Source organism: Stegodyphus dumicola, chromosome 4, assembly GCF_044657685.1.
Source record: "Stegodyphus dumicola isolate Sdum_Otavi_A_Nest chromosome 4, ASM4465768v1".
Taxonomy (NCBI): Eukaryota; Metazoa; Arthropoda; class Arachnida; order Araneae; family Eresidae; genus Stegodyphus; species Stegodyphus dumicola.
This window is the reverse complement of record NC_140771.1, coordinates 193,644,600-193,754,841: the sequence shown is the minus strand read 5'-3', so window position 1 is coordinate 193,754,841 and position 110,242 is coordinate 193,644,600. Positions and strand designations below refer to the sequence as shown.

The 110,242-nt window shown below is 33.0% G+C and overlaps 1 protein-coding gene and 1 long non-coding RNA gene across 2 annotated transcripts; one reads left to right on the top strand and one right to left on the bottom strand.

Annotated features, from left to right (window-relative positions):
- Positions 1 to 382: 382 nt before the first annotated feature.
- On the top strand, positions 383 to 98,714 carry LOC118179856 (choline/ethanolamine transporter flvcr2a-like). Its single transcript, XM_085814294.1, has 10 exons — positions 383 to 825; positions 46,194 to 46,372; positions 48,723 to 48,867; positions 50,814 to 50,948; positions 64,637 to 64,704; positions 76,750 to 76,853; positions 86,058 to 86,168; positions 90,807 to 90,912; positions 92,739 to 92,850; positions 97,992 to 98,714. The coding sequence occupies exons 1-10, from the start codon at positions 441 to 443 to the stop codon at positions 98,054 to 98,056; spliced, it is 1,410 nt and encodes a 469-aa protein (XP_085670420.1). The 5' UTR covers positions 383 to 440; the 3' UTR covers positions 98,057 to 98,714.
- On the bottom strand, positions 24,928 to 44,788 carry LOC146997787 (uncharacterized). Its single transcript, XR_015040536.1, has 3 exons — positions 44,560 to 44,788; positions 39,260 to 39,327; positions 24,928 to 25,120 (listed from the first exon to the last, which is right to left on the bottom strand). It is a non-coding gene; the product is annotated as an uncharacterized LOC146997787 (long non-coding RNA).
- Positions 98,715 to 110,242: the final 11,528 nt, after the last annotated feature.

Here is a 110,242-nt window from a genome sequence, read left to right as displayed (position 1 = left end):
TCAGAACACAATTGGCTTTTTCAAAGTATATCTTATTACAAATACCTATGTAGTAGTTCATAAGCTTACATTTATATGATTTTTCATAAATTACAGCGAGAATTCGGATACGTCGGTAGTACAACTCAGATCTATGTACCGATTTTTTTAATCACGAATTAATTTTTTGCTTAACAAACTAATATTATGAATAATCCAAATTTTTAATATTTTGAAATTTTATTTTTTGTTATCTCTAAATATTCTTCGTCATTTTTATTCTCGGCGCACAGAAACGTTTTGAATATTTATAACATTTGAAACTGCTATATCATTGTCTTCATTGATGTATAGGTATGAGAGAGAATGAATAAGGTAAAATAACGAGAACTTTATACGAGTTTCCTCTACTTTAGTCCCTTTCATTACTTTACAAGCATAACTATATATTTCAAAAAATTATGCCTTTCTATGGTAGTTTGAGTTCTATTATAAATATCCAGGTATTTTTCTCAACAGTGATGGCAAACTGTGAAGCGAAAAAAGCTGCAGAACCTCAAAACATTTCTGAAAGTGAAGCATTGGATATTAAAGTATACAAACGTCGATTCTGGATGCTTTTACTGTTCTGTATCCTCAGTCTTTTGTGCGCTATGATGTATCCTATTTATACAGGAATAGCTAGCGTAACAGAATGCTATTACAATGTTAGCCAAGAAGCAGTGAACTGGACAAGCCTTCTGATGAGTATTGTGTATGTAATATTCTTTTTCCCAGTCTCCATCTTCATATACAAAATGGGTCTTCGCAAAACTGTTCTCTGCATTTCATTTCTAAACACTATTGGTAAGTTCTTATAATATATTTTAAATATTTAAATCCAAACCATATAATAATTGTCAAGATTCAGAAGGATCACAAAAGCAAGCCTAGCGTTTGCAGAGTTATATAAATATAATAATAAACGGTTTATATGCTTTTGTTTAGTTAATATGAGCATTACACATATTGTATTCGATTGTAAATTTGTTTGACAATTGTAATGTTTATAGCAATTATAGCAATAGAAAATAGGCAGATTAGCATTAGCATGTGGAAATTATTCATTAGCATTCAAAGCATTTCCACTTACCATATATAGTCATCTCCCGATTCAATGAGGTATTTGAGGTATTTAAGATGAGGTATTCAAGTATTTAAGATTTAATTAAAGAGAATGTCAAATTTTTTTACTGAGGAACCATGGAAAACTTTCCGTCACAAACTGGCCAGAGGAAGAGGAAAAATTTCTAGTAAACGTCTTTATTCGAATTTGGAAGGACTAAATGCCATAATTCAATTTTCTTCGTACGTGGTTTTCTTTAGTCATTATTAAAGTTATAATAAGTAATTTATAAATTAGGTTCTTCATTTCTATTAATTTTTATTCTCCCTTTTTCATAAGGTGCTCTTTTTTGTTTCAAACACTCATTAAATGTACAAAGCCAATGAATATTTCTCCTTCATGAAAATACAAATAAATTGTTAATGTTATTTTCTGTCGATTATGATGCACATTATTCCTTTCACATGGATATATTTTATTTAAGGTGTTGTATAGGCTTGAAGGAATTACTAGAATATGATGGAAATGAATTCAGGAAAGAAATACTGCGACAAGTTTAAACGGGATTGTCGAGGAAATAGTTTTATAGCGTGAAAGAAGAAAACATTTTCCCATCTCTTTATTCTACCAAATTCATATAAAATTGGATAAAATGCAACATTTTACGGAAACATATCGCTCTGGTAAAGCAATAGCAAGCTATAGCATGCGCATTTTCATTGACAACAGCATGTTCATTAACAACACCTAACTTAAAAAATATTTTTTAAAACATAGACAATATTAAATCATATTATATAATTTTCAGTGAAAATGAATTACAGTGAGTCTGAAGCAGAGTTGAGTGGTGCTAAGGGACAATAAAAATAAAAGATAACGCTTGCCGAATAGCAGTTATTTTATGTTTTTTTGAAAAAGAGATTATATCTCTTCTTGTGTCACTCCTGTGGTTATACGTTATACTCCTGTGGTCACTCCTATAGTTATACGTCCTTCGTATAACTACAGGAGAATTAAATGAAGGTTTTGTCTCCTTTCTCTGTTTAGTGCTATATTTATCTTTTTTTATCTTAGAGATTTAATGATTTCAATTATTTTTGAGCTATGAAGTTGGCAACAAAATACTGCAACAAACTTTTATGTAAGCAAACATCCGTATTCCATGAATTGATTAACCTATTTTACATAAATTCTGAAGGGAATTAAATTGTCAAGTCAAGATATCAAAACGTTATAGAATATCTGGATTGGAAATCGTTTAAACACAACTTTTAATTTAAAGATTATTTTTTCTCATTTGATAAAAAATATTAAAGCTATATTTTATGGTATTGTAAACTATACTGTGTTTGGAAGTCACTTCGCATTCTTTTTTGCTTCTGTGTTTAAGTATCAGTTCCCAATGATCCTTGTTTTAAGACTTCGTTTATTTTTGGTCAAGCTCATTAGTAGTACAATGTACAGATTGAGAATATTTCTCATAAGATACTGTTATTCTTTATGAGAATGAATTCATGTTTCAGTTGAAGTAGATATTTTACTTGTTAACTGTTCTATAAGAAAGCAGTGAAATATAAGTGTGATAATTGTTGGCTCCCGATTAAACTGTGTAATACTGGGACGACATCTACACTTAATTGTAAATTGCTGTTAATCCGAGGCAGTTAAAAAGGCACCGGAAAGAGGGAAGACCCAACATTATAATTAAACGAAAAATACTATTAATAATATGACATAATTCTCAAACCTTTTATTCTGGAATATGTTCATTTCATTACGTAAATTAAATCAGTGCTGAAAAAAAAGAACACATTGTAAACAATTGAAGAATAATCATGTTTAGTATTGAAGAAACTAAGTAATAAATAGCATTAAAGAATATCATTTGCAAGAGAAATTGAATAATGTCATTGATTTTAAACATCCATAAAAACATGAGATAGAATAGTTTTTTCTTCACAGAATTCCTATGACAGATATAGATAAGATATATATATTCTGTTATTCTATTAAATTCAATTTTCTAAATCTAATTTTATATAGATAATTCTCTTTCATGCTGACTGTTTGTAACAATAATTTTTTAGTTTTTCTTTGATTAAACAAGCTTAATTTGCTTTCAGGTAAGATCAGGTTAATTAGCCCTAATGTAATCGAGAGCTGACCATATCTTTTGGTACTGTGACAAAAGAATTCTAAAGTTTCGTGGCATTACCCTCAAAAATGACTTTTCAATTTTTTATGGAGCACATTATATACTAAATAGGGAAAAGCCTTTTGTTTTTATTTTTGTTAATTCATAAATTTGTACCGACTTTCAAATAGTTCTATATTGAAAATCAACGCTTAAAGTTTGTTAATAAGCATTTCTTCGAAAATCTATTCATTGTAGTTTACTTGCTCTTCAGTAATGAAATAAGTCTAATATATTATATTATTTCTGAGAATTGTGATTAAAACATACTACTTATCTGATCCTACACTGCTCATAAGTTAATTTTATGAAAGCTAAAACGAATAAGATATAAAGTTTAATGCAAACGTAAATAGTAGAATTTGTAATATTTTAGACTACTTGTATACTTTGAACTAAGAAAAAAGAATTATTTTGAAAAAGTCATATGCACAACTAAGTGATAACAAAACTTTTGTAAGCATAATCATAAAAAAATATATATAAAGAGAGAGAGAGCAGTATATAAAATATTGCAGCCTCAGAAAAAATTTTTAAAAAACAAAAATATCTCAATATTACTTCTCGCAGTATGCTTGTCAACAATTAAATGGTTATATTCAAAAAAGTGATACATTTAAAACCTCATTCATAAAAACATGAAGAAATAAAATCAAAACCAGTAAAATAATAAAATTTACAGATAAAAAGCATCAACAAATTGTTTTCAAACCAGAAGAATTTCAGAAAGCAATATAAAAATACAAAAATAGGAAGAGGTATTCAATCAAAATCTGGTTCAACGTTATCAAGAGGAGGTAGGTCAGATTCAATTGAATCTCTCCTCCCCCCCCCAAAAAAAAACATTGCGATTTTCTTCTTCGAAAAATTATCTGATTAAATATCTTAAATAATTTAAGGTACTTACGTATTAACGCAACCAGGCCAAAATTCGCATAAATCGCCAAATTTGGCGACCCTACTTACGGCAACCCTACGTGTGTGAAAATAGACGAAAGTTTATTTGTAAAAAGAAAAAATAACACTGGGCGTGTACTACCACAGCAATGGGTTTTCGGCGGAATTTGCCGAGAAAGGAAAGAGACTTTTTGGTTACTGTACCTAACAGAAGCGCCGTTACCCTCATGGAAAAAATTTGCGAAAATATCAAGGAAGGAAGCATCATTAATTCGGATTGCTGGAAAGGATACAATACAAGTGAGTTCGAAAATGCTGGATTTCTGCATGGAATTGTTAATCTCAAATATAACTTTGTGGATCCCAACACGGGCGTTCACACACAACGTGTAGAGCGCATGTGGGGCTCAGCCAAATGGCGCAACAAAAAACAGAGAGGAACAGCCCGTCATCATCTTGACTCATACCTTATCGAATTTATATGGTGCCAAGCTCAAGCTGTTAATGGCGAAGACGGTTTTCAGTCAGTGCTAAAAGCAATAGCCAAAAGATTTCCGCCGAAAAAATAATTCTGCAACTTATTCAAATTCGAAACCGGAAGAGTTTAATTGCTATTTTATATTTTAAAACAAAATAATATAAAAAAACTGTATTAAAAATTATCTGTAATTAATAAATGTACATTTTCTTTCTATTCATACCTTTTTACTCAAACTTACAAATCGCGCCAACCTGGTTGCGATAATACGTAAGTACCTAATTTAATTATAATGGTTCATCTAAAAATCCTGAGCGCCTTCCTCGACGCAACAGATTTCGATACATATGAAATAAAAATGTACAAAAATAATTCCGTGTGAAATAAATTCAACGTCCAAAAATGTAGAAGAAAAATAGACAAATATATTGAATTAAATTTCAAATATAATTCAAAATTAAATTAAATTACTAAATACATAATAATTAACAGCAAACCATAATTATAAACACGCCACAATTAGAAACAAAGGAACAAATGACAGTAATCCAGAAAAGCAAAAGGAAAAGCTAAAGGTTGCTAGTTTGGAGTCAATTGAGAAACAAATTGGCGGAGAAATGTTTAAAATGTCACAATAGGTGAATTTTCTATTTTTAGGTTTTGAAAAGCATTATAGTAACGCAAGTGAGAAATAGGCAAAGAGAAATGAATGTTAGAAAAGATTCAAATCTTCCCGTCATTGGCTTATCATGACGACTTAGAATACAGCAGACCTTCTGCTAATAAAAGTATAGTCGAGAATGAAGTACAGTAATATATACAGATTATGCTATAAAACCCTCTAAAATATCCTTCTTTAGCCTTCTTTTATTTAAATTTTTAGATAAAAAATTCATTGCATTAAATATTTTTATAAAATGTAGCCCCCTCCAGCTTTTTTAAATAAACTCTTAATGAAGTTAATTGGAATTTCATTTTCTGGTAAAATTTTAGTAAGAAGAAGAATTTCTTGATGTTTTACAATTTCCAAGCACGTTTTTAAAATTCTGGCAATTTGATTAATATTTATATATGCAATAACATTTTTTAAGATGTTGATATTTCAATTTATAAGTATAGAAAAATTAAATACTCTTCTTTTATCAAAAAGTCTTATTTCTTTAAGATTATAAACGTTAAAGCTGATTATTTCAATTAATTATTCAATTATTAATTAAGATTATTATTGATGAAAGTAATAATATCATCAATATATCTCTATTTGCAAATTTATTGTAACGATTTTCAGAAAGGTTTTTTAAAAACTTCAATTTTTAGAAATTAGCTTAAGCGAGTCGAATAAAAACTTCCCATTGGAATACCATTTATTTGTAGATAGAAAATATTTGCACGCTTGAGAAAGTTATTAAGAAGCGAGAAATAATCTTTCCATTTTTGTAAATCTATAATAGTAAGCATTTCAAGAAAAACATTTGAAAGTTCAAGAAGATTTTCATAGATTTTTTTAAGAGACATATACAGCGTGTTCAGGATAAATTTGACAGTTTCGTAAGGAACAAGAAAAACCACTTTGTATCTATTAAATTTAATGAATTGACAAAAAAAAAATGACAGGCAGAGTAAGTTACAATACTATCAACAAGATTCACTCAAAATAATCACCATTCGCATCAATCACAGCTTCAGTCCTGCTTCGAAACCTCGAACAAGCTGATGCTACAGTCTCCCTGGGAAGGGCCTCAAAGACTCTTTTAATTTTATCCATTAACTGGGCTGTTGTATTACTGGAAGTGCGATTGGTGTCTTTTTCAACTGCGCCCAATACAAAATAATCCATGGGGTTAAGGTCTGGGGAGTTTGGAGGCCAAACATTTGGACCGGTGAAGTCGTAGAAATTTTCAGACAACCATTTTTGAAATTTCCCAGAGGTGCGGCAAGGGGTATGAGTAGTAGCGAAGGTCTTCATTGAGTGCAAGCTTCATAGTAGAGGCTGCAACATTCATTTCACGTGACAAAGCCCAAATTCCAATGCCAGGGTTCTTCAACACCTGTTCCTGCAGATTTGCGAGGAATTCTGCTGTAAGAACGCAATCAGATAGTCTGCTAGGGATCTTCCTTCTTGCTACATCCTCGTAGTCACCATTGCAAGTCTCTAGTTCATGCCTGATTGTTTTTACTGTGTTCAGGGAGCATTGGGCAGCGGTCACAATATCCTTATTTTGATGGCCGGCACGAATCATCACGATGCAAGTTGTTCTCTTCCATGATTCAGGTGGGTTCCAGTCATCCATCCTTTCTGACATCTTGTATATATGAATGAAGAAGGGTCCAAACTTTTAAATGCCGAATAGTGTGTGTCAATACCTCCAACCTTCGGAAAAATATAATCAATTATAAATATGTCAAATTTATCCCGAACACCCTGTATATGTATGCAGTATGGATAGATGGATAAATGGATTGCTGAATGGATGTAAGATTGAATAAATGGATAGATGGATGGATAATTAAAAATAAACCAAAAGCAAAGCAAATTCAAATGCTCATATTCTGTATAGTAAAGTAGAAAAATCGATTCTCAACCCTCCAGCTTCTTCTATAAAGAATCGCTTCTATAAAGAAGCGATTCTCAACCGGTGGTATGCGTACCACTGGTGATATGCAAGAGAAAAATAGGTGGTACCCAAAGAAACAAAATATTTTTAACTATTAAATTAAAAACTTAAATACCCCAATATCCTGTTTAAGTTTTTTTTCTAACATTCGTAAATTTATGCGATTTCAGCTTTGTTCAAGGTCAATAGTCGCTCATACACTGACTACCAATAAGTATTTGGACACCTATGAAAATGACGATATCTTCGGTTCTAAGGTACGTCACGGACTCCGCCGGTATATATCGTGTAGGAAACAGCATCGGCTTTAGTCGCATGCATGATGCCTCGCAGTTCGGAGCTCTCTGATTTCGAGAAAGGTATTATTATCGGGTATCACAAATGTGGCCGATCCTAAAGGGACATATCTAGCGATCTGAAGTACCCAAAATCGACAGTGGCCTATGTGATTAAGAAGTGTAAGGTGAGCGGTTATTGTCGGAATGTTCCCCGAGTCGGCAGACGAACGAAACTGGAAGATAGAGACCGACGAGTGCTGTCCAGATAAATTCGGAAGAACCGCACCCAACCGATGGCTCTCATCTGCGAGGAGTTTTAACAGGCATCCGGAGTATTGTTGCAACGAATACCATCCGTAAGGAAGCACATCTGCTTGGATTTCATGGTCGTGCTGCTGCCCATAAGCCTTTGATCACAAAGTCCAACCGCGCTGCTCAGTTAATGTGGTGCAAAGCACATCGAAATTGGACCGTAGATCAGTGGAAACGGGTTCTTTGGAGTGACGAATCAAGGTTCACCCTTTAACGTTCGGATGGCAGGGTCTGGGTCTGGCGTCTACCTGGAGAACGTCTCCTGCCTGAATGCATTGTGCCAACAGTCAAGTTGGGCGAAGGTGGAATTATGGTCTGGGGGTGTTTCTCCTGGTATGGGCTGGGACCCTTGGTCCCCATTCATGGTAAGCTCAACTCCGATGCCTATTGCACTGTTTTCGATGACAATGTGCTTCCTACGTTGTGGCAGTTTTACGGGTTGGACCCCTGTTACTTTCAGGACGACAATGCCAATGTTTCGACGTTAACCAAGGCTTGGTATAGTGCCAATGGAGTTCATCGAATGGACTGGCCCTATCGAGAACCTCTGGGGCGAGTTGCATTGCCGTTGCCGAATTCAGGGGTGAACTACCCGTGCAAAATCGGTGAAGGAACTTCTATGTCTCTCCAAGCCGAGTGGAAGAAAATAGCACTAGTTGTCATACAAAGACTTGAGGAAAGTATGCCCCGGAGGGTCCACGCTGTAATTACCTCTAGTGGAGGTTCTACCAACTATTGATTTTGAATAAAGTTAGTTTTTCTTTTCTGTCACAGGTGTCCAAATACTTATTGGTAGTCAGTGTAGACTTAAGCAAAATATTCCGTTTTTATTTTCAAAAAGACATTTCAAATAAAGCTACTGTTTGTTTTCCTTTTTGCACAGCCTATTTTTATGAGCAAGGATTTTCTTCCATGTTATATTTAAGAAACAAATACAGAACAAAATTCAAAGTGTACCCTAATTTATGATTAAAACTAAGTGAAATAAGACCAGACATAAAAAATTTATCTGTCTTAAACAGGTCAAAATTACGCACTAAATTTTAGAATTAACGTATTATAACTTAAATTTTGATAATTAAAATTGTAAGTAATTTTTAATTTATTACTTTTTTGTGTGTGCATATTTAATACAAATAGCTAACAGTTTGTGCAAATCGCAAAATGTATATTTTTTTACCACTTTTCCGTTAGCTGGGCGCAAATGTCGCCAATTGTGAACTAAACGCGAGCCAAGTCGCCAAGCGAAGCGAATGACAAAACATTCAACGGAATAAAAGTTAGAAACGTTCAACTATAAACAAATATTTATTAATAATAAGCAAAACAAGTTTAACTATAAACAAATATTAATGAATTGTAAACAAAACAGTTTGACCCAAAAAGAACGCTTATAATTATTGGTTTTTCCAGAATATGGTGATGTTCCTGAGAATTTGCTCAAATGTATCGTTTACTCCTCGAGTTCACCCAAAGTCTCCACGCCCCAAAGTCTTTCGATTTTCTGAGTGTTTACACCAGTGTCGTGATGAACAAAATTGGGTACTTACGTATTATCGCAACCAGGTTGGCGCGATTTGTAAGTTTGAGTAAAAAAGTATGAATAGAAAGAAAATGTACATTTATTAATTACAGATAATTTTTAATACAGTTTTTTATATTATTTTGTTTTAAAATATAAAATAGCAATTAAACCCTTCCGGTTTCGAATTTGAATAAGTTGCAGAATTATTTTTTCGGCGGAAATCTTTTGGCTATTGCTTTTAGCACTGATTGAAAACCGTCTTCGCCATTAACAGCTTGAGCTTGGCACCATATAAATTCGATAAGGTATGAGTCAAGATGATGACGGGCTGTTCCTCTCTGTTTTTTGTTGCGCCATTTGGCTGAGCCCCACATGCGCTCTACACGTTGTGTGTGAACGCCCGTGTTGGGATCCACAAAGTTATATTTGTGATTAACAGTTCCATGCAGAAATCCAGCATTTTCGAACTCACTTGTATTGTATCCTTTCCAGCAATCCGAATAAATGATGCTTCCTTCCTTGATATTTTCGCAATTTTTTTCCATGAGGGTAACGGCGCTTCTGTTAGGTACAGTAACCAAAAAAGTCTCTTTCTTTTCTCGGCAAATTCCGCCGAAAACCCATTGCTGTGGTAGTACACGCCCAGTGTTATTTTTTCTTTTTACAAATAAACTTTCGTCTATTTTCACACACGTAGGGTTGCCGTAAGTAGGGTCGCCAAATTTGGCGATTTATGCGAATTTTGGCCTGGTTGCGTTAATACGTAAGTACCCAAAATTGTACCTGTGATTGACTTTGAAATGCTGTAGAACAGCTTCTTCCATTTTAGCTGTACAGTAGCCGTCCCAGGAATCGGAATAGACGATTGGTTGGTTTGGTTTGGTTTATTAGATTACGACAAAGCACTCGAGGGCTATCTGCCTTAAGGGAGGGATGCCTTCGTGGAGGACTTTTTAAGTGAAACTGGCTCGTATACACGTTACACATGGGGAAAACCACGAAAACACCCATGCAGGCAGCCCGTTCGCAGGATTTGAACCTCGGGCATACCAGTATTCAGCGATGTTACCGCTCGGCTGCTGGTGAGCGAATAGAAGATTGACCCTTTTTCGATGTGATTTGATATCGCATTTAACAGTACTAGTAAAGAATGGTTTGGAACTTAACTAGAAAGCATTCGTCCGTTTTGCGACAAACTCCACCAAATATCCACTGTTGTGGAAGAATTCGACCGGCATTGTTCTTTTGTTTTGTAGATAAGCTCTCGTCTATCTCAACTATTTTTCAGGACCACCGATTTCCCCCTCCCCGTCCCACACACATGTTCCGCTAATACTTCTACGCAAACTTCTCTTAAATAGCTGATCCAATCTACCGGGTCATCAAAAAGTCAGTATAAATTTGAAAACTTAATAAATCACGGAATAATGTAGATAGAGAGGTACAAATTGACACACATACTTAGAATGACATGGGGTTTTATTAGAACCAAAAAAAAAAAAAAAGTTAAAAAAAAGTACTGTTATCGGGCCTTTTTTCTTCGAGGAAATGCGTGATTCTGGTTTTGTAACTGCTACCGTGACGGGTGAGAGGTACGCCGATATGTTACAGAATCGCATCGTCCCCAGCCTGGCTGATAAACACCTGCTGGAACGTACGATTTTTATGTAGGATGGCGCTTCACCCCATATTGCTAGACGCGTGAAAGATCTCTTGCGCGCGTCGTTTGGTGATGATCGTGTGCTCAGCCGCTACTTTCGTCATGCTTGGCCTCCCAGGTCCCCAGACCTCAGTCCGTGCGATTATTGGCTTTGGGGTTACCTGAAGTCGTAAGTGTATCGTGATCGACCGACATCTCTAGGGATGCTGAAAGACAACATCCGACGCCAATGCCTCACCATAACTCCGGACATGATTTACAGTGCTGTTCACAATATTATTCCTCGACTACAACTATTGTTGAGGAATGATGGTGAACATATTGAGCATTTCCTGTAAAGAACATCATCTTTGCTTTGTCTTAATTTGTTATGCTAATTATTGCTTTTCTGATCAGATTATTGCTTTTCTAATTATTGCTTTGCTAATAAAACCCCATGTCATTCTAAATATGTGTGTCAATTTTTACCTCTCTATCTACATTATTCCGTGATTTATTAAGTTTTCAAATTTATACTGACTTTTTGATCACCCGGTATTATTCAAACTGTATTATGATTCATATCCAGTTATTTTTCACACCATTTGATTGATGTCATCTCTTCGTTCCAGCAGTAAATAAATATAAAAGATGTTAGAAAACTCAATCTGGATGATTCGATCCACGTACCACTGCGAATGCTGTTCTTCGTGCGGCATGTTGAAAGATTGCACCGCTAACGTACTCAGTCACAAAAAGACAGTTTCATTTCATGATTCTGATCTCAAGTTGCATTCTTTGCCAATATACCTTTCTCTTGAAAAAAAGAGGCTACATCTTCTTCAGTTCTGGCTAAGTCCCAAATTTTCATCATTTTTTGAAACAAAAATTAAGATGGAAGAAAAAAAGGAAAATGTGATTTGTTTTAAATGAATTCAGAGGATAGAGCACACGACCCCAAACGAACATTCCCCTTATGGTTGTAAGAAATTTGGCGGAATTCTACATTATTCGGCAATTTTTCGCTTGCGCCCGGCTAACTGAAAAGTACCATTTTTTTTAACATGAGAAAATAAAATATAATCATTGTAAAATGGAGTGGTGGTACTTAAGGTTTTTCAATTTTTATTTAGATGATAGCGTTAGTCAAAAGGTTGAGAACCGCTGGTATAAAGTATTGCAAAATTGTAGAAAGTGTATGCAGTTACTGTAAAAAATTACTGACGTAAAAAAACATTAAAAAAAAACAACTTTGAAAATCAAAATATTTTCGAAAATTAACATTATAATTTAAAAACAAAACGAGAGCAATTCCAAAATTGCTAGATAATCCAAAGCAGTGAAATAACGAAAATAGAACATAAATATCTGATGTATACACCACATGACTTCCTTGTACGGAATATTAAATTATACGCATTTTTTCTTGCATTTCTAAAGACGCTGAACACTGGTAGTTCGGTCTGAGGTTCGAATCCCGCGAACGGGCTGGCTGCATGGGCGTTTTCGTGGTTTTCCCCATGTGTAACGTGTATACGAGCCAGTTTCCCTTAGAAAGTCCTCCACGAAAGGCATCCCTCCCTGTAGGCAGATAGCCCTCGTGTGCTTTGCCATAATTAAATACACCAACACCATTTCTTGCATTTCATTTAAACTTATTGGATTGAATAAAATCTACTTTGCCGACAGCGCATAAACCACAATAGAAAAAAATGCATTCTTTAAAATTCACTCTAGTATTTGTTTACCATAGCGACACTCTGGCGCTAGATTCGCTTAACAGTATTATATTCCGTTCATATTATAATTCATAATGCACAAAATTTATATCATTTAAAGAATAGAATTATCTAATCGTTGCTACATGTTCTATTCAAATACTATAATAAAGCTAGAACGATGTATAAAAGAAATTAAGCATACAAAACAAAAAAGAAACACTTTTTCACAGACGATTGAGTATTTCTCATTCAATTAATTCAGTTCTCACTTCATGACAAGGCAAAAATACATAAAAACTCAAAATATCTGTATTAAAAATTACAAAATAAATCTTAAACACTCATTTCCTAGAAAAAATTCCAGAAAGGATCAAACATGATTTAGGTAATTTGCAATAATAAATGAAGGTGTTATCTTTGTTGTTGCGAAGCTAAGTTTCTCTAGATTGGCAATAAAAGCACTATTCTGCTGTTTCAAATGTAAACAAGCAATGGCCGCCATCAAAAAAAGTATTAAGCTTAGCGGCACTTAAGCAACTTTAAAATTGTTGATAATTCTAAAAATATTGTATACAGATTTACTAAAGGCATAAAAACCTTAACCGGAAGATAAGAACAACATAATTCAATCATTTTTAAAACAAAAAATGTACAATTTACAAACATATAAGAGTAAAGAAACTGAGATCACTGAACCGGGTAACAGAGCGGATATATATATAAATATATTTATATACGTTTGGTGCGGCCGATTGCAACCAAAATACGAGGTGCACATCTACATGTTATAACAGTTCTATATACAAAATTTCAACGTTCTGAGGCTACTCGTTTTTGAGTTATGCGAGATACGTATGCACGTTCGTACAGACGCCAAGAAAAATCTCTTCAGAATTCATTTTAAAGCAGTTTTATAATTTTTTCGAGGAAAAGAGTCTTTTATTCTGTCCTTAACGTACAGATGTCACTCAAAAACATCGTTATATTGCAGTCGATAGCGGTCAAAATGGATATTTTCGTTGAAATATGCTGCCTGACACTTTTCGCGATTACAATACTTCCTTTTTACTTCGTACAAGGAAGTAAAAATCACTTCAAAAGTAAGAGAAATGAGGGAAAATATGTTTTTAATATGAATAAAAGCAAATGGATTTTGCATTTTACAATTCGTTCTTATCTTTAATTTTGTTGCTCAACAAATGATAAGAGTTAAATGGAGAAAGTAAAATAAAAATAATTTATGTAATCATTGTTTTGAAATTTATAAATTATTTAAAATTATATACACCGCCACAGAACAATAGTGAAAACTTCAAAATTTATAACGATGCAATTATCAAACAATCAATAAAAATAAGCAATAACAGACAGATATAACTTGAAGGAAGATAAAAGAAAAAAGTCTGAAAGGGTTCAGATTTTAACGATTGCCCAAAAAGGCCTGTTTTAAAGTTTAATATGGTTTCTTAGTAGGGATTATCAATAGACATAGAACAGCGGATCATTTTGTATCAGTGGAAAAGCGAATCATTTTGCTGAAGTGCGTCTATAGCTTTTCAATAGTTTAGTTTGTTAATTAATAACTGACAGGTTAAGTATGAAAGAATAATAATATTACATTTAACACAACAGACTCAAATGGAAAGTGAAACAACCGAAAAATATTTCTCTGACTATAAATCTTTTGGGCTAATTATGAAAAAATGAATAAAAATGACGTCAAATTATAAAAAATGTTTAAATACCACAAATATTCGTGTTTTGGTATTTTATATTTAAAGTTATAAATTTTATAAAAATCCTTGTATTTAAGAGAATTTTGTATTTTCTACCAAAAAGAATAATAAAACATCAAATGTTTGTCTTCCATACGACAAAAAGTGAAATTGGTTCAAAATTTGTAGTTTTTGACTTCATTTTCGGTTTGCATTGAGGAATCGTTTAACAAATAAATTACAATAGTTCAAGGTTGATTTCTTGCCCTTAATCGCTATTCAATGCTATTCTTTCGTCATTTACTGGTGTCTTATGGTTATAATTTTGTTGCATTTGTTATGCTCAAATAATTTACAAAACCGATTTATATGTTCTTCAAAATGTCTAAAAACACTTTGTTGATATTCTCTATAATTTTAGAGCAGCGACTCCCAATCTGTCCCCCGAAGAACATTAAAGGCTCCTTGCGCCCTTTCCAGGGACTCTTCCGCCGCTCCGCGAAAATAATTAAAACTTAAATGAATTTAAAAAATAAGAAACAAAAAGAAAAATCAAAATCCGTAATTTAGAAATTACGTTTTGAACACAGAAGTTCGCCAAGCTTAATTTCGAGTGTCCACTATTAAACGATTCTTGGCCGTTCTTTACAAGTTAACATTCGAGAGACTTCTTGAGGAAGCTTTTCGGAACTTAGCCCCTACAAATGTAAAGGGCTAGTCTATTTAAAGTCACGTCGGATGTTCATAGTGATAATACTGTGATTTCTTAGAGGTTCCACGAGATTTCTGCACTTTTAATTTCTTTGTGAATTTTCATTTTGCAGCTGGTAATTGTTCATTAGTAAAAGATGAATAGAAAAATAATAAACTGGGTAAAATTGGGCTCTCTTGAAAGTAGATTCTGAATACTAATGCGTAAACAATATAAGAAATTACAGTGAATACCTACTGCACACTGACGTACGATGATTACCTTGAAGAAACGCATTATCATATTTGATGAAACTGCATGCACAGGTAGTAGCATTTTTAATGAATAATAGCGTTGTATTGCCGACTGGTTGAAAAAGATGAAAGGATGTGTGTGCAAAATGGCGTATTTGGCAAAACTTTTAACAAAATAAACGGAATGAGTCTATCAGTATTAGAAGCAAACGCTATAGTTTATTATGCAAAAGCAAAATTCCTTCTTTGAAATAAAAATTTATGTGTCGATTGGAATTCGTAAAAAATAAAAAAATAATTGCATCTGTTTTACAATTTTCTCGGCAGAAAATAACATCAAGATTAAAGAAAAATACAGAATATTATTCCAGCGCATCTTTCTTTAAAAGATCTTTTTGAACTTCGATATATGAGTGACTTTGAATAGATATGAAACGCATTCAGTTAGAATAAAAAACTATCATAATTAAACTCAACGGAATACGATATTTTCATAGATTTGGCATGCTATACAGAACTAAAACTCACTTTCAAAGACAGAGGTGTTTTCAAAATCTTCTCCGAGAAAAAAAAATATAGTGCTGCTGTCTTTCTCAACTACACATTCCTCTAAAGCAGGATTCTCAACCTGTACAATTAATAAAATACAAAATCCGCGTCAATGCGGAACAAGGCATTCTCCTGAGATTGTCAACAGCTGAACTCAAAGAACTCTGCGCAGAACAGCAACCGCATGTGTCTCATTAAACGTTTCTACGGAGTTCTTTATTCCTCTAAATCTATATTTTATTAACTTATTTTCTTAGTTTTATCCGTCTTAATAAAACCTACACTACAGTATAATTTTATAGTGGTAACGTTAAATTGTAATTGTCTTCTATAAAATAAAAATTTAAAATAACAAATAATGAACGAATATAGCTGTTTGTAACGATTAACTTATAGAAATTGAATTTATTGTGTATTCTGATATTCTCAGTTGCAATGCAAAACTTCTCTTGTAATACAAATTGGTTGGACTTATTGAACCGGTAAAATTTTGACATCATCACTTTGAGAACAAACAAATTTCAAATTTAAAAAATATAATTTTACTTCACTGAAGAGCTGTTTAGGTATTTTCTTACTTTACACTTCCTTCATAACTATACTTTTTTTTATCTTCTTATTGCATTGTCCTTAAGCATTATTAACTTGTCAGACATAGGATAGGTCTAAAAAGCTTCAGCTAATACTAAAAAGTGCTTCGCGAGTCAAAACGTTTGGTAACTACTGCTTTATTATACGATTACTAGAATCAAATCTAGTAATCGTATAATAAATTCATGAAACTACAAACATTTTTCATTTTTAAATAATTCAAATGCTGCTACGATTAGTTACATACCAGTATTGACGCTACTGTTTCCTTCAATGTGAATTCCGTAAGAATCTCTGAATAACACATCCATATTGAAATATTTATATCGATCAGTATTATTCATAAGCATATGCACAGAAATGTTCGTCATTTAATCTCTTGGAATCAGAAACATTTTTCTAATTTGATATTTTATTTTCAGTTGCGTACAAAAGCAGACATTTAGCTCTTCAGTTTGGGTACGAGCCATAATATGAAAATCTCGGTCCATTTTTATCGAACGAGAGTCGAGCTTTCTTGTGCTTTGTTTCTTAAAACGAATACAAAATTTTCATAAATATAAGTTTTATATATGCCGGACGAAAGTGCAAAAGTTAACTTTAGTAATTTTTTTCATAAAATTGACAGATTTATTAATTTTTATAAAATTGATTTCTTTAAAGTAAAAAAGGTGAGAACATGGATATTTACGTTATTTAAGACATTTTTGTTATTGTAAATATATGTCTACGACCAGCAGCCGGAAAAAAAATAAAGGCTGGGTAAAAATATTTTTGGCCGTAGTTGCATATGTGCGTGTGTGTAAATATATGTATGTATGTATATGTATATATATACTGATAGCAGTATTCCTGTTTATCTAAATATTTCTTCAGTTTATATTACTATCTATATTACTATTTATTAAAATTTAAACATAATCTAAGCAAATTCAAATATCATATTTAATTTGGAAGTAATGAATCGGCACCAAAAAATCAAAATTGTTAATTCATATAACTATTGTAAAAACCAAACAATAATGAGACATGAGACAGCTGTTTCAGACTCTTCAGGCAAACCAACGTAATAAAAAAAATCATCCCAAAATCCCACTTTTGTGCAAGAAAAATGCGAAAAATAAAGGCAAGTTACAACTCTCGGCACATCATCGTCAATGCATGGGAGTAACGAATAATGTAAAAGAAAAGATTGGTTGCTCAAATACACAAATGTATGAAATTAATCTTTAATCATGCATTTCCATCAGTCCAGAACTTGCAGGTAGAAATCCACAACGCACCTTCCCAAATTTAACCTAATTAAAATAATTAAACAGCAAACCGAAAACAAGAAGGAATCCAAAGATAGAAAATACAGTCCAAAAAATATTTTAAAATTTATAATTTTTTTAAAAATTTGTAAACAAATAGTGTAATTTGGAACAATGTGTTGTTAAGATTAATTACATAACAGAATATGTTAAAAGCACAATAAGGGTGATTCCTGGATGCAAGGGAGTAACGAAAGGTTTTAGTTGGTTCTTTTCTTAGAATTAACAGAATAGATGAACAAGATTTGTCCACCTAAAGAACAGCATCGTTAGACCCACAATTGCTAACTTGACAATAATAATTAATGCGTCATATCAATCCGGTCTAATTTAAAGTAATCGAGTAATACTTTCCATTATATCCGTCATTAGACACTTGACTACGAGTCAATGCATTGCCTCAAAGTAGATACGGCCTGGGCTGGAATCCAACACTCTAGAGGCTCCCATTGCGGTTGCTGTGTTTAACAGTTAAATTACCGTCAGGATTCCGTTCTTCACAATGCCGCACCATGATGGAAAGGACCAAAGCTGCAACCATGACGGTAACCTCACGGATAGCTACATCAAGATAAGCCACAAGAACAATACGTAACGCTTTTAAGCGGATTAAATGCATTGCAGTTCTTATCCTTTTTAGTCCGCAGAGGCGAGGATGAACGCAAATTTCTAACACAATGCAAGTAATTTTTGTCGCTATCATAAAACTATTAGTTGACCAAAAACGTTACTTATCTAAAGGTTCGCCAAGGATTTTATACCCTAAGTGACAAGGCTTTAGTAATCTTATTAATCTTATCCGCAAACGTGGCTAATGATTCAACAAATTTCAAGTTAGCAGTAACGTTTAAATTAAAACTTGTGCTTCAACATAATGAGTTTTATTTATTGGGCATGTCTCATTATAAGCCTGCACAGAAGTTTAGTACTCTAGTCGACCAGTTGGTTCATTGCGTTCTTGAGGATTACTGGTCCGTTAAACCTAAAGATAAAGCTTGTTTTCGAATCGAAACTAATATTTAAACATATCGTTTTCTTCCAACTTTATAATTATTTTATCTAATTCAACGACTCACTATTCTAGGATTTGTGATAATTCATTTATTATATACAATGTATGTATTAATTTTCATCCTGTTTAAAAACTCGTGGCTTTTATTTTCAGCTGCTGTCGTTACTATAATTATTCTTGTTTTTAAGAAACCGCCATTCGCAGTTGCATTTAAATCTAAATCTTATTCATCATTTTGATGTTCATTAGATTATAAATATAGTTATTTGGTACTTTTCCGTTTTGCCGGCGCAAGAGATAAAGTCGCCAGTAATGGTACGATTGATGCCAAACAGAATATCCTCGCTGGTAACTTTTTCCGCCTCACTTTCAAAATAAGTCGCAGCCATTTCTTATCAGATTGATAATTTCTGTCAGTACTGGCATACAATTACGCAGAATTTTTACCATATAGTTCAATTTTATGCCCTAAGGTCATTCGGGGTAATTAAATCAATTAGGATGCAATCACACCGCTCACCCGAAGGCCAAAATATAGAAAAGGCAAAGGGTTAAATTCATCAATTCTAATGAGAACGCACTAGCGAAGTAAAGCACTGCGGTTTTACATAACTTCTGAGTAAGCCATTCGTACGAATAGAAATAATTCTTGCATTTAAACTTATGTTCCAAAGTAAGATTTAATTTGAAATTTATGTAGATAATTACTGAGAGAATTAGATTTTTGTAATGTAGTTTACGTGAGATGAGATCACTTGGGATCAAGTGATATGAACCGGCGAATCAGGATGTTGAACCATGAAAGCACAGTAAATTCTTAAATTAACGTCTTTTTACAAATTTATTGTCTTTATTTATTGGCCTTTTACAAAATTTTAAACGATATTAAAATGTTTATGCCTTCAAAATAAAAAATTCTTAGAACTAACATTCGTTACATTTTTTATTTGTGTATATTATATGTTGTCGCAAATAAAGTCTGCTTGGCGAGATTTGCGCCGGCGAAATGGAAAAGTACCAGTTATTTTTATGACTGTAATTTTACGGTGTTGTATCATAAATTATAATACGACGTTTAGCTTAAGAGAGCTTCTCCTGACGCATGCGCCGTTCGCGTTTATCCGCGCGGTGATGAATGATGACGTAACTGTTTATTACGTATGTATGTATATGTATACCATTCTTACTTCTTCGCCTTTTTTCTCTGCTGTACGCAACTATGTTTAAGTTAATCTCTGTCATTAAAAATGTTCATTGATATTACAATCTATTTAGGCTTATTTATTTCTTCAATGGTTATGGGCCCAGGAACGTTTCAACTGTGCCTAATTAGCAAAATACTTATTTTAAAATGAACATTTTGAAGTTTTCGAGCATTGAACTATTAAGCCTAATTCAGTACAAGAACTGTTACGTCTAATCAACGGTAAGAACTGATCAGCGTTCAGTTAAGCCTATTTTTATAGCGCTCAATCTTGTTTTTTTGGCTGTGATAGACTGTATTACATTATGTCGCATTTGACTACTATAGATAAGCTCGGAAAAGATAATTTTGACAGTTGGAAATTACAAATAGAAGCAGTATTGATTAAAAACGACCATTGGGATTATGTAACCGGTAAAGTGCTAAAACCTGCTGAAGGAACCGAAGACGAAAAGAAATGGCTCCAAGCTGATCAAAAAGCTCGCGCAGATATAATTCTTGCAATTAATCCTAGTGAACTGTGTCATATAAAGCATTGTGTGACATCAAATGCTGTGTGGAATAAACTCAAAGCCGTATATGAATCGAAAGGACCTGCGAAGAAGGCTACATTATTAAAACAGCTTTTATTTAGAAAAATGGTGGAAAGCGAAACGATGTCTGAACATTTGAATAATTTCTTCGAAATAGTTGATAAGCTTAAACAAATGGAAATTGACATAGCTGATGATTTATTATCGATTCTTCTGCTCTATAGTATTCCAGAAAATTTTGAAAATTTTAGATGCGCCATCGAATCAAGAGATCAGTTACCTAGTCCCGAATCTTTGAAAATCAAAATGTTAGAAGAATGGGAAGCAAGAAAAGGGAAAACGTCTCAAGATTCACAGAATGCATACTATACTGATTATAAAAGAAGAAATCAAGAACAGAAGAAAAATGAAAAATGGAAGGTAAATTCAAACAAAAATTTTCCAGCTGAAAGAAATTTTCGGAACTTGAAGTGTAATTACTGCTCGAAAATTGGGCACAAGGCATCTGAATGCAGAAAGAAAATAGCTGATAGAAAATATGCGCAATCAAATAAGGGAAATCAAGGTTCTATGATGACTTCTCATTACGAAGAGCAGATTAGTTTAGCAGTAAACAATGCTTATCAGAAGACCTCCTCATGGTGCTTAGACAGTGGCTGTACATCTCACATGTGCAATGACAGAAGGTTATTTTCAGAATTTCACCCTCGAACGAATTCAACCATAAAGTTAGCAGTTAACAAAACAGCAAAAATTACAGGAATTGGAACTGTCCTTATAACAGTACCTAACGGAAATAAGACAATTAAACTTACGCTCAAAAATGTGTTATGTGTTCCGGAATTAAAATGTAATTTGCTGTCAACATCTAAAGCTACTGCAAATAATCGTTCAGTGATTTTTACAGAACGACATGCTAGAATAATAGAACCAAATGGATCTATACTAGTGCAGGCTATTCGTCATGGTGATCTTTATTATATACATCCAAGCACTGAAACAGCTGCAATAGCACAGGTAAGTGATTTTGTAAAGTGGCATCTTAAATTAGGTCATTTAAATGAGTCTGATTTGAAAAGACTTAAGTCTGATAACATGGTTAGAAATTTAAATTTTAATAACACTGAATCTCTAAAAGACTGCAAAGTCTGTATCAGAAGTAAACAAACTGTGCAACCTTTTCAAAAAGAATCAAAATTTCAAAGTGATGAATTACTGTACTTGATTCACTCAGATTTGTGTGGACCTATGAGAGTCCCATCCCATGCTGGTTCGCGTTATTTTGTTACTTTCATAGACGACAAATCGCGTTATGTCGAAGTCAGTTTTCTTAAAACTAAAGATGAAGTGAAAAATGCATTCATTAAATACAAAGCTGCGGTCGAAAATCGTCTAGGAAAGAAAATAAAAATCCTTCGGACTGATAACGGTCTCGAATATCTCGGAGAAGAATTTAATAAATATATTCAAGAATGCGGGATTAAACGAGAATTCTCTGCACCAATGACTCCTCAACAGAATTCGAGAGCTGAACGCATGAACCGCACTTTAACTGAAATGGCCAGATGTTTGTTACTACAAAGTAATCTTTCCGAATCCTTTTGGGCTGAAGCGTTGAACTGTGCTGTTTATATTCGTAATCGTTGCCCGAATCGAAGCCTGGGAGTAAACAAAACACCTTATGAATTATTTTTTGGCATCAAGCCAACTGTATCTCACTTCAAAGTATTCGGACAGAAATGTTTTGTACTTAATAAAAGGTCTAAGGGGAAATTCGATCCTCGATCAGAAGAACATATATTTGTAGGATACTCAAATGAATCGAAAGCATACAGGCTGTGGAATAAAAATTCCAGAAAAATCGTTATAAGCCGAGATGTTAGATTCATTGATGAATTTGAAAACTGTACAAATTATGATAAAGATTTAGAAGTTTTATTTCTCGAAAATATTCCTGATAAAAAGAAGGAAGAACCTCTGAATGTAAATCAAATACCGGCTGATGAAATAACAGAAGACCCCTCAAATATGGCAGAAGCATCTGCTGAATCATCTGATAAAGAAGATTCTGATTCCGAAGCACTACCTGAAATGCAGATTAAAAGGGGGCCAGGTCGTCCAAAGAAAGTCAAGACTGGGAAGCCAGGAAGACCAAGAAAGGAGTACCAAAATATAAACATAGAAAAGGAAGAAGCACAAATTGCTGAAGAAGATACAAATCCGACATTAGAAGAAGCATTAAATGGAAGTTATGCTGAAGAATGGCATAAGGCTATGCAAAGTGAGTATGAAGCACTTGTTAAAAATGGTGCATGGAAATTGGTAAAGCGACCACAGAACAAAAAGGTAATAGGATGTCGCTGGGTTCTTAGAACGAAATATAATGCAGATGGAACAGTTCAAAAGAGAAAAGCTCGATTGGTTGCTAAAGGATTTGCACAGGAACCCGGAATTGATTTTAATGAAACCTTTGCTCCAGTAGCCAGAGCAAGTTCTATAAGAACTGTGATTGCATACAGTGCTGAACAAGACCTTATGTTATATCAACTAGATTTTGTTATGGCTTATGTTAACGGAGATTTAAAAGAAGAAATTTTCATGGAACAAGCTAAAGGTTTTGAAGACCAAAATAATCCTGATTATGTTTATGCTTTGCAAAAGTCTCTTTATGGTTTGAAACAAAGTGGAAGACAGTGGTATGAAAAATTAGACAAAAAACTCAAAAACTTTGGATTACAACCATTACAATCAGATAAGTGTGTATACAGGATGAAAACATCTCAAGGTGAGTTAATTCTAATTTTATATGTGGATGACTTAATAATAGCAACAAATAGCTGTGATTTATATACTGAACTTAAAGGTTATCTTTCTAAAGAATTTCATGTTAAAGATTTAGGCAAACTTCATTATTGTCTTGGAATAGAATTTAATCAAGATGTAAATAATAATTCTATTAGTTTATCTCAGCAGAAATATGTTGATAATATTCTACGAAGGTTTAATATGCAAGATGCAAAACCAGTAGCAACTCCTTTAGATCCTAGTATAAAATTAAGTAAAATGTGTCCTTCTGAAACTGAAAAGGAAGAAATGAACAATGTACCTTATCGCCGTCTAATTGGTTCGCTTATGTATCTTTCTGTGTTTACTAGGCCGGATATTACATATGCCGTCAGTCACCTGAGCCAATTTAATAACAATCCTGGAAAATTACACTGGTTGGCTGCAAAGCGCGTTCTTCGATACTTAAAAGGAACTAAAAATTATTGTTTAAAATTCCGAAAGACTGGAAAAGCACTTATTGGATATACCGATGCCGACTGGGCGTCTGATGTTAATACTAGAAAATCGTATACAGGTTACCTATTCAAGCTAGCTGGAAATCCGATAACATGGGAATCACGAAAGCAACAAACTGTTGCATTATCAAGTACTGAAGCAGAGTACATCAGTCTTTCAGAAAGTGCCAAAGAAGCAGTTTATTTACGTCGTTTTCTTAAAGAATTAAATTTTACTGCTGATTATCCAACCATTATATATTGTGATAATCAAGGTGCACAGAAGCTTATGAAAAATGCTGTTTATCACTCACGCACTAAACACATAGATATTAGACATCATTTCATTCGTGAAATTTATGAAAGAAATGAAATAGACGTTAAATATGTGCCAACAGAGAAAATGCCTGCTGATGTACTGACAAAAACATTGACTGCTTCGAAACATTCTAAGTGCTGTAAATTTATTGGAATAACTGTAAATGATTAATGTTTATTTTTTTTTCAGCCGCCAAACGTCGAAAGGGGGATTGTTGTATCATAAATTATAATACGACGTTTAGCTTAAGAGAGCTTCTCCTGACGCATGCGCCGTTCGCGTTTATCCGCGCGGTGATGAATGATGACGTAACTGTTTATTACGTATGTATGTATATGTATACCATTCTTACTTCTTCGCCTTTTTTCTCTGCTGTACGCAACTATGTTTAAGTTAATCTCTGTCATTAAAAATGTTCATTGATATTACAATCTATTTAGGCTTATTTATTTCTTCATACGGTTTGAAATTATTTTCAACGTTTCCCTTAAATCCAAATAGTGCAGAAATATTGTCATACTGTATTCAGCTCTACGAGGGAAAAAAGTAGAATTGAATTCGTGAAAACTGTTTGAGTTTACAGTACGCAACATAAGCAGTGATTACCAGTATAGATGTCGCGAAAGGGGTTTTAATTATAAGGCGGAACTTCTACCGTATCTAAAATCAATCTTTCTATATGAAGAACATCATATCTACACCTATAATTGATCTATATTCGATAAGGTTAAATTAAATATTTATTTCCAATATGTACAGTTAATTAGTTAATTAATCAACATATGGAAAATTCTACAAATCAAAGGATGTGGCTTAATGCGCCATTCCGTCTGCCATCTAACTTCTAACTAACTTCTACTTCAGGTGAGGGCGCTGCTGTCGCTGTATGACATCATGTTTCTCTACACTCCCCACCTAAACTCATAGAATTCACACAATTAAGCACAATAACAATCAAATCCAAATAAGATGAAAATACTTACAATTACTTACTGTAACAAATTATTAACAAAAAAAAAAAAAAAAAAAAACTTCTTGAACATCTACTAAAATATAAAATAAAACAAATTAATCAATTGAATATAAGAAATTACTGAATAATCAATAAGTTCAAAAGGTTTTCATCAAAGTTAGAAAAAAGTCAATAGTTCAATTAATAGTTCTCAGGTTGGTTCACAACTTCTAAAGGATATAAGAGTTGTCTGGGTCTCTTAATTTGTCCTTTGGACGTCTTAAGGGGACTTGGTATCCCAAAATCAATGAAATTACCGATTTTTCAGTTTTTGCTGGAAAAGTACCTTAATACACTTACTACACTGAAGAGAAATTTTGAAATGATCTGACGATAATAAATGCTATAAAAAGGTTTTTAAAAATTTTGACACCCCTTTAAATGCCCTCCCCCTCAGTGTTTATTTATTTATTTATTTTATTTTTTTTTTTTTTTTTTTTTTGTACTTCTTAATTTTTTCAGTAACTTTCTAAAAATCAGCTAAATGAAAAGGAGTGTAATTAAATATGACTCCAACTATAAAAAACTCTGTTTATGTGTATAAACAGATTTATTTAAATAGAAATTGTAGTTGGAAAAAATTTTTTGCACCTTTAAACTGGCAAGTTTATATATTTATATTGATCTCAAGAAATACTTTTATGTGTATTATCAGCCAGCTTTGCTATGCTTATTCAAAAATTGAAATTATCTGTGATGTAAGATACGAACAGAAAGAGATGGTGTAATGAAAGTGATCAAGTTTCTGACTGTGCATTATTGAAATAGTGCAGGAAAAACATTAAACTCTTTAATTAACTAAAATACACATAAATTAATTAAAAATGCAATTTATATATGAGAATAAATGGCTAAAATAAGAGAAGAAATCACATAAGCTGCTGAGTGGTTTTAAATAAAATGTTTTATGCCTATTAAAAATTCCAAATTTGCTTTTTAATAAAATGAATAAAACGACAAATTAATAATATTAATATTGATTATAAGCGATTTAGAAAATATATTATAATTAATTCATGCATTAAAATTGTTTTGAGCGTGTTTTAAAAAACGAAAACAGGTAAAGAAAAATTCTACTTGCGTTTTATGATTTTTCTTGAAACATTTCTAGCCAGATAAAGTTTTAAACAAAAACTTGTAATTTATGTTCATATTAATCAATTGGGAAGCACTAAGTTTTATTTTATACATATGTGTATTGAAATTCGGTAATAAAATTTTTTAGAAATTTGAAATGATTTAATAACTATTCAGACAGTTTACATACTTTAAACTACGTTTTCTCAGTTTACAATTTTTCAATATAGCCTTTTACTTAAAAGTCCTAAAAGTTGTACAGATATGGACCAAATTATTTAATAATTTTACTGCTTATTTAAAATTATATACTTAATAGAATCAAGGATGGGTTATGAAAAATTGTGAAAAGAAAAGTTATTGGAAGTGAAAATGTTATTGAAATCATATTTGTTTAAAGTTTTTATATAAAAATGTGCTTTTTATTTTTTCTCGGAAACTAATTCATTAATTGCAAAATCGATCCGTAAAGTTATTAATTAACTATTATAAACACAATAAAAAAATCTGAAGCAAAAATATTGAAAATTGTGGAAGAAGAAAGAATTTTGAACTGTTGAAATTTTTTTTAAATTTTAATTAAACAAATATTACTAGCAAACAAAAAATTTTTCAGCTTAAAATCATTTTGTCTCATAAAACCACTTAATATCTTTCATAAAAAGTAGATGAAAGTTCTTAAATAAAAAAAATCACTCAAAAGGTACCGAGTCCCGCATCTTAATTAGACAAGAACAAACATGTCGATCTCGTACTCTGTATAACTCCACTACCACACCAAATTCCCATAACAGTTTGTAGAACCTTTTAAAAGAACTACATCTCCAAGTTTTAATTCTTTACTTGGGTTAGGAGTATCCAAATGGTGAGCCGTTCGAAAGTGAAATAGATATTGTTCCTTCCATCTTTTCCAGACGTTCTAAAAGTGTAGTTTGGTACACTTGTCTTTTTATCAGATAACTTCTATTTGAATTCTTGCCAATCATCTCGATAAAATAAAGTAGATAACTTTGAATTTCGACCAAAGTTGAGAAAGTGTGCTGGTGTGAGAGGCTCTAGTTCTTCCAAGTCATTGTAAGTGTAAGTTAAAGGTATTTAATTTATGACATATTCAACTTCTGTAAAAGTAGTCAACTCTTCAATTGTGTCACAATGTCCTCGTCTTGAGACAAATATTCTAAATGGCATCAAAAAGTTTTCTGTTGACATACTGGAGTCTAGCTCTAACTGAAGGGCTCTGGTAACCGCACAGGTGAAAAGAACTATGTACGATTTCTCAGTTCCGATTGCTGATCTAACCCAAATTGGACCTGCGAAGTCCATTCCTGAAACAAGAAATGGTGGATTCTGAACTATTCTGTCTTTTGGCAGCTGTGCGGTGATCTGTTGAGCAGGTTTTGCTGTATATTTTATATAAATAAGACAATTTTTAAGTTTCTTTTTCCCAAGTTGTCGGCCTTTCGGTATCCAGTATTCTTTTCGAAGGCTGGTAAAAGTGGCTGTAATTCCATTACGCATTGATTTGTTATGTTCGCTTTCAATAATCAGTTCCGTAAATTTTGAATTTCGAGGTAAGAGGATATGATTTTTTTCTTCGATGCTGCAATCGGAGAATTGTAATCTTCCTCCAAGCCATAAGATTCCTTTATCATCTAAAAATGGGGAAAAGGAATATATGGATGACTTCTTAGATATGCTTTTATCAGTTTCTAATGCTGAAATTTCCGAATTATATGCTACTCTTTGAATTCTACGGATCCAGAATTCTTCTGCGTCTTTAAGCTCTTCAGCTGTAGGAACATCTGTCAAGTTTGCAAGTTTCCTAGTTTTCAAAGCGAAGCGCTTAATCCGAGCTGTTATTCTTAATATTTTCATAAGATTACTATACTTGGGAATATCAAATAATTCATCCTTCTCTTGCATGATACATTTATATTGTTGGGCACAAGGAAACTTCTTTCTATATTCTAAATTTTCTTCTTTAACAACGTCTACATTATTAGAGAGCCATAATTCTAAAGACTGTAAAAACCAGGGTAGTCCAAGCCACCAAAAGTGGCAATTTCTTAAATTAGCAACTGTAATTTCTCGTGATAAAAGGTCAGAGGGGTTGTCTTTCCCTCGGAAATAATGTCAATTATTGCTTTCAGTTAGTTTCTGAATTTCATAAATTCTGTTTTTGACGAAAGGTTTAAATCTTTCGGGAGATCCAGGAATCCAAAAATAAGTTATTTGAGAATCAGTCCAATGAAGGGGATTACTTCATATTTTAAACATTTTGAGATTTTATCACTTAATCTAGCGGGTAAAAGCGCACCCAAAAGCTCCAATCTAGGAAGTGTAAGTGATTTCAGAGGTGCAACTCGACTGTTGGAAGCAACAAAAACTGTTTGAAAAATTACATTGTTCAAAAATATTCTTAGATGTGCCACGCACCCATAAGCTTTCAAACTAGCATCAGAAAAGCTATGGAGTTCTAATTGTTTCACATCTACATCTGATATTCCCTTTAAATAGTAACGGGAAATCCTGAGGTGGTTCAGTTCTTCAATTTCTTCGTACCAGGCTTTCCATTTATAACTAAAATCAAGTGGAAGTTCATCGTCCCAATCAATTTTGGCAGACCAGATTTCCTGAATCAGACACTTTATTCTTATAGTGAAAGGGCCATAAAATCCGACAGGATCAAAAATACGGCCTGCGGTTTGTAATAGAAAACGTTTTGACTTAATTGATGAGGAAATGAAATTCGTCAAGTGCTGAGTGTCAAAATAAAAATAATCATTATCCGTATTTCAGTTAATTCCTGACACTTTGATCAGGACAATTCCAGGAGATTCTTCCACAGAAAATTCTTTGTAATGCCAAATGTCTTTGAGTTCTTTTGAATTAGTATGCCACTTATGGAGTGACATGATTACGTAGTGACATGATTTCATTAAAATGTTCACAATTTCTAAATTTGTTTTCAGGGCTTGTTCTAAATTTTGTTGACCACCAATAATGTCATCAACATACAGGCAGTTGTTTAAGAGTCCTACTGTTTCAGGATATATTTCTGAATATTTTTAAGGTGATGCTTAATTGTAACAGCTAACAGAAAGGGACTATATTTTACTCCAAACAAAATTCTTGTAAATCTAAAGGCTTTCAAATTTTCATTGGATTTCATCAGGATCATCTTTCCAAAAGAATCGTGTAACGTCCCTGTCTTCTTCATTTAACTCTATCTGTAAAAATGCTTGTGTAATGTCCGCTGTAAAGGCTATCGAATTTTTGTCTTAATTTTATCAATAAAAAATATCAGGATATAGGTTCGGACCAGTATATAAACAGTCGTTTAGAGAAAGTGTTTTTGGTTTATGGGCTGAAGCATCATAAGCTATTCTTAGTCTGCTTGTTGCTCTATCATTTCTGATGACTGCCCTATGAGGCAAATTAAATAGGGTCTCATCATTTTGATTGTCTTCCTGAATTGGTTCAATAATAATTTTTAACTCGCAATCCTTTAAAACCTCTGTGTAGTGCACAAATAAAGGGTTATCAATTTTGAAATTTGTTACTTAATTTCTTAAATCTTTCAAGTGCTATATTTCTATTATCTTCCATTAAATATTTTGAATTTGGTTTCCAAGGTAATTTTACTTGGCATCTGCCGTTCTTATACTTGATATCAGATTTAAAAGATTTCATAATTTCTAAACCAACAGTTTTGTCGTTTTGAGTACCACTTTCTAAACCTAAGTTTTCTAGCTTCCGAAATTGTGGTAATTGATCTGATATCAAGTTTTCATTTACTAATTACTTTCATAGTTAATAAGTCACTATGATCATTATTTACTTTACCCTGCAAACACCACCCAAATAAAGATTCTATGGCTACTACATTTCTTGAAATTCTTTAAATTTTATTAGAAGTTACAGAATAGTAGAAATCTACCCCTATGAGAATGTCAATTTTGTCACTTTCTCTACAAAAGTCTGCTAATTGTAAATTTTGTAAAACTTTATTTTCCTTAGCAAAGTTTAAATCTGGAGGGAAGATAACAGTATGGGATATATTTTCGGTTTCAAGAAGCTCAATAAATACGAGGGCTATCCAGAAAGTAGATTACGTTTTGGAATAAAAAAAATAAACAAAGTATAGGAAACAAATTTTATTATATACAGATGAAAGCCACACTCAAATACTACTTTTCTACATAGTCACCATACAAATTAAGGCATTTATCGTAGCGATGTACGAGCTTGGAAATTCCTTCGTCGAAAAATTCGGCCGCCTGCGCCTTCAACCACTTCGTTACCTCTTCTTGCAGCTGTGCGTCGTCATCAAAACGCTGCATAGCCAGCCACTTCTTCATTGCTGGGAATAGGTGGAAGTCGCTAGGTGCCAGGTCGGGACTGTACGGCGGATGAGGAAACAACTCCCACTTAAAAGATTCAAGAACTTTACGAGTGACATTTGCCGTGTGGGGCCGGGCGTTGTCGTGAATCAACAAGATCTTAGAGCTCAACATTCCTCTGCGCTTGTTTTGAATTGCTCTTCTGAGTTTTTGGAGAGTTTGGCAATACCTTTGAGAGTTTATTGTAGTGCCTCTTTCCAGGAAGTCCACCAAAATTACACCTTTTCTGTCCCAAAAAACAGTCGCCATCATCTTCCTTGCCGACATTGTTTGCATGCATTTCTTGGGTTTTTGGGGAGAACTTGTGTGCCCCCACTGCATTGATTGCAATTTCGTTTCACAGTTCACATGTTTCACCCATGTTTCGTCACCAGTAACGATGCGATCGAGTAAAGAGTCACCATCCTTATGGTAAGCGTCCAAAAAGTTCAACGCTGCAGCCATTCGCTGATTTTTGTGGTCCTCTGTCAAGATTTTTGGAATCCATCTTGCACAAAACTTGTGGTAACCAAGCTTTTCGCTGATGATTTCGTGCAACAAACTTCGCGAAATTTGTGGAAAACTCAAAGAAAGTTCCGTTATTGTGAAATTTCGATTTTCACGGACTTTAGCATCGACTTTTTCGAGAAGTTCGGCGGTCACTATGCTGGGTCTCCCACTTCGATCTTCGTCGTGAACATTGGTTCGGCCATTTTGAAATCTTATGACCCACTGACGCACTCCACCTTCAGTGATAATGTTGTCCCCATACACTTCACGAAGCTGCCGATAGATTTCTATCGGTTTACAGTTTTTTGCAGTCAGAAACCTTATTACTGAACGCACCTCGCAGCTGGCGGGATTTTCAATTAACGCAGACATTTCAAACCATCACAGTATCTGAACGGAGCACAGCACGAACCTCTCACTAGCACGGCTAGATGCAGACTGAGCTGCGCAACGCTCTGACCCCAAGATGGCCGCGCTAGCCCCGGCCCTAGCGGACACAGACGGAAACATAATCTACTTCCTGGATGGCCCTCGTATATTAAGACTAGGATCGCTAACATTTTCTGTTTTTGCTTTAACAACATTGAAGGTTTTATCTAACGCAGTTTTATCTCCAAGTGAATAAACATAAAGTGATTCTTTTCTAACAATCGGAAGCTCCATTTTACTAGATACATCTTTAGTTATGAAAGATCTCATTGAGTCATTATCATAAAGAATTCTCACAATTTCAGATTTATCATTATTTCGAATCAATGCAGAATCAGTTTGTAATAATATTTTATTAGATCTATTTTCATCGGAATTATATGACGAAATAGCGGAAATAACACTAGAATCCAACGTTTTCTTTTCAAGTTTATGATTATCTTTTTTCTGATGGAATGAATAACAAATGGCTTTCGAGTGTTTATTATAGCAGAAGGCACAGTTTATTTTTTGTTTGCAGTTTTTAATTCTATGATTTTGACCCAAATATAAGAAACATCTGGCTTGCTTCTTGAAAATCTCTTTTTCTTTTCCACACTTGAAATTTCGCAATCCGTGGACTTATGACTTTCGTTCCCGCACAACAGACACTGCGATTCAGCTGACGCAGCTTGTCGTGTGTGAGTTTAAGAGAAAATAATGAGCGCTTTGTTAAAATTTAGATCAGATGAAAGATCTTTTAATATATAGCATTTTAATACTATTTAGCACAGTGTAATAGGTTCATTTTACAATATGCTACATCCATAAAATGATCGTTATAACGCAGTTCGATCATCCATCTTTTTGAACAACAATCTCTCTCGTTGCCATTCCGTAACAGAGAAACTTACCTCTCCTGCAGTTTGATCGTGGCGCGACATTCTCCCCACCTTGAGCTTAGAGATACAAACTCAAAACAATAACATAATGATAATACATACATACAATTTTGAGATAACAATAACGTACATAATAATAATAGAAATATTTACATAATAATAATAGAAATTAGAATGCAAATTGAAATCAATATTTTTGAGTTCAAACACAGAAAGTTCAAAAGTTTGTTTAGAAGTTTATAAATTCAGTCTTTTAACTGGTTTTATTTTTCGTCTTGAGCGAGACACGCGAACAGTTTCATTAAAGTCAGTATTAAGCTCAGGTTTTTCAGCTACCACTTCCGGAACCTTCTGAGTTCCGATACGACTTGCTCGTAATTTGGTGTCAATTCCAAAGGGTACAGTCGTTGGATTGGTCTTAATATGTTTCCCTTTTCAGTTCGCAGTTTCACAAGTCTGATGATTCCATCTTTTCCTGGAAAGAGTTCCAGTACTCTTCCTAGCAGCCAATGGAGCCTTTTTTTAATCATCTGTACCGATTAACACTATGTCACCTACATGCATTTTATCTGCTCTTTTGTTAACTGAAGAACGAAGGAAACCCAGATACTCCCTTTTAAACCTTCGTTTTAGATTTTCACGAACCCTTTGAATATCTCTCCATCTCAAAACAATATTAGTCTTTTCAATTTGATCCAAGTCAGGAACATCATTTAATGGAATGTCCTGAAGAAACATTTAGGGGGTCAAGGTCTTCAGATCTTGTTCCTCGGATATGTAAGTTAATGGTCTGCTGTTCATGATGGTCTATTCACAGACGAGAGTCTGCAATTCCTCGTAAGACAAACAGGAGCGTCCAAAATTTTTTCTTAAAAGATCTTTCAAAATCCCAATCAAGCGTTCCCAGAAGCCTCTTCACCATGGAGAGGAGGGTGGGTTAAACTTCCAACGAATTTCGTTGACTCTAAATTCACTTTCAATTGTAGTCCACTCTAATTGTTTCAGAGCGTTGTTTAGTCCTGTAAAATTAGTACCATTGTCTGAATACAGCACAGAAATTCGTCCTCTTCTGGCTATAAACCTACGCATAGCTTGGATGAAGTCATTGGTACTCAGTGAAGGTATTAGCTCAAGATGGACGGCTCTAAATACGGCGCAAGTAAAAAGTACTATCCACACCTTTTGTTTAGATTTAGTTAACAGAGGTCCAGCTATATCTACACCTGATATTTGAAAAACTGCTGCTACTTCTGTTCGGTCTTTTGGAAGAGGCGGAAAAGGTACCTCCAGATGTTTTACCTTTTGCCTTTTACATGTTAAGCATTCTTTGATAACACTCCGCACAGTTCTTTTCCCTTTCACTATCCAAAATCTTTCCCGTAAAATAGTCAGTAATGTCCCAGCATGTTTGTTAGCAATATGTTCTTGGGTTATAAATCTTCTCACTGCCAGGTGTTTCGATGGTAGAATTATTGGAGAAATAAAATCTTTCGATTCTTTCTCATTTATCAATCTGGACTTCAATCGTAAAATTCCTACTTCATCTTCAAATATTAGAAGGCCTTTCAAATTTTTCCGTGTTTCTTCATTAGAGTAGCATTCCTTTTGTGTTACACGGAAAATAATTCTTTGTGCATTTAACAATTCTTCATTTTGAAGTTCCTTACATTTTCTTAAGTCTTTGGCCTTTGGTTGAAAACGCAGTATCCAAGTCATAACCCTAATCATCTTTGAAAATCTAGAGAATCTTCTGGCTAACTGCAATGAAATTGACTCTAGCTCTGTGTTACTAGCATAGATGACTGACTTTCGTTTCTCCATCTCTACTTCTTTCTCGTTAATGAAAAAAGGAATGTTTGATCTCAGAGGATGGGAAAGTTCTGGCATTCCTGCATTTTCAGAACGTACAACATCACCTCTATTAGGACTGATTTGGGACAAAGATTTAGATACCTGACTTTGGCCACTGCTCCTTCGAATTCTTCAACCAGGCTGGCCCTTGCCACCACTTGCGTTTCTGAAGTTGCCTAGGTCACAACCTCTTGATAAAATGTCTGCTGGATTCTGGTCAGTTGAAATATGGAACCAATCTTCCGGAGTTGTCAATTTTCTAATTTCACTTGTTATGTTTGTAACGAATACCGACCACTGTTCTCGACGAGTTATCCACACAAGAACTGTGGAAGAATCTGTCCAAAAGTAAGTCTTGACGTTGGGAAGTCTCAGAGCTTGCTTCACAGAACTAAACAGCCTAGCACCTATGGTTGCGGCCATTAATTCAAGACGTGGTATAGTAATAGTCTTCGTTGGAGTTATTTGTGATTTGGCTTGAAGTAATTGAACAGTCACAGAACCCATACTGGACTCACTTCTAAAGAAAATGCATGCCGCATAAGCTGTCTTACTGGCATCGACAAAAGTATGGATACTTAAATTGGGTTCCTTCATCACGCCTAACCATCTTGGAGTTTTTATATTTTTGAAGTATTTCAGTTGTTTTTCCCATTTTAAAAATTTCTTCTTTCTTTCATCATTCACTTCATCATTCCATGATTCTTTGCTCTTCCAAGCGGCCTGCAGCAAAATCTTAGGCTGAATCAAAACAGGTGCAAGGAAACCTATGGGATCAAATACCCTACTAACTAATGAAAGTATTTTCCTTTTAGTTACCTTTTCTCTTTCATCAAATTTCAAAGATTCGGAGTCTATTTCTAAGGTATCTAAATCTTTGTCCCAAATCAGTCCTAATACAGGTGATGTTGTACTTTCTGAAAATGCAGGAATGTCAGAACTTTCCCATCTTCTTAGATCAAACATTCATTTTTTCATTACATTAGTTGCAGATTCGATGAATATTTCTAGCTCGGTATTAATTTGTACACTAGTTACGCAATTATAGACATAAAAACTATCTTGTAATTTTTTAAGAAATTCTTCAGAATATTTTTCTTTCCACGATTCTTTGCATAAATGATGGTCAATAACCGCCATCAGCAAAAATGGACTACAAGTAATGCCAAATACCACACGGGTGTGACGAAACGTCTTAACTCTACCATCATCACCATACCAAAGAAATCTTAAAAAATCTCGATCTCTTTCGTTTAGAGATATCTGTAAAAAAAGCTCTTCTGATGTCTGAAATCACACCAATTTCATGTAAGCGAAATCTTGCTAGAATAGAGGGAATAGTTTCAATCAAATTAATTCCAGTCTTGTTCCGGTTTGACTAGAAACTTTCCCTATGCCGATGTTCCGGTTTGATTAGAAACAAACCTTTCTCTGCCTCGAAATGGCAACAGTGAGAACTTGACTTTCGATTTGTTATGACGTAGCTAGAACGCTGCTCCTGAGATGTAACATTAGATTCGATTCTAGATTCTAGATGAGATTAATTTTAGTATTTTAATAAATCCTTTTAAAACTAGATTGAGTATTTGATCATAGAATTATAGCTGAACCACCGCTTGCAGAAATTTAGATTTGGCATTTAGATATGTGATTAGATTCATAGTTAGATGCGTAGGCAGCGACATTCGTGATTCGAATAGTGTACATTAGTGCGTACATAAACAAGTCTCTAAGCAATCATTTAGAGATGGCTGATTAGGAAGCTTTGCCGAAGCATCAAAAACGGGTCTAATGTTCATGGAAGATAGAGAGGACGTTTCCTTAATGACTGGACGATGTGGGAGGTAATGAACAACGGGTAAAGACAACTCCTTTTGGGGAACTTCTTCAATCACTCCTTCCTGCAGCCATTCATTAAAGACTTCATGATACTTTCACGATATCCGATTTTTTCCAACTTCTTCGTAGTTCTTCGTAGTCTTCGAGACTTTTCAAAGATAGGTCATAATTGTCAGGTAAGACTGCATGCTCAATCTTCCAAGGCATATCAACCTCGTATCTAGCATTTTCTAATTGACGAACTGTTTCTTGGAAATGAACCATAATAGCTCTTCTTGACTCTTCTTTAGTTTTTTGTTCAACAGGATCTCGGATACCTAATAATTCTAAGTCCCATAGTGATGGCAGGTATTCTTGAGATAACATAGAAACTATAGTCATATTTACATTGTGCTGATGTTCGGATTGAGGTACTTTACCCATCAAAGTCCAACCCAATTTTGTTTCTATAGCCACTAAACCTGTTCTTAGTTCTTCTCGTTTGCCAGTAAATAACTTCCTTGCAACGTCTGCCCCTAACAGTACTTCAATAGGGCCTGGATTCCCTTGGGTATCAGTTAAGCGTATTCCTTTATTTCCTAATTCGCGAATCCAAGAATCGTATCTTATGCTTGAAATATCATACATACAAATAACATCATGGTCCACAGCATCTAATTTACACGAATAATTACCATCAAGGCTACTCAAATAAATCTTGTAACATTTATGTTTATAAATTTCAGTTTTCGTTCCACCAAATAAAGAGTGACTAAATTCTTCCTCCCATTGCAAGTAAAAACCCATTTCTTCTGCGGTAGACTTTAAAACATAACTTTTTGAGCTACCCGTATTAATTCATTAATCTAACTTTATGCCTTTTATTCTTACTCTCTATGTTTACAACTAGGGTCTGAAGGAAAGCTTCATTTGTAGCACGCGAATGCAAAGAATCGATTGTTTTCTCTTTTTTCTCATCATTTTCCTGTTTATGCATTTCACTAGACTTATTATATTCAAGACTAGGACAAAAAAAATTCAAATGCCTTTTTGAACAGATCTGACGCTTAACACTTGATCGACATTGGTTACTGAGATGAGCTTTAACCAAGCATGTTCTGCATAAACCTTTTTTTTACCGCAGACATTTTTTCATCTAACGGAATATAAAACGCTTTTTTACAGTTACGCGTTTCATGATCTTTTAAACAAAACGAACAAGAAGGTATTGCTTCATGATTCATCAAATCCGACGCGGAAGGAATATTTTGGCTAGTTGCCAAGTGCTTACGATCAGACACAGAAAAAATATCCGCTCTGCTTAATTTTACTTTTTCTTCTGACTGAACTTCGCTTTCCAGAAATTCAATTATTGCATCAAGACTCGAAATGTTTCGTTCAGATTCAGTAATTTTTCGTTGTCATTCAACGCAATACATGAATAGGAATAGCACTTTCTACAAGAGGGTATAAAATTGTTCCACACTGATCAGTTGTCACACCGAGACTGCTCAGGGCTCTAAGTTGTGTTGAAAGTTTTTTATACAAACTACTCAAAGAATCTTGCTTCTTTTTCGCTGCGTTATCCAAAACAAGTTTTATTAAATCTCGAACATAAAAATCAATTAACAGTTCTTTACGGCCATATCTCTCAGTGAGGCTTTCTATAGCTAAAGGATAATTTTCGTTCGTCACAGGAAAAGATTCTACAATATCTCTAGCTTCTGATTTAATTTTTGTTGACTGTATCAAATAATGGAATTTGTCTGCATTCGTTAAGTTATTATTTTCAGGTATGTTTTTAAACTGATTCCAAAACGTAAGCCAATTTAAATCACCTGCGAACTTATAAAGTTCTACTTTCGGTAGGCGTTGGCACAAAGTGTTACATGTATTTTCATTATTAACTAATTTCTGACCGCTCTCTGACGATGTATTTTGGATTTCGTTTAATTTACTCTTAATATTATCGAGAAATCATTCCGATTTTAACTGTATCCTAACAGCCTTTTCTCGATAGTCCTCTGTTATTTCAAATTCTGTTTCGAATTCTTTATCATCAGGTATAGTATCTAAATAAGCACTGTGCGTCAATTCTAATGTTTCTGCCTTTTTCTTGAACAAATAAAAACACATTTCTGCTTCTTCATAATCAACATTATCATCATTTAAAAGTTCATCTAGTCTTTTATTTGTTTCTTTTCATCCCTTCCATTTTGTCTTAAGTTTAAAATATTCAGATAAAAATTAGGCAAGAATAGTATTTTAAATTTCAGTAAAACAATAATCAATAACTTCAAAACGGAAGTATAAGGTAATCAACTTACCCTATCTATTCTTTCATCCGACATGTTTCCAACAAACATGCCCCACGTCGGGGGCGCTAGAAATGTCGTGAACATTGTGAGTTTAAGAGAAAATAATGACCGATTTGTTAAAATTTAGATCAGATGAAAGATCTTTTAATATATAGCATTTTAATACTATTTAGCACAGTGTAATAGGTTCATTTTACAATACGTCCATAAAATCATCGTTACAACATCCATAAAATGATCAAACATCCATAAAATTCGCAACATCCATAAAATGATCGTTACAACGCAGTTCGATCATCCATCTTTTTGAACAACAATCTCTGTCGTTGCCATTCCGTAACAGAGAAACTTACCTCTCATGCAGTTTGATCGTGGCGCGACACAGCTAATAACTGTAGACGGCTTGCTTGTTATGGCTGGAGAATGTTTAGATTTGAGGGGCAGTTGCTTTTCTAATCGCGAATATTTCTCTCTAGAGTTATAATTAACAGAAGCCGCGTGTTCTCTGCTGAATACTTCATTTCTCAAAAAGGCTAACAGACCTTTTAAATCCCAATTTTCGTCTTTAATATTTCGGCTATAATCAAGAACGAATTCATTAGGAAGTAATTTCAAAATTAAAGGCGTTAAAAGATTTCGGTAAGAATCAGAGTCTATTTTTAATGCTTCAAGATTTCTGATATGTACTTCGGTGTGATCGAGACGTTATCGTTTCAATTCAGTAAAAAACAGATCATTCAAAATTCTAGATAAGCAAATAAAGAAAGGTTGCTTACCTTTATGATCCGCTTTCTTCGATTCTGGTCCGCCGCTTTAGTAGACTCCGATTTGGTTCCAAACTCATCTAAAATTGGAACTATTTTGTATGAATCACTTTATTTGACATTTGACACAAAGAGGAACAATATCTAAATCATTACACTATCAGAAAACACTTCTAACTACTTAGCATCATTGTTCTACATATCTAACAGCGTCATTAGTCTACTGCGTCACTGTTCTAAAAGCATACACTTATCGTTGCCAGTTCTAAAAAAACAAACTTTCTTTTTCAATTCTCGTCGGTCTGGAGGCTCAATCCGTTCCCCAAGAGCGGAGCGTGCGTCGTTCGCGACACACTCCCCCCTCCCCGATGAGTTTCACCAAGTTGAAACTCAGCCACAGTCTGGTTGAAAGTTCATGAGGTTTAATCGTTCAGGAGTTTAATCGAATCACTCGTCCACATCTAGTTGTTTTGAGGGGATTCTGATTGAGTTCATCTGACTGATCTTTGTCAGTGGCACGAAACATTGTAGATCCAATAGAAGTTGTAGGCTTATCACACATTTTTTGATCAGAATGCTTCTTTCTCAAACAGTCTCCTATATTATCCGTTTGTAAATGGACTTACAACGGATATAAATTCGTTGTATGGGTTGAAGGATTTCGCCACTTTTGGTGCGTAATTTTACTAAACGAACTACGCCATCATTTCCTGGGATGAGTGTTATAATTTTTCCTAGAGGCCACTTAATTCTTTTCTCAGGTGTTTCTATTAACACAATGTCTCCAACCGATAGTTTAACATATTTCTCTGTTTTTAAAATATGGTTTTTCAGTCGTCCTAAGTATTCAGTTCTGAACCGTTTTCTTAGATCTTCTCTAACCTTCATCTGATATGCATACCTTTTTTGTAAGTATTTGGCATCAATAATATCTAGATTTGGAACGCCACTTTCTTTTAGATCACGAAAAAACATTGCAGGTGTCAAGGGTTCCAGTTCCAAGTCCTCGGAAATATAAGTTAATGGTCTGCAATTTAAGATATTTTCGCAATCACAGAGGATCGTATAGAGTTCTTCATATTTCAGTGAGGCATTACCTAAAACTTTTCTGAGAATGTTTTTCATCAGGCCAATCATTCTTTCCCAAAATCCATCCCACCAGGGAGAAGCTGGTGGGATAAATTTCCACTTAATGCGGTTGACAACATGATTTTTAATAAGTTTATCCCGGTCAATCATTTTTAAGAACGAATTTGTACCAATAAAATTACTACCGTTATCAGTGTAGACAATTTCAGGTGTTCCTCTGCGTGCTATAAAACTTCGGAAAGCCAATAAAAAGTTATCTGTTGACAAAGACGTTAAAAGTTCAAGATTAATTGCCCTGTATACAGCACATGTAAATAAAACGATCCACGTTTTCGATCCATTTTTTAAAAACAAAGAGTCGATACCTGTCACTAAACTAAGTCGATACCTGTCACTTCAAAAATAGAAGAATCTTTAACACGGTCCTTTGGCAAAGGTGCGGATTGTACCGTGGAGGGCCTCGAATCAAATCTTCTACATTTAGTGCAGTTTTTCAACACTTTACGAATAGTTTTACGACTTTTCAAAATCAAAAAATTTTCTCGTAGCATTCATTGCCAGTAAAGTCTGAGTTCCGCAATGCATTTGTTGTTCATGTTTTTCCATAATCAGTTTAGAGACAACTGGATGTTCAGGAGGTAGGATTACAGGTGTTCTAAAATTTTCGAAGTCTTGTCTCATTCTTGACTTTACTCTTAAAAGACCAGATGAATCAACAAATGGTTTTAAATTTCGTAAGCGTTTATCCTTTTCTGTTTTAAAAGAGACCCTTTGCACAATTTTCCAAACAAGGACTTTAGCTGCATTCAATTCTTCGATTTCTAAGTTCTTTGACGTTGTTCTGTTTTTATCTCTGCAGTTATCAATATACATTTTTATCCAAACTGTAACTCTAATTATTTTCTCAAAAGAAGAAATTCGTGAGAAATGCGAAAATTCTTCATCTACATTTGTTAATGAGGATACAACTGTTTTTCTTCTTTCTCGATCAATCATATCTTTGTCAGGAGAAATATCACAAGTAGGCCAATAGTCTGGATTCAGCTTCAACCATGCTGGACCTTCATGCCATCTTTCGGCTTTAATAGTTTCAACAGAGCATCCTCTTGACGGAATATCCGCAGGATTCAAGTTGCCAGCAACATAATTCCATGTATCAGGATTAGTAAGGGCTCGTATTTCTTTCACTCTATTCATAACAAATGCATCCCTTTTATTTTGAGTATAGTTATATTCCCACTCTTGTAATTCAAATTTAGCATTTGCCAAAATTTCAGTGGCATCATTTTTTAACTTCTTTAATTCTGATTCATCATTCACACTTGTAACTAAATTATCAACGTACCAGGATTCTACTAATTTATTAGCACTCGCACGATAATTTTCTGGTACTTCATTCATTAATTTCGTTGTGTTGCATTTAAGAGAAATGGACTGCTGGTTATTCCAAAGACCACTCCTTCTATGCCTGTATATTTTCAAACGCTCAGAATTTCCCTGTTCCCACCATAAAAATCTTAAATAATCTTTGCCTTTAGGATTAAGTGCTATCTGCAGAAAAGCCTTCTTAATAACAGCGCTCACGCCAATTTTTCCCAGTCTAAATCTATTTATTATAGCTGAAACAGTATCAATCAAATTTGGACCCTTTTCCAAACAGTCATTTACGGAGGGTGATCCTTTAGTTCTTACGGATCCATCGAAAACCGGTCTTATTTTTGTCGTGGTGGAATTCATTCGAATAACAGCACGATGGGGTAAATAATGAGAGGGGTTATTAACTTCTTCCTCAGGAACAATCTCTATTATTTTATCATCTTCCCAAGATTTAAAAATTGCGTTATAATCATCTAAATATCCCCCATCCCTTAAATTCTTCACTGTGCTCTTTAATCTCTTTTCTGCTATTTCTCGATAGTTTGGAAGTAGGGAACGATTTTCAATCCAAGGTAAACAAACTTGAAACCTTCCTTCTTCATCTCTTTTCACATTGGAAAGAAAATGTGTCATTGTTTGTTTTTCTAATTCCCTTTTAGTTTGACTTTCTGAAGGGTCTAATATCCCAAGAGTATCAAGTTTCCATAAATCAGAAATTTTACTATCTGATACTAACATAGAAAATGAATAAGAACAATCATATTTATTTTCCATTTCTACGGGAATTTTCCCCATGATACTCCAGCCTAAATAAGTTTCAATGCAAACTAATCCACATTCTAACTTCTTTATTTTCCCTGTAAGCAATTTTCCCGCTATGTCTGCGCCTATGAGGATATGAATTTCAGAAGGAGAATGCTAGAATAACAATTTTTTATGCCTACCTTCAACATCATTCAAAAAATGGTTATGGGTTGTATGGGTATGTTATGGGTTTTTAACTCATTTAAATAAGGCTTGATGTTCAATTGTGGAATATCAGAACAAATATTCGCTTGATCAAAAGCTTTGAAGTTACACTGATAATCGTTTTTGATACTACTTAAACGTACAACGAACTGTTTATGAGTTTCAACCACTTCAGTTCTTCCGAACAGACTATGAATCACACTGCTTTCGTTAATACGTTCGTACTGCATAGCATTAGCTAAGAAGAATTTAGATACATAGCTTCGTTGACTCCCAGAATCAATTAAACAGCGGCAGTATTTTTCTGGACCATTGCCACGCACTCTTACAACTAAAGTTTGTAATAAAACTTTCTCTAAACATGATTTGTTCGTCAAATTGAGATCCTTCTTATTTGATTTTTTCTCATCTAAACTATTTCTGTCACAGATTAAACTGTTGTGTTTCCACCCACATGAATCACACTTTATCTTCGAAAAGCAATTTTTTGCCAAATGGTTACCCCTTTTAAGGCATAAATAACACATTCCGAGTTTCCGAAGTGACGCCTTTCTGTCTGTTACAGACTTTGGGCAAGCACCGGAAGTATGTTTTTCTTTATCTGAATCCTCGCAAAATATGCAGCTGTTAATTGAAACCTTTAACACAGATCCGTTGGAATAGAAATTTTATTTATTCTTATTTCTTAGGAAAGTTGCTCGAATTATGGTTGTTTATTTTATCTTGAATTTGTAGCATAGATTCGCGGCACTCAATTTCCGTTTTCAAGAACTCTAATAATTTGTTTACATCGAAACTATCTTTCGATTTCCTTTTTCTTTGGAAATCAAGATTCAGTTCATTCGGAATTAATTTTAATAAAACTGGTGTCAGTAACGTGCCATATGTGCCAGAAGTTACATTAAGTAATTTTAAACTTCTTACCTGTATTTCGATATCATCATACAACTTACGTAATGCAAATATGTTGTTAGCATTCCTAACAGGTTCTAAATTTAACAGTTTTCCCATATGTGCATTTATAATTAAATCTGTTCGACCAAAGCGTGTTTTTAGTAACTCGATTGTGGCAAAATAATTTTCACTTGATAATGCAAAACCACTAACAGCATTACAAGCAGCACCTGATAAAATGATATCAAATAATTAAATTTGTCTGTATCTGTTAAATCACTATTCTGATGTATCGCATTGTCAAACTGGTTCCAAAATGATAACCAATTAATAGGATCGCCATTAAATTTATTGATCGATAATTTAGGCAATTTAATTTTTGAATGAGATACAGAAATATTTGAAATATCATTATTCACAATATTACTAATTGTATTCGAAACAGGAATTTCAGGTTTCCTATTCTCTTTTAACATAAATGTTAGTTTTGATTTCATGGAAATTATTTTCTCGGAATAAACTTCACAAGTTTCAAATTCCGATTCATATTCAGTAGCCACAATTAATTCTTGTATTTGTTTATCTAATTCTTTTAGGCTGTTATGTTTTGAATCTAATAAATCAATATTTTCATTAAGAATACACAAATCGTGTTGTGTTTCTTGGAGGTATTCTTTACAATTATTTATCAACTTTGTTGTCATACTCCTAACTACAGTTCGTCTTTTCTTTAATTCTATTTTAGTAAACATGTTTAAATATTTCAGATAGAAAATATTTCAAATTAAAAATCAGTACTCTCAAATCATAAATAAACTTCTCAAATCAAAAGGAGATATTTTTTAAACATTCCTAAATCTTTCACTTCAATATAGTCTACATCAGGGGTCCCTGTTCGGGCGCCAATAAATTTATATCGTTTCAATTCAGTAAAAACAGATCATTCAAAATTCTAGATAAGCAAATAAAGAAAGGTTGCTTACCTTTATGATCCGCTTTCTTCGATTCTGGTCCGCCGCTTTAGTAGACTCTGATTTGGTTCCAAACTCATCTAAATTGGCACTATTTTGTATGAATCACTTTATTTGACATTTGACACAAAGAGGAACAATATCTAAATCATTACAGTATCAAAAAACACTTCTAACTACTTAGCATCATTGCTCCACATATCTAACAGCGTCATTAGTCTACTGCGTCACTGTTCTAAAAGCATACACTTATCGTTGCCAGTTCTCAAAAAACAAACTTTCTTTTTCAATTCTCGTCGGTCTGGAGGCTCAATCCGTTCCCCAAGAGCGGAGCGTGCGTCGTTCGCGACAGATGTCTTCTTAATCTGTTTACATCATTAGGATTTCTAACAGGTGAAATACTTAAGAGTTGTCCTAAATGCGAATTAATTAAGATGTTCGTTTGCCCAAATCTGGAACGTAACTGTTCAAGAGCAGCTTCGTAATTATTTTCGATGAGAGCGAAACCAGAAATAGCTTTGGCGGCTGAGCCACCAAGAAAGCTTTTCGAGTAAATAAATTTTTCTATTTTTTATAAATTCAGATTTTTATCAATCGCATTTTCGAACTGACCTATAAATTCTAAGCAGTTCGAAGGATCACCACAAAATTTAGAGATGTTTGATTTTGGAAGACGAGTGAATTTGTTACTTTCGTTTTGGGATTCTGTAATGGTTTCATTAGAAATGTCCATACTTGCATTGTCCGAATTTTCGAGCTTATTCAATTCCTTCAACTTTTTCTTTCCTCTAAATTGACACACTTGAATTTTCTCTTCATATTCCAAAACGGATGAGATTTCGAGTTCAAATTCGACTTTCAATACTCGTTCTATTTGAGCGTCTAAATTACTCAATTTTGATTTTTCGTTTAACTGGTCTAAAATTTCTTCTAATTCATTTACATTTATACTACTATCATCTTTACTCAGTTCGGTTTCGCTTTTCTTTAATATCTTGGACACTGCGGTCCTAAATACCTTTCGTTTCGATTCCAGTTTAGCAATAAGATCTTCCATATTATACCAAAAATAGAAAATACAGGCTTACCTTGGATGTCTTCGCACAAAATGCTAATCCAAAATTAAAAAACACAAATTGTTAAATTGCCCAAAGGTTCATGGCACCGATGCACCATGTCGCGAAAGGGGTTTTTTTATTTTCTAAGTCGAAATTTCGACCCTATCTAAAATCAATCTTTCTATAGGAAGAGCATCATATTTATGTCTATAATTGATCTATATTCGGCAAGGTTAAATTAAATATTTATTTAAAATATGTGTACAGTTAATTAATCAATATACGGAAAATTCTACAAATCAAAGGATATGGCTTAATGCGCCATTCTCGTCTGGCATCTAACATCTAACTTCTACTTCAGGTGAGAGCACTGCTATCACTGTATGATACCATATTTCTCTACAATAGATTTCAAATGAGAATCCTCAGTAAAAATTAAAACTTAACTTTTCAAGCAAACATTTTGCGTACATGCAAAAATAAATAGGTTTTTATGTGAGAAATGTGTTCTAGATTTTGATATAAATATATTATAAATAATTCTTGAAAGAAATTTTTTATTATTTTCAATTTTTCTTTTGGCTTTAGCATCAGCCTGTCAGTTTGCTACTTTAAAGCCCGATGGATTCCCTTATGCTATTGTAAGCATGTTCTTCGCCTATTTATCCAGTGTTTTCATCTATGCTCTTCCACCTTTCATCGCAGCTGTATGGTTCCCTAGCAACGAAGTATCACGTGCTTGTGCTTTCGGAATTTTCGGTAGTCAGGTAATATTACTTGGCTATTCATTAACTCCTATAATAATTTTAAAAATGGAATATTTCAAGTTTTAAAAATCCACGATTGTGTATTTAACCAAACTTTGATACTATTATCACGGAATAACAAAAATGTTATTGTAGTTTCTCTAGTAAATAACGTGAATATGCCATATATTTTTATACCTTCACATTGAATACATAATTTTATTTCGAATGATATCTAGAACCACGTTATGCATTAATTCTGAAGTTATTCTGAAACTAATTTGGCCACCAAGTTACTTTCCAAAACTGAAATTGAGGGAAATTTAATTTTTATTATTTTGAGAACTGTGGTTATTCCTTCAATTTCAATATTAGTCATTGTAGATTCATTAGGTTATTTTGAAAGAGAAGTACTTGAAAAACGCGCAATTTTCTCGCTGGGGCTCGAACCTGGAGTTTTCAAATACGCTACCAGTGTGCTACCGTTACATCACAAAGGCATGCTGGACCAAGGCGTTCTTGTTACGGAGTACCTTTGCAAATAAATGCAATTACTTCTACATCTTCGTTAATAAAATATGAAATGGATAAGAAGGAGCATACGTTAAAGAAAGTGAAAAGAAAATCCGATGGGCTAATATAAAGAGATCGATAAGAAAATCCTCTTTCATGGGCAGAGAAGTTAAGTAACTGTGGTTAGCCGCAAAGAGAGGGGCGATTAGCCCCCGCGGCGCGTAGCACAGGAGTCAGTACGAGTTAAGACAAAATGGCATGCTAGAAGTAGGAGAAAGTACTTTATACACTCTCCCTTTTAAAATGCAGCTGAGAAGAAGAGGACCCAATCGCCAAATCCTGGTGGTGACGAGTTATCTTTCTTTCTTTTCACCATCGACGGAACAGCTGGCCCACTGGGTTAGGTGCTTTTCAGCCTGTTGGATCCCGTCGATGGAATTAAAAAAATACATGAATAAATATAAGAGCCTAGTACTGCGTCCTCCGGGGATTGGCCACGAAATGAGGAACATTGAAGTAAAGACCAGAACATGGAAAGAAGGTGCATGGTGGGGACTGCTGAGACTAAGCGGAACACTTTTCACTATTATCGTACATGTTAGGCATACAGTTATATTAAGAATGTGCTATAAAAATCAGATACAGATGTAAAGAAGACCAAATACATTACAAATCGCGGAATACATTAAATGAATTCTAGATTAATCATAATATTAAATATAATTAAAAACAGAAAAAACAAACAAAAAACACAAGACATTAAGTAAATTAATACATGTACAGAGCAGGCTGCTGACGGCTCGATGTCCAAGGAAAGAAGTCACTCCAGGTTGTCAGCAATGCTTTTAGCAATGGTAGTGCAGTCTCTAATGCGGCTGAGGGCATATTTATTCTTAATTGTGTTCTTGAACCATGCTGGCATATTGATTGCAGTTGGTCTTTTTAAATGTGAATTCCCTGTGTGCGAGCAGTCAAACAGATAGTAATCTGGGTCACCAGGACTGCCACAAATACATTGGTCACTGTCCCTTAGGCGAAATCTGTTATGTCTGTAATATATGGGCCATGCCTTGTCAGATACCGTGTAAGGTGCGAAGAACTGCTATTTAAATTGTGGTTAACTTTTGGTTGGAAATCATAGTCTTCTGCCTGTGGTGCTTGTCTCCCAGTAGTTTTGCCACTGCTTCATTAGTTCACATTTGAGAGTAGTTTTCAGATACGAGTGCGGAAGGGGCACACCAATGCTACTCACGTGGGGTTCATTCAACGCAATCATATCCGCTGCTTCATTTCCTTTAATTCCCGTATGGGCTGGAACTCATTGTAGCTGGGGGTGACGAGTTATCGTCTGCCACCTTTTAGTTCGGATGCCACTGTAGAGTCATTAGGTTATTTTGAAGGAGGAGTACATGAAAAATGAGCAGTGCCTTTGCCGGGACTCGAAGCCATCCCTCTCGAATGTACGCGCTGAATGTGCTACCGTCACACCACGAAGGCATGCTGGAAGGAGGAAGAAAATGCCTTATATCTACATAAGCACGGCAAATTCCACAAAAATTGATATCAAGGGCACATTAATAAGTTAAAATTTAATTTTCCGAGTTATTTTTCAGTTTCATCAGTTTTGATCCTAAACTGTTAAAATTGGTTCCAAAATATAATATTTTTTCAACAAAACTTTCGAAATTTAAAAACAGCAACTAGGGGTGAACCCTAAAAATAGACTTACGAGACAACGACCAAGTACAAATTTCTATTTGAATTTGGTGGCACCAACGATTTATGTATATATCATACGGTTTTGTAGATGAATAAAATTATTAGCTTATATGTAATAGCAATTTGTACCTTTTTTCAGCTTGGCAGTGTTTGTGGATTTCTTCTCACTCCTTTTATGGTATTCAGTGACTGTTCAAGGAAAGATCTGATTGAAAACGGCAAGTTTAACGTGGCAGTCATTCTTACGGCAGCGAACATTGGAATGCTAGTCTTGACAGCTTTAAGTATGATCACATTTTCTTTTTTGTTTCAATTCATTATACACAGTGAACAAGAAGTCTGTTCTTGATTTTAAAACTTTTATACGAAATGGTCGGAAAAGATAGAAGTGTGAAATTTTTTAAAATACTTAGTCCTATCAATATGATTATTTTACCATGTAGTTCATGGTGCCGAGGAATGGTTAGTAACGAAAAGGCGTCGATGAAAGTAAAAAGCTGACTGTTTTTGTGATACTAAATATTAAGCGTTAAACTTAAATTAAGTCACAAAAATCCTAGTTTATTAAGTGGAAATTTACCCAATTCCATTGTGTGTTTCAGCGCGTGTGCAAGTAAGGAGTGAAAAGAAGTTACCAATCCAAAAATCCAAATTAAAATTAAACCAAACAAATAATTAATTGAAAAACACGTTGTGTAGTATAAATTTACAATAGTTAATAAATTAAATTTTGATAAGCAGTAATTAAAATAATTAAATGAATTTGCTACACAACACTAATAAATAGAAATTCCTGTTGCACAGCATCACAATTGCGAAGAACATCTTGATATTTTAACCCACTTTTAATTTTTCAGTTTTGTTTGATGTTTTCAAGCTTTCTTCGCTTGATTTATTATTAAAGCTGCTTATATTTCAAAATAATAGATCCGTGTTTAATAAACCATAATATAGCGTTTTAGGAGGAACTCCTAAGTTACTTAAATGAGTTGTATTGCGGAGGGAAATAGGCAATCATTGGGTAACAACTTGAAAAGCGGCACACCTCCAAGCTCAAATGATCTATTAAAATTGCTTGACAGGATCTGAATAATACAAGATCATGTTCAATAATATCATAATGTTTAAAGTATGTCGCTTACTACTAAATCTCTGACTTGATCAATGTTTTACTCATTAGTTGAAGTGGATGATTTACCACAGCACAGCTCAACTTTGACCCTTTCTCTGAATAAAATATCTTATATCACTCAGAAAACTCTTGTTTTAGATAATATCTTCAAAGATCTGTAGCAGAAATTTCATTGCAAAACAAAATTCAATTCATGTTCTTGCCTCAGTTATAAATTTTATTTATAAAATTTTAATTAAAAAACTTTAAAAAAATCGCCAAAAAATTAGGTATTCATTAAAAACAAATTTAGATAACAACGTGCCGTGAAACTGTTGCCATTTAGAGCTAATTGCGGGTAAGCATTGAGTAACATCATACTCATAACATCTTGCCTTCATTTGACATAATCCCGATTAATTCTCGATAAGCCACGTTTTGCATTTTATCAACAAAGGAACATATTAACTGTTATTATTGTACTTTCTTTCTTGAATTTTGAAAAAACAAATCGGATTTAGCATCTACAGAACAGCAAGTAGTGGATTATTTTCAATGTTGGACACGAAAGGTTAGTTGAATACGACTGATAGTGATAGACTGGAACAGATATTTGCAACATGTTTGTACTCATACTTTTCGTTCTAAATGGAGCTTTCGGTAAAATCGGAAGGAAATAATCGGAACAAAATAAGAGGAACTGACAAAAGTTTTCTAATGAAGCGCAAAAATAAAGCAGGTCAAATTGATCATTTGTTAAATGAAGGGGCGCCAGCTTCTTCAGAATTCCGCAGGAATGATTGGCACAACATTTGTGGGAATCTATGCCAACATCATGATCGACGAGATAGTACATTAAGTACCCAAATATATCTGGGAATATATATAGAAGAAACGAAATAAGGCTTGTTGCTAGATTTTGATGAAGATCGTACCCATTTCTAAAAATACCGTTGGAAGTGATTTCTTGCGCTACACACTTTTACTGAGCATGCCTGGCTCTTTTTATGCTTTCATCACAACTATTTCATCATACTTGCTGTGTCAGTATTGAAAAACAGAGTTTGACCGTTTTGTAATAATTTTTTAAACCTTAAAGTAAAATATTACTTTCTTCAGCCTTTCAGAATGAGCCCTTAAATCCACCAAGTGAATGCCAAGCACTCAAAGAAAAATCAACGTGTATGCCGTATAAAACTTCTGCACTTCGTATCATACGAAACAAATATTTTGTTTTGTTACTATTCTTGTATGGTAAGTACTGAATATATTTTCAAGATTTCGCATGTACTTCAGTTTTTATATTAACTATAAAATCAAAAAGTAATATTTTTGCCTTATTTATGTGAATGTTTTGTCTTTACAATTCTTATCAGTTTTTTATATTTAAGCATCAAATTGTTCAATTAGATTAAATCTAAGATATTCAGAATGATAAAGTAAATAGTTTTAGATTCTGCAAGTGCATCATGCAGTATATTGTCTTTAAGTTATACATATAATGCAACACAATGCGTAAGTTCCATATGAACAGGAGAATCTGGATATTTTTCTGCTAATCCTGGCAGTTTGAAAATTCTTTCTCGTAATTGGCCGCAATTTGAAATTGGTGCGTCATTTGTCAGGCGTAGTCATAAACGAAATTGTTTATATTATGAATCGTAGCCTGAAATAACCAGAGGTTTATGTAGCGTTACTAATACGAAGGCCTAATTTGTGCTAATTGTTACAGATGTTTCAAAAATAAACTAGTGCTGCAGCGTTATCATCGCTACTGCTGTTGTTGTTTATTTATACTTAGTAAGCAGAATCGAAACGACTATATTCCTAAACGTCCGTTTAAACTAGCTAAACTTTGAACCCAAGAACGCGAATATTTGACACTTTCGCTAAAGGAAAACTTTGATGTGTACACAACATGACTTTCTTGTACGGAATATTACATTATACGCTTTTTTCTTGCATTTCATTTAAACTTATTGGGTTGAATTAAATCTACTTCGTCGACAGCACATAAACCACAATAGAATAAATGCACTCTTAAAATTCACTATATTTGTTTACCATAGCGACACTCTGGCTAGGTTCACTTAACAGTATTATATTTCGTTCATATTATAAGTATGTCTATGTCTTATCACTTAGTAAGAGGCAATCGACCATTAACGTCCTTTACCAATATATTATACTTGACTTTTAAATGCTTGAGGAATCGAGTAAGTTGTATCCAATAATATGGAAGCACTTGTGCACATGCTGTGCTAGAACTCAGAGATTACTAGCGACGGAGGCTCCTGTGCCGCCGTCCGTAGAATAAGTAAACTTTGAACAAATGAGGCGTCGTGTGGCGCCATCTATTAGTAGGGATGAAAAGCATTTTAATTGACTGGAGCTGTGGTTGTGCCATCTCTTGCAGGATGTATTGTAAGGCATTTTTAAAATTTCATAAAAATTACTCTTCTGATAAGCAATAATTGGAAAGTGAAATGATAAAAAACACAATTTGCTGTGCATTGAAACTTTTCACAAGCGTAAAAACTATTTACATACAAAGTCTACCTGCTTTGGCAGGAACAAAGTCCATAGCGCATTGTAATTGGATAAGTAAATCTATAAGTAAAGAAAGTGAAGTAAAATCTTGGCTAAATAAGAAGAAAACGAAAATATATACATTACCGCCGACTCTTATGGTGAATGGTACAGGGCCTCTTGTGGCGTTGTTCAATTGTGAAATCATAATTTCCTAGTTTTTTAATGACATTCTTCGGATGACTGTCACATTTCATAAAAAAGTTATGAGAAGCTTTTAGAATTTCAGACTCCGTGGGTTTAATTTTTAAGTCATTGTGAAGAGTGCTGTTTCGTACGAACCAAGGCGCATTTGTAATTATTCGGATGGCCTTGTTTTGAATTCTTTGTATTTTTGCGATGAGTTCTTGCAGTTGAATCCCACGCTGGGGAAGCATACAAATCGGGCGGATAGCTTGTAGATAAATAACTCTTTTTGTAGCGAGAATAAGTTTAGAATTTCTCCCCTATGAATACATAGATACTGCCTATTGCTTGGTTGGCTTTTTTGCAGATATTTTCGATATGGTTTTTGAAGGTTTTGATCGAGATATAAACGCCTAAATATTTAACACATTTTTCATTGGGGATGGAGATATTATTAACTGTGATATTGTTGAGATGTCTTCTGAAAGGGTTCTTTTGGAAATAAATTGTAGTGGATTTGCTTTTATTGATTTTAATTTTCCAAATTTTAATTTTAATTTTCCATTGGGAAAATATAGTCTATTGCATTTTGGAGGTTTTGGATGGCTCTTTGCGGACTGATGGATTTGCTGAGAATTGCAATATCGTCTGCATAGCAGGCGATAATGGCATCTTTGTGGCTGGGAAGATCATTTATGTAGATGTTAAAAAGAAAAGGTGAAAAATTCGAGCCCTGAGGGACACCTGCTTTCAATACACTGATATTAGATAGCTCGTTCTTAATACGAACTTGAAAAGTTCTGTTTTCCAAAAAACTTGAAATTAGTAGAATTAATCCAGGTAAAAATTTGTTTCCGATAAGTTTCATAAGGAGGCCTCGGTGCCAAACCTTATCAAATGCTTTTTCAATATCAATGAAGATGCCAGCAACAGTTTCTTTTTTATTAAAGGCTTCACCGATGATATCAGTAATTCTTGTAACTTGTTGGGTGGTGCTATCCATGCCTAAATCCAAATTGATGTTCCTTAATAATATTATTGTCGCCCACCAGCGGCCGAGCGGTAAAGACGCTGAACGCTGGTAGTTCGGTCCGAGGTGGTTCGAATCCCGCGAACGGGCTGGCTGCATGGGCGTTTTCGTAGTTTTCCCATGTGTAACGTGTACACGAGCCAGTTTCCCTTAGAAAGTCCTCCACGAAGGCATTCCTCCCTTTAGGCAGATAGCCCTCGTGTGCTTTGCCATAATTAAATTATACATACATATCCAATATTATTGTCTTCAGCGAATTTAGTGAGCTTATTAATGACAAATCTTTCAAACAGCTTTCCAACAGCTGAAAGTAAACTGATGGGTCTGTAATCTGAAGACGAAGATCCATTTTTCCCAGGTTTCTTCAAGACAATGATTATCGCATGCTTCCATTGTTTAGGAAGAAATCCTACACGCAGGCAAGCATTAAAGATGTAATATAGTTGCAGGATGGCTTTTCTTGGTAAATTTTGCAGGGTTTTATTAGTAATTTGGTCATAACCGGGAGCTTTTCTTGGTTTTAATTTTCGAATTAATTTTGTAATCTCTCTGGGCATACTATAACTCAGAATGCACAAAATTTATATCATTTAAAGAATTATCTAATCGTTGCCACATGTTCTATTCAAATACTATAATAAAGCTAGAACCATGTATAAAAAATAAGCAAACAAAACAAAAAAGAAACAGTTTTTCACAGACGATTGAGTATTTCTCATTCAATTAATTCAGTTCTCACTTCGCGACAAGACAAAAATACATAAAAACTCAAAATATTTGTATTAAAAATTACAAAGTAAATTACAAAGTAAATTTTAAACATTTATTTCCTCAAAAAAATTCCAGAGAGGATTAAGCATGATTGAATGTGATTACGGCAAAGCCACGAGGGCTCTATCTGCCTAAGGAGAATGATGCCTTAGTGGAGGACTTTCTAAGGGAAACTGGCTTGTATATACGTTACACATGGGAAAAACCACGAAAACGCCCATGCAGCTAGCCCGTTCGTGGGATTCGAACCTCGGACCGAACTACCAGTGTTCAGCGACTTTACCGCTCGGCCGCTGGTGGGCCATGATTCAATTCGCAATAATAAATGAAAGCATAATCTTTGTTGTTGCAAAGCTAAGTTTCTCTAGATTGGCAACAAATCCACTATTCTGCTGTTTCAAAACAAGCAATGGCCGCCATCAAAAAAATTATTAGGCAAAAAATTATTATTAACGGAACTTAAATAGCTTTAAAATTGTTGATAATTCTAAAAATATTGCATACAGATTTCCTAAATGCATAAAAACCTTAACCGGAAGATAAGAACAACATAATTCAATCATTTTTAAACCAAAAAATGTACAATTGGCAAACATATAAGATTAAAGAAACTGAGATCACTGAGCCGGGTAACAGACTGGATATATATATAAATATTGTTGCGTGCGTACGGGTTCATTACGAAATGAATGCACAAGTCCGATGAAAAATGAAGAAAAATTTATTATTATAACAACAAATATGATTAAATGTCCTCAAATAATCGTGCAGTATCACAATATATCACAGTAGTTATCTTTTAACTACTCAAAAGTTCAAAAGAACTTAATTCAAAACAGCTAAAGAAAGGTAATCCGCGAATTCGCTACAATTAACAAGAGCAGTTTTCTAAACAACAACAAACTAAGTAACTACGAACTGAGAGGTTTTCCTCCTTTTATAAGATTTTAAAATCACGCGCGAGAATTTCTAGTACTTTCTCGAAATCAAAAAGAGATATTATTAAATGTTTAATGCACGCGCTCTTGTATTTTCAATTTTCCGGCTTAGCTTTCTTTTAATATTCGTCACGCGTTGCACTGCGCGAGAAATAAAACCATTTAATTTATAATTGAACTAACATTAGCTTTTTAAATACCAAATTCGTAACAATATATTTATATACGTTTGTTCCGGCCGATTGCAACCAAAATACGAGGTGCACATCTACATGTTATAACAGTCCTATATACAAAATTTCAACGTTCTGAGGCTACTCGTTTTTTGTGTTATGCGAGATACGTACGTACGTACATACGTTCCAACAGACGGCACGAAAAATTCTCTTCAGAATTCATTTTAAAGCAGTTCTATAATTTTCTTTGGATGAAAAGAGTCTTTTATTCTGTCCTTAACGTACAGATGTCACTCAAAAACATCGTTAAATTGCATTCGATAGCGGTCAAAATGGATATTTTCGTTGAAATATGCTGCCTGAAACTTTTCGCGATTACAATACTTCCTTTTTACTTGGTACAAGGAAGTAAAAAAAAAGGCAGTCACTCCTTTAACACAGGGAGTGCATTCCTGAATAACAATATTAGAGACAAAAAAAAAAAAAAAATTATGCAAAACATGTCCCTGTAAAGCGCTTATATCTCAATAATCCCAAAAGTTATAGTTTTTGGGGTCTATTTAATGGCTAGACACCTAGTTTAGAAAAATAAATTCCTTAATTAACAGTAAGTTTTTTTTAGGAAGTCACTCCTCGTAATGTTGCTATCAGGAAGCATAAAGAATTGTCCCGGAAGACGCAAAGTTTGGCCATACACTAGTTCGGCTGGAGAGCAGTTAAGTTCCCCTTTTGAAAGCAGTCCGAAGTCCCAAAAGAACTGAAGGTAATGAGATCGTCCAGTGTACGGATGTGTGACACATTATGGATTGTTTGGGGGACCTGTGCCACCTTTCAATGATGCCGTTGGGTTGTGGGTGATACGCAGTGGTGTGACAAAGGCAAATACCAAAGTACTTGGCTAGTTCTCGAAAGAGTTCACTCCGAAATTGACTACCACAATCAGTGGTGATCTGAGCAGGCACATCAAATCTTGAGATCCAGCCAGCATGTAAAGCAGTAGCGACGGTCTCTGCCCGTGTATCTTTCAATGGATACGCTTCAGGCCAGCGAGTATACCTGTCGATGCATGTCAGACAGTAAGTTATTCCTTGAGATGATGGAAGAGGTACAATCAAATCTATATTGATATGAGAAAAACGTTCATCTGGAACTATGAAAGTAGTTAAAGGAGAGTGTACATGACGAGAGACTTTAGCCTTTTGACGTTGTAGGCAAGTTTTAGCGAAGTTCGTGACATCCTTTTTCATTCCGGGCCAGACAAATCGGTCACTAATTAACTTCAGCGTTGCTTTAGATCCAAGATGGGAAAGATTATGCAGAACTGAAAAGACACGTTTTCTATGACTGTCTGGAACAAAAAGACGGATTTTACCATGTGAAATGTCGCAATACAGTTCTATAGAAATCTCAGGCATTTTTAACTTTTTTAATTGCAGAACTGGATTTTCTTTGTCTAAAAAGGATGGGAGTACAGTGTCACTCTGTTGTGCTTTCGACATAGATTCATAGTTAACAGGAATGACATTAGCAATCATTTCGATGTGAGAAAGAGCATCGGCTGGTCCATTTTCTGCACCACTCACATGTTGAATATCAGTAATGAACTGGCCGATGAAATTAAGTTGATTAATTTGTCGAGGTGAGAGCTTGTCATACTTTTGGAAAAATTCTTTTGTGAGTGGCTTATGATCTGTAAATACTTAAAAATTCATACCTTCAAGCAGATATCTGAAGTATTTGATAGCGGCAAATATTACGAACAGCCCTCGGTCGTACGTACTGTACTTTTGTTCCGTATCGCTCAATTTTCTGGAGAAAAATTCTAATGGTTCCCATGTTTGAGCATTGAGCTGTTGGACACAAGCGCCTGTGGCTTTGTCTGATGCATCGCACATGAGATCAATTTTCTTTTTTGGGTCTGGGTGCATTAAATTTGTAGCCTGTGTCAAAAGCTGTTTACATGACTCAAAGGCTGTTTCAGTGTCTATTGACCAACTTAAAGGTGTTTTGTCATTTTTCTTATAACGTCCATTTAAAGGAAGTTGAACTTCAGCAGCATGATTTAAAAATCTTCTATAGAAATTAAGAATTCTCCAAAAACATAAGTTCATTAATAGTTTTGGTAGTTAAAAATCTTGGATAACATTAATTTTTTCTGGTAAAGCAATGATTCCATTTTTGTCGATAATATGACCTAAAAATGTTACTCGTTCTGCAGCAAATGTGCATTTAGGATGGTTGACAGTCAAGTTATGACTTTTAAATCTCTTATAAACTTCTTTGATATGAAGTATATGTTAATCGAGGGATGATGAAGCAATCAAAATATCATCTATATAGACGAAACAGAAATTTAAATTTGGCAGAATTTGATCGAGTAATATATGCATGGTTTGCGCAACATTACATAAACCAAATGTCATGTAGTTGAACTCAAATAATCCGAAAGGAGCAACTATTGCCGTTTTTGGTATGTCCTCTTTATTCATTGATACCTGGTGATATGCCTTCTTGAGGTCTAATGTTGAAAAAACAGTTTTATTGCTCAAATTAGATGTAAAATCATGTAGATGTCTAATTGGATAATTATCTAAATCTGTGATTGAATTTAATTTATCGTAGTCCCCGCAAGGCTACCAAGACCCATCCGGTTTTTTTACCATGTGGAGAGGACTACTCTAGGAGCTTTTAGAAGGGCTACAAAGGCCTTTTTGCACTAAATAAGTGAATTCCGCTTTTGAACTAATAAGCTAAATTGTCAGGCGCTAGGCGCCTAACCTTAGCTGCTACTGGAGAACCTTTAATTTCGATTACGTGCGTAATTCCAAGAGTATTGTTATCCAAAGGCTGTTTTAAAATATCTTGAAACAGTGAATCACATTTTTTAAGTAAATCCTTAAACGCATGTAACGGTTGTAAAACTGTAATTTTGGGTATAGTATCCCGTGATACCTTGCCATCTGACTCAACGTTAGTCATGCTGTCACTTAATTTTTTGGATTTCAAATTAACAATAATACCATAATTACTTAAAAAGTCTGCGCTCAAAATTGGTCGCAAAACATTAGCAATAGTAAAAGTCTAGGGAAAATTTCAGTGTAGACATATCTCTAAATTGACACTAAACGTTTTCCATATACATCAGTTTTGGTACCATTTGCTGCAATTAAATTGAGCAATGATGTTGGTTTACATCGGTCTTGTGGAATAGGAGGCAAAACAGACAATTCAGCACCTGTGTCAACCAAAAAATTTGTTCTTAAAGATTTTTCATATACAAGGAGGCGACAATTATTTTGGCCTATGGCGTTCACACATGCTTGGCATTCTAGTTTTCCGATTTAAAAGTGCAAGGTTTGTTGCATTTAACGGCTTTTTCGCCAAACTTGGTGTGGTACCAACACATGGATGTGTTTTCGGTTTGTTTATTCGTGGGCAAGGTTCTAGATCTAGAATTAGAACGACCACGAGAATACAATATAAAAGGTTTATCTAATTTTTTATTTAAATCAAAATCGGGTATTTGTTTCTGTAAATTATCTAAAGCATCACTTGTATCAGAAGAATTAATTACTTTCGATTTCACGTCCATTGCATGAAGCTGAGTAGGTCAGAGAGTTTGTCAGCCATAGCTGCTAATTTTTTAAGTTCGATATCAGAAGAGGCCAATATGGCTTGCATCTGGGCTGGAAGACGTTGAAGCCACAATAATTTTAGTAATTCAGTTCCGACGATAGGTCTCACCAGTTCTTGCATTTGTCGGAGTAAAACAGATGGGCGTTTGTCACCTAATTAATGTCTCTCAAAAGTTCTTAAAATTTTTGTTCTTCAGAATCAGAAAATACTTCAATTAATCTTTTTTAAGAGTGTCATAAGCATCAATAACTGGAGGAGGATCAATTATATCACTTACCTGACTTAAGATGTCAGTTTCGATGTGGCCTACCACTCTATGGTATTTTGTGATATCGGTAGTTATCCCCCTGTTCAGGAATTGGCTTTCAATCTGGCAAAACCAAATACTTGGATTATCTTTCCAAAACGGCGGTACTTTAACTGAAATTCTGTTGATTTCAGGTGCTTGTGTTGAAACGATAGTATCGTCGTTAGCAGACATGTTCGAACGATTAAAAACGTGTTCTTCTTAATGCCGTAGTCACCAATTTGGGGTCTGATTAATGGCTAGACAACCAATTTAGAAAAATTAATTCTTTAATTAATCAAAATACGTACATGGCAATAAATAGCAGAAATCTCAGCGATGAGTAAAACGCGTACATGAACTTGTAAAAACAGAAGGCGAAAAGTTCGCTTTTGCAGTCGCGCATAGATGACATTCTTATTGCGCATGCGCGAAGAGAACTCGAAGCGCCGAAGAAATGGGGGTGTGGGGAGATAGCCCTACAAGTTTTTGTTTATGGCTTGTATATAGTTATATGGCTTATTTATAGTTAAAAGATAAGCAAAGATGTAAAATAAGCAAAAGCTTTACAAGTGCGTATTAGGTTGTAGCATCGTTCAGATCGAGTCGATGGCGAGCAGTTGTGGGAGAGACGTACTGATTTTGCTTCTCCAAAGAAATAAACATAAAAAAATTTTAAAAAAAAAAATCTGAATGGTTTCAGATTTTAATGGCTGCCCAAAAGGGCTTGTTAAAAATGTTTTATGCTCTCCTGCTGTTGCCTTCCCCGCGCACTGCTAAGCCATTTGTTTTTTTCTTTTTTTAGTTTCATTTTAAGCATCATTTTTTCACACTTACGCCAAATACAATTACGCCACATACAAAAAACAGCAAAATCATAAGATTTTTATGTAATTTAACAAAATTTAGAATTCTCGACGCAGGCCTAATTGCTGGCATAATTTTTTTAAAATATTTTTCACGCTTTTCTCATTTTATCATATGAGTGTTTACTTAGTTTCCTTAGTAAGATGGCTCGCAAAAATGTTTTTTGTTAGCCAAAAAAGGACGTCATTCCCAAATGGAGTATTAGTTTCGAAACGACATTTTGCATTGAATCACTATAAACGGAGTATCGCTTTTCAAATTGTTGCCGTCAAATATCATATTGTTGCCGTCCTATATCATATTTAAAGAAATTAAATGATGAAGAATATGCATGAATGTATGCATGGCTTTCACAGTGTGAAAAAAAGACGGTACCTAGTGCCATCAAATTTTGATTAACGTGGTCTTCTATCAGAAAATGTGCATCTGGAAGCCCGAATTTTGAATTTCGAATTTATTTTATTGTCTATTTTCGTACTCTGTAAAATTTTAATAAATTTTTGATGAACAAACTCAACAATTTCAAAGGGAACAGTGGCGATACTGTAAGAAAAACATTCTTATCTTCAGCATGCTAGACCGTCTATCGGAAATTCTAAAGATATGTTTTTTTAAAAATATTTTGTGATTTTGTTGTTGAATCGATTTTTTTTTGGTGGCGTAAAGCCATGAACGTGATATTTAATAAATAAAGTAAACACACAAAATATTAATAATAAAAAGACAAAAAATTTGTTTTCTAAAGATATCTTAGTAAAACTGGATATTGATGTAACGAATTGAGAAACGAGTCAAAAAAACAGGAAAATATTATACCAACACTTAAGTCTGCGTCGGAAATTCTAAACGTATTCTGCTTTTAAAATTTTCCTAATTTTGCTGTGGAATGGTATATGGTGTAAATCCAGAGAAAATGATGCTTAATAATAAAGCTAAAAAGAGGAAAAAAAAAGATGGGTTAGTAGAAATGAGTGTAACAGCACTGGCAGACTGCGAGCTCAGAGAGAACGTAAAAAACCTAAATGAAAAACTTTTGGGCGACCGCTAAAATCTGAAACCTTTCAGATTTTTTAAAAATGTTTCTTCGTATTATTAATGTTCTATGTATGATCTTCATTTATGAAATATCATGGCTTTCGCTGTTGGGCCACATAAAATTTAGTTCAATGCAAAGTCATCAGGCATTTAAAAACATCATATCTTTAGAATTTTCGATAGAGAGTCTCGAGCGCTGGAGATAAAATTGTTTTATTCTGTACAGTGTTGCCACTGCTCGCTTTTAAATGGTTGAGTTTGGTAATAAAAAATTCGTTAAAGATTTACAAAATACGTAAAAGGTAATAAAACAAATTTGAAATTCAACAGTTTGGCTTTCAGTTGCACATGTTCGAGTAGAGGGCGACGTCAATCAAAATTTGAAGGCTCTAGGTACAATCATTTTTTCACACTGCGAAAAACATGCATACATCAATGCAGATTATTCATTATTTAATTTGTTTAAAAATAATACAGGTCGATAATATTTGGTAGCAATAAATTGAAAAGTGATAACCCCTTTTATAGTGATTCAACCCGAAATCTGGTTTCAAGATTAATAGCCCATTTAAGCTAACGCCCCATTTGGGCTAATGTGCAAAAAATAAAGATGCGCCAATAATACAGCGACAGTTAAAAGAAAGATTAATTGAGAGACGATAGTAAAGGGCGTTTATCTCTAAAAAGGAAAGAACACGACTAGTAATCCTAATAATAAGAAAATAAAATCGATTGAAGTTGTTAGTTTTCAAATACATCAAGCGGCTTTAACTTTTCCTTTACCAGATTACAGTGGTGACATTCTTCGAAGTTGTCTATCAAATAAAAAACTGATCAATTATGTATACAGTATTTAAATATTATTACTTCTACGCATTTAATCCCAACGGCCGTTTAAAATAAATGTAATAGATAGCATCCCCTCAATTATTTAGATAAAACTGGGAAACTCAGCATAAAGGTAAAAAATTTTATTGCATAAAGCAAACAAAACAAATAAGCAGTAATATTATTCAAAATTTCATTATAAAGTCATCAAGCAGAATCGCGTTCATTAGTCTATCTTGGGCTAAAGTTCACAGACGAATGGTAAGGAACCGTAAGAATTTAAAATGCAGTGAAACCTCGGAGTGAACTTAGTTCGATTCTAAATATAGTTCGTTATCCTAAATATTTGTAAACCGAAACAATTTTTCCCACAGAAATAATGTAAAATGACTAAATTAAAAATTAAATAATGTAAACTAATTAAGCTTCCGGATGCTTAATGGCAAACCGCACATTGAGTTGATCAATGTTAACGAATTTCGCTTACTGCTCATGCTCACTGGTGTACCGCAGACGTGAAAGAAAATACTGGCGACTAAGCATAAGCAACCCTACACAAGCCTGTTCATCATGTAGGTCTTATCGACTGTTTACAATTGCAACAGTCTCATTTACTTACAATAATTTATTTGACCTTTAATTCAGTAATTTAAACTAGATTTAATCCTTAATTTGTTAAAGTATTGTATGAATGAAACGTATGTTAAATACTCAATTGTTTTTATTCCTCAGAAGTATAATCAGCTAGTATATCTTGTAATGTTTCCTGTTTTGTAATCCTTTTTAAAAGAAAATTTGGGTAGTTTACAATCGACATTTACACTCGACACTCCAAGTAATGAAACAGCTTACAACCTGACACGTTTTAAAACCTCGAACTGTTTACGCCCAAGATAACACAATATCAACCGTATACCATATTTATCTTCTTTTAAAATTGTGCCACAGTCGTAATTGCGCCAAATTCTCTTTTGGGCATGCGCAATAAGCGAAATTCGTTTAACATTGATCAACTCAATGTGCGGTTTGCCATTACGCCTCCCGGATCTCATACGATAGTTTAGAAAACAGTACTTTATAATCGTATTGTATTCGTAAGTTCGTTTATTTGCAATATAAAACCAATAGGATTCATTAAAAACACAAACACGATGCTAATATATGTATAACGTTGAACACAATATTAAACATATATTAAATAGGAAAACTTTAATTAAATTTTATCGTATGTCTAAGAAAGAATTTTGATGGTGTAAGAAGAAAACGTTGAAGAAGTCGAAGGTGCAAAATGTTTTATTGCAGCTGCTCTTCTCTTTTCTTTTTGCCTTAACACGGCTTATGTCTATTCGAAAATCACTGGATCTTTATCCCATTAAAAATTTCTCCACTTTGATTTGTTTATATTTTAAGGGGTATCAGAAACCCCTATACCGGCAATGTTAAATTGGCCATTTTCGATGTACCTTTCTCAAAATCTGCTGTAGATACACGCTTGAAATTTTTTGTGTAATTAAAGTATAGCTATCTGATTATACTGAAATGAGCTTTTGAAACATTTTGAATTTTAGAGAAATTTACAGAATACTTTGTTAGGCATAGTAAAATTTAGCGCATTTTTCACACACACACACACACAAAAAAAAAAAAAAAAAAAAAAAAAACTTTTTTAATCTCCTTAGTTTATCACAAAAAGCTCATTTCAGTAAATATTAGGAAACCTAATAAATAAGCCATAAAAAGTTTAGATACCTGTGAGCAATAGTTTCTGAGAAAAGATGCATCGAGTATAAAAAAATCGAGTTTGGAGAAAAACGCGTTTTTATGTAAAAATCCTCATTTATCGAAGCATTCGATGACAAATTTAAACTAGAATTTTTTTTACAGATCTTATTTTTATAGAGATTAAAAAATGGTATTTTTAGAAAAATAAAAATGTAGAGAATTTGAAAATGCAAAAATCCGAAATCAGCATTCTAGGAAGATTTTTGGTTTCCAACATCTCTTAAAATATTCCTAAAGCAAACTAGACAAACACTGAAACAACACTCTCCTTGAATTTTGATTATAATTACAATGAGCCTTCTCTTAGACCACCACCCGAAATTCCAGATGCTTTGAATATGCGGAGATGGTCGTTTTTTTAAGACTAGATCTTCGACTCATTTTTACACATATATATAATTTTGTTAGAATTAATATGTGCTCTGAAGTAGTAGTCACTTTAAGTGTATTTGCATCTTAAATACACTGCGTGTTTTCAGTGTATTTGCATAATATATGTTTTTAATTAAATTCAGTTCAGTGGCAATTTTCTTTCTTTAAGGTCTCTGCAACGTATCGTTAACTTTCTTTAAAATTAAGTTTTTGCTATCTTCACTGTTTAAATATGGATATTATTTGGACTTATTATCATTATTGTAATTTCTAATATTATTGTTGCTATGGATTTTGCCATAACAAACGAAAATTTTATTTTTATTGTTATTTTTATTGTTGTCATTATTACTGTTAGTTTTTAATTTCGCATATGTTGAAGAAACATTTAAATATTAAGTTATAATAAAGAAAAAAATTCTTTAGACACAAAAAAAATTTCATAATAAATAATATAATTCAATTGTAAATTTATTGCATAAAATTGGGTTTTTTTTAACTTTCAGGTTTATTTGTTGCTACTTTCATAACCTTTGCAACAATGTTGAACGAAACAGTTATTCATTATTTTCCCGTAAGTATAATGGCGCATTCTATTTATTTATTTATTTTCAGTTATTGGGCTTCGCAATATACATTCGTTTTTAAATAAATGTAACTGTTTCCTGTTTTGGAAACGAAAATTTTGTTTGGTATATGATATTTGTTATGAATACGACTCAAGTTTGATGAGTCACAACTGTACACATTACCCTGTTTAACTCTATCGAGAAAATACTACGACTGCCCCTGAGTGTCCTGTAACAGCTTAATATTGTTATTAAAATATTGTAATTTCAAATAATAAACTTTAATGTATATGTTAACGCCAATGTTTGTAACGCAGGCTCGAGAGCCACGTATGGCCCTCGCACGCATAATGTATTTCTTTTTTTTTAAATGTTAGGTGATCGTTTTCTCTTCTGATTTGTATGTCGCTATTTTGAGTGTTAAATAAAAATATTTTTTTCTGTGTTCCATCAATGGAGTTTGCTTCATACTGCGAAAGAAGTATCACAGTCTTAATTATTTTGGAGGCACCGGCGAGATTCGAATAATCGTGCGTATTCTCATTTTATTAGTTCATCACTGAACGTAATATTACTGATACTAGTTTATTACTTCCTGTTAATATTTAATTGTCTTATTCTATTAGCTCATCACTGAACGTAATATTAGTGATACCAGGTTATTTCTTACTGTTGAAATTGAATTGCTTTATTTTATTAGTTCATCACTGAACTATATATTTCTAGAATTAGTGATACCAGATTAGTACTTTCGGTGAATCTTCGGATTATGGTAACTTGGCGATTTTTTGACGAAAATTTGGCGACCAACCCTGCTACAGCAACCTGCTAGTTTTTTTTTTTTTTTTTTTGATGCCATTTTGTTTTCACAAAGTAAAGGCATGTTTTTCTTTTTTTTTACTCAACATTTTTTCCAACAATCTGCTAGCCAAATTACGCTTATGCTAGAACTTTTATGGAACAAAAGTGCTTATTCATGACGAAGATTAGGCGCGAAATTGGGAGAAAGTGCAGAATCGCCCACTGCTTGCCGCGTTTTTAAGAATTGCACATACACGGTATCCATGTACACGTCGACCTATTTTCACTTTAAAAAAAATCCCAGAATTGCACAAAAGTGGCATTGCGCACACTCTTGACGTTATCCATGTACACATCGACCTATTTTCACTTAAAAAGTCAAAGAAAATTGACAAAAATCCAATTCTTCTTACTCTTGTAAAAAGCGCCAAACAAATAAGCGGACGATTCTGCACTTTAGCGGGGAAATTGTTTCTAAGTGCTTATTAGCTAAAACCACGATTGCAATTTTTCGGAAAATGTCACATTACATGTCTCATGATCTCTCATTTCTCTGAAACAAAATAATCTGTGATTCAAACTGTGTACTTCTCAGATTATTGCTAAAGTCCTAGCTAGTAACCTTTATCGCCTTACCAAAACTTTCTGTTAATATTGAATTGCTTATTTTATTACCGTATTGGATATTATTTTTAATATTCACTTTAGTTGTCTAAATTAATTAAAGTATTTGATTTAAGCTATTTTGAGAAAGTATAAAGAGTCAAAGAAAATTGAGAGGTATTCGTTTGAGAAAGTATTCGTTTATTTTAAACATAGACACACTACCTTATCTAGGAAGAGCTCAAAGGAAGATTTGCAAAAAACTTGCGGCTGAACTGAGAGTTCATGTGACTGCAGATTTGAAAATAGTCGATTTAAAAGAGAAAATTGTTGAAAGCAGAGATTATGATGAAGTATTCGTCAAAGGAGTCTTAGACACAATAATAAAAGAACGGAAAGAGAGGGAGGAAAGAGAAAAGAACAGGAAGAAGGAAGGAGCAGAAGAGAGGAGAAGGAAAGAGCAGTATGAATTAGAGAGATTAAGACTTGAAGCAGAGACAAGGTCTCAAACTACCGGACAGGTCCGGCCGAAAACGGAGCTGCGTCACCTTTTGCAGAAATTCGATAACAAGAAAGAAGATATCAGTCTATATTTGCTATTGTTTGAAAGGCTAGCAGAATGGACTAAACTTGATAAAGAAGAATTTGTATCTTATTTACTAGGACTACTTCCTTACGAAGTAACACAGTTAATAACTAGAGAACCCTCCGATAAAACAAAAGACTCTGAACATGTGTAGAATGTATTGTTAAGACGGTTTAAGCTAAGCCCGGAAAAGTTTAGGCAGAAATTTATGAAACATCAAAGAGTACCGAATCCACATGGGTGGATTTCAACTATGAAATAGAAAATTATTGTAAAGAATGGGTAACTGGTCTAGGAGTTGAGACTTTTGATCAGTTGCTAGATTTGATGGTGATGACCAACTGAAACGTCAAGTTCCTCCTGAAATTTGAGATCATTTTCTTAATGAGTAGGTAGAGATAATTTCATCTAAAAAAATTAGCTGAAAAACTTGATGCCTATGAAGACGTTCGCGGAAACTTTCAAGAAAGGCCTGTAGTGGATCGGCAAAAAGAAAGATACAATGCACTAACTCAAAGTAAAGTTCAGATAGTGAGTTCAGATAATAAAAATAAAACTGAAAAAAAAAATTGTCATCAGGATATAATTCGCAAAGCTGGTTCCATAAACCAAGACGTCTACCTCCAGATGATAAATATGAAACACGAAAGACGCCACAATGTGATCAGTGTGGATCCTATCAACATTTAAGACCCCAATGTCCGAAACTTAAAAATAATACTGAATCTCCTGCTAATCTTAACAGAATTAGTGCAAATCCAGAGGATAAATTTCTATTACCTTATACTAGTATGGGTTACGTAAATGGTCATAAAATTCCTATATTAAGGGATTCAGGTGCTAGTATTGATATAGTTTGTCGCAAATACACCACGCCGGAAATGCTGACAGGTGAAAATATGTGGGTGCAACAGCCATTAGATTTGAATCCAACCTGTTTGCCATTGGCTGAGATCAAACTAAATTGCGATCTTGGGCGAGTAATAACTAAGGCTGCCATTATTAGAAATGAACTCGACAGAGGAAGGTATTTATTAGGCAATCGAACTTTAGCACTGTTGAATAACCAAGAAAAGGAACCTGATAGTCGTCCTAATCAGATTAATGCCGTCTCTACTAGAGCTCAAAGGAAAAGAAAAATAGCTGAAGAGAAGATCTTGGAACCGACAAAGGAAGAAAATAAAGCATCCAGAGATGTCTTTGAAGAAGAAGTTGAATTACCAGAATTAAATATGGAAGATGAAGCTCTCATGAAATTAGTAAACATTGACTCAAAAGAAGTTGCACAACTTCAGCTTACTGATAAGGAACTGTCTAAAATCATCCAAGAATTTAAAAAAGGTACATGAAAAAATTAGAACAATAGTCGGACAAGAAAAGGGCTTTTAGTTAAAAAAACGACAGATAAAATGGGCTTTGAAAGATAGCTTGTAGTTATACCTGAAAAGCTCAAGCCGACAATTATAAAGTTGTGCCACGAAGGAATTTCTGGTCATTTGGGTATCAGAAAGACCAAAGCCAGACTGGCTAGACATTCTTATTGGACGAGGTGTTACAAAGAAACCGAAGATTTTGTAAAAATCTGTGACGCTTGTCAGCGCTCTGAGAAGGGAAATGACAAAAAAAGAAGGCTGCAATTACGTTAGTACCAGTCATTTCCGAAATATTCACTAAAATAAATATCGATGCTGTTGGTCTGCTACCTATTTCAATATTATGCTATATATTATTACAGCTCTGTGTATGTCGTCCAAATTTCCAGATGCTGTTGCGGTGACAGACATTTCTTCGCCATCTGTGAATGATACTTTCTTACAGATTTTCAGTCGTATCGGCTTCCCCAAAGTTATCCAAACAGATCAGGGGACCTCTTTTGTCAGTGCTTTGACAGAGGAATTTTTGGAGTGTTTCTGCATTAAACATGTAAGAAGCTGTGTGTATTATCCGCAGAGTAATCCCGTTTAACGATTCCATAGAACGCTAAAAAGGGTGTTAAGAGTCATATGTATAGGAGCGACTTCTGATTGGAAGAACTATCTACCATCAGTTCATTTTGCCCTCAGAACAGTGATGCACGAAAGCACTGGTTTTGTTGGGAAGTTGGGAAGGCGGAGCTGTGTAACGTCCTTAAATGGGTGGAACTAAACTTGTGACGTCACAATATATTCTCCATGGACCTTATAAGAAATAGACTAACCCAATTGCGTTTTCTCCTTTGTCTGGCGCGTTCTCGGCTGTCACCTTGATCACATCTGGAGGAGTAGGGACGACTTCCAGAAATTAGCAATGGTTGGCTATTGCAGCGCGTACAATTGTCACAAAATAGCTGGTGGTAGTGCCTCATTTCACAAGTAAGAATTTTTAAATATTTTATTTTTGACACTGAGATTGCTTTTTAAATACTTAGCATGTTTTTCAAGCATAATTAACGTTCTAAATAATTATAAAGCTGCTGCATGCTTTCAGGCTTGTATATATTTTTAGCTTTTCCTATGATGTAAGCGAATTTGTAACTTCTTCTTTTAGAAAATAATATTTTAAATCTGAACTAACAGAAAAATTCAACCAAGTAATTTTCTTTTACAATTACTAAAACTATAACTAAATACTAAAATGCCTAAAAGTGAATTTTTGAAAGTTTTTCTTTAAAATTTATAATTTTTTGCTGCTTTTTTAAATTATAGGTAAATTTTAATTCCTAGCATTATAACTAATCAAAAATAAGAATATTCAAGAACGACAAGTATACATCTTATATAGCTGGTTTTGTTGTTTAAAAGCTTAGCTTATAAAGTAAAATGTAATATCTGTTTCTCAGCTTTAGTTTCAACAGAACCATATGATGGTTTGCTAGGTTTCAAATATTATAAATCTGGATGTAAAGGTTTGACTTCTCCTTCCAGTGACGTCCGAATGATCTGCAAAAATGCAGAAATAATTTTTAGGCAGACTGAAAAGAAGTTTAAATTGAATTAAAAAAATATTATAAATTTCATGACTCTAAAAGTCTTAAAAAGCGTAGGAACACATATATTTCCTTCTCTTCAAGACCATATTTATGATGATGAACCAGATAAAAACCACCTGATTAAAATTATTAAAGCAGTGATATTTCAATATTTAAAAATCAGAATGCAACATGATACAAAAACGATCATATTTATTTGATTATATGATCATTAAATTATTAACATTAAAGTGGATTAGTTATTTTAATAATTCATAAAATTCGGAGCATAAAATTTTCTGAGCGTAATGAGGGAAAAAAAAAAGATAAAATAAAATCTAGAAGCACTCTTTTTTTAAAGTTTTGTGTGTTACCTATATTTATTGAATATCATGTTCTTCGGCCGTAAAGCACATACATTTGAAAACAGCATATCTTTAGAATTTCCGCACTCGAGATAAAACTGTTATTTTCCGTACAGTGCTCGCTCTCAACTCGTTGAGTTTGTTAATCAGAAATTCATTAAAGTTTTACAAAATATGAAATAGATCAAAACAAATTCGAAATTTGGCCGTCCAGATGCCTATGTTCGGGTGGAGGATTACATTATTCAAAATTTGATGGCTCTAGATATTGTCGTTTTTGTCACAGTGCGAGAGACATACATGTATTCATGCAGATTCTTCATTATTTAATTTTTTTACATATAATACAGGGCGATAATATTTGGTAACAACAATTTGCAAGGAGACACGGACATTTATAGTAAAACAGCGCAAAATGCCGCTTCGAAACTAACAGCCTTTCTAGGCTACCGCCCCTTTGGGCTAATAAATTAAATTAACGGTAAATAAAAGAATCTTATGCAGAACTAAAAATAAATTAAAAAAATAATCACTATAAAATACAAGCAAAATTAATTATTACGGTTGAATACAATTTTAATATTATAATTAAATTTATAAAAATTTTTAAGGATTCAAAAGTGTTTATGATGTATTATGAAATATAATTGAAATAAAATTCCTTTATAGAAATTGTGCTATAATACTCATCTATAATTTAAAAAAAGCAGCACAATTTAGAATTTTAAACAAAACTTTCAAAAATTCGTTTTTAAATATTTTAGTATTTTTTATATAAACAAAACTTCAAAAATTCGTTTTTAAATATTTTAGTATTTTTTTATATATTTACACCAATGAAAAGCATAAAAATTGCAAGAGAAAATTGCTTGTTTGAAATTTTCTATTAGTTCAGATTTAAAATATTATTTTCTAAAAGAAGTAGTTACAAATTTCCTTACAGCATAGGAAAAGCTAAAAAAAATATCCAGTCCTGAAAGCATGCAATAGCTTTATAATTATTTGGAACGTTAATTATTGCTTGATAAAATATGCTAAATTTTAAAAAATCAATCTCAATTTCAAAAATAAAAATATGTAAAAATTCTAATTTCGGAAATGAGGCGCTACAACCAGCTTTTTCTTGACAATTATACACACTGCAATAGGCAACCAATGTTAAAGTTCTACAAGTCGTCCCTACTCCTCCGGATGTGATCAAGGTGACAGCCGGCAACGCATCAGACGAGGGAGAAAACCCGTTTGGGTTAGTCTATTTCTGATAAGGTCCATGGTATTCTCGCATTTACACTATGCGTACTTTCTATTTTCTCTTAAAAGTGACAATAATGAATTGTTTATTATTGAAAATTAATATCAAATTCTTTACTTTAAATTTACATTTATAACACTTAAGCTTATAAGTATAATAAATTGTTTATATTTAAAATTACCATGATACAGTCAGCGAATTCTGCCAGTTATTAAAACGATAAACAACGTCGTTAGTCTCTAATGCCTGTATTTCATACAGCTTCAATATTTTCAAATATTTTTAAGCTTTAGCATTTATACAAATAAAAAAAAGATTTTTTTAAATTTAAATTTATATTGTAGAGCATTTCAATTTTATCATTTTTACAAATTACCTTATTGATACGTAACGACATAATTCCTTATGTAGCAGTAATTAGAAAATTTTTATTATTTTCTGAAAGTTTTAAACTTTACGTTAATAAAGAAGAATATTTTTTATTGCATATGAACATCGTTACACAGCTTTCATATCAGTTTCTAAAATTCCTAAATCACGCCATATTCTCTATAGGCATACTAAAATTCTACGCATTAATAAATAAATAAAAAAAATTATTTCTCACAAAGAAAGAAAATACTATAAGAAAATAAACACTACAAATTTGAAACATTAAGCAATGCTTGACCTACGCATATACACACATATTATCAATAAATTCATATTATCAAGTGCAATTACGATACGAAGCACTACGTATTAAAATAATGAGGTAAATGTTACTTATGGGGTCAAAGTTTACAGTTTTGCTACTGTTGAGTAGATCATCGGACTATCCATATTTATCGTAAGTCGGAAAGCATTATCAACATATCAAAACTAGACAATTGAAATAACAAAAAAGATGTCTCAAATATGATTTACAATTAACACAACAATACAAATTTAAAATACATAAACGATATGTTAAACATTGACATAAAAAATGTTATATTACTGCTCGGCGTCACACACAATCTCGTTTTCTCTTGTACACAACGATCAGTATTCGCTCGAAAAACATCAAGAAATTGAACAAACTCGGTGTCCATGTGCACGTCCATATATTTTCACTTAAAAAAAAAATCAGAGAATTGCACAAACTTGGCATCGCGCACAATATCGGCATTGCGCACGCACTATATTGGCTTTGCCCACGTACACATCGATCTATTTTCACTTAAAAAATTAAAAAATAAGAGAATTGCACAAACTCGGCATTGCTCATATGCTCAGGAATCTGCTTTCACTTAAAAGAAATCAAAGAATTGCAGAAACTCGCAAAACAACCAACTCCACTGATTCGAGTTGTAAAAAAAAAAATGTTTTCAGAAAAATAACACAAAACGAAAATAAAGCAATATTTTCAATCGTTTGGTAATGATCGTTTTCAATCGTTTGGTATCTTAATAATACATTTGTGAGAGATAACTCGTTGCGTTAAATGCTAACACTACCACACAACACACAAAATTAGATTTATAATTAAAAAAACCCCGCGCAGAACTATACAAACAACATTTCGGTTAAAAAATTAATTTTCTTTAAATATGAAGCTATGGCATGCTTATAACTTGTTTTTAAGAAGGGGCGTAACCAAGATTACGTCATAAAAAATAAAAAGTCGTGTCCAAGCATAAGACAAGTAAGCACCGCATCGACTGATGCAGCCTATTCTGCGATTTAGCCTTTTTTTTTTTTTTTTTTTTTTTTTTTTTTTAGTTTCTTTGGTAATTGAAATCATATATATATATCTTAATGTAGCTAGTGTGCCAATTTAAAATTTTATACAAATATTTTCTGGTTAAGAATAACAGTTCACATAGATTTATATATTTTAATATCACCTTAATTTATCGCATTGTGTATTGACTGTTGTGTATTATTTTGAAATATCTTCCACATATTTTTATATCTGATTTCCGAGTTAATATTGATAACTTAATACTCACTAGCAGAAAAACATGCTTAAATAAGGTTTAATAATGATCTTAGCGAATTAATGCGATGTATGATTCACAATTCACAGTTATTAAACTGGCCAACTTCAGTTAATATTTAATGCGATGTAACATTTGCCAATAGCTAATTCTTAATCTCCTGTTAAATGAGCATTTCTGTCTCAAATAATTTCTCGTTTATTCACTGTTAATGGTTGCAATTATCTTTCAACACCTAAGATTTTTGAAAATTTGCACTTGATTCCAAAAAGTCAAATCAATGATCATTTTCTATTTCTGAAACCTAAAGATTCAGATAGAACACCTGAAGATATCAAAAATCAACTAATTTTGGCAAGTAATCCGCAAAACATCCCTACCAACAGACACTATGCATTTGCAAACATCAGTGCCTTCTCCGAGATTCAAACCTGGGCCCTTGGGTATCCCTTAATTACTATACTGTCTGGGAAGCAATTTCGTAAGTAAAGGTATGGAATAATTAATTAATCATTTAAATATTATGATGAATATTTTATTAATGGAAATCTCGCTCGACAAGGGTTATATAAAATGATACATTTAATTACTTATGCAACCCTCCTGTCCCATATTTAGTAAAGCTATCTATATATTTTTCGAAACTTTATAATTGGATGTATATAGTTAGGATAAATATTTAATTAAACAATCCTACAAAGACTTTTTAAGTAATTTTTAAGCATAATTTTATTATATAACGGAACATTAAATAAACTATCTGGCTTTCCGAATCTTGTAATGAAATTCTCCAATGAGTCGAAACAAGATATCAGCTTCCTCAAAAGTCATTACCGTGAGCAATGTTTAAAAAATTGGTTCAGTTTGTACTACATTTGAGGAGAATAAATATCGATGTAATCAAACGCTTCTTGTTCCCAAAAATCAAAGCTAGGATTCAACTACTAATTTTTAAGAACTTTATTTACTCATCCTCTTAACAAAGTGTCCGGCGGTTGAAAATGAAATGCATTTTGTATACGGGCTATGCTTCTAATAGTCCTAATATTCTTTAAGTTCTTGAATTCAACTAAAAGTATCTACAAATGTTATGTTTCGTTTTAATTTGTGCTACATTTAATTTTGCTCAGTCTTCTCATAGATATGCACTGAAGCTCAGATGACTAAAAACAATTGGATGTCTGGGACATATAATAAATAATTTTGCAAGAATGAAAATAAGCAATACAAATTTTAATAAATATGGATTAGTATCATAGTTATTATTTATTATTACTTTTAGACTACGTTTTTTCACTCACATCAGTCACCTACCTTAACTATCAAAACATTAAAAGGATAGACAGAAGATAAGTAGTGGTTAAGCAAAATTAAATGGGCAATCGAAAAGAACATACGTATCTCTTATAAAAATTGTGTGTTAAAGCCAATGTGTTTCTCATACATATGTATGTTTAAAGGCTAGATAATATAGAGTAAGCAAAAAGTCTTAATTTTAAATATTTTGCACAAAATAAGCGCAGAAGCTAGAAATGTCAAAATTTACCATTACCTAGTCCTATTGTTACGTTTTTCACCTTGTAGTTGATTGCACCAAAGAATTGATTGTAACAAAACGGTATCGATGAAAGAAATAAAGCTAAATATATCTTGTGGTATGATGAAACTAAATAACCTATCAAAGGTGATTTTTAGAAGTTCTTACAGACGTTTTCCTCCAGATATTAAGAGCATTAAGAAATAGTATGAAAATTGTAAGGAAATCGGTAGCGTCGGTGTGCCTTCCAAGAAGTGGCAGGTAATTAGATTAATGAATCTGTCGTCAGTCGAACAGAGGGTATCTCAAGAACTGAATCTTTTACTAATACTCTGAAGGTCAGAATAACGCATGCTGTGTCAAATTTTACACAGCGAATACTTAAGAACACATGCCAAGACGAAGTATGCCAATTTGACACTTTCATAGCTACAAAGAGGGGACGCATTGAACTTTGTCAGGTTTGATTTGGTTTATGTGATTATGGCAAAGCCTCGAGAGCTATCTTCCTAAGGGAAGGGATGACTTCGTGGTCGGCTTTCTAAGGAAAAGTGACTCATATATACGTTACACATGCGAAAAACAAAAAAACGCCCATGCAGCCAGCCCGTTCACGGGATTCGAACTTCGGCGCGAACTTACAGTGTTTAGCGACTTTACCGCTCGGCATCTGGTAGGCTCTGAAGTTTACTTATGTAACACTAATTTATAAAAAAAATTAATTATTGTTGTTATTATTTCCAAAAATATCATATATGCGCAAAAACTGCAACAGATTTTGCGCAACAATTTTTGGTCAGGAAAAGATTTTTAGCTCGCCCTGTATAATATTTGTAATTGCCTATGAAGAGATCAAAATTTAAACAAATTTAAACTTGAGCTGCATTTGCAATTGGGGAAAGTATTCTTGCTCAGCCGGTGTTATTTATTTAACGAGCTAATATTTATGTTATGTAAATTATTGAGTAATTTATATCTGCTAACTTTGCTTTTTCTTTTGTGTGCTTAGTTATTATCCTGTTTGTTAGCTATTTTGTAACCTAACCAGTTATTTAATCATTTGTTAAAAATTAAGTTAGAAAGAACCTTACTTTGGCAGAGAATTCAAATAAAATTCGAAATATTACTTTATGTATTATTACTGGTAGTGCACTTCTTCACATAGAGTTTGATTAAGATGGTATGATAACTCAAACTCAGGCTAAAACAGAGGCCTCAAATTTCACCGTTCTAAAACTTTATTGACCTGATAAAAATGGGAAGAAAGGACACTTTACAAATTTTTCAACAAATAAAATTCAGTTAAGTGTATTTCACCTAGATATCCTAAATATATATGTTTACATTGTTGGTGTATTTAATTTAATGGTGTATTTAATTATGGCAAAGCACACTAGGGCTATCTGCCTAAGGGGAGGGATGCCTTTCGTGGAGGACTTTCTAAGGGAACCTGGCTCGTATACACGTTACACATGGGCAAAACCACGAAAACGCCCATGCAGCCAGCCCGTTCGCGGGATTCGAACCTCGGACCGAACTACCAGTGTTCAGCGACTTTACCGCTTGGCCGCTGGTGGGCTTGTTTACATTGTTAAATAATTAGTTATGAAAAAAGCCAGAATTACTCAAAAGTGTCTTTACTTGGGACTCTTGATTTGCCCGCATTAAACCTTTCTCTCACAGTGTAGTGTTGATCGAATCATGGTATTCTAGCTTTCTAAGAAAAATTTTAAACTAATTACGATACCTTCAATTAGAACTTCAGGTGTAAAAAAAAGATTTACGAAACAATATTGTTTATTTCATTTCTTTATTTGTTAGATTTCTTAAAGTTGCTATAAAAGACATTGGAACAGCAGTGAATGTTTCTTCATAATTGATCAAGACATTTATATTATAGACTGAGTGGTAAATATCTACCTGAAACGCGATAAAAATAGGATGATTATCATGATATAATTAATTAATTAAAACTTATTTCTTGTTTATCAACAACAGGGCAGACAGAAAGACGTTGGTATAATGGGAGCCATCCTCATAGGAACTGGAATGATAGGATCTGTTGTTGCGGGGTACATACTGGATTTGACTCACAAATTTAAGTATGAACAGTTCATTTTCAAAACAATTCTCTTTTTTTTTTTTTTTTTCTCTTTGTACTTCTCTAAAACTTGTATTCTGCTATTATTTTATCTCTCAGTATGTCAATTATTGCAAAAAATTGCAATGATTGATTTTAGCTTTATATAAATTACTCTTTTTGCCGCAATAAGCCTCGAACATGCGTCCAGACGAGCATGAGCAATCTGGGCAAATGATTGTAATAAATAACATAGGTGCACGTGATCTGTAAGGCAAGAATATTTTATTTTCTTCCTTTTGCATAGATTGATAGCAAAAAATCTCTAACTGTTATATTCAAAACAATCTTATTGGCACATATTTCACTAAATCAGTTAGAAAAAATATGTTTTCGATTCTTCTCAGATGAGTACAATGATTTGGATAGATTTAAGGCATCTTGCAGAGTTTCTAACAAAACCGCAATATCCATAGACGAAAAGCATGAACGAATAAATTAGGTTGAAGAAAAGTGTCCGTTATTAAGCAATATATTTACCACGACCACAACATGCACTGCTGCAATAATCCTGATCATGGGTCAATATAGTCGAAGGTTTTACTGAGATGGAACCTTTATTCGATTCATACCGCTGTGCCAGAATTGTTCAAGCAGGACTACCGAAACTGAGTCTTTTGCAGGAATTTCATCAATAATCTACAGCAGCGGTTCTCAACTATTTGACTAACGCGTACCATCTAAACAAAAATTGAAAAGCTTCAGTACCACTACTACATTTTGCAACGATTATTTTTCATTTTCTCAATAGAATTTTTTTTTTTTTAATTTTGCCATTTGCACATGATTGGTGAAAAAGAATATTATTATTATATTGGCTATTTGTATTAAATTTGCCCCACATAAAAATATTAGATTAAAAAGTGATTATCATTTTTACTATTAAAATTTAAGTTATCATAATTTAATTCTAAACTTTAGTGCGAAATTTGAGCCTGTTTAAGAAAGATTGAAATAACCATAGAGATCCTGGTTATGTGATTAGTGTTTTCGATTTTCGAAATTTACTCCTTATATCGGCGAGGACTTATAGTATTTGAAAAAGCATTCATGCATGACCGTATTCGATTGAACGCTCATGCATGACCGCAGATTCTTTATGTCTTCACTTAGTTTTAACCGTAAATTAGGATCCACTTTTAATTTTGTTCTGCATTTTTTTTTTCAAATATAACATGGAAGAAAATCCTTATTCACACAAATAGGGTGTGCAAAAAGGCAATAAAAATTTAATAGCTTCATTTGAAATGTCTTTATATTCTTTTTTCGCTTCAGCCAAAAGTTAACAAGTGTGTTATTTTTGAAATCTTCATTTAGATTTCAGTCATAAGAAATGTCTATCAATTGTTCTTTTTCTTCACGAGATTTTTCAATTTGGTAGTTAAAAATATTTTTCGTACCACCGGTTTAGAACCTTTGATCTACAGGAATTACATCAGCTGCTTGTACGTAGTCATGGTGTCACTTGGTGATAATATATAGTATTAAATTCCCTACTGGTTTGCAATCTGCAATCCTTGGGCTGTATTTCTTAGAAAAATCAAGTATTCATAATTTTTGTTGTGAGCGTTCAATCGAATACGGTCATGCATGAATGCTTTTTCAATATACTATAAGTCCTCGCCGATGTAAGGCGTAAATTTCGAAGAGCGGAAACACTAGTCACATAACAAGGATCTCCCTGGTTATCCACTGAGACATCTTCTGATCTGTCTAATCGTTCGATTTAGCCGTACTTGAGTAAACCCTATCTCAATTTTTTCCAAATGGCGGACTTTCAGTCGACTTTGACTTGGCCAATGATAAGGCCATAAATAGTAGCCATTTTATTATGGAGGCACCAAATAGGTGGTTCACCTTTGCCTCATATGAAGGAACGGATAGTTACAACCATGCCTTCTCCGAGATTCAAATACGAGTGCTTTGGTATCTCAGTCGGCTTCCTTAACCACTATACCGTCTGAGTGACATATCTGAAATTCAAAATGTACGAAATATGTCCATGTTACTGTTAATGGATTCAAAGACTGAATTAGATACGTTGTGCAGAAAATTCCTTATGTGACTCTTCAATATCTAGTGGCTTCTGTAGCATGGGGATTTAATAAACACATCAAACAGCAAAGCAGTTACATTCATTTATCCTGCGGGATATTTGAAACATAATATCATACAGCAAATTTAAATCTTTCATAATATAAACATGAGAGAAAATTTATTCCTATATTGGCTTTTAAGTAATTTTCAACTCAATCTATTGCAAATAATTAAGAAAAATTAAAATGTTTTTTATTCTTTAGCAGCATTAATCTGATATATTTATGTAGTCCATAAAATGTTGAATGGATTCTACAACACAAGTAATCTGTATGTTGCCCTTAAATTTGCATTACTGATAGGACTAGAGTTTATCTCTATCTTAGTATTTTAAGAGAGAAATTAAATCTAATTTTATTAACGAAGGGTATTTTAAAAACACTTACTACAGCTTTATTTTTTAAATTGTTATTTCTAAACCCATGCATTCTACGAAAACTTTTGTTTAAATTCTACATTCTGGATGAAAAAAAAGCAGTGAATTTAAAAGTTATGGAAAGTGTTAAGATTAAAAATCTTTTTACGCAACTCCTCCAGCAAAAATGTTCAATGATCTACAGATATATACCGCGAAACCAAGCTAAGGAATAGCGAGAAATCAAATTACAAAAATTCAAATAATCTCAATGCGTAGTTTAGTAATTTTATAAGACTATATTATATAAATTGAAAGTCTATGCTAAACATATGTTCAGAAAGAATGCCATGATTTGTTTCAACTATAACTTTGTAATGGGTAATTATAGTAGAATTATTCTTTTGATGCAGGGATTAGTGCGCCCACTAACCAAATGGAAGATCTGTGGTTAGATGCTCGAATAGAGTATTGTTGACTTTTCGTGTTTTTACTTTCTTAAACGAAGTATTGTAACCGCAAAGAATTTCGGGAATCATATTTCAACAGAAAAATTCACTTTGATTGTTCACGAAACCATCTGTACGCGCGGACAGACTTCACGAAGAAAAGCTTTTTTGAATCAGTTTTAAATCCATTTTAAAGTGCCTTTAAACTTAGTCCTTTATTTTGTCCTTGCGTACAGACATCACGAAAAAGAAAATCGTCCAAATGAATTCGGAACCAGTTAAAATTTCTTTTGAAAAATTATACCCGAAAATTTTCGGTCAAATTAAATATAGACTTGATCCTTGCTTTCCCCCTGTACGAAATTTCGCCATAGATTGCGCCAAAAGAGTCTCATTTTCCCACCAGTTTCGTATGACGTATCAAACCAAATCTGTGATGTGAAGCGTGATTGATATGAGAAATTACGTGTAAGTAAACAATATTTTTGCATTTGCAAAAATACTGGATGATGGATCTTTTCTGTGTGTGTTGAGAAATTATAATAAATCGGCTGCTATTTATCTAAATGAGATGAATATGGAATTAAAAAACAGACTATCTTGGAAATTCTCCAGTGGTATTTCAAGATTATCTGAAAACATATCATTCAAAATTGCAGTGCGTTTACGTGTGAGCCATAAATAAACTTCTTCATTAATCATAAATAAAATCTTTATAAATAAACTTCCTCATTGTATTCAAGATTTTAAAATTGTCAACTGTTGCTTTATGATAAATTTATGCATTTTCTTCCAATATCTTTTTATTGATGCTGGTTCGACCCGTGGTTGATAAAGAATAAGTCTGTACACCGTTTTTTTTTAGAATGCTTCCAATTTTCATTCATCATGATAATTAGTATCTAATTATATTATGTACATATTATCGTCTGTAAGACATTTTAATCATTTAAGAAATATTAATAAATTATTCCAAAAGTAAACCTTTGAACTACTTAGTTTCATATATGCACATCAACAAATATACTGTAAAATTTTCTCTGGGTTCGCAGTACTTTCAGAAACTTAGACAAATAATATAAATCTGATTATAATAGTTATTTATTAATTTAATTAAATTTATCAATTAAATTAAATTAAATTAAATTAATAATTTAATTTAATTTAATTAATTAAATTAAATTAATGCATTTGGATTAATGCTGCTAAAGAATAAATTAATATTTATTAATTTAATTAAATAAAAAATACTTAATGTATGAAATGTACATGAGATACATGTCTTGAGTTCTTCACTTACTATGATAACTGTTACATAACTGTTGATACATAACTGTTGTCACATAAACTTACTAAATCAACTGCCGGGACTAGTAATATATTTTGATGGCTTCTCACAGCAACTTTAGGTGAAAAATTTTATTTTATACACAAAATTAGTATAGAGTATTGTTGACTTTTCGTGTTTTTACTTTCTTAAACGAAGTATTGTAACCGCAAAGAATTTCGGGAATCATATTTCAACAGAAAAATTCACTTTGATTGTCTTATCATAGAAATACATAAATAACTAAATATATACACAAAATACATCACTTGTATCATAAATAACTAAATATATACACAAAATACATCACTTGTATCATAAATAACTAAATATATACACAAAATACATCACTTGTATCATAAATAACTAAATATATACACAAAATACATCACTTGTATCATAAATAACTAAATATATACACAAAATACATCACTTGTATCATAAATAACTAAATATATACACAAAATACATCACTTGTATCATAAATAACTAAATATATACACAAAATACATCACTTGTATCATAAATAACTAAATATATACACAAAATACATCACTTGTATCATAAATAAATACACAGGCATAAATACATACACAAAATGATTAACTCTTACTATGGCAAAAATATATATACAGTATTTTTATCGCATAAGACTGTAACTCTTAATCTTAGTAAATCAACTATCCAAACTAATAATTTATTTTGATGGCTTCTCACAGCAATTTGACGTGGAAAAGTTTATTTTACTATTTATCATAACTGTGCCTGTTTCCTCAAATAAAAGATAATTGAAAATTCATATTCGAGTAAGATAATGCAGTACTTTTTTAACACAGGTTGAAGCAAGACTGGCACTTTGCATCAAAGAAGGCATATTAGGTATTGCGGGGTCTTGCTAATTTCTGAACTTCACCATGAATGGAATTCTGAGTGTCTTCTGTTCCTCATCCCCTACCACCAACTTCTTGAGAGGATTTATTCTTTCTGTGTGTGTTGAGTGCCCCTTACCACACAAGCACTATATACTTCATGTACTATATGCACTATATCCATGTCTTCTTTCAGAATTACTTATTGCAGCATCTTATTGACACAGGTTCAGGTTGAAGCAAAGCTGGCCCCTGTGCATACAGTTAGGCACTTGCTAACTGCTAAGTTTCCGTCTCGGATGGAGTTCGGAGGGACAGTATCCTAGGTTGCGGTCCGAGGGTCTCCACCAACCTTTTGATAAGACTTCAGCTCACCATGTATTTTGCTCTGCAGGCGCACTCAAAATGATTACAAACATTCATGTCTTTCTTAGGATTTGAAAGTGGATCCTTTGTTACAGCAGTCAGCATCACTAACCATTTTCCCATCTGTGGTGGCATTTTATTGACACAGTGAGATAGCCTGCTACATAAATGATGGATTATTTTATTGTTGAATTGGTCGACATGGATATTTCTGTTGAAATATGATACCTGATATTTTTTGTGAGTACAATACTTTCTTTACTTCATACAAAGACGTAAAAATAGTACATAAGAAAATTGATGCAACATACATTCCCTCAATCTACATCTGTTAACTTATTCAAATCTCTATCTAACACATTTCAATAAAGGAAATAAATAATAACAATTAGTTTTCTAAGGCAGCCTATATGAAGTAAGTAATATCTGACAACATTTGTTAATTGAAGAAATCCTGTAACTGCAACAGGTCTCTGCCCATACTAGAACTGAGGGTATGATTGAAGATTCAAAGAAAATTCAACGACAGAAAAACCACAAGCTTGAGAATTTTCCTTGCCAGAGGTCATTCAGTAATTATAGAATTAAGAATCAGACATAATTCAGGAATGAAAATCAATCCAGAAGTCACAAATTCTAATTCTAGGAATTGCCCAAACTGAATTCAGTCCTTATCTAAGTGTATCATGCAATATTGATATTGCCTCCGAACATTGATGGATATCCATAGAAAAAATTTATTCTTTGAATATAATTAAAAATATACGTATATAAGCATAATTAGTGTATGAGCACTATAGACTATTTTCATTCTTTGATGAATACAACATCCAAAACTGTAAATTATTTAATTCATTATACATTCTTCATATTTTATACTGAGATAAGTATAATAATGAGATAAGTATACGGGCAATTATTTGAAGTTTTATCTTTAGCAATAGTATTTCCTGATGTAAATTTAAATGGTGGAATGGCTAAAGTTTTGAATTGGTAGTTCAGCATTAATTATATTTTCGGCAAATAAATGGGCTGGCTCAATTTTATCCTTTTTACGTTCTTCTTAAAAAGTCTTCCACAAATACTTTTATTCTCGATAGGAATTTTAAGTACTTTACCATAGTTCAATCCAATTTGTTCTTACATAAAATAATAACTAAAAGGTTTTTATAAAAATGGTTTAGATATTGTGCAAAACCTTTAGCAATTTAAAATAAATTCTAATAATAAAAATGTTTTAAAATATTATTAGTTAGACTTTAGACCAGGGTTTCTCATTTGGGTTGATGAATTTTTAAATGGTCTCTATGATGGTCAACGATTCAATATCCAAATATGCAACGACAATTTATCAGCACAATCAAGATCCCACTGACAGTAAAAAAGAAGATAAGTAATTGTATATTAATATAAATCCTTATTATGCAAATAAATCAAGTCATATTCAAAACACATGAGTGCACTAAGTTTGGTAATTTATAAGCCATCTGAAAGAAAGCTCCCAAAATTAAAGATGTCGCCAAACCAATAATACAGAATTTTTCTTCCTCTTACCCACTGGAATGAAGCTTTAGTCAAGAAAATAACTTACTACGGAAAACAAGAAACAATTTCAATATTTCTAAACGAGCTGATTTAAGAATTAAGCAATTTTATGCCAAATATTTAAAATCTTATTTCAATAAACATCAAGTGCTGTCATTACGTTCGTTAAAATCAAACTCTGGGGCACTTAAAATTTGTGATTTTGCATCTTCTGCAAATTTATTTTGCATCTTGTTTATATCTCCAAAATTCAAAATAATAAAAATACAAATAAAGCATAAACCTAAAAAAAAAAACCATTCTTCCCAAACCTTTTATGCATATTCTTAGTCTAGCTCTATAATCTTTAAGCTATGTATGCACAATTATTTGTATTGTTATTATGTTGTATACTATATATTATAGAGAAAAATATAAAAGGGTTATTGAAGAAAAAGCCTGGGAATTCTTAATTTAAACTATAAATGTTTAAAAAAGTATTCTGCTTTACAGTGCTTCTTGGTATTGTCAAATGTTATATATATATATATATATAACATTTATATATTATATATATATATATATAACATTTATATATTTTATATATATATAAAGAATGAAATCTTATGTAAATATGTGTGGCTACTTATCTTAATTTGTCTGCAGAAAAAAAAAACTCAGTAAACAACAAAATTATCTACAATAAAAAGCTTAATTGTGCAGAAAAATACAGCTTTTCATGAACTGAAGCTAAACAGAGTGTTTAAAAAATTCAAATAACGTAAATTTCAACTTATTGAGGAAAGTTAATATCGAATTTGAGTTCTACATTTCAGTGTTTATAGATATCAGAGGTGTGCTCTTCTGTTATTGGGACTGCATTCAGAAACGTATGTGTGTATTCAGAATATAATATGTGTCAGTATGTGTGTATATAATATATTTTGATTTATAATCTATACATACAAATCATGCATACCTACTTCCTGAATGTATTTTATATTTTCTGTTTAGTTTACTGTTACATACATAGTGACATAAAATTTTCATAGGAAAAAGGTTTCTCAAGTTTACTACTAAATACATGAGTAATTTTTTCTTTCAGGCAAACGATACTTTTTTTTTATTCACTTTATTCTCATATCAGTTTACCACATAATGAGGAAAAAACCATAAATTAATAATAAGCATCTTAATTTTCTATACTATTTTTCTTTCTGAAATGAAATTTTATGTCCTGTGACATAAACAGCGTGAAATTTTCAAACAAATTTTTGGATTAAAAGCTCTAAAGATGAGGATAAATAATATTAATTAAAAAAGTTATTCAAACTACATATAAACTTAGTACGGATCATTCATTCTCTCGGCAATACTTTGCTCATTTTCCTAAATAATTGAAATATATTTTCTTCGAGACAAAGCGGCAAATATGACACATTTAAAGTAACCCTATATATCTGCGCACGCGCAGCTGAACTTTTATCATGGGAAAAAGCACGGAATAAGTCTGTATTTAAAATCGCGTAACATCTTTCACCAATACAATGCTTCTTTTACTTGATACAAGGAAGAAAACGTATAAGAAGTTTGATTCCCATACAAAAGAATTTGGCTACGATTTTCACTTTTAAAATGTGCAAATTTTTTATGCCACTTTTAATTTGCCTTGAGGAATCGGTTAATTAAGTTAAACTAAGTCGAGAAAATAAATCAGAATGAAATGCAGTAAAAACTATGTATAATTTAATAGGCCGTACGAGGAAGTCATGGCGGTGTTGGAATCCGGTTTTTTTACTCCAAAAACCCAATAATTTCTATAAAGATCAAATTATATATTTTATAGATTTCTTATTTGTGTATTCTACAGATTATTCATGATATATTTATTTCATAAATCATCATTAAAACTTTAAGTTTAAAGGAGGATGAAACCCATATTTAGTTTTACTGCGAAACTAAATATGGGTTTCATCCTCCTTTTTGAACTAAGGACATGTCTAATTTTTTCATTTGTCCCCGAATCGGAACAAGATTCCTTTTGTGGAGAATGAATAACCAAGGTTCAAATCAAAAAACACTTTCTACCTATATCATAATTATAACTTTCGGAACACACTGTATAATTTGTATGCTTTCTTAACAATTTTTTATTTCATAGTAACTTTTCCTTATTTAGAGAAACCTCGATGGGAATTTGTATAGCAACTCTTTTATCGCTTATGTGTTTTAGCGGTTTGCTTTTCATCAATAATATATGGATTCATTTTATCACCATTGGTGTATTCGGGTAAGTTTATTTTCATTTCTTATATTTACTTTTAAACACTACTACAGTTCGAATATAAAGTTCAAGCTCAAAATACAGAATAAATTTACTTAAATTTGGCAATTAAATAACATTACCAAATTAAAATTTTTGAAACAATTTGCGATGCCGATTATCAGGGACTAACTGAATCTTAAACCACGATGTCGAAAGCTCTGATTCCAGGATGAGATTAAGTTCCAATGAATACCATGCACTTTTATCTAAAGGTTTCGTCTAATTATCGCAAAATGAAAAAACTATTGTTTACATGAAAAACGTCGTTATGACAAATGGTTAAAAATTATGATATTGCTTAGGAGAAATGAATAAAAAATTTTATTTGATAATAATAAGATTATTGTTTCCAGATAGCATATAATTAAAACGAGTTTTTTTATTATCATTTAAAATTTTGTAATATAATATCCAAGTTTGATTTAGAAGCATAAAAGGTTTGCATGATATTCTTTTTAATCCTACTCCAAGAAAAAGTCCAGAAACCACAAATTTTCTTCGTAGAAGACCAATACAAGTCTGTAGAAGCATAATATTTTCTTCGAATCGGTAAATCGGAAACATCAACTCGGTCTCCTTTGAAAGAATTCAAACGACAGATCTCACAATTGCGAGTTCGACGTAGTACCTACCAGTTACACTAAAAACACGAGCACTGAGGAATGTGATAATTCTTTTTAAACTAACCTTGTTAAACTAATTATCAGTAATAAAATGGTGGCTAATTAAATCAACGAAAAGCAAAAGATCACTGAAAGTTCAAATCTTAAATAACAAAATTTTACTTTGAGACATAAGGTATACACAGGTGAAGCACTTGTAATGATAAAGAGAACAGGGATATACTATAAAACGTTAGCTGTATACACAACCGCAGCGTTTGATGCCAGTGTTAAGACACGGGAAATAAGATGAGACCATTATAAAGTCCTGAAATTGAAGAGCAATACATAACAATACCAGTCAGATCTCAAAGATTTCCCGGCTTGGGCAGTCTCTTTCTTCATTGTATGTATCATGCTGGGCAATAAGCATTTACAGCATGCACAATTACAAGAGCAAACGTCCATGTTGCCTACTGTAACTTGCTATTGCATCGGCTAATGATTGTAATCTACACTATGTGATTGTTATCTGAAATTTAAAGGTAATAGTTCAAACTTAATTTATCATTAAATATTTTCCTCTATAATTATGTCATAGCACATTACATTTATTTCAAAAGTGAGGGTATATTTCTGCTTCAACCTCTAGATATTCTTTTACAGTAATCATCTCACGTCTATGCTGCTTAATAAAAATTTCGTGTGGTTGAGAGAAAATTGTTGAAAATCTTTAATAATTACTTTCATCTTTAAGAATCTTTAGCTTTAGGGTGTACTATGAGAAGAGGAAAAACATCTTTAAGGTGACTATATTAATACTAGATATATTTATTTGAAACTAAAGAAGTTATCATTCATGTTTTGAAATACCTTAGTTTTGAGCAGTATTGTAAACTTTTACGATAATGATACATTACCTGGTAAAATACTTAATTTATTGCATGCTCACAAAAACCTAAATATCGCTAATTCTAACTCGTAATTACTGCTTAGAAAAAACATCTAATTTTGTGCCATTATGAATATTTCACCTCAAAATTTCTGGATCTTTTTACCCCATTCTCCTTTTCTAATGATATGTCAAAATGTCATTTCTGTCCCCCCTCATTGTCGTCTCTGAAACAAAATCTAAAGTTTAAAATATTTCATGTTAGTATAATATAAAGGGACATATAAAGTTTTTAATTCTTTTAAACTTGTTCTATTACTTTTACACTTATCAATGAACTTTACGTAAAATATTTATATATGGATATAAATGATTACAATGCTGCTGCTAACTTATAAATACTAATGAAATAGCTACATATTACAAGGATTATTTTGCGAACAATTTTGTTGCCGTTGAAAATATTTATTGTACTCAAAAATTTAGAAAAGAATCATTTCGCCTCGACATTTTTTGTGGATACCGAGAAATAACGAACAGCAGCTGTCCCCCCTCATTGTCGTCTCTGAAACAAAATCTAAAGTTTAAAATATTTCATGTTAGTATAATATAAAGGGACATATAAAGTTTTTAATTCTTTTAAACTTGTTCTATTACTTTTACACTTATCAATGAACTTTACGTAAAATATTTATCTAAAAATTATTAAAATATATTTTCTATAGTGGAAGAAATAGAAAAATAGAGCAGTGGTACTAATACATCATTAAATATTGTTAATTACGTGGCATATTTAAAGTCCCTTTAAATCTGTTATGACATATTACAGTTTCAAATTTAGAGTTGCTTTCTTTTGATCACAGCTATGATTGCTTCCTTTATTACTTTTGGAAAGCATTTCAGGAATATAAATGATTACAATGCTGCTGCTAACTTATAAATACTAATGAAATAGCTACATATTACAAGGATTATTTTGCGAACAATTTTGTTGCCGTTGAAAATATTTATTGTACTCAAAAATTTAGAAAAGAATCATTTCGCCTCGACATTTTTTGTGGATACCAAGAAATAATGAACAGCAGCGGCTTTATGTTATTTGAAAAAAAAAGAAAAAAAAAAAAAAAAAAACCTTCCTCAGAAGACTGAGGAACACATTCTGTGGATCTGGGATCTGTGGATTCTGTGGATCTTAAGGGTCGGAGAAAATTGAAGGTTTATATTTATGGACTGGTTTGTGGAATAGGTTTACTCTGCTTTTCCATACGATTCATTTCTCAATTTATTTATACAAGTGAAATATTTCTATCAGTGAAAATAAGATTGTTAGTAAAATATTTGCCACTTCTAAAAACCTATGTTATAAATATTGTTGCGTTCGTATAGGTTCGTAATAGATTGAATGCACACAGGTCCGATGACAGTTTAATAAAACTTATTTTATCAAAAGAAACTTTTCAAAATTCTGGAACATTCCACAGAAATACTCGTACTGATGTTCACAATATCACAGAGTACAACCTGTAGTTACACTTCAAAATACTAAGGATGTTAAACGCATCGCAATGCAAATCGCATCTGGCTGCTCTCATGGCGAGCCATGATCCTAAGCCCAACCATGATGTTCTTCCTCAAGATAAAAGCTTTTCCTATTGGAGTGCGCCTATGGATGACTATGAGGATGATACGATGACTATGAGGAGCCATGATCTTAAGCTGATGATACGATGATACGATGACTATGAGGATGAACATGGACCCTCTGATGATCATCATATCTCAGTATTCTGATCTTTCACTGAACTAACAATTCCCATCAAAAGCAACAACTGAGAACAGATGCTCTCTCTCCGTCCTTATGCAGTTTTCACCCAGTCACTGAGACATTTCTAGTACTTTCTGCTCCTCAAAATTACTGGAAAGCAATATGAATGTAGAATAAAGGTTACAGCTAATATAATGATTAATTACATTTATTCATTTACAGCATTACGGTGATATAGGGGTCGGACGAAAGTGTCGCCAAATGGTAGCCACATTTGGCAATTTTTCAATTACATTTATTCATTTATAATATTACGATGACACAGGGTTGGTCACCAAATGGTCGTCAAACTTTGGCGATATTTTGCGTTTTCTTGCCAAATGTTGCAACAAAATAAGTCTCCAAAACCGTTGTCAGCTTGGCGGCCCATTTACTGAATGATAAATGGCCTATTCTTACATTTCCGGCATAGCTTGTCTCTGTAGATTTTTCATGTTACATTATACAAAAGAATTCAACAATTTTACTTATAATTCCATTAAAATTACCTATATAAGTACAAAATTGTAACAATGTTTATAAATATCATCATTGCAATTAATTATATTTCTCAAACCCCTTTTAATATAGGAAAACTCACAATAACATATATTGGTAATCCTAAGAATTGATAAACTAACAATAATATAATAATAACTATTGGTAATCCCAAAGAACGCTATCCTCGTTAGATGGGAAATAGAGAACAGCCTCGGTAAATGTATAAAATTTTATTATACTTAAAAGGCATAAAAAAGGAAACAATCTTATCCGTTTTACACTGCTTAATATTGATTTCATTTATCTTTTTCAGATTCATTGAGGACAATCATTTCAGCAACCTTATAACTGCTCATTACTGTGAGTCTTTTATTGCAGCTTGAGTCCATCATACAGTACCAAAAGCCATCATCTTAAACCATGAAATCCTCCACTTAGGCTAAGTGGAAATTCCTGTCATAACTGGAGGTACCTGTCCCCGGTTGAGGACTAAATAAATAAATTATAAAAAAAATCATAAATCTTTCCTATATCATAATCATTTCCTGTCATAAATCTTTCCTTATGAAGAAACATGTTTCTGATGAATATCTCAATATTAGAGAACATTTATTTGAAACTAAAGCAATTATTATTGAGGCTTTGAAATATCTTTAAAGCCAAGTAGCATTAATAACACCCGAAATAAAATTCGAAATAAATAAGCATTATGTTTTGTTTATTTATCAGAGTGTATTCATGGCATACTTTGCTGTTTGTCGAAAATTTACTTTTGATAACGTGAAAGTTTCTGTTATTTTTAGCTTCTTTTTGATCAGTTACATTTCTGTTGGTTATGAATATGGTATTGAATTGACTTACCCAGATTTGGAAATTATATCGGCAAGTTTACTTACACTTTCAGCTATGGTAAGTGTGCATTCTAGAATAACTATATTATTATACCATACTATTGTAGTCTAAAATTGTACGCTTTAAAGGAGCTTTATTAGAGGATCAGAAATGGTTTTGATTCTCTTATTTCGTATCTAAAACAAGTTCACATTGCAGAGACATTAGGTTTATTGAAAAAGCCGGAGAAATGAAAAATTAGTTAAGTTTCTAAACTATGACAAAAATCTTCGATTATGAATCAGCTTTATGAGTTCTGGTTACAAATGAAAAATTTCAGAAAAATATGGATCATTGGAAAGCACTGCGAGGATAAGCTAAAGATGTCAGTTGGATTAATTTTCTCGACATCTTAATCTGTTTACTCAAGGGCATGTTTGGAATGTATTTGATATGATCAGTACTTATTTGATGATGACCCATTTTTGTTATAGACGCAAAATCAATGTCAAATAGCATTAAGAAATATATTTAATTCTTTATGTTTATATTTTATAAATTTAATATCATAACGTAACATTTGACTACGATGAGGAATTTTGTCAAAATATCTTTTTTTTTATAAGAAAGAAAAATTTACGGTAAATTTCATTATATTGCCCCATATGCATAGAATACGAGTTATTTATATCTTTACACTTTTCACATAAAGTAAACGATATCATTTCATTACATTTTATGGATAATCTTATGGATCGCATATTCTGCTCTTACGTAACATTATTCCCAACCATTATGGTGTAACTAAGGACAAGAGCTAAAGATGCCTTCAAAGAAAGCACATATTTTTTTTTAATTTCATGTGAAAGTGAGAAAACTTTCTAGTAAACGCTTTGACTAATCACAGTTTTCCGGCACAGATCTTTAGTTTAAGATACAATTCTATAGCAAGCTAAATAAAATTCTACAGCAAGCTTTTATGAGATTTCATAGTAACTTTTGTTTTTGTATCGTTCTTATTAAACAGCTCAAACAAATTACTGCAAATAGGATGAATTTCGAAATATATTCAGAAATAGTGTTACAAAGAAACAAACTTCTTTTAGAAAATGCGCTTACATCGAAGTTTTAAACGTAGTATTTTTAAGTGTAAGTTTTACCTAATATACGAGAAATCTTATAACTTCATCAGTCGACATTGATTTAATTACAGGTAACCTAGCTCTGTGTAACCGAAAAGACAAACAATTATAATAATCTCTGTCACAATATGCAAAGTAAACCAATAAGGGCTTAGAATGTGTCTCCGTGAACTGAAGAACATTCTGTAGAAAGCAACCCATGAACCACGGCGGAAATGTTTACTCGATTGAGATCAACCGTAGAAAAAGGAAAGCTACGATATATTCAGACACCACAACGGTAAATTTTTAGCGAATTCAATGACAAAATGTCACAAGCATGTACCAGAACTACGTAAAATCCGGGTGAAACTGCAAACGGCACTATGAATGCTTGAAACTTGCAATGGATGTTTGAGACCAATGAGACTGGTCATAAAGAGGAATCGTAGCACTAATATGTACCAGATGCAATAGTAATTTAAGAGTATCTAGCATCAAATAAAAGATATATTCAAAGGTATTTTATAGGAGTAGAGCCCAGTAGTAGTATGGTGCGTACTGCTAAGAGCTGTCAGTTACATGTTTTTAATAGATTGTCGTTTCAGAGCAAATAAGCAGATCGCTTTTACTTCTAATTTTAAGGTAATTCTTCAGCTGTCAAAACTATAATTATCCATTAAAATGCATATAAAGAAAAACCCACCTATTGCTTGATTCACTGTTCTGTTTACTAATTAATAAATGTGAAATTTCTTATCGTGAAAAGAAAATCTCTTTCAGGTATTTGGAATTGCTTTAACTGAAATATCTTCTTTTATAATGACAAACGTAAGTGTTCTCGCTTCTAATGGAGTTTTGTGCATCAATCTGTTCTTTTGTTGCATTTTGTCAAGTAAGTATTCATTATTGTTTACAATTTCTTTTTGAAAAGTAGTAAAAGTTTAACTACAGTGATGTTCCTTTTTTTCTCCAATTCAGTACTGTGCTGTTTACCAGAATTGCTTTACACTGGTGTGCAAAAATTAAGGACGAGACGGTTTTTTCAATATAACTTTGTACAAAAGCCTTCCAAATCAACACATTTAATACCGTAAAATCCCCAATACGTAAGGACATGAGTAATGTAAGCAACACTTACTAAAAGAGAAATCAGAGGGATAAAAAGAAGCTTTATTGAAAAAGTAGCATGGAGCGCAATGCGACTGAAGGCCGAAACATCCCTGTGATGGGTGTCCAGCAAGAAACATCCGGTCTTTAATAGGGGATATGATCTCCCCTCACTGCTAGGCAGGTTTCACAGCGTCTGCCCATGCTGAGAATGAGGGTGTCAATGAGTTGTTGAGGCATTGCTGCCCATTCGTCTTGCAGCGCCAATCGAAGCTTCGGAATCGTTACTGGTGGTAAGGTACGAGCTGCCAAGCGTCTGCCTAGAAAATTCCATACATGCTAGATGGGACTGAGATCCGGAGATCGTGCCGGCCAATCCATACGTTCAATATCCGCCCTCTCTAAGAGCTGTTCGGCAGCTATTGTGCGATGACATGGTGCATTGTCGTCCATGAAAAGGAACTGCGGACCCATAGCGCCTCTAAAAAGACGCACATATGGAAGAAGAATCTCGTTACAATAACGGGTCCCGTTGACTGAACCTGCGTCGAAGATGTGAAGATCTGTACGACTACCAAGCATGATGCCTCCCCAAACGAGAACACCGCCACCTCCATACCTGTCCCTTTCAATGATGTTCGAGGCATGATTGCGGCTTCCCCGCTCTCTCCAGATGAGTATGCGATGAGAATCGCTACTCAGACTGAATCTGCTCTCATCTGTAAAGAGTACTCGTCCCCATTCATTTTCTCTCCAATTCCGGTGTTCCCGGCACCACAGAGAACGCCCTCTCCGATGGGCAGGCTTTAGAGGTACACACCGTACAGGGCGTCGTGCAAACAGACCACCACCGTGCAGTCTTCTGGCCACGGTAAAACGCGATATCGGTCGTCCAGTCGCCTGTGTCGTGTGTCTAGCGATTTCTACCGCTGTCTGCCGCCTGTTTCTTCTGGCCTGTAAGGCAATATACCGGTCATCTGCGGGTGTGGTTCCTCGTGGACGACCACTAATAAACCCCCGGATAGCTGTTCCTGTAGTTTGAAATTGTCTCCAAAGTCGTGAAACGATGCTGTGAGCAATTCCGAACTCTGCAGCCACATTTGTCACACTGCGGCCTTCCTCCAACTTCCCAATGATTCGACGTCGGGTAAAAGCATCCAGATGTCGTCTAACAGATTGATTATTCGCCATTTCTCGCTGAGACAGCAACTCGGTGTGATTTTAACTGCTATACGGCGTGCAATCTCTTTGCCAGAAATACTGATCTTACACCGACAACATGCTTTATACTACTCAGACACTCCCCCATTACGTCTACCTGCATATCTGCGCATGTGCTACCGTACATCACCTTACTTAATCTCCTGATTCGTCTTTCTGTTCACTCTGCCTCTTCGTTCAGCTGATATGCTAATTTTTCGACTTCGTCCTTAATTTTTGCATACCAGTGTATATCTTACAATCTAGAGTTAATACGGTAGTATTTTAAGCGAAATTACGTAACTCTGAATTGTTTAACTAATTGAAATAAACATACCGTCAGTAGTATCCATAGTTATCACTAGAAACAGAAATTTGTTCACATTTTCTGAGATACTAATGTTTCATTTTCCCTCGTAACATTTTTTACAGTTCTTTAAAATGCCTTAGAGATGTAAACAGTAGAAACTCGAAATGAATGGCAATGTATGTTTTGAAACCATTGAAGAAGATGATGTTGGAAAGTCTGACATGATGCTTTCATTTAATTTACATCAGTCAGGGTAGCATGAAATAAGCAACTCATGATCAAGTGTGGAGAGACATCATTATATCTCATGAGTGCATTAATCGCAATGATATTTGTTTCTACATGATATTTGTTTCTATTATGGGTCACGTTTTGACTATTAATCGTTTATCCGGTGAGAATAGCATTGCGAACATTATTTTGATCCTAAACTGACAACCATAATAAGCGCATAAACACCGCACTTCTACTGTAAATTATGCATGATTCGCTTTCGAGAGTGGTTGGAGGAAATGAAGCATTTCATACCTTTCGCAATACCTATCCTCTTGAAGGGACCCAAGATCTAGTAAACTTTTTACATATATAAATGACTCTAAAAGCCTATACGTTATTTTAAGAAATAGTCATGTGCAGCAATCTCATGTCTACTTCCCAATGGAGAAGTACTTCCTGTGCCACAGCTAGTTGTAAATTATACTTTAGGTGAAAAGTAACGCATTGCGTCAAATAATCGCAAATGCGAAAAAGAGCTAAGATTATATTCCTTATTTATTAAAAGGTACACTGCGTAAAAAAAAAAAGGGGGGGGTCGACACAGTTCTATATTTCCCGTTCTACTGAGCCGATTGCGAAAATTCAAATTGCATTTTTCATATCTCGAAAGCGCGACTTAGGATATACTATTCTAACATAGGTATTTTGACACAAAATCGGGCTTTTCTGAAATAACATATCAGTTTTTTCTATAATTCGATTCTATGACTCAAATTATGTCAGACTACTAAGTTTTGTAAAAATCGTACGCCTAGTTTTTAAAAAATGAGCTCTCAAAATTTTAGCTCCTCAATGTTAATTGAACTTGGTTTACATTTATTAATATCAATTTTTTATTAAACATTTTTGATTCTTCCTTTCCCATTTCGAAATTTAGGTTCATTCCAAATAAAATTCACCCATTTTTTTGTTTTATTTTTTAAATTTCTTTTTTTTAAATATTTTTTATAAATTTTTCGAAAAAACTTTTGAATTATAACCTATAATATTTTTACCACCATATTAAAGTAGGTGTAGTTCTAAGCATACCTGCAAAAAATTAGAGTTTTTTATTCAAAATTTTCTAAGATATACACAAATTTACATATTTGCGCGTTTTGAAATTTGGCATTTTTTCCCTGAGTTATAATAACGCCAAATGTGGTTTATGGATTTTGTTACGGTGAACTGCCACAGCTATTTTTAACCTTAAATTTTAAATACATTTTTACGGAGAATTAATTATATGAATTATTTTCTCGCAATGATGCGTATTAAATATTTATTAATACTATATTAAAAGCTCTTTAAAAAATTATAGATGACATTATTCAAATTTTTAATATTTTTTATTCTTTCTTCCTTTTCTTTAATATTTGTAAGAGTAAATTTTTACCTTCGCCGTGTTATCGTCTGCTACTTTACTTTAACTTCATTTAAACTGACTTGTCTAAAACTGAGAAAGTTCGTTTGATGTTTATTTTCAAAATGTTTTTAAGCAAACAGGACTTTGAAAGTTGGATCATGTCCCAGCTTTAAAATATATATATATATAAATTTTTACATTAATCCTCGTAGAAAGAATGTTTTAAGTAGTAATTTCCTCTAGTATTGTAGATTATAAAAAAATCTTCTTTAAAAAAGAAATTATTAGGCTTAAAAATTCTAAATAATATGATTTAGATTGTTTGCATCCGATATAAGAGTCGGGTCACTCGGTGGTGGTACAGGATAAGCGCTGCTGGAGTGGTTTATTTCTTTTTCATTTAACAAAAATCTATTAATTCAAATATTTATTCTTTGGACTTTGCTTTAAACTTTATTTATAGTTAAAATGTCTAAAAAATTAAAAGTTGTCTTCAGTTGAAACGCATTTGATGCAACTGATATTTTAAAAAATTTCACAAGAATGCAAAATTTATTGAAGTGTAAAAATCGAAAAATCTTAATTTTCTTTTGTCAGCACTGAAAAAAATATGCTGAAGGAAGGGAAAAAAATTAAAGGGGAATCTACTTCAAGGAAGTTGGGCGTTCAAAGAGAAAACAATTGGACCAGCAAATAGCAGCAATTGAGTTTGTGCTAACGGATAAGACAAAAATTAATTTAAATTAATTCACAGCACATCATATTATATCATAAACGGAGTATCCCATGATTTCTCAGTCGAATTATTTGAAGATTCCGGAATTTATTCGGTGACGTATACGGATATCATCTAAAAACGTTTTTCCTCTTGATGAAACCAGTCTTTCCTTTCATCGCATGCCTTCAAAATGTCTAGCGTCTAAAGACTGATAAAGGTTCTGAACCAAATACTGATGAAATGGATTGAATTGGATTATTAAGTTGCGGCAAAGCAGGGCTATCTTCTTAAAAGGAAGTATGCCTTCGTGAAGAACTTTCTAAGCGAAACCAGCTCGTATAGACGTTACACATGAGAAAAACCTCGAAAACGCCCATGCAACCATCCCGTTCGCCGGGATTCGAACCCCGAAGCGAACTACTAGTGTTCAGCGACTTTACCGCTCGGCCGTTTGTGGTTCCTTTTCAATGGAAGGCGATAACTTTATTTAAAATTAATATCAGAAATACCAAGATGTTTCGAAAAGTTAGATGCTTTTAATATATTTGCAGAATGCCTGAAAATAAAAGAGCTAGAGCTATTAAGAAGAAAAAATAAATTTTTGCATAAAATTTAGTATTTTTTTTAAATTTTATGATATTTTATTCTTGCAATTGCGATTTCAAAAATAAAATGTTTGACTAAAATATGAATAACGTTTTAAAAATAAATGTAGTATGATAAAATTGGGTAAAGCAATGGGCACAATGTTAAAACTGTTTAAAGCAATGTATGCAACTCATCGTAATCTAAATTAAAATGTCGGTTATACATCCCTCTTATTAATATATCGTTCTGAACGAAAAAATTGAATAGCGTGTTAACTGTGCTTTACTGCATTTTCTCTTTTAATATATGCAATTTTCAAACGCATCGTAGTCTGGGTCACAAAGTATTCTTCAGCATTTTGTGTCGTCTCAAAGTCATGGCAATATAGTATCCAACACAGCGAACCTTAAAAAAAATCTGATGTTCTTCATACATAATTAATTACCTTTTTTTTTTTTTTTTTTTTTTTTTTTTTTTGTACTTTTACAGGTTTCATGACAACTGAATATAAAAGAAGCAAGAAAAATGTTGGTGAGACTGTTCCTGCCCCTTAAAATCGCATACATTTTATTCTCTTGAAAAACCGAGAAAATTATTTTTTGATGTGATGAGTTGACATTGGATTTCATGTTCTCTGTGATGTCAGATATAATTTGTAATCGATAATGATATTAGAAGATAAGAGGATGATCTTTTATCTAATATAATAAGATATAATTTGATTTTGAAAAAAAATGGAAGCTATCTTGAAAGCAATTAATTTGTTTAATTTTATGTATACTATTATGACATGTTTCAGATATAATATTAGAATTTTTTATTGTTTATATACAGAAAATAAAGGTGCTGATGCCAGATCTACTGATTGAATTAAGTGTACTTCTTCGAAGTTTTGTTTCAAACAACGTTCACGGATACAGGAAGCAAACATTTTAAAAGCAATAGATAATGCCTCATCTTTCTTTTGAATGACAAATTTTTGAACATCATAGTTGACAAAATGAAACTTTCTTTAGAGTTGATATCAAACTAAAAGATTTTGTGACAGAAAAATACCATTTAATGCTTTATTTCAGGAGACAATCAGAAGCTTTCTTCAAGCAAATATTTATCACAGGAGGATAATTTTAATTTTCTAGAAAAATGTGTTTAGCCTCTCCATATGAAACCTGCGAAAATAAAAAAATTAATTTTAATAGTTTTCATATCTGTGTTTGTGTGCAAATTATCAGTCATTTCAAATATTCAATAAAATTTTCTCGTAAACTATATGTCACAGAATTCCCTTCCTTTGGATAATTTTTATCTACTCAAAATATGAAAGATGACTATGCAGACATTATGCGTAATTAAAGGGGTACTCTGTGTGGCTACAATTTGCAAAATAAAGAGTTTCTAGAACCTGTTTGTAGCCCATTCCGATTCAAAATGCTTTGCAAAATCATCAATGTAAAATTTCTAGGTAATCATGTAGTATGCGATCTACCCCTTTCAGTTAGTTATTTATTATTTAGATGATAGCACTCAAACTGATTGTTTTTTAATCCTTTCTTTCGTCTGCCAATATTATCCCCCATCGAATTTAAAAGTAGCCTTTTATTGGTACCATTTAAGAAATAAATAACTAACTAAAAACGCTAGATCGCGTACTACGTGATTACCAATATTTAAGTATGCAGATCTTAAACCGTGACATTAAACAACTATTATTATTTTATTGGTAATATTTACATATTTTGTTTGTCATCATAAAATACGGAAATGTGAAAAATAAGTACATATTATATATATATATATATATATATATATATATAATATGTACTTATTTTTCACATATATATATATATATATATAATGTTGTATGATCTTAAATCCATTTAGTGCGAAAACAAGTTATTACTATTTGCGCAATTGCTGCAAAGTTAGTTAATAATAATTTAATAATTTATTTCCTAAACTGTATTGATTAATTAATAATATTATCTCCTAAGTTTAAAGTAGAATTATTTTAAAAGAGTGAATCCATACTGGTAAGTTATATTTTGAAAGATGTTTTGAAGTAATTTGAAAGCAAACTGTTAATAATGTTTTAACGGGGACTGGAGTTAAATCATCATGAAGAATAAAAGTTCAATTGTAAAAGGAAAATTTAAAAACATGTAATCATTGTCATTGATCGGAAATTAGTTGACTTTTCAAGGGGAACAAACCAACTCCCGTTAAATGAACAATAATTGAAAAAATACGTAAATACGAAAGTGTTTCGTCTTTACTCGAGTTATAAGTTAAAGCCAAACCGGCAATTCTAGTCAGGCCAAAAATTTCCGCGAATAGAAGGGATTATGAACCAATGCTGATACTCAAAGAACTTATTCTTATGAAGCATTTTAGTCAATTCAATTTGGAGTAAAAAGCAATTACTGTAGAGAAATCCTAATTAACCCGAGTAACCGTCCTCGACACTTTCATGTTTATGCATTTGAGTTCTATATTATTTGTAAAAATTAAACATTGGAAATTGTCATTATGAAATCGAATTCAAAGTAAAGTTGAAATAAACATAGAAGATTACAAAATAAGATAAATAATGCAAACTTTGTAAAAACAAATCAAAGACAATATAAAAATAATATAAAAATAATATAAAGTAATATATAATAAGAACAGTGAATGTACATGAAGATATAAAGGCCAGAAAAGGTATTAAGTAACTTACATTCTTTCTAGTGGGAGAGTTGGCAAAGTGTTCTCTTCGTGTCTGACTCATAAGTGTAGGGTGTCCGAAAATTCTTAGCGGCAGTGGGGCTTTGAATAATATCAGTCGGTAAGACTTGGATGAAGTAATTTATGGTAGTGGGTGGGACTTGGAATTCTTGAGGGATGTATTATGTGGAGTTCTTATCTGAGTGAGACTGTCTGTTAAGATTTTTTTGAAAATACTAGTGAATGGAAATTAATTAATTTCTGGCTAATTGTCGTGTCGCAATGATTAAGAATTTAAGAAAAGAAAAAGGAATTTTCACTGTCCAAGAGCTATTAGACTAAAGTCATGAAATAGGCCCATTTTTTTAGTAACAGTATAAGTCTGAAGACAATTAGCTTTTTACAATATATACAATTGAGTAATTACACTATATACAAATCCTTCAACTGACAGTCATCCAACTTATACCGCCTTCTCAGGTTTAGGAACAAATTATCATATCCCTATCAGTTAAATGATTTAGAGTGAGTATTTAACGCCTGCTCTTTTAAGGCAATGTTTGATAAATTGAATGGGAATTAGATTATTTTTGAGAATTTTAATAAGTAGTAAAATTTCGCGTTGTAAATCTATTGTATCTGTGCATATAATTTTAATTCGTTGTATTTGATTAATTATAGTATTGTTAATTACTTTTTTGGATATGTTGGAGTTCCAATTTATTAATTTGTTAGTATTGAAATTGAAGTTTCTTGTTTTGTCAAAAAGTAAAATTTTTTTGTAGTTAATGATTTGAAGATCTAGAAAGTCTATGCTATTTTGTGAATTATTAGTTTTATTAAGTGTAAGATAATTCGGATAAATCTCGGAGTGTTCAATTTTATCAAAATTATTAATTGTAATAAGGTCATCAATATATCTGTAGGTGTGTTTGTAGTAATTTAACTCTTGTGGTTGTAGATTTTTTTGGAAATTAAATTCTTTGACAAATAAAAAGATATTACAGATCGAGGTGCTGGAATGTAAGCCCATTGGCAATCCTCTGACTTGTTTAAAAAGTTGATTTTGAAACTTGATGTAGTTATGAAAAAGTGTGCTGGCTCAATTAACTGATAAATAATGTATTGTTATACTCTTTTATTCAAATATTTTATAAAAAAAGTCATAGCCTACTCTAAGAACCAAACACTCAATTATTGAATGAAATTTGCGTTAATTAAATTTGGATATTACAAAGCATTAGCATACTCTGCAGTTCATGTGTTAAATTGCATACGAAATGAAAGCATCATTCGATCATTCTGTGCTATGTACTTTGAACAAAAGCCGTTTGAGCAAACAAACCTCTTTTACCAGAAACTAGATTCTCATACTTCAACTAGTCAACATTCTTAACTGTTTGACTTCATATCCTCTAACTCCTTTTTAACCCATAAGGGCAATTTACCCAGAAAGGCTATTCATTTCATTTTGAGCAGTCCACTATAAAACAGCGTTTCACTTTTCAAATTGTTGCCACTAAATATTACAGGCATGCATTATATTTAAAGAAATTTTCAAAAAATAAAAAAATTGAAAGCTTTCGGATTTTATATCACGCCCAAAGGAGCCTTTTTTTTCTTTTATCGAAATGGTTTTACTGTGTCAGCATTTTCATACAACCCAAGCTTTCCAAAAACGATGCTGTGGTCAGTGTACGGCAAATACAAAAGCATGCCTTTTAACACCTTATCCTTTCCAGGAATATCAAGAGCACTGGAGCAGGTTTGTGTGTTCCGATAAACGCTGTTTTATAGGCGATTCTGTAAATAACATTTTACATTTTACACAGAAAAAAATAAGTATTTCCCGCAAAAGCTTTGAACTTCAGAATATTTGAAAACATAAATAAAAGATATTCTTGCACGAGCGCTACCATTTCCCGTTTTTCTAAGACTTGACTTCCTTCACGATTTGAAAATAATAAAACCTGACGACTTTTAAGTGTTACAAGAAAACTAAGTGTTAAGAAAAATCAACAAACATTTTATTTAAAATGAATGAAACATCTAAAACTTCTTCATTGCATTAGTAAATAATGATATTTTTAATAAAATTTATAATTCTTTTATACAATGAATATATATTCTTTTCATAATAAGTTAAGATTCCTTTTTTTCACATGCATCGTAAATTGTTAAATTAAATACGTAGTTCACAAATTTCCCTATATTAATTTCTGGATAATCATTTTCATATCTAAATAAGTTTATAATTTAACCCTTTGCGGCACAGTGTTTCCGGTCTGCACACATCTAAAATTTTCCTTCTGTACGCACAGAAAAATTGAATGAAAAGGGATTTATAGGTTACTCTGAACCTTCTTTATTTATAGTAGATGGCAGCTCAACACAAACCAGTCCATATATTTTAGCCATGTTTAGGTTTTTAAGACCCTCATTTTCCAAAGAAATCTTCCAGATTTTTTTAGGGTATAAAAGGAATTGTTTGAAAAGAAATTTCTATGTTATCTTTTTAGCTGTATGCTAATCTCCTTATTCTATATTAGTTTTAAATTTTTACCTAGAAATCTTGCCTAAAATCAAACGGCGAACCCTAGGTGTACCCAGACCGGGCTCACCAATAATCTAGGACAACTGAGAGTCTGTATTCCTTGTTTTTCCGCATCTCATCGGTCAGTTCATTGACAACAATGTTCGTTTCAGCACTCTTTTCGAAGCTCTATTCAATCAGTGTCTCCACTTTGGGCACACCCACAGAATTAAACGCTATCTTCACAAAATTTTACTTGTGTACTCCTCTAGGCCTAACTAGACTGCCTATTTTTATTTATTTATTTATTTATTTATTTAAATCAAAACTCTAACTTTAAAAGGTAGCGTGCGGGAAAGGGTTAATCACATGTTTAGCCACAGGAGCTAAAGATCTTATCCTGCCTTATAAAAGTATAGCCTCTTCTCTACAAAGTTTTCCATAAGAACTACTTTATAATATGGAAAAATGTAAAAGCACTGAACTTTAACATTTCATGAGACACACACTTTACATTCCTGAATTTATATTATTCTATGAAGTGCTCATGCATTGTTACTCTGCCTAAAACACCGCTACAGATGTGATTCCAGTCAATAAAAAATGTTGCACTTGATATACATAATTTGTAACTCACATTGATACAATATTCAATTAATCACTTGAATTAATCACTTGCCACTGCATTATCAATTTTGATGTTATACCTCTTAATCATTGTTTACATTACCTTATCCTTTACATTCTAGGACCACATTCACTTTTTCATTACATAGCTAATTTTATCATTTGATAGTATACATTTCACATATACATTTCATATACTAATATGTCATGACATTTTTACAAGCTACATTTGTATTAGATCAACTACTAAATTACATGCTTTTACTTTGATTCATCAGTATGATAAGGAGATTTAAAGCACTTTTTTTAAAATTTTTTACCTGGTACAGTTAATTAGACCATGCATATAGTACAACTCAATTCTTCTTGTATATCGACCAGCAAACTCTACCAAAACAGTGCATTAGCGCTTTATTACACTAAATTAACACGTTGAACGCTGCCCCGAATTTGCTGTCCTTTCGTTCACCCGGCAGCGAGCTAAGCCGTATTTTTGTTTAGAATGTTTCAATACATTTCATTAAGACTAAATTTGATTACATTTTCATTGAGACTATATTTATTTTTTAACTTTAATACTGTCGGTCCCGCGGATTGACGACAGCCAAACGAAAATTTCAGTGCCGGTCCGCAGGGACCGACGCCGCGCTCAACGTGTTAACCCATACCATACATAATCATCATTCACTGGCTAGTTTGTAAACTTGCTTATCATAACCACAATTTCTTTATATCTTTTTTTTAAATTTAATTCGCTGATCTACAATTTACAATAGTGTTATTCTCCTAATCCTCATTTTCTGTCGAATCTATTCTTGAAGGCTTTTGTGAAAACAATTTGCTTGCGTGAACTTTAGTAGTTTGTATTATATAATTATCATTTCGTAGCTTTTTAATAATCTCATATGGTCCTCTGTACTTTGGATATTTAACACCCTTCTGTCAGTAAATTCTTGCACAAAAACTTTATCCCCTGATTTCAATTCTGGAATTTTTCTCCCCTTCAAATATTTTTTTGCACAATTAAAGTATTCATCCTCATTTAATTTTACTTGTTGCTTATCTCTACTCAATTGTTCCTTTAGTCTTTTGGAATATTCTTGGAAATCTTCTGCTAATTTAAGAGGATCATTTCTATCTATGGGAGTATTTAATGTTCTAGCAAAAAATAGTTCTGCTGGTGAAAATTGAGATACAGAATGTTTAGCGTTATTATAATACAGTTTAAACATCAGTACTTTTTGTGGCCATTCAGATATTTTCTTTGATATTGCTGCAATTGATTTCTTCATTACCCTGTGAACTCTTTCAATCTTGTTCAATTTATTATCCATTGGACTGTGGATAATAAATTGAACTTTTTCTGTGTTCTATTTTAAGCGATTTTAAAAATTGATTAAATTCTGTGGAACAAAAATAGGAACCGTTGTCTGATAACAAAATTTTTGGAATGCCAAATCTGGCAAAATAATCATTTAAAGATTTTATGATGGATTGAGAAGTGCAGTTGTTTAACGGAACTGTTTCCAAATATCTGGAATAATGATCAATGATAGTGAGTACATAAAACGTATTATCTATGGATCTGGGTAGTTTACCAACTATGTCTATAGCTATCATATCTCTCCAGGAGCAAGATTTTTCTTGGAAATTAGACGTTGCAGAGTGTTGTGTGGTTTAGACTTATTTTGTTAATTCTTAACCATTTTCTACAAAACTTTTGATATCGCTGTACATACCTCTCCAATAGTATTTTGCTTTCACTAACTCATATGTCTTTTGAATACCAAAGTGAGGCACATGAACTGTCTGTAATACATCTTTTATTAGTGCTTTAGGTATTAGGATTTTATTCTGGATACTTCTGCCCTTCTTTCTAGCATTTACAAGTTTTAATTTTATTATTAATACATCTGTATGACTATCAATAAAATATTGTTCTATACTATCTTTGTGGTTATCCTGCAATTTTTTATAATTATTTTTATGTATGGATCACTTTGCTGTTTACTAATTATGTTTTGAATAGACAAATTATCATTAGTGCTGCACTGCTCGATATTGAAAATGCAACACCGAGAAGGAGTGGTCCGAAAGTGATGGAATTTGGTAAAAAGACAGAGACAGCAAGCAGCAATAAGTGATCTTTATTTCAAAATGATAGTCAGAATACAGAGCGAGAACGGCATTGGCTCAGTAGGATGTAGGACCATTGTGGTCCTGAGAGATGGCTCTCCATTCCCTTTCAACCATTTGACACAGTTCGTCTTCTGAACGAGGCATGGGCAGAGTCTGCAAATGGCGTCCAATCACATTCCACACATGTTCGATTGGTGATAGGTCAGGAGAGTATGGTGGCCAGGAAAGCATCTGTATACCTTACAGAGCATGTTGACAGATGCGAGCACTGTGTGGTCGGGCGTTATCTTGCTGAAAAATTGCATTAGGCTGCCCCTGAAGGTAGGGGATTGCCACCAGTTGCAGTACATTATCCAAGTACCGTTGGGTCGTCATAGTGCCCTGAATACGAACTAGAGGTGACCTGGAATAGTAGGCAACGGCGCCCCAAACCATTATGCCACGTTGTCGCGCGGTGAGGCGTTCCACAGTTACTGCCGGATTAGATCTGTCTCCACGTTGACGCCACACACGTATGCGGCGACTGTCACTGGATAAACAGAAGAGTGATACATCTAAGAACACGACATTTCGCCAATCTGTCATCCACATCGCTCCAGTCCGGCACCATTCTAAACGTTAGCGTCTATGCTGTGGGGTCAACGGCAGTCTTCTTAACGGACGCCGTGAGTGCGGGCCACGTTCAACCAATCGACGGAAAATGATTCTGGTCGACACGGGAACATCCAGGGTATCTTGCACATGCTGCAGAATCACAAGTGACTTGCGGGACCGCCACAGCTTGTCGGCGGATGCGTCGATCCACGCGTGCTGAAGTCACTCTGGCTGCACCTGCATCCCCCTTCTTCTCACATTTCCTTGTTAGAACCATGTTCGCTATAGCCGATGCACGTGTTCGCATCCATGTGGGTATCAGCTGAGATTTGACGTAAGGACCAACCCGCCCTTCTCAGTCCGATCACCATACCCCTCGTAAAATCGTCTATCTGCTAGAAGTACCTTCGCTGACGGCGGCCTGTCATTCTCTCCTATCACACGTATCCTCTGGGACAAAAACCAACTTTCTTCGATAATTCATCTGGCAGAAATAACGACACGAATATTGCCCATTCTGCACGTTCCTTCCTATGTATCTTACTTCATGTGCGGAGAGCAGCGCATTTCACATCATTCGCATAACTCAGTGACGTGCGTCTACTCTAAAATTTACATAAATTTCTGACCACTCCTTCTTGGTGTTGCATTTTTAATGTCGAGCAGTGTATTTAAGTTCTTTACTACTACATCATCTGAAACTCTCGACAAGTAATCTGCTGGGTTTTTGAAACCAGGAATATGCTCCATCGTGTATTGAAATTCCTGTAGATATAACAACCAGCGTGCTGCAATATCTGGCTGCTTGTCAAAATTGATATAGAAAGTTAGAGGTTTAGCATCCATTAATATTACAATTTTTTTTCCATACAGATGTTCGTGAAATTGTTTTACTGATCTGAGGATTGCATAAAGTTCTCTTCTTATTGAAGGATATCTAGCTTTGGCAGGTGTTAAAATTTTTGTGTAAAATTGTAGTGGGAAAAACTTATCATCATTCTTTTGATTTAATATGCCACAAATGGCTGATTTAGAAGCATCAGTTACTAAATACAGAAGTTTATCTTTGTCTACATTTTTTATTGTGGGTTTTTCTAAAATTAATTCTTGTATTTTATCTAAAGTATTTTGGCACCTCCCATTCCACACGAATGGAATATTCTTTCTTGAAGTTCACTATTGGCTTTACAATTTCTGCATAATTAAAAATTAGGTGTCCAAAATAATTTACTATACCTATGAATGTTTGAACCTCTTTCACATTTCTTAGCCTAGGAAATTCAGCTACTTTCTGAATATTCGCCTCTGAAAGAACAAAACCATTCTTATTAACAGAAAAACCTAAATAAGTAATCTCTTGTGTACATAGCTGCAATTTGGCTGGGTCTAAAGTTAAATTAGTTTTTTTAACTTGTCAGACACCTTTTGTAAAATAATTACTAGCTTGCAATTCACCTAAACATTTTGATATTAGAGCATGGAAATAAGAAGGCGAATTTTTTGCACTAAAAGGTAACCAAGTTGGTTGAAAATTGCTAAGTTCCGTGCAAAAGGCTAGTTTTTCTTTATCTTTCTGATCTAATTTTATCTAAAAAAATGCCGACTTAAGATCTAGCACACAATAATAACTTTTACCTGCTATATTATGCAAAATATCTGAAATCTTGGGTAAACAGATTTGATATGATTTAGTTATGCAATTTAGCACTCTATAATCTACTACCATTCTAAATTTTTATTTACCTGGTATCGGCATTAGGTGGTGATTTCTTTTTTACAAAAATTGCTGCAAAGCGGTAACTCGATGTTGATGGCTTAATAATATCTGCTTCTAACAATTTGGCTATCTCCTCTTAAGCATATTTTTTAGCAATGCGAGGAATAGTGCACGGTCTGGTCTGAATTGGAAAGTTATGTAACAAATTAAATTGTGGCACTACAGCATCAGTCTCACCCAGAGTGGTGTATGACTTTGAAAACACAGCTGAATTTTTCATGAGCATTTCAATCATTTTTTTTGTTCTACTTCTAAATGGCTTAAATGAAAATCGTCTGGGCTTAATTCCTCCTTTCTTAACCTTTTAATTTATTTTAAAGTTATGTGGTTAATTTATAAATTTGATTGCTCTCTAGGCTTTTAAAATTGTTTTTCCTCTACTTTATACCCCTTCAATCTTTTCACCCTTTCTTAAAATGATTGTGGAATTCGAATTGCTTTCAATTATGGTGAAAATATATTGCCTCTCACTTATCTCATGAATTGAGTCAGTCATACCCATTTTGTCCTTTTTCGTCTATCTGGTGAAAACATTATTTGTTGTTCTTTCTGCATATTAGCTGGAATGCTTAATTTTAATATCTCTGCAGTATTTGGAAAAATTCTGGTATTTAATACTACTCTTACAATACCTGACTCATTTGGTTGACTATTCTTGTTTACCTTTTCTGCATTAATGCATTAATGTTTACCTTTTCTGCATTAATGTTACTACAATTTTTCTTTTGTCTAGGAGATCAAAATAGGTGTTATCAATAATTAACTGACTTTTATTTTCATCTATTAAGTGCCTTATTTTTTTAATGAAATCATACCCTAATATTATTTGATAATTTGTATTCCAATTATGTTGTGTAACAAAAAAATTGGTTGGCTTGCCATTTATTTCCTAAATGAAATTTTAAGTTTATAGCAGATAAATATGGGATAGAAACATTATTTAATGTATGTATTCTTACAGATCTGCTTAAGTAATGAATATTTGTATAAATTTTTATTACCTGCAAGGTGTCTGGCTGTATCAAGCTTAAAATTGCGCCTGTAGCAAGCAATGCTGCTACCACAAAGTTCCCAAATTTGATTTCTATTATTGGTAATTCTGTGATACTACTAGTGTGGCAGGAAGCTATCAATTTTTGTATTTATGTTTCTTATTTTCTTAATTTTTTCTTTTTTCCGCCAATTTTTTATGGGTACTTGAGTAATACTTTGTGTACCTGGGAGATCTGCAAGTACCCTTTACTAGTTTAACTTATTCTTACGAGCATTGTATCTTCTGATTTGTGGCATATGTCGACTACTGTTCTGTACCCTATTACCTCGAGTGAAAGCATGCTGATTATTATATCTGTTTCTTCTATTAATAAAACTACTCTTATAGAAGTTTCTCCTGTAGCTGTCTCTAGTCTGTCTATAATATTGAAGATTATTGTTTGAAGGAAAATAAGGACACTCAGTAGTCCAATGATTTTGTTTCCAAATATGACAAGGTTCTGTATTATTATTTACTTGAGTAGCATTATTTTCTAGTCTAGTTACATTGTTTACACTGCCATTAGGTAAACTTTCGCTAAATGATTTTGACAAATCCTCAATAGCTCTATTATTTTGCATCTGTTGCACAATTAACCTATTTATTTCAGGTGAATAATCATGTGTCTGTGAGTTATTACCAGAATCCCCCAATGCTTTTTCTGTGTTCTTTGGCTGTTTAACTGCAGTGCCAAAATCAACAGGTCCTAGGTTTTTAACCTTCAATTTTAAATCTGCTCGAAGAGTTTCAATGAATTTTGAAAGCATAGCTTTTTGAGTGAGGTTATGTACCTCTTCACTAGAACTAGGATAGCATCCAAAATATTTAGCAGCATAAGCATTCACTTTGTCAGCTAAGTCCTTGACTGACTGATTTGCAGTCTGTCTAATTGAGGTAAAGTTATTCTGAATTGTGTCAAATGACTGAGATTTTGCAAATTTGTTACTTAGTAATTTTTTAAATCATCAAATGACATATCTTTATATTCTGAATTGTGTCAAATGACTGAGATTTTGAAAATTTGTTACTTAGTAATTTTTTAAATCATCAAATGACATATCTTTATATGATTCATTATGCATTACAAATTTTAATGCCTTACCCCTCAAATGAATTTTTAGCGCAAGGCTTTTTCTTTGCTTCTTTGCTCATTCCAGTTTTCTAAACTAGCCATTTGGCATAATTGATCTAGAAAGAATGTTATGTTCCCCTGAAAAAGTAGGCAAAGCAGCTGCAAGACTCATATTCATGATAGTAGTTTTCTTAGCCATTCTGAACCTAATTTACTATAGCTTAGTTCCACTATAAATTACTATTATTACAGATTATTACTG

Excerpts from the sequence above, each read along its gene's own strand:
- LOC118179856 (XM_085814294.1), top strand. The coding sequence starts at position 441 with ATGCCTTTCTATGGTAGTTTGAGTTCTATTATAAATATCCAGGTATTT. Across the intron at positions 48,868-50,813 it reads GCTAGTCTTGACAGCTTTAA|CCTTTCAGAATGAGCCCTTA; the intron begins GTATGATCACAT and ends TACTTTCTTCAG. Across the intron at positions 50,949-64,636 it reads TTTGTTACTATTCTTGTATG|GTTTATTTGTTGCTACTTTC; the intron begins GTAAGTACTGAA and ends TTTAACTTTCAG.